Genomic DNA, 131,236 nt, shown 5'->3' with positions numbered 1-131,236 from the left:
TACGTTTCAAAGAAAATATTCCAAGTTCCAAGTTCCACAGTAAAATAGGAAATTTACGTCCAAACAATTGAAGGGTAGCCCGTAGCGATCCGGGCTTTAACCTGTTGAATTGCTCATGCTTGGAGTATAGTATCATAGTAGAGCAATATTTTGGGTTATTCTAACATATACTTGGAGGAGACTCTTTGGTCTAGCAAAACAGTCCCGTGGTAGTTATTGTCGGAGGACGAAATTCATGACCTAAGTTCCAGCGTCGTCTTAAGAATGATATTCATAAAAATCGAATTGGATCGAATTGGAGGTTCAACTCAGTGGGGACTGACCCCGTAGTGGGGACTGACTATCCAACCATGTGGTATCCGGTAGTATAGTAAGCCATTCAATGGCCGGCATGACCTCAGAGATCGTTTAGCCAAGGAGAAAAATCGAAAACTTCAATTTCCTTCCCGTACCATTTTTGCCAATAATTTTCCCTGCTGCACCCGGTAAATTTGGATTTTTTTGTCATCTTTCTCTACCGTCTACGTACGGCAAACGAATCGAAAAGTGGCAGAGCCATCGCATTAAAGAGCATTTCCTTTCAAGACTTCACAATACACAATTCCACAACTTCACAACAAACGGTGAAAACAAAGTTTTCACCGTTTGTTTCGCGCAAAGTCGAGACGAAACGAAAGATGGCTCCTGCTTCCGTGCTAGTGTGGCAGAAACTTAGGACTGTGTACGTAACTGAGTACGAAACGAGTTGGCTGTCTTCTTTATTCGTTCCAAAAACGCAGAAGATGCCATCTATATTGCCTTGTTTATGGAGTGTAGTTTGATGAATGTGTGTGTGTTTGTGTGAGTGTATGTGTGCATTGATGTAGTTGTAGTTAAGTATCCTGTAAATCATAAATCTCAAATATTATTTCTCTTGCTCGAAGAGGTCATCAACCGGCGGGTGCATAGGTATAAAGGGGCACAACCCGTTCTGTGAATGTTGCCTGCGTACTAACTCTGCGCTGGATTTGGTAGTACAGGGGTCCCTAGCTCCCTACAACCCGGTTGACTCCTCCTCGTGTTGGCTGCCTGTGTGTGGTTGGTAGTGGTTTGAAGTAGTATTTAGTAGTTCCTTGTTTGTGGGTACATGCAATAACTAACCGAAAACCAGTTTCTCCGAACAAAAAGTTTGAACAACAAAAGGAAAATCAACGATATTTTTTTTCTCCCTCCCTATAAATATCTCTCACTTTCGCTATATCTGTACTTATAGCCCCCAACCTGTATCGCCCCGCCATCCTTTGGAGGAGAAGAAGGCGACACAGGCCGTTGGCTTGATCTGCCGGAAATGTAACTCAAAAACGATACCATTTGTGGCATAGATACAACGAAATGTGCCAGTTGCGATTGTGACCAACAATTTCTTGACCACAATCTATTTGTAATTTGTTCCGGGTTTTGGGGGTTTTTTTTCCTGGGGGTTTTGTTGAAGATTTTGTCTTTTTTGTTCAGCTCAGTTTTGTTCGATCTCGATTCGGTTTTTTTGTTGTCTTGTGTTGCCCGCTTAATGTGGTGCTGCTGCTGCTGCTGCTGCTTGCTCACTAACGTTGGCCTAAATAGTTTTAAATAGTTTTAGAAATAACCGCTACCATGATGTTTTTATTTTGTTATATTTAATTTTTTCTTACTTCTGATTTGGTAATGTGGTTTTTCTTCTTTCCCTCTCCGTCTTCCTCTTTTCGTTACTTTTTCTTCTTTTCTAATTACTAATATTTGATTTATCTTACTTTGGGATTTACTTTTCATGATTAAGGAATAAAATTACAATGGTTTTCTTTTGTTTTGTTCTTGTTTTCATCTTTCGTATTCGCATCTCTTTTTTTTCTCTTATACACGCTCTAGGTAGAGGCTTTGCTTTTAATTTCCCCCTCCCCAAATTCTTGCTTTTTTGCTTCGATTTGTTATAATAATCATGTGAAATTTTTACTTTCTACCTTTCTGCTTTTCTCTCTCTCTCTCTTTCTGTTGCCTGCGTGTGTATGTTTTGCCTTTTTGCGTGTGTTTTTTTCCTCCCCTTTTTAATTAAGTGTGCTACCCCTGCGCACTTGCTTTCATTCCATTAGTCCTTCTGTGACTTTTCGCTGGGTTTGCCCTTTTACAACATGTACTGTGCGGGCCTTGTTCCGGAGCAAGCTTGAGTGAGATAGTATGATACTCTTCACTCTTCATTAACCCAATAACTTTACACATTATGCTACATCCCACGGTATAAGGAAAATAAAATCATACTCATCCTCTTTAGCTTCCTCGAACACCGAGTGCGGCTGTGAAGATTTTAGATGTCCATGTTTTTGGCCTGTGATCGAAAAAAATTACTTTTGAAAAAACGGGGTAACAACTGCCGAACGTCCGTTTACAGATTGTTTTGGATTTTTAAAACACGGAAAATCAAAACCTTCCAGATTAGCTATCCGGTATGCTAGTTGTTGTTGTGTGCCAGATAGGTGCTGCCCTTCTATGGCTTTTTAATTAATATTTCTATTTGTTTCTCTTCCATTTTTTACATTTCTTTGTGTGTTCGTGTGTTGTTGTGTTTGTGTTGTTATGTGCATCTGCTGTAGTAGTACTGCAAGTGCCTGAAAAGCATTTTCCCTAGCGCTCTGGATCTTAGTACTGCAGTGCGCTTTAAGTTCTCAATAATTTCCCATTTTATTTTACATGATCCCTGATAGCTTCCATCATGATTGAATGTTAACCTATCTCGCTCTGCATTGGTTTTAAGTTTGCAGCGTTGTGAAGAGAAGGACAGCAGCCCGAAACTAACAGGTGCTTATGCTGTGTACAGTTCGATCCTACGGTTGCTTCATTTATGAGAAACTGAAAAGTTTTCTTGAATTATTTCCCGAAAATTTTATAGGAAATTTTGTGTAAAATCTTCCAAACCAGAACCCATGACGTTCTTTTTCTTGCGTCTCGTGCATTTCTGAAGAAATAAAGCAAGCAATAATCCTAAAGTTTGATATTAATGCCTGTGTGGCTGTCACGTGCGGCAGTGTGTAACGCTTCTTAGCTTGAAGATTGCAGCGTACACCATTGAAGAGAGAGATGCCACGCGCGATGTGTTGTGTTGCGTTTGTTTTGTTTCATCTGGTTTTACCCAATGACGTTCGGCCATTTATTGTTTCGAGTTTTTTTCCGTTTTTGTTTTCGTTCGTTTTACTCTTTTTCTTTAATGGTAATCAAAATATGAATCCTATTAACGTTTAAGACCTGAATTTGTTTCCCTTCTTCTTTTTTGTTGAGTTGCTTCCCTTAATATAGAACCCTTTTGCTACATTTGGTTGCTTCTGCTGGCCTTTTTTTCCACTTCCTCTACTACCGTTTTTCGACCGCTTTTAGTTTCTTGTGTTTTCTTATTGAGTTCTGTGTTTTCCTAACCGCAATATTTCACATTTAAATGTTTCTTTGTTTTCATTTTACTCGTTTTAGTTTTGTATATAAGAAAATATAAGTTAAGGCAGATTTTGGTAAAATTACACACAATGTCTTTAATACGCGTTTGTTTTCTTCTTTTCTGCGTTCTGCGCCCTTTACTTCTTTGACTGTTTTTTTTTTTGCCCAAAAGATCCATTTAAACCTGTAGCAAACGTTCTGCATGCTTTTCTTTTTTCGTTTCGTTTGCTTGCCTTTCGTTTTACGCAGTTCATACATACCTTTGTCCACAAATTCGTTACCGAGTTTTGTCTTTTTTTTTCATCCTGCGTTTGATGCGTTTTTTAAAATTGTTTCTTAATTACATTTCTTAAGATTTGTTTCACATTTTACATGTCGTTTTTTTCTTTTGTGTTAAGTTTTTTTTTTCTTTAAAGATAAGGCGCGAAGGTGCTTCAAATAAGCTTGTACTTTTTTTCGTGATATTTCTTTTTTTTATTTGCTGCTTCTTCTAATATCGTTATTTTAGACCGGAAATCCCAAAAAACATTGCCGAGAACGTGCATACTCTCTTAATCTTTTCCTTCCTTTGCTGCTACTCCTGACTGCTTTCCTTTGATCGTCTGGCTTGCTGATCTTGCATGCTTTTCTTTAGAGTCGTGTCGCTTGATTTTCTATTGTTATTATTGTTTTGCTGCTTAAATTTGTGTTTGTTGGTTTTGTTTTATTTTTTGTGAAACGTTGTCCTGGACTTACTCCCAAACAAGAGACCGGGAAGTTCTGAAACGAAACGTTTAGCCTGCTTTGTGTCTCCGGTTGGTCCACGGAACGCTTTCAGATAGTGCTTTGTTGTTTCGATGCTTTGAAGAGTTTAATTTAATTTAAAACAAACAATCTAATTGTAATGCTTGAAAAGAGTCTTAAATTAGAAGCAAGTTTTTTGGAATTGAACAAATATAATTCATAAAGATTCTAAAATCCTTTTCATTTGAAATCTTTAAGAAAAGAAGGATTTTTTCTTTATTATTATTCAAAGAAACTTTTTTAATTTATTCTCCTTCAATTTTGCGATGTTTTCTGTTCAATTTGGTTTGAAATGTTCACTTAAAAAACTTTTCACTTACTTTAACATTTTTCTGAAGATAATTTTGTTTCCATAAAGATAAAAGAAGCCTTTCTCAGTCGCATCTATGCACCTATCTGAAGCGCATGAGCTTTAGACTGCATTATTGGCATTTTTGGCTATCGTTTCTTCTAATTTTGTGTTTAAATTTTGTTTTAATTTTTTTGATAAAATTTTGTGTGAGCAAATCAACAATAATCAATGCTTTCCAGCTATTCTTCCATAAAATTTTGACGTTTTTTTTTTCGTTCGTTCTTTTTTGTATAGAATTTTGAGTATAATTTTGAACCGCATTGTAGCTTATTTTTCCTTTTCTTTTATCTTCTGCTTTCCTATTGATTTTTCTGATGTTGTTTGTCACTTCAAGGGTAAGCTTTGATTTTATGTCTCTCTTGTAAGCACCTCACCTCCGATTTGGTTGTTCTGTTCTGTTTTTGTTTTCTTGCTTTGTATTTTGTTTGCTGTTTGTTTGCTGTTTGCTTCGCTATGCCGTAGCTATTGTTTTTGCTTTTCTGTTTTTGTGCGAATTGTGTACCAGTTTTCGTTTTCGTATGGTGTTATGAACTGATTTGCTTTTAATTGCTTTTATTCCTTTGCTTGCCATTTCGTTTCGTTTTTGATGTCAAATTGGATTTTCTTCTCTCTGTTTCTTCTTTCCTGTCTGTATGTGTATTTGTGTGTAACAAACAAAAGTCTATCTAAATTTGAAACTAATCTTTTTCAATCTCCACAAACATAACACATAATAAAACACTGCACCGACAGCGCACTTTCTGGAGATGGTGCCGCCGTTGTCGTGTTTTCTTTTAAATGCCCGGTAAAGGTTTTCATATATTTATAATATACATTAATAGTTATCTGAGATAATGGTTTCCAAAATATGGCCAAAAGTGTAGCGATTAGGATCGCAATCTCTGTACGGTTTAGTTTCGTTTCGGTTTGCAATGGTTGAATATGGTTTGGTTATAAAAACAAGGTGAACTGTGACGGGCGCTGCGGGAGGGATGTTCGAGATTCCCGGCCCGCGCCGTCTAACTAAATGTCAACCCAGTTGAAAATTCCGATTTTCGTTAGAGTTGCTCAATTGCTCAATTACGTTCTTTTGATAGGTATATTAGACTGTTGTTCAATACAATATATTTATATATTCTTGCGGTTTGCTTTGAATTTTTGGTTGTTCTTATGCTTGTTTGATCTGTTGATGCATTCTCGTTTCTACACTTGATATTATTCGTGTCGATTTGCACTCATGCAAATGCATTGCATAATAAATTTCGGTTCTTGTTGTAGGGTGATGTTGAAATTAACTCATTTCTTTTAGTAGTAGTAGTAGTAGTAGCTATCTGCGTGCCCCTTTTGATGTCGAGTAGCTTTCGCAGCACGCTCTGTATGATTTGGAGCTTAATTTGAAGCTTAAAACGTTTGCCAATTACTAACGTCTATTGGAAAACTAATAAATTCTTCCTCAAATTCGCCTGTTTGCCAATTTTACGCATTTAAATCCAATCTTTTTAATTTAAATGGAATTTTCCCCTTTTTCCAATTGTTTTCCACATTTACAAATGAAACTTTTATATACTAATTTCATAAACTTTCGATCAGAACACGGAATAAAGGTGATTGGTTTTATTTTTCTTTCTCCAATGTTTGGGATTAGGTTTTCTTTTCTTTTGCACATAACGTAGCCAAAACGTTTAAAAGTTTAGCGTGCTGCCGAAGGAAATGCTCATCTTTCGTTCTATTTTTCTCGCTCTCTCTCTTTCTCTCTCTATTTTTCTTTCTAACACGTTGAATTTTCGAACGCGTCGAACGCCAATGCACGCAAAGCAGAGTACTGTGTTGTGTTGTAAACGATTTGTTTTCTTCCGTAAACTACTCAGCTGTCGAAATGTGAGTTTTCAAACGTTTCCCATGTTTTTTTGGGTCAATTTATTATTTTTTTGGTTATGTTTTGCTTCATTTCATACGTTCTCTAAATGTTTCTTCCCAAACTTGTTTTTTGCTTACTCTTTTTAAAAATATTATTCCATATACTTTCTGCACATCTTTCCGTCCGATTTTGATGGTACGCGTCACGCGTCACGTTTTAGAGTTGTTGTGTTTTTTTTCTTTCTTTTGTTTTGAGTAGTTCACTTGTTCACTCATGCTACACATTGTTCGTCGGCGCTCTATCGACTTCTTCTGCTGCTTAAAAATATATTCTTAATATGAGGTAGATTTTAGATTTCACAAAACGTCAGACCAAAAATTATAACACACTGTTGAAATGGTTTTACTTTTTTTACTCTTTACTCGCAAAACAAAAACAAACTTATATCAATTGGTGGTGCAATGTGTGTTTTGTTATGCCATGAAACACACTCGCTCGCTAGGGATACGTTATTATCACACATCGCACCATGGTGTATGTGACGCGACGCCGTTACGTTGGGCGAAAAGACTGTAAGTGCTTTTTACGGTTGTTTATCATAATACATTTAACGCAACGAAAATAATACATTTGCCCGTCGTTAGTTAGATCTGCCTGTGTACTACACTAGCATTGCCAGTTCGTGTTTCGCTTTTGCCCATCGACTGCCACATCGACTTTGATGGAGTGTGTCGTTGCTGCTCGGATGTCACTTAGTACCATGTTCGATACGAGATGATATTGAGAAGCTATTAGTTACTGTGTTGGGTTATGTGTGTTTGTTTGCTTTGTGTTTTAAGATGTGACAATGATCGTATGCATTAGATCATGTACTGACTTCAAGACTCCTCCGACAGCCTTCGATCGATTAGTCCATTTTGCTGTCTCTATGTCCCTTTCTCTCGCTCTCTCTCTCTCTATCTCTTTCACTGCTTCATTCTCCCATGTCCGGCATTGGAAACGATTGTATTGCTTTCCATCATTCAGATAGTGTTAACCAGCAGCCAGCATTAGCAGTTTTTGCTTGCTTGCTGTTCATACACTGGCCTCATAGCTGCTTCCCCTTTTTATTTCTTCCACCCCCCCTGAGTGCATCCGCCATTCGCGTCGCAACAGGGCAACATATTGAACGTCGGCGCAGGATCTGATACCCTTGGTTGTAGTTCGAGGTGCCCATTTCAGATCCTGACCAGGCGTCCGTACGTGCCTGTCACTAGTCGGTGACGGGCACCAGAAGGTAAGATGGTTTGCTTGTGTTTGCTTGTATATATTAATATATTGAAGTTTGACGAGGATAGTCTACCACCATTCGATAGCTCATATACGGGTTTTAGTTCGTTTTTTTTTTTTGTTGTAATTGTTCTGTACATGCGCGCGCTCGCGTGTGTGTGTGTGTGCATTTTCTTTCTGCTGCTTTCTTGCTTGTTTTGTACAACATATGTACGTTGCTGTTTGGTACCAGGTAGATTCAACGACTACGAACTGCCCCAGCCCGAGTGTGCGTTTGTAGTTACGGACGCAGCAGCAGCAGCAGTGCCGCTGGCCGACAGAAACGTCACAACCTAACCGTGGCTCGATCGCTGCTACGGTACGGACAATACAACGGAAAAATGGGTAATAGAGAGTGTGGATTACAAGAATTGAAGGGCTTTTGGTTAGTTTTCGGGGGGGCTGTGGGAGTGCTTTCCTAGTTTCCTATACACTGTCGAGGACCCGCTCTCCGTTTTTCCTCCTTTCTCCCTTTTGCCCTTTCCTCTCCTACACAGCCACATACACACACACACATACACTGGTCCACACTCGACAATTACGTCGGATGCTGTGACTATTGCTTGGTGAGTTTCATGTCCTTTCGCTCTTACGAAGGACGGACGTCTAGTATCGGCACTAGTACGCTACCAATTTCAAGTGTCCTGTTTGGGGATGTTGCAATGCTTTCGGTGATCGGTGGTACACTCACACTTCACAGCTACAACGATGATCTCATACAGGTGCGTACATTGCATTGTGTTGCGTGTGTGACGCACTCGAGTTTTGCTTTTATTTTGGGTTTCGGTTACTGTAATTTCCCCTGCCCAAAAGCGCCAGTGTTGGCGGGGACTGTACATTCAGTCTGTTGGTTCTGCTAGTGCTATTGATCATGCGGAATCAAATACCAGTAAACTAAAGCTTCTGTTGCGGCTGCTGCTTCGGTTTGCACAAAATCATTCCCTATTTACCACCTTTTTTGCGAGTCTTGATCTGTTTGGTTTTTGTTTGTTTGTGTCACGAGACGGAACCGGTTTTGCTGATTTGTTGTTGTGTGAGCTACTAGTGTTACTAGTAGTTTGGCCTATTTTCACTTACTTCAAATATGACGATGGTTGGAGGCAGGCTGTGATCGATACGTTTCAGAAGCAAGGATCAGAACGTCGGTTATCGATTTCATAAAACTCTCTGTTTCTCTCAGCTCTCGGCTTATTACTTGTTGGATTGATCGATGCGATGATCGTAGACTCACACACACACGCAAACACGCACATTTTGTTCTCGGTGTGTGCATGCGTGTGTGCGTTGTTTGCTTCAGCTTTTGCGTAGTATTTACAACTATGGTACAATTGGTGCTGCTATCGGACCAAAAAACAGAACTTCTGCACAGTCCTGCCGATCTGGATGATAGCAGTTGGAAATTCTATAAAGTTTAGACCTTACATGGCTATGGCTATACAAATTTGAAGGAATACAATTTCATGCTCGTTTTTGTGTTTTGTCTCTCCCACCTTCATCTTTTTTCCTCCTTGTTGGCTTACATTTGGGTTTTTGTTGTAAATGACAATCAGCCCTTTATCATTCATGGTTGTGCACATAGCGTGCGGTGTGTGTGTGTGGTTTGCATACACACACACACACACACCTGTTTCCCAACATGATGTACACACACACATTTAGTGGCTTAGTGTGGGCCAATGGAAAATGCTAGTAGAATTGATGCGAATCTTTAGCGCGCTAACACTAAATGTGGTTTGATTGGCTTGCGCACTGGCCGGTTTGCCGATTCGGCTTTGCTTGGTTTCAACACTTCAACGCACTTCGTCATCGTTCCGTCTGCACTTATTCTTCTTCTTTTTTATATTCTTCTTCTTTCGCTTTGTTTTAAACACTATTGTAAACTGTCGCTCCTCCAGTACACCCGAATTGCTTCGGTTCGGTAAAAATACTTATTGCGATCAAAAATAAGATTGTATTATGGTTGTGAAAATTGTTACATCGGTAAAAGTTCTCTGGCACTATTGTTTGAAATTATTATTGATTCTGTTGTTTTGTTTTACGTTTGCATTGTTTCATTGTTGTTTAAAGTGTAGCTATCTGGCGCACGGGATTTGCAAAGTGTCATCGCGCCACACTGCCGTCTCTGCTTTTGTTCTAATTTTTGAGATGCAATTTGGAGTTGAAGTCAATTTTGAGCATGGTGCTTCTGAAGAAACATTTAGCATTTAGTAACCGATAATACAAAAAAACTAACGACTCTTAACCTGCTGCCTAAAAATTGGATTTATTAATAGCCCGGAAGTATAGTTATTTAAAAGGAAACTAAAAATATAGTATTTTATGCAATTTTTGAAGGTTATTGCTATGTCCGTGAGTGAAAGTTGTTAATTGAAGAATTACTTGTTATTGGTTTGTTTCCCAATGAAATTTCTTTAATAGGAAGAACGTTTGCATTTCATTTCCAAGATTTTTTTTATTCTGAGACCTCTGTCTGCTGTATACAGCAGAATTATTAAAATTTTATCAATTAAATAAAGCTCGCTGTGCATGAGACAATCTCTCGAAACAAGCGACTGAAGTCGCGTATGAAGTCGCCTATCTTTTTGGTGGAAAGGGAGTTGTCGCATTTGACTGAGACTCACAACAGACTTAAACAATTATTCAATTGAATTTAAAAACCTATATCGAACGATCTAACTTCGTATTCTTCCCAACACGAACAGATGTAGAAAGAGTGGAAAAATTTCAATTTTTTTATATCATACGAGTAAAAAGAAAATCTTTCAGGTTACACGTCAGAATATTTTTTGCGTTTTGTATCTAGACCGCAGTGAAATATAAAATTTTAGCATTACTTATTGATTGCCAATACCACCAAGATTTCGGTTGTTGTTTTCTAAAGTTTTCTTTTAAAATTTAGCCTTTTTTGCAAACACTTTCTGTTGCAAGGTTGAGACGATAAATGTCAAGAAAACACAAGCAATCCACTCCTAGATATAGCAATATTTCCACAAGCTGTGTTAGATCTTCATGCAATGCACAAAGACTACTAACACAGTTCAGTTTTTTGTAACATTACCGAATACTAAATTTGATCGTACATTTTCAATGATCGTACATTCAAATTTAAAATGCACCGAATTTATTTGATCGAGTTTTGTCCGAAATGTGTGTCACACTGTGTCTTAGCTCATCTGATTACACGATCGGCGAAAAGGATTTTGAAACGCTACATGTGGTCACGTTGCTTTTTTGCAGAGACAAGAAGGCTTTTTTTTCTCTTTCGTTCTGTTTCTCTCTCTCTCACTCTCACTCTATGCATCGTTCGATTTTGCCACCTCCGGCAGGCACAAATCGATCGATCGATTGATTGACTTTTCCCACGTCACTTTCCACACACTTACTCCCCCTGATGGATGTAATTCAGGGTGTTTGTGTGCGTGTGTTGGTGTTTTTGTTTTTCTTTGCGGTTGGAAGATCTCCTTTCCCCAGGTGTGACGTAAATAGTGTGTGCGTCAGTAGTACTGATGTATTGCTACTTTCTTCTGCTGTTTACCTATTAACTTTCAAAAATAAGGCAAAACTGTTGCTGTTTAAAAACTGTAACCAATAAAGTTTGTTGCGATGAAAAAAACCTGATTCCATCTCACACGATACGTTGAGGTCGTGTCGCGCCCCGTACGGTCAACGGACCGACGCTACTGTTGCGAATACGCATGTACGCGAAACGAAATGTTCATGGTAGTTGGATTGTGAGTGTATGTATCTTATAGCGATAACGACTTACATCATGCTTTGTCCATATTGATAGTAATAATCCTAGATTTGTGTTGTTTCGGTAATATCACAAACATTTGTTTCCCAACACGCACACGGTGGCGCGGTTGTGTGCTCACATGGTTTTGCTTTGTTTTGTCATTTCGAAAATCATAAGAAGATATCCCTGTGTTTACTGTGCACTGTTGTCCGGCTGTTGCTGTTGCTGCTGCTAGGGCCTCTGCTCGTCGTGGAGCTAGTTCGCTACCACCACTACTAGGGCACACCGCTCACCGTTGGAGTGACCTCCACTGTGAGAACGGGTTTGAACACATATTTGAAGCTCTGTTCCCATAGTTAACAACGGCCAGCTTGTAAAACGGAACTAGTGCACAGATACTATTTCAACTGAACTGGTAAATTTGAAATTATTCCGGTTTTGTTGTTTGGTTGCGTCTTTTTTGGTCCAAAGGAAACCGTCGCGCCCAGTTGACAGCTGGCTCCATTGCTACTGAGTAGTGGATGAAGCACTGAAAAGTCCGCTGGAACGACGATTCGTTTGGATTTTGGCTGGCAATGGCATTTATTCTCTATTGTTCTATTGTTTGTGTGTGTGTAAAATTATACTCTGTATAAATATATATATGTATATATATCTATATGTATATCTATCTCTTTCTCTCTCTCTCTCTCGATCAGTTTTGTTACGCACATTTAACAGTTTTGCGTTTCTTTGCGGTTTGTATCGCTTTTGTATAAATAGTTGCTTCCGTGCCATAAATGTCTTTGCTTCTCTGCAATTTCGTTTGCTATAATAATCTCACATTCCCTTGCATCTCCTTTTCTCTTCTTCTCTCTCCCTCTCTCTGTCTTCTTGCTTTCCTTCTAGTTTTTGTTGCGCTCTGACACTGCGGTATATATAAAAAACATGTTGTATATAAAATTTCAATATTAAACAGCGAATATTCGCAAAAATTTGTAAAAAAAGAAGAACAAGAAAACGTAAATCATTCACTTCGCTTTGTAGTGTTGTTGATTTTTGTTTTTTTCGTAGTAGTGGTAGTAGTTTCCAATTTTGCGTTCGTTTATTCTTCAAAAAAGGGGAAAATTGTAACCCCTTAAAAACCAAATCGATAACGAACGTTTTTGTTTTTGCGACGGTCGTGCGTGCGTGAATGTTGTCTTTTCTCTGTGTTTTTTGTTTTTGTTTCAAAAGTGGCCTTTTTTTCATTAACGTCTGTTACAATACGTTGGGAAACAATGGAGGTCAACACACACACATACACACACATACACACTTAAGTGTTTTGATGCTGTGTGTGTGTCGATTGTTTTTTTTAGCGATTAAATGTTCTACTCACACCTTCCTTCATCACCTTTCTTTGCTCTATTGATTTAGTTACGTTTGCTAATACATATTACAGGTATGTATGCATTATTATTAATAATAATATATATATAGTTTACCTTTTTATGATATAATATATATATATATATATATATATCTGATCACATTTTTAACAGTCTGCTGAGTGTTGTCATTTTCTTCTTCTTTGAGAGAATTGGATTTTACGTGTTGTATCTTTTTTTGGCTTGTTTCAATTGGTTTTGCTTATTTTTTTTGTGGGTTTTGGGTTTAAGCTTCAATTTGTTGATTCGTCGTCAGTGTTCGCGCATATTTCTATTTTTTTTCATTATATTGTGTTGCTTGCTTTTGGTTTTTGCTGTTTGTTGCTGTTGTTGTTATTGTTGTTGTTGTTGTTGGTTTTGGAAAAGAAAAATGTTTAAAAATAAGGATGTTTAATGTTAAATTTACTGATTTCAATATATAAAACGACTATATGGTTTGTGTGTGTTCACTGTTCTGCTTTCATTTGGTTTTTGTTATAATATTTTCTTCTTCCTGGGAGAGGGGAGTAGAGGTTCCGCGGATCGAGGCAAACAGAAGGGCGGGTTTGTTGAAAGGTCCCACCGATTACCTCTTTGCTCCCATCACCTCACTTCCACACCCTTCCCAAGGTGTTGGATATTGTGCTCATCACAATATTACGCTGCCATCGGGACCTACACAACAGAGATGGTAATGATTGGTAGAGTAGGTTTTTTTTCTTCTTTTCGTTCGGTTTGTGAAGAATGTCTCATTAGAAGAACCTTTTGCTTAAATATTTCCCCAATAGAGATCTCCCGATTCGTACTTCGTGCTTCACCTTCCCTTTGTGCGGGACACAAACTGCACGACTGGCGAACGAACGAACTGGTCCATCTGCCCGAAGGTTTCCTCGGGCGATGGACCAAGTAACATAATGGCGCCTGATGGTGCAGCGGTCCCAGCGGTCGGGTGGTCCTGGTTGTGGCTCTTGTAATAAGATTTGTATAAAAATATAAATATATCATCTTTGTTGCATTTTATTACTATTGTTTGTTTTCTGGCTTTTTACTGTTTTTTTTTTTTTGTTGGTTGGTTGGTTGGTTGTTGCCGTTGTTACTGTTTTGTTGTATGCTATTATTGAGTTTGGTTGGTTGCTTTCGATTAAGATCTCCTGTTTGGTTTTCTTGCTTTGATTCAATATTACTATTGTTTGCATTGTTTTCTTTTAAAAAAGTGGTTTGTGTTGTACTTTAAATCATTCCGGTTTATTTCATTTATTTTAGCCTATTGAGTAGTTTTGTTGTTGCTATTTTTTCGGTTTTGTTTACTGTGGTTTGAATTGGTTTTTACGTTCCTTTGCCTGTTTTTTTTTTTTTGCTGGAGTGATATCGTCAATCTGCTTACAAAACACGCCGCTTTTGATTATGTCATGTTTTAGCTTAAATACCATTTTTGTGTTTGTTTGTTTTTTTTAAATGTTCTGTGTTTTGCATTATTTAACTATTGTACGGTTTTTGCACTTATATCGGAACAGCCGAAGGTCGATTGCCCGTCCGATCGTGTTACTATATATACAGACACACACACACATACAACATACCCTGCTGCTGCTGCTGCTGCTAGTTTCGGTTACTTATGATTAAAAAAGTCACTTCCGATCGGTCGGTCGGAGGCATGACCTCAGGCACTTCGACTGTTTGTGGTTGAAGGGTTTTCGATTTTCGGGTTAGTTCTATTGTTTGTTTGCTGCTATTGTTGTTCTATGGTAAGGAGGATTGGGGAGGGAGATCGGTTGCGATCGAGTGTATCGTGGAGTTGGTGAATGGTGGTTTTGCTGCGTGTGTTGCTGAACAAGAGATTGACAATATCACTCCAAGTTAGTTATGGTTTGGTGGTGGACACACGCCGCTGATTGCGGCGGCCCTGCTATGTACGGGGTTTTGGTTGTGGTAGTGTGACTATTGCAAATGAAATGGAAAATAGAGATTTTTCTTCGTTCGTTCTATGTTTTTTTTGTGGGTTGCTGTTTTAATTGATTGCGTTCATTACTTTTTGTTTTGCAGCCATGCACAAGCACGCAGGTGTTTGTGTTGCGTGCCAGATCGCGCTCGATCGTAAAGATGGTAAAAAAAAAGATCGCACGTCGATCTGTCGTGCACGGGTACAAGGACGAACCGCTGTTGGTGTGCGTTCGTCCATCTCGTTCCTACGGTTGTTGCGTTGCGTTTTGTTGAGTGAAAAATTATGAGAAATAAAATTGTTTCATTTCGCTGTTTCAGCTGCTGGTGGTGATGTGTTGTCTTTGCTGATGTGATTTATTTGCTTTTTTTTTTTTGGTATTATTATTAGTTAAAAACGCACGCGGGTGCCCCCGGGAAAAGCAACGCTTTACCCAGTTTGTGGCCCCGTTTTTCGTGCTTTGCCGGTTTCTATTGTAAACTAAAAACTGTGCAATATATTACCATCCAGTGGCTGCAGCTGAGGGATGCTGCGAGATGAATGAGAATATATTTTTTACTATTGCAAAAATAGAAGTGAAAATTCTGCTGTGAATTCTTTGTTTGTTGTTTTGTTGTTGTTGTTTTTTTCTGCGTTATTTTTTTTTCTCTTTTCCAGATGTTTTCAGCGTCTTTATTCCTGACCTGGTGATGTTGGTATACTTCATTCCTTTTTGTTTTTACGTGATTAGATATTTATTTTGATGAGCCTCCCATATTGTGAAATATGGTCGACCCGTTCTCAGCGATGATGTTTGGTCATGCATTGCATTAACATCATACATCAACAAATTTTGAATTTTGCTTACTTTGGATGTTCTTTTTTGTCTCATATTGTTTTAGGTTGTTCTGCTGTTTCTGATTGCTTCACGAACTAGCCTGGCGCAGCTAAATCGTATCGTTAGATGGTTGTTTTGTTTGTAAAGAGCAATTTAGTTCTTTTCTTTTGTGTTGTTCTCTTCTGCTGTTGTTACTTTCATTTCAAACTGTTTGATAGTTTGAAGAGAATTGGATAAAATATTCTCTCCTGCATTGGTTTTTTTTTTGTTTTCTACTTTCCATACTCTATGCTGTCAATTTTGATCATAAAATTGGATTACGGTGAAACGGTAATGATTGTGGTATAGTTTGGTTTTGCTTGATTGATTTTTGGTTTGTTATTTGCTTGTTTATGCCTCAACATAGGATGGTTTTACTCAATTGGAAATGAAAAACGTGACTTTCTTGTTTGAGTTCAAAGATGAAAAATCATTCCAGTATATTTTATATGTTTTGTTGCCCTGAGCAGATTTGTGACAGTGAAGAAAAAAATGTTTTTTTGAGGAAATAACTAAAAGAATATTTTCAAAATAATAAACGCATAAAGGGAGAGATTTAATTTTATTGGAAAGAATTAGAAAAAAAATTTAACTGAAAATCCAAATATTGTTGACAGATGATACAAAATACAACCTATGAAAAGAAAATCAGACGTGAAAAGTCATTCCTAAGAGTAAAAAAAAACGTTTGTAAAAATGTAAACTAAACGCAAAACACAAATCACCATCATAAATCTGCTCAGCAATCTGTATAAAACGTCTATTGCTGTTTCCTTTTGTTTTGTTGTTGTACGGTGGACCAATCAACATAATATTCTGCCAATCTGTTGTGGTAGATGAAACCGAAAAATAAAACAAAAAACCTTTTAGATAATGCACCGAAATGCGCGTAACTGCTTGTATGTTTTAGCTTAAAACTGCTACAAAACTGCTGTTTCCTGCTGTAACAACAAAACCAAAGATCCGGTTTATCCTGTTCGATAACTGAACATAAATAGTTTTTTTTCTTCCCGATTTGTGCTTCTTCACTAGTTGTTTGGTTGTTTCCTAATTTTCTGGTTCAGGGTTTTCCTGCTTTGTTACTCAGCTGATTTAACTGAACTATCTCGATTATAACTCACATTGGAGGTGTTTTTGTGTTTGTTTGGGTTTTGTTTTGTCGATTTTCATTTTACTATTTTACTGTGATCAGATTTCATTTCTAGCCAGACTGTTTCAAAAGTGATACGTATATTAGCCAAAGTTCGATCGTTGCTAAAATCAAATCGCCTATTGCTCGTCACCACATCGCTCGATGATGGTTTGGGTTTCGGCGAGTGATGGGAAGAATCGATCGATAACACGGTGACGTTGTGGTGGTGTTAGGGTCACTTCGGTTTACGATCACACTTCGAGCAATTTGTTGTACGGTTGGTTTGTTAAATCGCTTCTATCTGCTCGCTTCTGTAGCGTGGCTGATGCGTGCAAAGATGTTACTGAAGGTCGCAAACAACACCGGCTGCGAGCAGATAGGCTAGCGTGCGCGATATTATTTCGATTGTTATTTTTGTGATCAGATTTTGGTTTTTAGGTTCGTTTTTATTTTTACTTTCATATAAATGTTGTCAAATGTTTTTTTTTTGTTGGCATGTTTTGTAGTATGTTTTAAAATTTATTTGTTTAATATTAGCATGCGAGATTGTGTTAGTTTGTTTCGGTGTATATAAAGTAGCTAACACGCAAACAAGCGCCGCTAGTTGACCGAAAAAGGCTCGCTACGGTTATGTAGCAGCCGGTGAACGTCAGCGAACTTGCCCACTGCACAAACCAAAACGGTGTTCGGCGTATCCTGGCTCTACTGCTGTTGCTGCTGCTGGACAACCAAAGGACAAATGCATGTGATGTGAATTTTTTTGGGTTTTTTTTGTTTAGATATTTTTTGTTCCACATCAATGCCATCTAAAATCGTCCATAACTCACCCAGCTTTATTAACGGAGCTACCGAAAATCGGTGGGTTAGAGTTTGTTGTTAGATATTTGGAGTTCCCAAGCAGCAACGGGGATCGCACACACACGCGCAAGATGAATGTAGCGGTTGCTGTGCGCAGCCGAAGTCAGAGTTTGGTCGGTTTGTGTGCACGTTGTGACCGTTTCACCCGGTTTGGCCTTCGTATCAACGACATGCCGGCGATGCGTGTGTTAAAATTGGTTTCGAGTTTATTACAAATTGAAATGATTAATTTGTATGATTTAAATATAATCAAACAGCAGTTTTTTTTCTCCTTGTTTACTCTTTCTGCATTTTTGATTGAAACTTGGAATCATAGTTTAAAAAAACGGTTGCTTCTGCTTCGTTCCGAAAATGCTTCAGTTGGAAATGGAATTTATAACCTTTTTTTCATTTTCATAAATTTTGTTAATCGTTTTGTTTTCAATCGAATTGAAACTGTGGAACGCAAAAATAGACAATAAAAATTACACCCAATCGATCGATCGTAGGATCGATGGCGAATGTAAAAGTCAAAGCAATGTGCAATTTTATGTTCTGCTTGTTCAAGACCTTTTATAGCAATGTTGTCCGATTAGTCATTTACTTTAGGTGTCCACACACTCACACACATTGCTAAATTTATACAGATTGGGTTTTCCTGCCTGTCTTTGCTGTCTTTGCGTTATTTCACACATTTATACTGTACTTAAAACGATACATTTTTAAACAGGGAAACTGTACTATCCTCGAATTACAACCAAGTGAATTTTGACTAATCGATTCACGTGTCATAAATACGCGAGATAAAAAATGTCGACCAATAATTCTTCATCTTCTACATTTTTTTTACCCAAAAAAAAAAAACAAAAACAGACAGATGTTCTAATTTTGTTTCGTAAATTTGAAAAGCAAATACTCATTCTTGTACTCCACAATATGAACATTCAGGGGTTTTTAAAGGGGTTTAGAATGAAATCGTTTCCTTTTTGTTTTTTTTTTTTTGATATCCAGTGCTTAGTTCAACCTTTCGTTGCTCTCAATCATATTCATTTTGAAAGTGTTGTTCACGAAGTTTGTCCAGTATTATTTGTTTCAAATGTGATTATGGTGATCGGTTGGTTGGAATTATTGATTTCATTTTAAATGTTCCATCCCGATCCACAAATTCATTTTCCATGCATTAATTTGATAGTTTCTCCTCGGTTCATTACGCTTCCTGCTGTATCATCATTATTTATTTTTTTCAAACTGCTATTATGATGGTTTTTGGTAAGTTCCATCATTTGTTGTTTTCACTTCGTAAACTTAAAATAAAAGAAACATTTTATTTGCTAGCGTCACTTATTCTCCTCCCCAACTCGTGCTTGGCTGGTAATGCACGCGCATAAGCCCCCGAATAAGATGACGTTTTTGGGGCCCGATACGAGCGTGGAGAAAATGTCTAGCAATAGTTTTAATAACCGGTTTTTTTTCTCGTCACATTCGTTCTTCTTCACATTCGGCAAATGATAAAGGAAGCTGTGGCGATCTCCATTGCGCTGTGGATTAATGGAGTGTACACACAGCAATACTGAAAAGGAAACTAAAACAAACGAAAGGAAAAACAGCTCGAAGAGGATCGCGTCACGATCGGCGTCCGTGATTCCTCTTCCGCTTTTGTCCGCTTCCGCCGGCGAGCTTGAGAGTTTTATGAAATGTTCGATGGGATCGGTTCTTCGTTCCGACGTACGATCACAGCCTGCGTTAGTGTTAGTTTACAGAGTTTGCTACGCTTATTTGCCCGTTGTTGCAGTATTTGGCGGTGACTGCATTACGGGTGAATTAGTTTCGTTTGTTGGTTTGTCTGTTTGTTTTTTTTTTTTACAAAGAATTGGCAATATGGGGGAGTATATCAGGTTCCGGTTTCGTTCTCATGCTGTCAAGCGGCTTTATACAACATTCATTGAATCTTATTTGCATTAAATTTAAATTACGGTTAATGATTATATATCCTGTATATGACTGTATCACACACACACGCGCGCGCGTGCGCACATACACACATTAGTGCTATCTCTTTACAGCACGGTATATGGAAACTTTCGAATGGTAGTAATACTATTCCCTGAGTATGTTGCATTCTATAATACCCTTTGTGTCAATTAGTGTCAACCACATTGACTGGTCTATTTCAGGTGTGATTTTTATCTGGGTTTAGTTGGCTAAACGTTTGATTCTGTTGATTTGTGTTGTTGTCTGTGGCAATTAATCAATCAATTTACTGTGATTTTTATCCTGGCTGTCGTGGAGGACAATGCTATCTCGTTACTATTATTTATCAATTCTGCCTATTAATGCGTTTGCTGCTATTGTTTGCTTTGTTGTTTGTAGTTGTTGTTTTATCCTGTATATTGTATCCTGTGTTGTTGTTGTTGGTTATTTTTGTAGCTATTTCCGATCTTAAAATGCTATGTCAACCGAGCACTTCTCATTCATCTGAATACACGTAGAATGTATATTATGCCGAAACATGTGTTTGTTTTATCTCAAAAGGTTTCGATAAAGCGATGCCGTTACTTTCCTCATTTTCACCAAAAAATTCTCAGTCCTTCCAGTTACGAAACGTGTGTCTAAATTGACGCCAAACGTGTAAAAACAATATTGTGGCCCGAAATAAATTGTTAAACTTTGCCCAAAACAGCTCCTTTTCATACTCCTTCATCCTTGTCTAAAGGTTTTGTGGTGTGTGCGTATCATAATGCTGATGTTTGGTGATGTAGTGTAACGTTAGTGCAGGGGTTTTCACCAGAAAAATTGTTCCTACGTTCACAGACAGTTATATTGTTCACGATTGTTATATTGCTGGTGTGCTATGTTTCTGATGTTGCTGTAAACTGTATTGCATTGCAATTTTTTTCAACGATAAAATTTTAGCTCAATTATTGTTCACCTAGGTTGCTCTAGGTGAGACACATTAGGGAACAATTTTTGTGCGCTTGCAAACGGATGCTAAAACAGAGGTTTTGAAAATATGCGTACAATTTGTTACTGCAGGATGTCCATTGATAAGATTAAAAAAAAAGAAATAAAAAAACTAACTTTCACTCATTCTATTGCAATATTTTGCATGCTCTTAAGAAAGCTGTCTCCGTGATTGTCGACGATGAAAATAAATAGAGAACATTTATAGCTAGCTAATACTTCACCTTCTAATCGATGCACGTTTGGAGGACTATTGGTTTGATTTTTGTTTTGTTTTGAAGTGTTGTTATGATTTCGATTTACGGGTGGTCATAGTCGAAATCATTCTTAATCAAAATAAATTATTTGTATAGTTCTGAAAACACACAATCATTTCAATTTTGTTCATAATGTGAAATCGAAATGATATGTTCTTATTCCCACACGTCGATTTAATGTCGTGTTTTAAATATATCCAATACTTAAATCGAAAGAGTATCAGAATTAATCGTAAAGATGGATTTCAAAAAACGACGCTTAAAGCCCCCAAAATTCATGCACGATCGCATAACTTACCGAAGTTTTTTTTTTTCTTATATACCTAATTATATGTTTTTGCTTTCGTTTTAGTCAGTCACACATCGAGAGGCATTCGTAAAACCTGCTGCAAAGCATGTTTGGTTGCATCAAGAAGAGCCCTTTTGCGAATGCCAAATGTAAGCATCTTGCCACGTACCAGCATCACAATTATTGTAATTTAAAAAAAAATCTACATAATTTGCATAAATAGAACAACGGACAAAAGGTATCGAAAATTGGAAAAAGTATTTACAAAAAAGCATTTTTCTTAAGCAACAAATTATCGAGTATCGTACCCCGCGTGCTCATTCCCATTCCCAGTGCCATCCGGTGCACCGGTGGATTTCTTGTGCGGTGTATCTCTTCTATCGATCACACCCCTTCCTGAAGAGTTCTACCACGCTTTCCGATAGCAGCTCCACCGGGGCGCATTGCACTTGAGCGATGCAGCAAACAGCGCTTTCTGCAATGGTAAAAAGCACGAACTACCAATGAACAACAAAGTGCTGCAATCAGCGCCAACAGAAAGGAAACGGGCGCACACGTTTATCCCAGCGTTGTCGAGTTGCAATAATTGTCGCACGTACGTTTGGTCCGTACTACAAAGCGCAAGCAACCAAGGAAAGCTATTGATACGCCAACAGCATCTTTGATTGGCGATGGCGATCGAATCATACGCGCACACCGGCCCACGCTTGTAAGAATGCAGATGGTAGAGCACAAGGCGTCAGCCTACAGGGTGGCGTTGTAGACGGGCTAGTACACACAGGTCTGTGTGAAGCCCGTGATGAAAATCGCGCAAAATCACAGACTCCAACAGACTAGCGATTCCTGGACGAGTGATCTGCGTACGATGCCGCGCACGCACACCCGAACGAAACATCCAGACTAGGTGGACGCCATCCGTTCAGATGCGGTGCAGGGTTGTACGAGCAGATCTCTTGAGCCAGGAACGGTCTGCACGTGTGATTTCCTTTCACCGAAAGGGCAAGCTTTCCCGCCTGGGCTTAGGAGAAGCCGTGATCATTAAATATGGCCACAGTTAGGCATATGGTGTGCCGTGCTTTTGACCATCTTGTTGTATGGAGTTGAAGAAAAAAAACTGGCCGTTCGGTGTGCCGCCGAGTGCGCTTGGCTTGTTGTTGAGTGATAGGATGTTGAGAACCTTATCGCCGGCACAGCTGTGTACAGGTTAATACAGAACCTTGCCCGCGGCACAGCGACCAACAAGAGTTACCAAGCGGCAACCCCAAAAACCTTCACCCATACCGGATGTGATTTGGGTTATTTAGTTTGCTGTTTGTCGGTTTGTGGTTGAAGTATAGAATTGAAAAATTGCTGAGTTATCTGGCTATTGTTTTGTTTTACACTAGTTGGCTTGTTGCGCTTGTAACTCACACTCACACACACACTGATTAATATGGAATTGATTAAGTTTACTGTACCGGCAGTGTGCGGCAAGTAAAACGCATGCACTGCCGTACTATTATAGCTCTACCATTTACTTATGTTTGCTTCTCGCTGCTTTGCTATGTTACTGCTTTTACGTTAAAATGACTGTTACTGTCTGTCTCTGTGTGGATGTGTAGGTGTCTGTTTGTGGTTGATCTGTGTAGTAGTGGTAAGATACTGGTGTGAAATCGTTACTTACAAACTAAGTGTATGCTTGCTGTCTATCCATTTATTATTGTTTTACTATTTAATGTTTGCTTCTTCCGCGCACCTCGTTTGCTGGTGTCACACCGGCATGAGCGAAGCGCTGTGCCACCGGGTTCAGAAAGAAGCGTAAACAATTCCGTAGCACCGCGTATCCTCAGGCCGGCACTAGTACGGACACTGGTCATTGGGTTTGAACCTCTCGTAGGGACGACTTGATCACTCGATAACTTTGCTAACTATGCTGACCGAGAGTATCGGCATTGCACATCACGCGTATCACACCCAACCCAAAGAAAAACCAAAAAAACGCACACATCTTCGTAATAACGCTCAACAAAACATAATCAGCGCTGACGTACGAAACAGAACAGCAACTTCTAAACGATAAGAACAAACAAATATTCTGTAACACTTTGTTTAGTAGTTTGCCGAAAAGTTTTGTCATATACTACCCACACCCGTGCTCTTTTCGCTTTATATCAAAATGCCTAAAAGTATGCCGAAACGCGTTATGGACCAAAAAGAGGTTTAATTTGATTTAGTTCTTGATTTGCAACAATTATTTCCCTAAACTAGAGCAGCTGTGGCATTCGTCGGCCAGCAGCGGCACGGAGTCACCACCACATGCACTCTCCAGGTAGTTCGGGAAGCGAGCTAGAGCTGTGGCGAACCCTGCACTTTGGCCACTTTACAATCGGTCGTGTGCTGGTTTGTCTGTTCCACCACGCTCTCACATCCACCTAATTAACCCACCCATACATGGGATGATGGTGACGTTAAATGATTAATATCACAATTTCAGTTACTTTCGTCGTTTTTGTTTTAATTTTGCGTAATTTTGCAAGGCATGATATAAATTACTTCTTCTTCCGTCGCTCACTTTCGCTCACAAAACCCACGGTTCGTGTCAGTTTAATTTTGATTCAGAGTATGTTGTCGAACAAACAAAAAACTGCTTTTATAATTTAAAAAAAAAAACTAATAAATTCATATAAAAAACAAATGCTTATCGAATAATAGTAAATTAAACGCATATCATATCCAATTTGATTTCGGAATCAAATAAATAAAATAACAAATACGCAAAATACACACATACAGAGTCAAACTAAATGTCACCGAAAAAGTAGTAAAAGAGAGAAGATAAATTTGAATTTTGAGGACAATAATTTTAATAGATTTGGAAATAGTAATATTTTGTCTTTATTTTTTTTTTTGTTCTTGTTTTATACATTTCTCACTTCTTGCAAAGCCAGTGCACTGATTTTTTGTGTGTGTTTGCGCGGGTTAAGGATCATTTTTTTTAACCCTGAAGTTAGGTGACTAACACAGCACACTAACACCACCGTGTCCCAGGTTTGCAAGAAGCGTACTCATTCATTATAAAGCCAATTATAATAAGGTGAATGATTCATATCATAGGGACGAAAAAATATATCTCTTAATGCTACTAAACTCATTGCTATGTACCGTTTGCAGGTCTCTCTCTCTCTGTCTCGCTCTCTTTCTGCCGTCCGTAAGCCAGAGTTCGTTAATCAGGGTAGTTAGTATTATTTGTCGAATTCCGCAAACAGTTCTTTAAAAACATTTTAGCTTTGTTGTTACTGCTTCGTTTTTTTTTCCGAACGTGCGAATCTCCACACAAGAATTTAAATGCAGATTACTGAGGGAGGCCTTCGATGCTGGTATAACTGGACTAGGAAACTCACAGGATAACGTATTCTGGGGCTCTGCTTTATGATTGCAAGTAATGTTTTCTTTTCCTTTTAGTTGCAACTTATAAACATACGACCAATATAGCTACCATTTTGTCTGTGAGCCACCATTGTAAACCATATTTCAGTAGTTTTGGTTTGTTTAAATAAATTTTAGCATTCATACCTAAATACTAAAATAAAGCAAACGACACACGGAGTGCCTATAACATCTCCAGTGTGCAAAAGGTATGCTTTCGTTAGAAATAAGCTTTGGTTTGTTTTTTTTTTTTTTTTTTTGCAAAATACGTGGAATGATGTTCGATTTTTTGTGATTCTTCGCTTCTTTGATTCTTCCCGCGCCGTTTGGAAACTGATCGGACTGGATTTTGTTTTCCATTGTTTTTTTTTTTTATTCCCCCGCCAGTGTACAATTATTGACACACACAGCTTGGTTAAGATTCTATTGCAATACTTTTTTCGTGCTCAATTGATCTAATATGTTTGAGGGTACGTACGTTGGTGCCAAATCTCAACGCCCTATCATTGTTTCACAAAGGCGCAATGGGATTATTATGCCCAGCAAGAACTAGAATCACTTATCACTCCTAAAAATAAAACAATAATTTAACCCAAAAAACGACATGCGATGATCTCTGGATGTCTGATTTCCGCATTCGTTAATAGAATAACCACCCGTTGTTAAATGGTCGAAACAATTAATTTTGCTGATTTTTTTCTCGAATTACCACCACCAACGTATACAATCCTCCAATCGTGTGTGTGTTTGTTTCTTTTGTGAGAATTTGTGTACAACGTTCTTGCTCTTTGTTTGCCTAGACACGCACCTAGATTGTATGCGAACCGCGATCATCTCTGTCTGTCTCTGTATCTACTCGAAGCAACACGGATCAGGGCGCTGGACCATCACCAAAAAAAAAACATTCATTCTCTCTTCGTTAAATTTTCTTTCTATCGCTTTCCCCCTTTTTTTTTGTCTAAAGTGCCGAAATAACGCCAAAACAATAAACGAAACTTACGCTTTCCGGACGCCGAAACTTACAAATTTTCTCCACCTTTCATTTTCCAGAAGTAGTAACAAATTTTGCTTCTAATTTTGATCACCTTGCGCTCGTGTTTGCTCAGCTCAGCTAGCAGCACAGACTCGCTGTGTGTGTGTGTGTGTGCGCTGTGCAACAGACTCGCGAAAGGTGAGTTTAGCCTAAAAATATTCAAAAACTTTCTTACGACAACGACCACCTCCCACGGAACGAACGGAAATCATACACAACAAAAAACACTTTTCGCTACCTACATACGACACGATCATCAAAGTTTTTTTGGTTTAATTTGGAATTTTGATATTTTTTCGTTTAATATTAGAATTTTGCTCGATAAACATAATTTATTTTCAACCCTGCGACTCTGCACCCCTTCCCGTAAAGCGGCAAAAATAATAATAATGATAATAAATAAACATATTTACAAGGTTTTTTTTCTCTCCCTCTCTCTTTTTACCGAAAACAACGTGAAGTGTTCAACGCCTCATCATCAGCATCGGTCTGATCTTGTCTGACACCGGTATGTTGCTTCGAGTGATCTCTCTATCCCTCTATGGCCAAGGACTAATCTTGGTGTTCGCGAGTTCGTTTGCGGCATCTCTGTGAGTGTGTTAGATTCTAACCCTACTTATACGCCTAGGACACGTTTTGTACACATACCTTTCTCATACACGATTGCTAACGGTTCCTAAACCTAAAGGGCGATAAAACTAAATGCGCTAATAACTAGACTATACAGTCAAAAATAAAGAACCACGAAATCATGGATTTCATGGATTGGGAGGTTTTTTTTTTGTTGTCTTCGAAAGGCATCACAACAGAGCCCTTGAGAGCTGGGTTAGCTCACAATAAAATTAAGGAAAAAACCTATCTCTGGTTGACCGTGGCCGACTTTGAGACATCCTCTAGCACCCATTCGGAGAGAGGGGGGGGGGGGGGGGGGGGGGGGGGGGGGCGTAAATAGTGTGCACACCCGGTAGGCAACAAAATACACCACAAATGTACAAATGTAAGGATAAATTTAGACGCCGATTTGTAAATTAGACACTCTAAAAGGTTCGACGATGCGCAATACAGTTTACATCAGTAGTTGGTTGTTGTTCCAAGGGAATCAGAAACACGGTCGCATTGTTCGATTGCTGTCTGTTTTCGACATTTTCCGCGTGTGTTTTTGTTTGGCAGCTTCCGTTTTCTAAAGTTTCTCTAAACGCTTTGTTTCTTTTTTTCCCGCCTTTACTTCCTCTCGCTTTCCGATACATTGAGCACCACAGCAAGTAAGTGCACTAATGCTTGTGTACTCTTCCTATCCTTTTTTTTTGTTTTGTTTCGTTTCCTTAAATATACTAAAAATTTGGTAAATTTTGAGGTTTGCCGTGTAGGTGTCTTGCTTTTTGTTGTCGATTTTTTGTTGTTGCATCTAAATACTAGTTTTACTTTTAGAACGCGCCCCGATAATCTCTCTTCTTGAGTCGAAAAATACCACGTTGAGGGATTTTTGCTTTCATAAGATGAGCCATTATATAATGAGCCCTTCTTTTTTGCTTTTCAATTTGTAAGTTGCTGCTGCGCTCGGATGAGTGTGATAAATTTGAAGGCCTTTCCCGCGAATTATTTTCACATTCCTAACACACATACACACACACACACACGCACACACTACACAGTATTACACTTTTACAGTGTTTAAAGTTTTACTGCTGCTTCACGTGTGTATGTGTGTGTGTAGAATTTTCTTGCCAAACGCATGGCCTGTGTGGGAAAAAGCGCACTACGTTATAGGAACCACAAATGTTTTCTGTATTTGTTTGTTGTTGCTGTTTTGCCTTGTTTGGGATAAGTTTTGTAAACGCATTGTAATTTTTTTCCCCCTTTCCCGGTTTGTTTTGTTTTTGCTTCGTGTTCGTGCTTCATGATTTTTGTTATTAAATAATATAGTCTCTTTTTCTTCCGTGTTTCTCTTTTTGTCTTTTTGCCGTTTCTCCTCTCACTCGTATTACGTATGCCCTATACAACGGGCATTACGTTATCTCTCCTTTTGTTGTTTGTCCCCACCCACCGTCAGTACTCATAGTTCATAAATTTGTTTTAAGATAACAATTTTGTATAATTTACTTTAATTTTAATAATAAAATTACTCTCTGTTTTGTTTTGTTTTTCTTTCTTTAGTTTGTTTTCGTTTCCATACACAAATTAGTGTATCTCATATATTACTTACTCTTTTGTTTCTTTGTTTTTGTTTGTCCCTCTTTTTTCTCTATTTATTGATTCGGTGCCCTTAATTCAGTTTTGTCTACCGCCATTATTTTTTTCCCCCTTTTTTTGGGGTAGGCGGATGGGCTCTGGCTGGCCTGTTTGTTTGCATTTTTGGTATTCTCTTTTTGTGTTAGTTACGTTTTTGTTCGTTTTTTGTTGGTTGACACGCTCTAGCTTCCTTGGCATTGTTTTTTTCTTTCTTTTTAGTAACGGTTCCTTTGCACTTTGCACTTACTCCAGCTGCTCGAGGAAGTTCGGAGATTTGAAATACTCCGGCACAGGATCATCCATTCGGGAGATGATTTTGTAAATTGATTTTTTCCACGACTGCTCGGTGTCTTTGCCGCCCTGTATCGCGCGGAAGAATTCACGCAGCGTCTGCTCAACAACGTATCGGAAATTTTGGGGCACCTACAGATATACGGGGTGGAAGCAAATGTAATGCGTACATAATTTGTTTTTGGTTGTTTTTTTTTTGTTTTTTTTTTGTTTAGGCCAATAGGCTTGTGTACGCGGTACACGGACGATCGATCATTTAAAAGCAAAGGATCGAAGGCAAAGCGGTTGCGGGGAAGGAAAACCTTAAATCTTACCTCAATGTGATTGTTCCGATTGTAGTGTAGGTTGAGGACGCGGTAAATCTCGCTGTCATTGCTTACATGGATGTCGTCCGCATTCTTCATGCCCTCGCTTACCGCCTGTCTGGCGTACTTCTCCATTTGAATGTAGTAGAATTCCCTGCACGAGATCAAAAGAAACGCATTAAAATTCACTGTCACTTTGAAGCTTTGAAACTTCTACATCTTTTTGTGTGTATCGTCTTCTACATGTAAATCCAGCTCTTGGCGTACGATGATGATAAAAATGATAGTGGTAATAGTTGATAGGGATGTTGAGGTGATTGCTTTCTTCAATTCGTCTAAAGCTTGACCATATCTTGCGTCAAAATTCAGAACCGCCAGCAATATTGAGATACGCCCAAGGATGCTGGGCTAAAGTGTTGTCCTCTTCTTCCGACTCCTTTGAAGGTCCTTTTGGAGTTTCTCAAGGGAGTGTCCTTATGCGGACGACCTAAAATTTTTCCTTCCTGTGAGTTCGTCTGCTGATTGTTGTCTTCTTCAAGATTCCCTTAATACCTTCTCCGGGTGGTGTCTTAACAATGGCCTTAATCTGTATCCTGATAAATGTTGTATCATTTCGTTTGGGAGATCTTCTAAGATCAATCACAACTACACCCTTCATGACACCGCCATACGTCGAGTAACTTCCGTGAAAGACTTGGGAGTGAGGCTGGACGAGACTCTCACTTTTATCGTACATGTTGATCATGTTGTGGCCAAGTCCAACAAAGCTCTAGGTCTTATTGTTGGATTGTCCTCAGAACTTAGAGCCTTATGCCTGAAGGCTTTGTTTTGTTGCTGGGTCCGATCCACCTTGGACTACGTCGCCGTTGTCTGGTCTCCCCCAGGCTCGACTGCAATGGCCAGGCTGGAGAAGACAAGCCTGACCCCTCCATCCTATCCTGTTCGCTGTCGGCTTCTTGGGTTGGACTCTATAGAAACCCGACACTCCCACCTCCGATCATGCTTTATCGCAAGTCTCCTCTCCAATGATCTGGATGTTCCTTCTCTTCTGACGGCCATCCCCCTTTATGCCCCATCCCGCCGTCTGCTCTTCCTTGCATCCTTGTTAGTGTTGTGTTCAATTTTTTCAATCCCCCTATTGTCCCCCTCACCATCCTTAGTTATTAAGACAATTTTTGTGTAGTCCATGTGGCAGAAAAAATATCAACCTAAAATAAATAAACAAATTTTTCCTCTCAGAGGACGAGATTGAGGCTCGAAATGAGATATTGGATTGGTACACGATGGTGCACCACGATCATGGGAAGAGTTTTGAATACTTCTGAAGCTGGTCAAGACTTCAACACGGATGTAGTGCCTGATAAGTGAACAAGTCTAGAAAAACTCATTGTCACACCGACAAATAAATAGGAAACAGAAAGAAATGAAGAATAATCACACTTTCGTAGATTATTGTAATGAAGCACATAATTATATAGCTGTTAATTGCGTTCCTTAAAATTCCTTTGATGATAGCTGCGCGTTAAAAAGATAATAATGTGCACATGTTTGTTTTTCTTGCTTCTTCCGGTTTTCTTCCAACACTGCGACACGTTTCCCAGTAAATATAGACAGTCTCTGTGTTCAATTGGCCGATCTCGAGTTCAGTCCCCTGCCACACTGCCAGGAAGAACGGTGCTGGCGCGTTTGCTGTAGCGCACCGCCAGCAACTTGTCAACGCGCTTTCAAACACCTAAAGTGGCAACCGCGGGCATAAATGCTTCGCCAGGAGTGCACTTGAGTTGCCGCGTTCACCGGCCCCGCGGCAAGGTCCTGGGTGTCCAGAAAGAAGGTGTCTTTCGCGCCACGCGCTGAGGCTGCTGTAGTACATTCGCACAAACTAGACACTACATGCATTACCTCTGTTTACTGGGATATACCGGTTGTTGCTTGCTGCCACCATTCTACAAGGCGTCAAAACAAGATACTTTCCCAGTACCTTCTTTTCCCTACCGCGCCACAGAACATCTGCATGCAAATATTATGCTTTTCACGCTTGGCTCCAACGCCTCGGCGCCTTTTGCATGGTGTATGAGCAGCAGCGCTATCACGGCTTCGTCCTCTGCAAAAACGAGTCGCTCTGGTGCACTTTCTCTCTCTCTCTCGCTCGCGCGCGCTCTGTATGTAAATATAAACCCCACAATAAACAGCATCAGCAATAATACCAGGGTTGTGGTGGGTCCTTCAGCGGCACACCAACCAGCAGCAGCCGCAACACACACCAAAAAGAGAAAAAAGCTTCCCGTAGCAGCATAAACCGTGTACCCAGGCTAAGCTTGGTACGAAAGGATGCTCATGTGTAGTGTTGTAATTTACCGTAAAATGCTGCACTCTTCATCATTGTTGATAGGTGCCAGCATGCGAAATGTGTGAAACCGAATGACAATGACTTCCTCCTGCAGTGTTGTGGTGGAGTCGACACACGGACAAGAAATTAGCTCGTTTTAGGAACTTGACGGGGGGTTTTTTTTTTTTTGTGTGTGCCCTAAAGAAAGGAGTAACGAATGAATTTCCATCCCAAAAAAAAAAAAAAAGATAGAACTTAAAATTCAGTGGCAAACGAATCGTGCTAATCATAGATTTCAAATCGCAGCAATTAACCGCCTGCTAAGGCGTGGGCCATACTGCAATGTGTCGATCAAACGTCGTTCTAGGGTGGGCGCTGCATTGTGCTGCTGTGCATCATATGCGCACGTGGATTCGAATGTTTTCCCGTCTTTTGTTATCTGCCAGATATTGCATGCCCGGGTGTATGTGTCACAGTGAAAAAGCGCATCATAATAACGTCCTGTTGGCTGTTGTTTTGTATTGCCCGCTAACCGAACACGTAAGTCACGCCAAGAACCCGCAAACACATAACCAGAGTCACATACAATGTGCAACGACGACAAGTTGACTGAAGACAGTGAAATTAGGCGGGGTCCACCTGCTCCACTTGCACATATTATCATCTCGAGCTGCATCGCAAGCTCGCATGCATCAACACCATCGCATAATGATCGCAATCGTTCACCTCGTTCTACGTGATGATGCTTTGTTTTGCCGTTTATCCACTTCACATTATGTGGAATAATGTCGCTCCAGCTTTCCTTTCCTATTCGTGTTTGCTGGGTGGATTGGTTTGATTTTTCTTTTCAATTTTCGCCTTTTTTTAATGCAGCGTGACATGCGAGGACGGTTCACAAAATGGAACTGGTTCGCTCTCAATTGATGTGTTGTGTGTGTGTGTGTGTGTGTGTGTGTGTGTGAGCATGTGTGCTTAATTCTCATGCAAGGATGTGAATTAATAACGACAAGTACAAAAAAAAATCTATCGTAGACCTTAGAACATAGCGGAAATGTGACATTTACACAAGAAGAAAAAAACATACACGTGGCGTGGTGTGAGGATGCAGTTTTGTCTGGGCCCTGTCTGCACAGAGCGCCATCAAAAATTCATCACAATTCCCATCCACATCCTTTGCGAGTTTTATGGCAAAATTACATCCGCACCCGAGTGCCATTGGAGTCGAGTTATTGTACCGGAGATGGCGGCAAGTTAGCCGACACTTGAGAGAACTCAGCCTGACTATTCGCGCCCACCGTCCGATGTATCCTTTTGAGGCGGTTGGGTATAGTACTTGAACAGCGAGCAAAACAAAAAAGCTTAACCACTCTTCCGCCCTTTACTGAGTGGCCAAACAGAGACTATTTAAATGGCGCACGATGATGATGATGATGATGTGTGGGATAACCCTAAAATGGGTGGCAAAGGGAACGCAATACTTGTTTGCTCTGGTTCTTAATTATGTGAAATAATTGGAATAATTAATTGAACCGGATGGACGGTCTTTACGATGACACATCCGCAATGGATAGTGCTTTTTTGCTAGAAACAGCCACCAACCAGGCAACAAGGTGGAACGGTTGAGATTTTTGAAATTTTGAAAATAAAAGACGTTAACTGTCATAACCGTTTTTCGTTCGCTTTTAAGTTGGCCGGTACAATACCCGTATTCACACACAAGATCTGTGCGTTTCTCACGCTATTTCTTTCTTCCGAAAACTTGTCCCCTTTCAAGACATACGAAAGTAAGAAATCGGTTGACCTCTCCCCCTCCGTCGGTCTGACACGCAAATGCTCTAATGTTCTGGTATAGTACCAGCACTCTTTCAACGGTCAAAATCAGCGAAGCGCTAATTTTTCCGTTTACCCAAAAGACCTAGGAGACGACAGTGCAGTGTTTTTTCCTGCTTCGTTACGTTCTTTGTTTCTCGCTTTTCTCCCTTTTCTACATGTTCCCATGTCACACGCGCATAATACAAATGCTTTATAAAAAGGGCAAGACGGTGGTAGATGGGAAATAATCAACCCCACATAAAATAGTTTCTACTTCTCACCGAAAATTGATCGTGCCAGCAGCAGCAGCAGCAGCAGCAGCAGGAAGAAAAATTAAAAGCCACCACCAAGAAACTGGTAACGCTTTTCTTCTGATACAACCACCATGAATCGTATAACGCGCATGTTAAGAAACGAATGTGAGCCTTAAACTGCGCATGAGAACCTTTACTTCTTGGCAAGAAGATTGATAAAGGAGAACTAGCACAACGCAAGACGAATAACGATCATTTTTCCCCTCTTATGTACACATTCCTCCGGTGAAAAATCGAAACAATATCGCACAGGCACAGAACGGTTCGGCAGAAAGGTGATCAGAAGGGGGAATATTTAAATGCCCTTATAATTCCACTTTCGTTTCGCCGATCTCTACCGCACAAGGTAAGAAATTTTACCTTTCTGAAGAGAACATACACTCCTCGACTTCTAACGTGACTTGCTGATGATAATTGCCGGTTTGCAGGGCAGGCGACAAACCCACCGAGAGAGGAGGGTATAACGAGAAACACACACACACACTGCTGCCGTTTGGCCATAAACTTCCGGAGCAAACAGCACAAACAACAACAAAAAAACCTCAAACTGAAACCTTACGCAGTGAAAAAAGGGGAAAGAAAGAGAAAAATAAGATCAGTAAGGGCCTGACGAGTTAAGCGGTGTATGGTCGCGCGCGCCCGAATGTCTTAGGTCCGCTCTAACGAAGCTGAGGGACCCGGGTGGTGGTGGTGGTGAGGGTTTTCTTAATAAAAGAAAACCATCTTTAAGATGCAAGCTGGTTCGATACTACTCGGCACCAAAGAAAGGAAGGGAACGTTGCCGTTTTTGTCCTTTGCTTTTACCGTTTGAAAGAAGAACAAGAACCGGGAGGCATAAAGGCAAGAGGGGTTGTTTCGATTTCCAAACGGCCACAGGCTTATGTGCTTTACGCGTCTGCTGCTGCTGCTGTTGCAGATGCAGTCCTTATTCCCGCCAAAAATCCTCAGTTTGCAGTTGGCATTGTGTGGCATCCGAGACCGGCCCGAGCCAGATGATCGCACCAGGTAACGATTTGCAGTGAGCAAAAATCTCAAAACGATTATCCGCAAAACCGATTTTGCTCATAATTTTAATGATCGTTCTTAAGGTTTAACGGGGTAATGTACCTGTTAACAGCCTAGGCTAGGTAGGGCTCTGTATGGTGCTTTTTGCTGCCAACAAAACAAGTGAAAAATTATGCTTAGAGATTATCAAACTTGAATGAACTAAATATCACAAAATTCTATCAATAATTTTTGCGTAAGAAAGACTAACTTTGGAGGAATCCTCTGAAAGTTGGCCAGGTGCATGCCTAAGACCTATCGTAAAACTAACTCCACTTTTGTCTTAGCTCCGCCTCGGCTATAGATTACCAAAAAAATTGTATCAGTCTCTCTGCTGAGGAAATTTTGGAGTATTGACGATGCTTTAAAGTTAAAAAATATATTTTTAAACTTAATAATATGCATCTTATTCAGGGGAATCGTGTCTACTACGGACTCCACTAACTCCTGCGATCCAGAAGACTCCAACAACACACGAAATGCACGATTTACCGCATTTTGATACGTCCGGTAGTCCTCTACGGGTACGAGTCTTGGACTATGCTGACGGAGGACGCCAATGCACTCGCCATTTTCTAACGGCGGATGCTAAGGACTATCTTTAGCGATGTGTTCGAGCAGGGCGTGTGGCGAAGGAGAATGAACCACGTGCTAGCTGAGCTGTTTGGCGGTGCTGATATCCTGACGGTAGTCAAAGCCGAAAGGATACGTTGGCTGGGGCACGTGATGAGGATGCCGCACTCGTGCTCCACCAAGAAGGTGCTCGTCAGCGTCCCGTTCGGCACGAGGCGTCAGGTGGAGTCTAACCTGTCCGGAGATCGGATGCAGCCGTGGATGGAGGACTGCAGCCCTAAACCGAGTTTCCTGGAAACTGATTGGAGACAGATTGGCCATGTCGATACGACGCACTCAATCCTGAGCAGGCCAAGAAGAAGAATAAGAATATGCATCTCCTACACAGGGTTATCAAAAGAAATATTTTTCAAATCATTCTGTCAGTCTTTTTAAATGTCAATTGTCATTCCTCCAATATTAATAATGGACAGTTGATAGGCGATTATAACGAACCACACTAAATGTTACTCATTCTTGCACCTTTTTTTCCTAGGTACCGATTATCAACTGTCCTAGCACCTTGGCCAATCACACAACTTTTGTTTTCACTTGCCGAGGCTTGTTGGCTCTCTGTTCTCCAAACAGTACCTCCTGGATGTCTAGAAGATAACCGGCCATACCCGTTCATTCTTCTTCGTTCCTCTCGGCGATGTCCGTCCGGTAGTGTTTGCCGTGCAACTCTTTACATTCTCTGCTTGCTTTGTCCTCCCTTTCCTAATTAGCAAAATTACATTAATTAAGCAATTTTTAATTAAGCTCCTTCGTTGAGTTTTTGTTTTCATTTTCATCTTTTGCTACCGAGAGCAGCAAGCACCTTCGTCGGTACAAAACAACTTAAAAAAAAAAACATTCCCCAACACAAGAATCACTGTTCATAGTGCAAACCAAGTCCAGTGCTACTCCAACGACTGGTGCGATGATTTTTTTTTTGCCTTGAAGTGCTCTCGCAGGTCTCTGTGTTCTGTCGCTATTTTCACAGTTTGCACGAGAAACCAACAACGTCTTCTGCAACTCTTCTCTGCCGGGAGGGGGCTTAAGTCAGTGTTGGTGGTTTCACTGTTCTCGTGCATCACTTGCTTCTCGAGCGTGCTACCACCGTGAAGAACCATTCCGTTTTTCCCCGTTACGGTAAGACGAACGGGCCGAGACCGAGCTACCCCAGGAGTTGACGTTGGGCGGTTTTGCTTTATGTTTTCAGAAGGTTGTGCAATTTCGCTTTTTCTGCAAAACCGTTTGAGAGTTGAAGCATTTTGGAGCAAACGTGAAAAGGAAAAAGGGAAACAGCATCTTTGCAAATGGGTGCCATTTTGTTATTCCTGTTTGATCCTATTTATTAAAAACGAAACGTTTTTTTAACGCATTTAGCTTCAACATTTGCTCGTTTAAAAATTTTCACACAATTTTTCCCAGAGCAAAGTGTTGAAAAAAAAAAAGATTTTTTGTTTTGTTCAATGGACCCAACATCTTTTTTTACAAAAAAAAAACAAGTCTAATTCTAACGAACAGAATTTGAATGACAAAAATAATCACTTTGAACGTTTGATTCTATCAAAAAACCGGGAAACTATGCACACTGTGCCTACAGCGCATATAAATCCCCACCCGTCCAGCGATTTAGTGCTTTCGTGTGTTTAGATAGCACATACACACAAACCCGACATCCCTAGTACATATGGAGATCAATAGGGTTGGTTGGGTTACTAGGAGCAAAGCTCTAACTGTTGTACATCGAAATATGATTGAAATAAGAGCGAAAGAGAGAGACGCTATGGGGCTGTTATCTTTCGCATTTCGCTTGTACAACCAACAATGCGAGGTGTTAGTTGTTCTATTCTATTTATTCCGTACAGCACATAAGGATAAACTACTTCCGATCCTCACACTGCTCGGTCGTTCCCTTTCCGTTCGCAACGCGGCTAGACTGTACCCGAAAAATACATCCTCATCCAACCCCAATCGCAGGACACACGCACCGAATCAAACGAAAATTCCAAAATGCAATAACACGCTGCGTTTGTGCATCGGCATTTGGGTCTAATGTGTGTGTGTGTGTGTGTGTGGAGATCCCAACGGTGCATTCGTGCGCATCTGCGTGAGTCTGCAAACTAACAATGACCACCGGATGTATCGCATTTTATGTACGTGTACACTCACAAATCATTCTCCCAATTTGGGATCCCCATTTCCACCGAAATTCCTGATGCACACCAACAGCACACATACACCGGTGCATGGAAGAGATGCATCCTATTTCGGACGTTCGGTTTTTGTGCATCGATCCCCGGATACCTAGGCTATGCATTCCCGGGTGCTTGTGCCGGACACATGGGTGGTTGTGAACAGCAACCGCCCCCCGAATCAGCCCTGGGACTAGCAATTCTAATATTGCATATTGCACACGCAAAGTGCATCTATTGGGTGACGGGGCACAACGCTGCCTAAAAAACCCCACACACGTACGAATTTTGCACATCCACAGAAAAACAAAAATTGGAATATACTAACCAGCCTCATGTGTGTGAGCGTTATGTGCATTCGTGGTCACGATTTTCCCGGCACGTTTTCGGTGGTCCACTGCGTTACGGCTGCTTGGGAGTGGGTTTTAGTCGAGCGCGGTAAGGATAAATGGGACTGCTGTTTTGGGACAGGTTTTTGATAGAGTTTCTATGTGTTGCAAAAGTGCAAAGCAAATGCATTTCGCCGATGCACACACATTCCCTGGAGAGCGTTAGGGTGCTCCAAACTTACGAACCGTACGCGTGACAACGCAGACATAATAACGAATGCTATTAATTCTAACCGAATATGGATGCAATTTATTCTTGCATCTAGACACACACATGTACGGAGCTGGGTTTTTCCTCCCTAGGCTTGCAGCTTCCAATCCTCCTATTTCATAGTATTATTTCCTGCCGAATCGGTCCCTATTTGGGGTAGAATAGCTGGGACCATCTATTTGGTTCTGTTTTGGTAATTTTAAGCAGGGAATCCAGGAATGCGGCTCAACATTTGCCCAAAATTCCCAACATGGTAGACACAAAAACAAGCGTTACAATGTAAGCGGAGCTTACAGTGTGCTGGAGATCCGATCGGTGAAGCATGAGATAGAACAGAGCAACGTCAATCAGTAATCTAAACACGCAAAAAAATATCCTCCATCACGATCGCTAAATTTCGGTGTATGATGGATCCATCACGATGGTTCACGCACGGAATATCCCCACGCTAATTCGGTCCGTAGCCGGCCGAGGCCGGGGCTAGTAGCAGCAATAGCAAACCCCACCAAAGCGTACAACTATATAAGGTACGGTGAAAGATAGGTACACATAGCATGAAGCCATATTAGTTTTTGATGATCGATTTTCGCGGAAACCGTCCTCCCTTCGAGCTTACCCAATCTAAAGGATTGCACCATGGCTGCACTGTCTACTCTTCCCCGCAAGTCTAGCCAACAGCAGCAGTAATACATGATCCCACTGCTGCATCGATTGATAGCATATCCGAATAATTTATGGCCCGAAACCGAGCTTAGCTTTGGGGCCGAGAGCAGCCAAAGTTAAAAACCTTCCGCTGTGCTGTGCACCAACAAAACACGGGGACCAGCGGAACATGGGTATTCATGTGGAAATTTCATAGCCAAAAACCAACCCCCAGCACGCCGGGCAGAAAAAGCTGTCCCACCTCGTAGCCCTTCCCGCTGTATGCTTTTCCATGTTGGGTCCTCGAAACGTCCAACGCTAACAAAGCTTGGATTCTGGACCGAATTGCGGTACAACGCTAAGTAAATTTGCATTCGATCAATTACTGTGCGGAAACAATGATGGTGTCTTTTTCCTCTATCTTTATTTTTTTGTATCTTTTGCCCCAAAACGTACCCAAGGTTCCATCACGATTGCAGCTCTGACCAAATCGCAAATAGTGGCACGATCAGTTCTGTTTGGTTTGTGGGATATATTGTTTGGATTTTAAGTTTTTCCAATTGCTGACATAAAGGGACTTTGAATATTAGAACATCAGAGGACACGAAGAAAAGTTTTTTACACTCTGTAGATGTGAGCGCAGGGATGAGCTGAAGCTCATCTTTCGATGTCCTAATGCCGTACAAAAAAAAAAAAAAAGCGGCCAGGGCAATAATAATTAATTTGTGAATAATAGATTAACTTTTCATTCCCGCCAGGGGAATATGATTTCATTTCGCCCTGAACCGTTCAACCGTTGTCATGTTCCAAGCCTTCCCACTTCCGGCAAAACGTGTCCAATCAAACACAACCCATTTCCGGTTGCCGTACAGCTATGCACACGTGCACGAGTCAGACACGGGGTACAATTATCTTGCTGACGCCGTAAAAGGGGTTAAGAGTATCTCATCGGTTTCCTCCGATTTATAGGTCTCATTTCTTCATCGTCACTTACCTGAAATTGGAGAACCACTTGACCAGTTGGGCGGTGTTGTTTTTGTTGAACTTGATGTCCGGGAAGTACATTTTCAGCACGGCTGAACTTGGGTACCGTACCCAGAAGAACATCAGCTTCGCCTTGCGCAGGTGCATCGGAGTCAGGGTGGACGAGTTCACCGGAGTTAAGGATTGGTTACTGGATTTTGGAATTGGTGCATTGATTTTTGATTAATTATAAAGTGTGTAGTGTGTACCCTCGCCAGAACTATGCTTCGCTATTCCATTGTGAAAGGCCTTGAACAAAGTAGTAGCAAATTCCACTAAAGACGGGGAAAAAAGGATTGTGCGAATCAGATTTCGATATCTTGATATCGAACACGCCCTTCAACGGCGTAACGGAAACTATAAAAGTGACTGCAACTCAATTCGAAGAATGTCGAACATGGCGGAATACAAGAATGAAAGAATATCCGCTCCTACGATGGCGTAAATCTGATTAAGACACACCACCGCTTTCCTGTTTTTTTCCTTCTGAGTTTCCCCGTTCGTATTGAACGTGGAACTAGTGCGTAGGGGGGGGGGGGGGCTTTGCAAATCTTTTAATTTATTTAAACATTCCCACAGACACGTATCAAGAGGTTATGAGGGGCACACAACGTCTAAGGTTCCCCAAACATTCACACAGAAAATAGGATTTAGCTATTTAGGACTCAAGCTCTAACAACTATTGTTACGCTGTTAGTTGTTTTCAAAGTCTAAATCAAACTAGAGGTTTTTGGTTTCAATTTTAACCCTACAGTTAATGTCTTGAGAGGCCTTTCACAATAGAGCAATTGCACAGATAGCAGAATGATAGAAAGCAAAAGTAAAAATGTCTTACGCTGCAATAGAGGAAGCATCAAAAAGTTGTAGTTTTGAAAAGGATATAGTAGGCTCCATTCCGTTGTAGGCGATATCGGCAGAGGTACAGTCCGAGTTACGGTCGTTCACATCCATCGACGCTCTGATATGTCCGTAGTCCGGTGAGTTGCCGTGATGGGCTGCCAGCAGGGCCGGATGCAGCATCGTTGGCGGGTGGGGTAGTGGCGGGGAATCACGCGGGTCCAGCATGCCGTTGATGCCGGGCGGGCTCGACGACACCTTCATATGGTGAAACTGTGACGGCTGGGGACCGTGTGGGCCACCGTGCGGACCGTGCGGATTGAAGAAGGGGCTGTAGGGCGAAAAGACTTGCGACTCGTGCAGCGATGGGTTCGGGATCGCAACCGAGGTAGGCAGTGAGACGGGCAGCATCGACGAGGCGGCCCCGTGGAAGGACGACCTCGGCGATTTGCATTCCGTGGGCGTTGTCGGACCGGACGGTTGAACCGTACCGGCCGACTGACCGTTGTTGAACGGGGAAGGCTGCGTTTGCTGCTGTTGCTGCTGCTGCTGGGCTGGGGTTGGTTGTTGCGATGCGGCTTGAGATTGGGACTGCTGTTGCTGCTGCCCACTCAAGGTGTTGTTGTTTTTGCTGCAACTGTTGTTGTTATTGTTGTTGTTGTTTCCCAGACAATTGTTGGCGCCACCCATTGGAAGCTGCTGCTGCGATTGTTGCTGCTGCGGCTGCGATTGCTGCTGCTGCGATGGCGTATGCTGCTGCTGCTGCTGCTGTTGTTGAGATTGTTGTGAATCAACTTGCACCTGATTCGAGGACGGAATAATGCCATCCTGAGCTAAAATTCTACTCACTGTTCGTGGTGTAATGCGCGTGTCGGTCACCTTATGCCGCTTCTTTTTCGGCGTCACCACAAGGCTGAGCGCCTCGTTCTGCTCGGGATTGTGTTCGCGGGGTTCCGGTGGTGGCAGACAGAACGGGTTCACCTGGCTGGGCGTCCCGAGGGCCTGATTCATCGAGTTGTAGAGTGCTGCGGCTGCAACCGAGTTGATGTTCTGTGGCGTTTTCGATGTTTGGAACATAGCTGTAGAAGGAGAAGGACGTACATGAGGAGGCATACCGATCGTGTTCATACTGGCCGCCGCAGCTGCGAGCTGTTGCTGTTGCTGCTGTTGCGGGCCAGCCCCCTTCGGATCGTGCGTCGATCCCGCACTCGGTACGTGCATGGCGGGCATGGCCGGCATCGCGGGAAAGGAACTCCCGTTTAGCCGCTGTCCGGCACAACCGTTAACATTCGCTAACGGCGGCTGCTGCTGGACGCAGGGACCATTGCCGTTGGGTGCAGACATACCCACCACTGGGGCCATCGGCAGGGGTGCGTTGTTAAGACTAGGTGTACTTAGCATAGGTGCGTTACCTGATTGACTGGCGCCTGATTGACGATCAGCCTGACTTATCTTGGTGCGCGGTGACTTGCGGTCCAGTAGCTGCGAAGCCATCAACAGATCCTTGTTCAGTTGTTCGGCCGCCGCAGCCGCCGCTTCCGACTGTTTGCCTAGAAATCGTCGCTGGTGCACAAACCTCGTTACGATCGAATCGACCAGATTCGAAAGCGATGCCGTAATCTCCGTCTTCAGCACGTCCGCCAAACCCTCCAGATCCGTACCGGACATCGGTCCGACAGAACTTGCGCTCGAGCGCATCATGTTCAATCGGTTCGTCAAATCGGATGGAAGCGATGATCCCTTGGGTATAGCAGGAATGTGACCACCCATCGATGCTGGTGCCACATGGCTGGTCGCCTGCGGCACGGCTTGCATTGGGACATGCGTCGGCGAGAGTTGTTGCGATTGCACAGGAGGATGTGATTGTTGCTGCTGCTGCTGCTGCTGCTGTTGTTGGTGTTGCTGCTGCTGCTGCTGCTGCTGCTGGGACGTCGAGTGCGGTGGAAGCTGGACATTCGTCGACATGGACTGCACTAAGCCACAAGATTGCTGCGGTGGCTGCTGCGGATGCGTCGGCGAATGTTGCTGAAGTGGCTGCGCCTGGGGATGTTGAACAGGCGATTGTAACAGTGCCTGGGAAGTTTGATTTTGTGCTTGAGGTTGCTGCTGGTGCGGCATAGTTACCTGCGATTGTATTACCTGTGATGAGTTACTGCTGGAACTCCGGTCGGGCAAATGAGCTGGATGTTGTTGCTGATGTTGTGGCATAATCTGCTGCTGCTGCTGTGATTGCTGTTGCTGTTGCTGAAGCGATTGCTGCTGCTGTTGCTGCTGTAACAATTGCTGGTTGGAAGCTTGTAGATTCCGTTCCGCTTGTTCCGCTTTCACTAGCCTCGCTTCCTGCTCGAGAAACAGCTTCTGATACATGGCAGCAGCGTTGCTCATCTGCTGACTGTGCTGCTGTTGTGGTGGTTGTTGCTGACCGAGCGTTTCATGCGGCATGGCCACTGCTGCAGCCGCTGCTTGCTGCATGTGCTGCAGAAACGGATGCGTCCCGTTAAAACCGCCCGGCTGCAGTGGATGTGTCGAGGGAAGCGCGTTGTGCAGCTTGGCCGACATCATCTTGCTCATCATCTGCAGCATGCTGGAGGCATCGGCTGCTGCTGCCGCTGCTGCTGCCGCGGCCGCCGCATTCGTTTGCCCCTTCGACCCCGACCCATCCTTGACGGGGGTCGAGGCCGATAGGTGAGGCTTTTCCGGCGATAGGTCGGACGCACTCACGACATCATCCTCCATGATGTCGCTGGAGGAGCTGTCATCCACCACCTCCTGGGTGGTATCCGATTGCTGCTCCATGCGTGAGCACAATTGCACATATTTCTGCTGCATCTCGGCCAGCTGTTCCTGCATGGAACGCAGCTGCGACTTAAGTACGTCCTTTTCCACCCGCTTTTGATGAATGTGGGGCGTCGTGACTGTTTCCACCAGATCATCATCATCATCGGTCGTTGTCGGATCGGTAACGGGGGTGGAGGTATTGTTCGCGGCGGCAGCCGCTGCCGCAGCCGCTGCACTGCTGCTCAGCATAAAGTTCTGCAACGTGAGGCCCAGATTGAGACCGGCTGCTGCTGCAGCCGCATACCGTTCGGCCGCACTGTTGTCGTGCTGTTGCGGGTGGTAGAGTTTGCGCTTTTTGCAACCATTCACCGGGGGTTGGGAAAGGATCGCTGGACTGGAGCGCATCGACGAAACAATGTTCTCCACCCGGGCACGCTTCATATTGAGTGCTTCCGGTTCGGCGCGGCTCGCCATGATGCCACTGCCGGGCGTTGGCGTTCGCTCGTCCCGATCCTTGTCGTCGAGACAGCAATCGTCCAGGTCCATCATCTCCTGCTTCGCGATCAAACCACCGGTACTGGCGGCACCAGTGGAAGACGCCGGCGAAGGTACGGTTTCGTCCACCTCGTCCGGCAAGGACGCCACCAGCTCGTCGATCACATCACTCTTCTCCTGCTTAGGATTTATCGTTTCGACCACACCGGCACTTGCACCATTCGCTAAACGACAGACGTCCGCGGACGTACCGAGCAAATCATCACATTTCGTACTATCACTAGCGCCGTGGGTCGCTTTCGCATTTTGATTATTGCCGTTAGCCGCCCGGTGCTTGGCGGCCGCACCCTTGGTGCTGGTGCCACCACCCACATCACTCGTATCACTCAGCTCGCCCCCGTTCACGATGGCGCCGAGGCTGTTCTCACTAATTTTGCTCACATCGAAGATCGCGTTGTTGTGGTTGTTATTCTTGCTACCGATCACATTGTTATTGTCCGGCGATATCCGACCGCCGGTCCCATGCTGCTGCTGCTGCTGCTGGCTACTCTGGTTGCTCTGGATCGTCGCGCGCAGCTCGTGATCGAGAGCCATCAGGTCCTTCTTGCCCTGCAAGATGTTGCGCAACATGTGGTGTGCCAACTCGCTCGTGGCTGGTGGTGTTGTAGAGTCACCGTCAAGGTCTATAACACCACCGAGCCCGTTACTGCACGAACCGTCCACTGCACTGTTGCTGCTGGCGGTGGCCGCCGTCGCGTTTCTACCGCTGCCCGACTTGGCCACGTTCGAGGCGCTGCCACCGTCACCACCGCCACCACTGCCACCATTATTCTCACCGTTGGTATTCGCAAGAGCATTGTTGCTGTTGCTACTGTTGCTGCTGTTGCTGCTGCTAGTGCTGCTGCTGCTGCTGCTACTACTGTTGCTGCTCGTACTACTCGAGCTGCTGCTGCGCCGGTTCGAGCCCATCGTCACATCCGGCACTGACACTGTCGCACTGTTACCACTCTTGCCGTTTTTAGCACTTTTCGCACTTTCGCTAGTGCTGGTATTATTGTTGCTGCCGGAATTATTACTGGCGCTGGTATTGTTATTGTTCGTGTTGGTATTGTTGTTGTTCAGATTCGTCACACTTTCGAACCCGAGCTTGGCGGAATTCACCACACCTCCACTTGCACCGTTCACACCACTATCCGTCGTAAGCCCGCCGCAATCGCTCACGCTGCCGTTGTTGATGCTGCCGGCCACACTGCTGATACTGGCCGCGGCAGCCTCGATCGCCGAGAGCATGCTAATCGTGTCCGGATCCGTTGCGTCCTGGGCCTGCTTCACTTGTCTGCCAAGCAGTTCGTTAAGCATCTTGCTGGCGGCCGCCGGTCCGTAACCGCCGGGACCGAAAAGTCCGCTGAAATGTTGCTGCTGCGCCTGGCTAAAAATAGCCCCGTATAGACCACTGCTCATGAAGGACGGCCGAGAACTGAAGCTGGGTATCGAGGAGTAGCTGTTTCTTGGCTCGCCCGCGTCTACGCGCTGTCTGCTACGCTTGCTATTGCTGTTGCTCCCGTTGCTGCTGTTGCTGTTACTGCCGTTACTGCTGCTGATCGTCACTGTGTTGGTAGGGTTGTTCTTTAGCAACTTATCGACGTACAAACCGAAAGAATCAGAGTCTTCCTCCGATGACATCATAAGCAGGGAGCCTGCAGTACACGAACACGACGGCGACGATGGTGGTGGCGGTGATGGTGGCAGCGGTGGCAACGACGACGACGACTACGACGGCGAAGATAACCTCCCCTGAAAATTGAACCGCTTTCCAGCAGGTGGGGGAAACGTTCCCCGCCCAGATGCCAGCGTCGTCACACACACTACCAACGGTTCGTGTCGCTGCAAGCGCGTGGTCTTTTTTCTGCGCACGGCGATTCCTTAGCGTTGTCTTTTTCGAACTACTGCACGAGCACGAGCCCCCTCCAATTTCCGAACGGTCGCTTAACCCGGCCTTAGCTTTCCCCTTCCATGGCATGGACCTGGTGGTGTACCGCACACAACGCGCCCGTACGGTACAACGAAAGAGAGCAAACAGCAAACGGACGAGAAAACGGACAGAACAAAAAGAAACGAGAAAAAAACGGAGAGTTAGAGTTAGGTTATGTTATTTTATGCTTTTATGTTTCTACCGTGGTTTCTACTACGGTGTGTATGCTTCCTTCGGATGCTCGAGCATAAACGAATACTGCAAGTACGCCACCGCCACGAAATGCACACGAATGCTACCATTTCTATGCCCTAAAGGGAAGGACACGCGAAACTATGTCCAGCTAGATCTTGGATAAAAGGTGTTATAATTTCTTAAGATCTGTTACGATCAAATGCGATCAATCTTTTGAGGTTTCTATTCGTTAAATTATTATTTTTCTTAATTGATGTAACAGTGTACAGCATCGACATTATACGAGGACACATTCTTAAGGACATAATCCAAGTTGTGATTTTAACCAGAATTATTACAAAATTTCTAAACGCTTTCGATAAAGGTGCGCTATTAAAAGCGAGTGAGTGGTTAATGTTTTGTTGCCGTTTCTTTCACCCTTACAACAATCCGGCGGTAGGCCAGATGGAGATGATGCCGAGGGTTCGGAATTCAACCGACCGACCGATCGAAGACGTGTGTGCGTCCCTTCCTTTTCACTGCAGGGAAAATAAATTACCACGTTGCACACCTGGAACTTAGCCATACCGACCAACACACGCATACATACACACTCATGTCCTGATCCGGACGCAGGGACGCATTCAATAAGAACGGTTTTGAATGTGCCCCGATGCTGATGTCCTGTGGCGGCCGTTGCGGTAGGAAGGAAAGAAGGAAGCAAGGAAAGAGAGAAGCAATCTGCAGTAACCTCCGAAAGGTTCTTGTGTCAGCTCAGAGTCAGCTGTTTCGTTGTTGATGGATGCTGCCAAGCGTGTGCCGGCGCCTTCTAATTAGAGCTCCAATGGGTGACTTATAAATATCAATTTAACCCTCCCTCGGACTAGAAGTAACTTAATTACTTACGAATGCGCCACGAATTGGGGAGATTGGATACTGGCATGGCATCATCTTCCTTCTCAAACGCAGAGACACATTAGCGATCGAATCCTCGTAGTCGCTGACACACTTACTGTTGTCATCACACTCCAAGAGATAAACTTAGAATGTTTACTGTTTTCCTGTCCCTTTTCCTTTCATCAGAGCAATTCCTTCCCAGCCTTCACAGTCCCTAAAACTCATCAAAACATTCGTAAATTGGATAATAAAATGTGTCTTTCCCTCTTGATCTTCGTGACAAGTTGGTGGACAATATTTGCGTACGATAGTCAAAAGCAAGATGACGACGATGAGTGCTTTGTAAATCGTCTTCGCGTGGATTCTGGACTGTATCAAATGGGATTCTTGACGATAACAAGATTGACGCCTAATGATATCATCACCCAAGCGACAGAGTGTGACCGTGTTGCTGGTCGAATTATTCTTCAAGATGCACACTGCTGCGTGCTTTCCTCAACCACTGTGCTGGGGAGATGATATTGGGGGGGGAGGTAATTGACAATTGGTTTTGGAGAAGACGCGATTCGAGTGGACAACTTTTTTATTAGTGAGGTCACTTTGTACGCATTTGAAGCATTGTTTGAGCAATTGTGTTGATGAGTTTGCACATACGCAGACCGTAAAAGTTAATCAAATGATGGGCAGCTCTCATAATATATCTAAGCGTTGTAGAAAATGGCATCATTGTCAGAAACATGTCTGTATACGAAATTTTCAAAAACCATGAAAAGTCGTTACTCTCGCAGCAACGTATCCAAGCGAATTTCCGTCTTAAGCGACCGTTACATTTGACGCTTCGTTGAGCACCACCACCAAGTGTCCTAATGCACGTGAGCAGCCAAGCCCGGCTGTCACATCACGAAAGGTGCATTATCGGTTATGAAGATAATGCACCTTTCCAAGCAAACGAAGAACACGCAAAGAAAACGAATTTCTTAAAGACGTTTGCAGAGCAAGGGATCGCAACGTCTTCTCGGTGTGCCACACTCGCTATGCTCCGGTAAACGCACTCCGGGGTTAAGTCGCATTCCCCTTTCGGCATACCTGTGCAGTTTGTAGGACGGGTTTACAGCCCCGGGTACCTGAGAGCACAATCGCATACGACACTGCGAAGGGTGGTAGAGTACACGGAGTCGAAGGAGTTGCGAGTTGCTGGAATTGTAAGCGGAAATAGAATAATTGCCGTCTTGTTCCATATGGCTCGGTGCCGTCGTGTGGCATACACGCGAGGTGCGGTCCTAAATTTGTTGCCGTACCCTCTCCCTCCACCGACTGATCGTTATCGTGAGGCAAATGTAGTGCTCGGAGGGTGTCGTCTCGGTCACCAAGAAACGTCAACGGTTTCTTTTTCGGTTCCGTCTATTGAGAGATTTACCAACCCAACGGGGTCAGTTAACCCCGGTTTCCCCTTCGACGAAGAAATCCCAAAGATATCACGCACTGCAATCATATTACAGCGGTTTGCACGCTTCCTTTCGGGGTGTCCGTTGCCTTATGATTGTTTGGTTCGGTTCCCATATTTCATTCCGAGTGACTCCTAAACTGCAAATGCGACAAATTCAGGAATTCAGTCAATCGTAAACCAAAGTGTGCGGGTATTGTACGATAGAACACACTACGGGCACCCACTCCCTTTCGAGACGAACTTGAGACCGCTGCGAACTTCTGCCCCAGCGCACCCCCTCAGTGCAGCACTTGTGCTGATTCCTTCTTTTTTTTTGGGGGGAATCCTTCCGTACCTTTCGTTACACAATGGGTCAGAAAAAGGGCAAACGATATCTTCCGATCGGTGGACACCAAAGTTCGGGATGCTTGTTGTGGTTGAAGATGTTAGCCGTGAAAGGGGATTGTTGATACCTCGACTGCCATCATCATGATGCATCTTGGCTTTGGGAGGGGGACCTATCCACCATCCACCCGCTTAATGCGTGCCGATGAGAAATGGATCGACGCCGACGATGACGACGACGGTGTGTAATACGATGATCCTCGCCGGAAGTGCTGATTATTATTAATTCTCCCACAAGACGACGACTACGGATGGATGGAATGTGGGCAAAGTGAGTCGGTAGAGAAGAGCGAAAAAGGGAAATACTTTCGCAAAAAAAAACCGCAAACGATGGATGGATGAGGTGCCCGCGTAAGCCGTACGATACCGTGCGAAAGGAAGTATCATGGCTGAGAACTGTCTCCTTCCGTTCGGAAGAGTTGCTGACAGAACTGCGCGTGTGAGAGTTGGCAGGAATTGGCAGGAATTGGCAGGGATTTTTTGTCTTCGAATATGTAAACTTGAGATGTGAATCAAAGTAATAAGAATTTGTTTCAGTTAACTACTCCTTTGGTCTCCTCTGATGTCCGGGGTCAGCAGAGTATTGCTGTGTATTATGCTGGTTGGTGTACAGTACATCTTATGCAATTACCGCATAAACATATAGACATGTTCCCACTTCCTTACTAAACAAGAGAAGAAAAAAAACAACTACACTCTCCGCCAGAGGACACGTTAGGTTTTCATGGTCGTTACTGCAAACAATTATCAATTAGAGCTAATTAAATTCCGGGGGAACCGGGATTTATTTGGCAGTGCAGTCGAGCAGACAAACATGTACACCCTTCCATCGTGATGTTTTACCGAGGCAGCAAGTGCACTTACTGCTGCCGCCAGTGCATCGCGTGTGTTGTTTTGTGCTGGTCCACACTGTCAGTACAAATCTTTAAGTTCAATTAGCTTCAATTGGAAAGGAAGCGTGACAGATTTTGGATTTCCTTATTTTTGTCATCCTTGTGCTCGGAAACCACCCTTAATGGTTGTGGTTTGATGTTTGTTTTCAGTAAAAAAAAGTCTTTCAGTTAACATAGGCGGTATAGATTTGAACAACTTTGTTTGAAAACTTTCCTAAATCACCTTTTAAACACGGAAAACATAAAAACAGCGAGACGTCATGCTAAGTGAAGGATAAATAAAAATGCAAGCATGCGAAAATCGGGAAGTTTCTCAGTTGTTCGGGCAGGCTCTTTCTTTAACCCCTTCTCTTTCGACATGCCTCGCATTGCACCTGAGCTAGAGTTGAGATTGATTTTTCATACGGAAAAATATCATAGCTCAACCCTACTTTTTTACATTTTCCGTGTGTCCTAGAAGCGTGGCTTTACCAGCACTACTCGAACAGCCATCCGCACTTGATTGGTACACGAATGTCTTGCGTATACGGTACGGCGTTCCTTCGAAACGCTTGCAATCGTCTTTCGGTTTTTGGTGGAGGTTAAGGATTTTTAATGCATCAAACACCATGTACCAAGTTGCCGGGTTAGAGGTAGAGCAGGGCTGAAGAGAGACACGGAAAAGGACGCTGGATACAATGCAAATGCAGTGCGCATTGGGTAGAAGAAAATAAAAGCGGCGAGGGCGAATGGATATGCGGCGGAGCATCAGCACCGGCGAGTGAACCTGCCCACCCCCGGTAAACGAGACACGAAAGCAAAAGGATTGCGAAAGGATAACGTCCACCGTGATGCCATATATATATCCTCATCGTTAACCGGGACGCGAAATGGGAGCGGCGCACTTTGATCGACTTTATGACTTGTGTGGCGGATGGCGAAAATGGAAGAGATTTCGCAACGCGAAGTTCCCCTTTTGTATTATGGCGCTGCAGCCAAGGAGCGTGGTAAGAACGCAAGAAGAAGACGAAGAAGAAAGGAAGAAGAAGAAGAAAAAAAAACATCCTCGGGACGACGGAAATCATCCAAAGATTGCACATTGCGAGAGAAGCGAGTAATTAAAACTCATAAGTTCATTCTGCACGGTTTATTCATCACATCATCGTCATCGTATTTATCGTCTCCCCTCCGGTCGTGTGGTGTCCCACGACAGCAACCCATCAATCCTAGGCGACTGTTGGCTGTCGTCCTTCGCATGGCGCTTGCTGCTGTCGAGCTCTATCTGCGTCTTCTTTGCCTCATAATCTCTACTTAGTCGTTTGCCGACTGTTGAATGTCCCAGACTCCCAACCAGACTCACGGATATCATGCACCCCTTGTTTTGTTGGGAAGGAGCTCACACCGGGAGCGACGATATCCGTGCCGTGTGCCTGCAGACACGTGGGAGAGAACCTGGAGCTGAACGTAAGAAATGCAACCGTTTGCAGAAAGCAAGAAAAGCCCGAAGGAAATTATTGCATCGCGAAGGCTTAGGGTGCTCGCCTTCGTCAGTAGAAAAGTGCAATAGCAATAATACTGAATTTCTGCACCATCTTCACCATTCGTTACCTCACTGTTTTTTCCCGAACATACCCCGTTTTTCCCAGAGACCTCTTCTTAGCGGTCGGCGGCGGTGGTGGTTTGAAGGAGGGCAACAGAACAGCGCAACAAGAAACGTGGCCAAACCGAGATGGTAAATATGCACAAGTTCTTCTTGTTCTATTTGAGTTGAATCTTTGCGGCTGTTGGTTATCAACATTTCAGCACACGTCTCAACCAACCAGGCCATTAATATGGCAGTGACTCCTCTCCCACTCCCTCTCTCTGTATCTCCGACCGTATCATTCCTTATTCTACCGGTTGCTAGGCGTGGTAGTGGCACGGTTCTGTGGCGCAAGCAAAGAGTCCCTAAGCTATTCATATGAGGTTTCTTATGCAACCGAAGCAAATAGCTTCGAAGCTCCGTGGTTCCTCGGACATCAGCACCATTTTCCGTTGAGTCGGTTTTTTTTTTTGCACATGTGTATTTACCCAAGGAAAAAGGCGAAAAAGGCGAAAACCTTATTCCCAAGTGGGGCTCCATGAAAGGCGGTTTGCAGAGAGTTTGGGGCGCATCTTTTGCCTCCTTTTTCTTGGCGTGCATGCATCCATGCGTGTTGTGTATGGTATACCGGGTGAAACGGTGCGGTGGGTGGCGCTTGTGTCCTGTGGCCACCGGTGTAACCCACCCGAAACAATGATTATAACTATGAACTTTGTTAATGTGTCCGTGTTTACGCTCATTTCGACCTTATTTACATTCGGTTTGGAGTGTGAATCGGTCGTTCTGGCTGCTAGGAGAAAAGCGAACGGTCGGAGGAAATGCAAATTGTTACACTTTTCACATTAAATGTCTGTGCAAAATAAGCTACACAGGAAATGAGGATGTTTTCCCTACATTACTGTTTATTTGTATTCATGCTTCTGCGAAGGAATATTACGTTTGAGGTAATTTCGAGTAAAAAAAAAACCATTTCAAATAATGTTTGATTTAGTAAATTTACAAAACGAATGATTTAATCATATCTTATTTAAAAACCGACAAATAACCTTCAACATCCCTCATACCTCAACCTAACGACGATGACACGAAGCAGACAAAAACTGAAAAAAATCGTCAGATTTTTTTTTTATTTCTCTTGACGACATCTGATGCACTCTTCTGCAAATTTTTACACAGGCTGCACGGCGTAATAGATGCAGCAGAAAATTTGCAAATGCCATCTCAGCCATGCAAAATCGCACAAAAATCATGCTGCGAAAGAGATGACTTGCTGGGTTTTTGCACAACCCGAACCGAAACGTCGGTAATCGTAATGATTCCACAGTTTCGATTTGTCCTTCCCACACACACACACACACACACAGAGAGAGAGAGAGAGAGTGTTGTATAAGTGCATTTAGCGTTTAAATTTTTTGTTTTCGTGTTTTCTCCCGGTTTTCGTTTCGAGAATATTTTACCATTGAGTCATTTTTATCTACGAGACAAAATACAAAATAAAAAAATAAGGCTGCCCGGTTTTCTGTCATGATACGGCTGTGATGGTGTCCACAAGGGTTGAGAGGCAGTAGAGTGGCATGGGTTCGTAGTATTGGATAATCTGGCCCTATTGGTACGGCAAAACAAAATCGAAGAAGTGGAAAAATGAAAATGCAGTCCTTAAAACAGAGGGGGGGGGGGGGGGGGGTTGAAGCCTCACTGCAACTACCGCACACTGTAGGCATGCGAGAAAATTCGGTGGTCACCACACCAGCGTATTGAGGATTACATTTTTCTTCTGGCATTGTGTTACGCTTTCTGTGCCGCCTCTACCGTCGCTAGCTGACAAGATGAGGTTTGGAAAAATTTTATATAAATGTTTATATATACCACCTACTACTCTCAAACTGCCGGCACACTGCAGCCTGCCCCGGAACGACATTTTGCATTATTAAAGAGTGTCGCGGTCATGTCACAGGATCTCGGCCTGTCACATCCGGTCACTGTTGCTGTGTGCGCCTCGCTTCTGTGTCGCTGCAACGCGACGACGACGATGCTATGGCACTGCAGCGCACCTCGGCATCGGCTTGCTTTATCGCACCGAACTGTCCGAAGAATTGGACGCTTTGCCCGGTGCCTGGTTGCTGCATACGGCGCCGATAACAATGCGAAACGCCAGTGTGAGTGTTAAGGTGGCCGGCGGTTGTGTGGTGCATGGCGTCCAGTGGATGTATTGCCTTCGGCTAGTGCAAGAGAATAGAGCCTCCTGATGCTACTGGGGATGATGCTGGCCGGCGCAGATAAATGCCATTGTCTTGTGTAATTATTTCCTTAACGTGCCAACCACTGTGTTTGGTAGGCGTAAATCGTATTTGAGAGAATGTTGCCACTTGCAGCGTATGCATTCGTGTCATTCCAAATCAATATGGAACCAACCTTGAACATCATCCTTGAACTAATGCGATGGCAGAGATAATGAAAATGCATATTTTATTACCCCAAAAACCGGACACACCTTCAACGAGAGTGCCCTCAAGACACGGCCGTCCGGTACACAATTCTCCTTTAGACACGAGGTTCGCAAAAAATATTGATTTTAGTACTTCACCAAACGCAACTCCACTCCAACTCCTGCTTATTTCAAGTTATTGCAGCAGTTGATGAAAATTCAACCCGTTCATCAGGGGTTTTTTTGTTTTTCTTTTCGTAAAAAGGGGATGTTTTTCTCCGTCAATTTTCTCTTCTTCTTCTTCTATCCTCCATTTCCCATTTGCGCAAGAAAAAGAGTTAGATCAACCTATTGAAGGACGGCCGCCGTGTCTTTTGCGGCGAGTTTCTCGAGGTGGAACCAAAACTCCGACGTCGGGTGCTCCGTATTCCTTTCGGAGGCCACAAACAAAGACAATTGAGTGGAAACCTGCAAAGGGGAAGGGCGATGCGATGAAAAACAACCTAAAAAACAAAATGCGGACGAAGAAAAGACGTAGGAAAACCTCCACCCGCCAACACACGCACGCACGCAGATCACGTGGAGTCCTGTTGGAACGACGAGGACCTGCGAGAGTGTACGAGCAAACGAGTGTCGAGAGTATGGGAAGCGGAGAAAATTAATACAAAGCCGGAACATCCTTCCCCGGCGCCTGCTGCTTTACCCCTTTTTTTTCGGTTTGCTTTTTCGCTGATGACTTCTGAAGATGAAACGCATGAAAACATAAAATTTGCGCCCAAGCCATGGATGGAAGAAGCATGGTGCGCGCGCGTCCGGTTTTAGGAGGAGGAGGGGAGGGGAGGGGGGGCCTTTGTCTCGCCCGAAAACTCTGCAAACCAGTGTGTTTGTCTTGGGACCAAGAGGACCAAGGGTCCTCTTGAGGCAAACTTGCAGGATGGTGGCGATGATGATGTGCATGTGCGGGGGCGGGAGTATTTGCATGTGGTCTTAAGCCAGCAAATTATGCAATCCCTTCAGGGGTGTTGTTCCACTCTAGACGGGAAAAAAAGGATACGCGCGATACGCGTCTTACAAACGTTGGAAATACGTCTTCCCACGTCTGCACAACAAGAAATGATTTGTCACGCACCGGGTGCCGGCTTGAACCGAAGTGCATAGAAAATCTGTGAGTGTGTGTGAGTGTGTGTGTGTGTCTCCACCCCCCCTCCCCGCAAGTGCATCATACCACAAACCATGAACACTTCCCGACAAACGTCACCCCGAATGTGAAGAGCCTTGTGCATCTTTGTGCATAAAACATCCTTGAGAGCGTATTTAATGAGTTTGCTCCTTGCGTGTGTAGACCGGCGTAGTTTAAGTGTACTTCGGTAGCGAGTTTCATCTCAGAATAGAAGAGGGATTTTCCTCAAACTTTGCATGCACCGAAAAGAAAAAAAAAACAGGAAAGCATGATTTGGTCCTGCAGCAGAAAAAAGAAATGGATATCACGTTATCATGTAAATATCTTTCCACCCTCCCCAAAAAAAAAAAGTCCTAGGACGTCTTAAACTAAGCTGCGAAACTTTCATTTCCATGGCAACGCAATATATATATTGCATCCGGGGTTCGGTCCAACACAGCGAATTAGCAACATAATGCACATTTGATAGTACTCTACCAGAGCGGAGGCAGAGTTTTTAATTTCCAGCCCATCGCATGGCATCAAAATGTCGGTGCAAAAAGTGCATCGCGTCTGAGCGAGCGTGTGTGCATGATGCGACTGCATGATGCAGTTTTAGCAGCTGTTTGTGTTTGTTGGTTTGTTTGATTTGTTTTTTTTTTTTTTGGGGGGGGGGGTTTGATTTCGTCGCTGCACAGCGGCGAAACTCCACTCTGTAATTCTGCAATGCAATATCTTCAGTCACATGGTGAGCGCTGGTGGGCGCCGTTGTTGTTTTGGGGGTTTTTATTTGCTTTTTCTTTTACCTTCTGTTCTGTTGAATAACGATTAAAATTTCGTCTAGCCAACTGACGTCGATCCATCGCTGTACAGCCCGATTTGGTGGTGGTTGTTGCTTTACCAAAACCCAAGCAAAGTGGCTCTCACTTGCTCGCGTAGGCTCTGTAAGGCTTAAAATACCATTCTGTACCTTCACATTCACTTCCCGTACGAGAACGAGATAGAGCGACCACCGGTACGTCGTCAGCGTTTAAAATGAGGCAAAAGCTATAGGAAGGTGGTGCATATTCGTTTCGTCATTTTGTGAAAATATAAAAATCACATATTAAGCAATAATGAAGGGCAACTCCGGCGCGAACCCAATGCACACAGAAACGTGTGGAGTCTTGATTGTACACCCGTACCACACAATCGGTTGCAGCAGCAAAATGCAATGCACGTTCGGCAAAATATGTTTCCATTTGCAGCTCGGAGGACAGAAACACACGCGGGCTGCGGGCTGGGATGGAGCGCAGATAAGGACTATTATTTGATTCTTCATGGGCAGCGCCTACTATTCCAGCAGGATTTCTGCACCATCTCACCAAACCACACAGAGAAAAACCGTGAGAAAACCGGCTCGGGGGAAAAAAGGGGAGGAAAAAAAAGGAAGCAACAAAAAAGTTAAGGAACCATCAAATCCTGGCTTCAAATTCTGTTTGCTGTTATTACTGCACGCTGTGCGGCGAACGATGGAAGGGAAGGTTATTTTATTTCCTATGCACCCGCCACCGTATGCAGATAGTGCAAGGATCCGTTGTCTATGCACTTTCTGCTGTATGCACTTTTGGGTGTAGCTTTTTTTTTTCTTTTTTTGGAAAGTAAAATGAAAACCACGGACCAAAAAAAAAAAGAAAAAACCTATGTGTGTTGCTAGAAGGGAAAGGAAGACTTGCGAGGAGACGCTTTTTTGAGGTGTGCTATTAAGGAAGGAAATGAGTTGCGCCGTTGGTGTATTTTTGGACGAAAGAGTCGTTTTTTTTTCCACCAATGTTCTGATGCAGAACGGGTGGTTGATGTACGCGGAACGGAAAGAAAACTCTTCATAATGCTGGAAAGGAAGTGGCTTTAGAACGAAGCGAAAAGGCTTTTTAACATTACTTTAAGTTTCGATCTTAAAGACACCGAGGTGAAACGGCGAAAAAAGTAAGGAAGAATGCGTGCTTCTTTTCGATGAGTCATTGCCCATTGGCGTCCGTGGCGTAAGTAACGTGTGCTCCTGCGTGTCTAATTCGCGGGTAGATATGTGGCCGAATGTGGACTTAATCAACCGCGCCGGAGAAGCTGCCAATGCGCTCAAGAAACCCATGACACTTAAATGGTGTGAAAAACAGTGAGCAACGACCGTTTCGCATGAGTCATTCGTGCGCCCCGGCAAGCCGCCGCAAAACGATTAATTAATTTGCATCTTGATGCATTCCGGCCGCCTCGTCAGCCGTTCCTTGATTAACGAAACTGTACCATAAACACCAGAGGTCCGACGGTCCACTTGGTGCAAGCAAACGCGCTCGGGAACGCAGTTGAATGTGTTGCCAAGTTTAATTGAAGTCAGTGCACTACGGCTGCTTACGCAAGCTGATCGCGTACACCCTCTGATACGGATCTTAAGGCCGGGCTACATTGATCGTACTCCTGAGTGTAATTTTTGTGAACGCATACGCCATCTAGCGGCGGCGGGTCGAAGCTAGAGGCTGGTATAATTTATCTGTCAAAAAGCGTTTTGGGTCGAGGAGCCTATAATTTTGATCACAAACCAGTAAACAAACAGCTCGGTGAGTATGTTCGATATTTTGTCGTGTATGTTTTTTTGAAAATATGTGGTAATTTAACATACATATTGTATTTCTAGCCATGGAACAAGCAGGAAGCAGTGGACGCAATGAAAAAATAGTAAGTACAACTGTTTTTAACGAAAATTGTGTGTGTGTGTGTGTGAACTGTTGTCTGTGAATCGCCGGCTCGGCTCGGGGCCGCAATTGAGCTGAACATTTTATTGAAAAATGTAGTGTTTGTAGGTTTCACAAGTGCTTAAATAATTTGTTGTAGGGTTTGTCCATCTATTTCATCATTTAAACTACATTGCAGAGTGTGTGAAACTGGTTGTTCGTTTTGGTATTGTAGCGGTTTTTAGTATAGAGCGAGTTTTTTTATTCATGAGGAACGGCTTTGTCATATTGCTTGGTAGAACTTTTTTTTTTATAAAATTGTAAGCAAAATTTACCGGCCTATTTGTATACATTTAATATAAAAATAGCACGTGTTACGGCATACAGACAGCCTGGTCGAAAATTGATGAGACACCAAGCATGAATAATTTTGGCACTTAAATTATACCCACATCTAGCTTGCGCTGGTCGCCGCCAGATGCGCTAGTGAATATAAAAATTACGCTTGCGAGTACGATCAATGTAGCCCGGCCTTTATGGGAACCTCTCACACAGATACATCAAGGCGAAAGGATTCAAATTTCTCACCCAACACTGTAGAGCTCGATGCTCTTCCGGGAGCCGGAAATGGCATTACTTCGCCACTGTGAAAGCATGTTGGCATGAGGCAGTGTGTGGCCGTTGTGGAGGTAAGCCATTCGGGCAAATCTGTAGTATGCGAAAGAATCATCCTAAAGGGCGCGTTGGGGCCAATTGCGCCATACGCGAGGTGGGATTAAAGCGAGAGATCTACAATTGAGCGCACATAAAAAAAAACTACACGACGATAGTAAGCAGAGCAAGCGGTACCAATTGCTTTTCCTTGTTTCGGTTTATTTCCAGTTTCCCGCGCATATTGAGTACGCTAGCGAGCAATTTCATCAATTGCTTGTTCCGTTCTGAGCGCTCAAGAGAAAATGGTGGGATAATCTTCAGGGCGTATTGTAACGGACAGTGCTGAGGAAGACACGCCAATCGAACACATATTTTCTGATAAATTTGTACCCATCATAAGTTGTACACATCACATCAGCATGTACAAGAATCCGGAGCAGCCGCTGAAGGGTCATCCAAAAGGTGCGGTCATATGGTGGGTGAAACATGAAACATGTCAGTCCGGTGCAGAGTTGTGTCCGGCCTCCGGAAGACGGATTATTGAAAAATTGAGCAACAACAGCATAACACACATCTGTGTGTTTTAGGGACATCATTACTTTCCGTAAGGGAGGAAGATAGCGCCGCACGTAGCACTAGAATAAGAAGAAGCAATTAACGCTCGTAAAATAAGTTTCTCTCATCAAGCAGACGGGGAATAGGAAGGCCCCGAACGGTGCTGATGCGTTGTAGAAGTTCGTAAGGGTCATTATTCCGTTGGATCATTTTACCGATGAAGCACATCCTCATCATCTTAAAGGAAAAATTGATTGCACGAAGGATGCGCGTACGCGATCAGTCGTAAAAATATGCATAACATATTTCCATCCGGTCCGCTGCTTTGCCTTCCTGGCGATTGACGGATGGCCCCACGCGATGGTTCTGGTTCAGTGGATAAATGACACGTTCTAGAGAGAGATAGAGGCTCAACGTTCGTTTCGCGTGGCTGCTGATGAGGTGTTCAATGCTTGTACATCAATTTCTTTCTTACAAATCGAGCACTAATGTGTCTTGGATTGTCCATGGATTGACAGTTTTGAGTATTGCAAGATACGTCCCATGTTGGTGAGTTGAGCCACGATCTCGGGGGCGTCTCACAACATCGCCTTATCGATACCAGATGGCTAGTTTGGTATTCTTGTTTGGTAAGCAAACCTCAAGCTTCGTCGCAGTGTGCTCTATGCGCAGTCTGTCTACAGTTATAAGGCCTGATTGTAAAACCCAAACGTCTTTTCAAACGTCACATTTCTCAATCAGACGGTTTTCTCAATCAGACGTTATAAAGTCGATGACAGATGTTTGTCGAACGGAAAGTCAAAAATTTGCATTGCCTAGACCAAACGGAAACGCGCGTTAGATCGAAAGATTTCCCTCAGTCAAGGGCAACGGAAAATAAAGTTTGCATTCATAAAAACCATTTTCAAGCGTAGATCGATAGAAAAGTATTTATATTATACGTGGATATAGATCTGATTGTCAAAGCCAAACGGAAAACTTTCCGACGGAAAGACTCTAACCAAACGGAAAGCAAATTTGTATTATGGTCTCCCGTTAGAGTCGACTTTATGCATACATTCACAGATAATTACATTTGAATAAAATCTCTCCTTAAATGCTAATTTTGACTAGAATCATAAACTAATGAATCAGTTTGGTTCAATAATATACTACTTTTTGTGGTAAACATGGTTTTTATGACTAATGCGCGTTTCGGTTTGGCTCAGGCAATGAAAATTTTTGACTTTCCGTTTGACAAAGATCTGTCATCGACTTTTAAACGTCTGATTTAGCCAAACGAATAGTCATAATACCAAAGTGGCAATTATGTGACGTTTGAGAAGACATTTGAGTTCCATAATCAGGCCTTATATCATGACAATCATTTTGAAGTCGTTTTAGTGATTTTATTTAGTGGTGTGCAGGAACAAACTGATCAAACTGAATCAAGCATTGGTTGATGATTCTAGTCAAAATAAGCATTCAAGTATAGGTTTAATTCGAATGAAATCATCTGTGAATGTATGAACAAAGCAATCCGTAAATGTATGAACGTATGCAAAAAATCGACGAAACATTCGTCGACTCTAAGTCGTTAGAGTCTTTCCATCGAAAAGTTTTCCGTTTGGCTTTGACAATCAGACCTATTATCTTATATTCTTCTCGAGAACAGTCATGAGTCAATGTAAATGTTAAGTTTGCTAGTGTAAAGAGGCAGAAAAGAAGGGGCGTTTATGGGCATCTCCGATTACAGATACTTTAAATCTCTGTCTCAAGTCTGACTGAGCATACTGAACGATCAACTAGATCCAAAGGTTTTCGATTTATATTTACATTAATAAATAGTATATGGCTTCATAAAAATGTCAAGGAATGTACTTAAAGCGAAAGGAAGCCGGGAACAAACCACTGTTGATATTCCGCTGAATTATGCTAGACCTCGTAGGTGATCAAAGCACGTGCAACTTTTTTGTATGGCTCAATTTAAAATGTACATTAAAATAAACATTTCCACTACGACTGCTGTTCTAGGACCGCTTCAGTACGCGTACGACATATGCTGTTGACGTTTGAAGACTGTGCGCTTGAACCATAAAAGGTTAAGTGCTTTACTGTAACCTCTGTGATAGGGTATCAATTGGAAAGGGAAAATATTTTAAAGGTGCGCTGGAACAGGTACGATATTTGATGATGCAGCTATGATACTTTACATCCAAATAGTTATGCTGTTTTACTTGTTTATTTTCAAATCAAAAAGTAGTCTCATCTTGCACACTATTTTTAGATGCCTGCCTGTGGAGATACACTTCTTTATTGCGTGTAGAAAACCCACAAAAAAACTAATTCGACCGATTGTTTAAAACTTTCCCATACTGCAATACACACACACACATTTAGCAATAGAGATGCATAGTCCTACCGATCCTCTATCGCAAACAGAACCATAGGCTTTGTGGATGGGCTCCCTGTTTAGGGATTTGGTAGTATACACACATCCCCCTGTTCTTCTATGTGCTTGTTTACCTTACTAGGGGCCAGCGGCACCAGCCGGGAGTACATCCAGCAGTGTTCTCCACATTGAACGCGATGTGTATCGAACGCAAACCCCATAGCAACTAGAAAGATGTTCAACGTAGTCGTGGGTAGGTTTCGGGAGGGAAAGGGGCTTGATAGTAGACGAACCGGAGGTGGTACTACAATTTCGTACTAAAAACTTGATAAAGCCTTCCAGGCATTAATCCTATTTTCTGCTGCTCGACCATGCGTGCGCGTATGCCCGCTCGAATCCACCGAAATCTCAAAGCCTTTCCGTCTGGGCAGTGAAACATAAATGCAATCGAATGCACTCGATGCAGTCGGCAAAAACTACACACACACACACACACATATATGGCTACGCATGCACAACGCACGTCGAACAGTATCCAGCAAAAGCCCACGTACAGCCGTACGCACACAGATGCGTAAGCTCACCCCAGCGATGGGATGGGAGCTCCATCAGAAGTGCATGTGCATGGTACATAGCATATATCAAATGGCATCTGACAAGCCTCGCGAACTCTTTCTACTCCCTCCACTTACTCTCCTCGAAGCGTTCACGTTCTCTCTCTCTCTCTCTATCACTATCCGTCACACTCACATTCTATCTCAATTTCTGGGTGCTCCCTAGAGCACGGAGATTGGATCGATACCTTTTGCCAGGAACTGGACATCAATTGGAGCAAAGCGCCAGTATCCCTCGCTCCAATACATTCCACTCCTGCCAGAAACGAGGTCCAGCTGCTGGGCGGTTGTGCTGGGACGTCATTTGCTAAGTTTTTACCCAGCAGTTCCCATCGTCGTATGGTGCGTTTGTCCATCTTTTCGTGCTTCCGTGCCAATGATGTGTGTGCCCCGGCGTGCACTCGCACCTCTAATGATCTCCACTCGCAGCATCAGCGAGTGTGTGTTCGCGGGCGGGCTCGTTTGTTCGTTCGTTTCATTTGTCCAGTTTTGTATGCCTAGCGCGTTTCCGCCACATCACATCTCTGACCCAACACACCCAACGCTTCCCCCCCCCCCCCCTCCCATCCCCCTTCCCTCTAGCTCTTTCGTGACCTCGTTCCGCGTCTGGTCAAACAAAACAAAACCCTGATCCAGAAGGGGTTTTGGTTTTGTTACCGACGACTTGTCGGCGGTGCATTCGACGGACCAAAGCTTATGTATCAGCAGCGAAGCGTAAGTATCCAAACGATTCTGCTGCTGCACCGCGGCCAAATGTATCCACGCAATCGCATGCATTTCGCCGTAACCATGTGTGTGTTTGGTTCGATTTTTTGCCGGCTTTCTTTGAGGCAACCCTCGGACATGGCAGGATACTCGTCAGGATACACGATATATTCACCACCGTGCTGAGATGCTGAATGAAACATGGAGATGCTGCACCAGCATTCCTGGATTGCGCCTACTGCTGCTGCTGCTGCTGCTGCTGTTGCCTTTGCTGCACGCGCAAAGTTCATCCCCATCGCATCCGGTGCATTTTGTCGGTTGAAGCACTAGATGGGGATGGAGGATTCATCGTACAGTACACCGAACGTCCAGGCATCGGTGGACCATCAGATGTGAAGCTGGTGATGGTGATGATTAATGCGCTTTTGCAAGCAAAACGCATTGGCAATAATGCTCAGTTGATCTCGATTTTCCTAGGGCCTGAGGTTTTGTTTTTTTGTTTTCTGTTTCCTATCGTTCTCTAGCGTGTTTCTCTTCCACTTGTGAAGTCCACTCGGAACGAATGTGTTGCCCGTGTTTTACTTTTATATAGTTTTTTACGTACACTTCTTACATTTTGCGTTGTGGAACGAAATAGTGCATCGAACGGTTTGTGTGAGATGGTTTTCCATGCTGTATAATATCCCAATATCTCTTAGTATTTGAGGAACAACGCATTAGAGGCGTTTGGAATATTGAGATAAATAAACTTTTCAAATACTTTTCTCAAGTAACAATCAATTTACTTTTGATTTGTTGTTTCTAAAAAGTAAAATAAAATGCAGAAGCTTCTAAAACCCTTATGGGCAAGTGTCATAATTGTCACAACTTCAGCTACAACACAGCATCAGATTCTAAAATGTACCAAAATTGATCCAAAACGCGCGAGCTCATGAAATAAATTTTGGGGATAAATTAAGCCTATATCTGCTTTTCACTTCTTCTTGTTTCAGTTTTCTTATCAATAGCACCGATGCAATCGTTGTTCCGTTCCATGGCGTTGTGATGAAATAGCGTTCGCTTATGTAAAACGTTTGCCACCGCGACAGTCTGCTTCCGTCACCCCCATTAGCCGCCACAGAGGCCCAATGCGCTTTTGGGAATAGCAGCATTTGAAGTAAATAAAGTTTTGAAATGCAATTTTTAGCCTCCACACAAACACACATAAGCTCCGTTCGCGAATTTGCATAACACACTGGTACACACATTCGCGTATTGGGTTTCGTTTTTGTACGCGAAAATTCTTCCCTGGACGTTAGCCATGGTGTTGTGCGCACGGGCCCTTCATTTGAATGCACTTTTTGCACGCAGCGAGACACGATATGTTCCTGGGACAGCCGGGCATAGAGGTACATAGGGCGATCGGTCAGTACTCGGCATTGGTCAGGTGTGCAGCAACACACCCACCCCCAAGCACCCTTCTTTCTATCGCGCAGGGCGCGTGGTGTAGAGAGGCTCTATGCACTTTTTCCCGCAGCATTCCGAAAATATCGCGGGTTAGTAAATGGACGTTGCCTAGATGCACTTCTTCACGCTTCGTGATCCACCGACCTGGGGGAAAAAGCGGATGGCGTTGGGTGGGTGTCGATTTTTTCTCTCTCGACCGATGTGATGCCGCCCGAATTGTACACGCCCGGAAGGTTGAAGGTAACGACGAAACGAAGCAGCCAAAAGCTCGTTAGTCCTGTGTGTTATTGTGTGTGTGGATGGAGTTGGGTGGTAATGGGGGGGGGGGGGCTGATGGTCCGTTTTTTTCCTCTCTCCTTTGGAGCTAGTGTAGCCGGATGCAATCGGATGCAGTTTGAAGCTGCAGCTGCCGCTAGCCGCGACTGCCTGAGCGACAGCGTGTCAATCTTGTCAACGTTCCAGGCAAATAGGCAACGGATGCGGATGAAGCATAAAAGGCACACTGTTCTCCCTTGGTGGCGCGTCATCGAATATGACCGTGAGTTAGTGCAATGTTTCCGCCTGTCCGGTACGGTGTTATCGATCTGGCGGCAGCAAGGATTGCGTGGAGAAAAAAAAAAAACACCAAACAGGCAATAGGAAAATCTTTCGGGTTTATTCTAGCCGGACATCCACCACGACGCCGGGGATCCCACGACGAGTTGGGCACTAATACCGAGCATGATTCAATTTATATGCACATAAGCCCAAGCATCGCGAACAAAAGAGGGCCCCGCCCGCTTAGGGATAACCTCCCATTCTTTTGCCGTGAATCCGGCTTTCCGGAGGGCTTACCATCCGTTCCCGTTACCAACTCATCCCCAGTCCACGATCAATGCACGGTAGAAACATATGTACTTCTCGCCTGCAGCGACGGAAGTCAGGCACGAAAAAGCCTAAACAACAAACCACAAATGTTTCGAGACCTGCCTCCCGCCCTCATGAGGTCCACGTTCGCGCTCCGATATCGATCGATGGCGTCCATTTTGGCAAAGAATGGTGCATCCTTTTTCATGGTGCTCAATCCCACATCCCAACATTAGAAGGTTCGACAGGTTCGTGGTGGCTCTAGCTTCTTGCGAGACTATATAACGACAGCACCCTCCCCAGGTGCTAGCGGATGAACGACATTTTTAATTTGGTTGATTAATCACTCCATTACTTTGTACCGTGTCTCATAGAAATTAGTCTTGCTTTGAACGATTGAGCTGGAAGTTAACTGTGACCGCGCCTCGTCGCTTCTGTGCATTTTTCTTTCGCCGTCTGCCGCTACGGTGCATTTAAATGCTCAATGAACTGCAAAGCAATGTGCATTCGACCCAACACTTTTTGGAAGATTCAAAATGGCCGTTACTAGCTGTTACTATGGACAGTAAATTTTAAGTCAGTTAGCGACCGTTCAATATTTATCATATGAGTTTATTTGGTCGTTGAGATTCGAGGGTCGTTTAAATTCTGGAATACTTGAAACGATGAAATCACTGCGAGGAGATAACATTGTGATGGAGAAGAAGAATTTCGTACCTATAATCGCGACAAGAACGGAGCGACGTGATTGCTAGCTGTGTGGACCAATATCTTTCTTTTATCTGACTGTTCAGGCACTCTGAAGATTCTAGATGAGAATCTTCCTTACAGGAATGTTGGAGACATCGAGGCCTTACCTTTGGTAGGGGGACTCTCGATGTTCATCGGCGGAGCAAGTCGGCCAGGCGACTTTGGATATTCGGAAGGAATATTCCTTACAGGCATGTTGGAGGTTTGAGGCCTTACCTTGGGTAGGGGGACACTCAAACCTCTAGAAAAAATTTTACGCAAGGTTTAGCTTGTTGCACCTTCTCTCTAGAGTGCTATCTCTCCCTCGAAGGCTTCCTAAACCGCTTTATTTATACCCAGTTCTCACAATAGATTTTGCTCCTTTTTTGTAAGCAAAAATTGTTTCTTAGTGGTTGTTCTTTTTGCTATTGCACTTTTACAAAAATATTTAAGTAAGCAGAAAATGTGTCGCGGTGCGATCGGTGGCTGCACTTGCAAGCAATGTGTTGCTATTATTGAACTGATCGATCGGAGAGGTGCGATCGATTGCAGAGTCTGCTTAAAATGTGCCGGATATCTGGAAGTTACTTTTTTTGTGTTGCTGACCACTGTCTGGACTCGCTGGTTGTTTTGAACTGATATCATACGCTGGTCAGTGTTTGAATGTTCATGTTAAGGCGTGCGCTTGTTCAAAATAGCTGAATGTACATTTCTTACGATCTTGACTAATGCCAATTTGTAAAATTGATGAATTTCTGCTCAGCGTATAATGCTACGTAACGCTTGTTGTATGCGTTTAGCAGATATGCTACAACATTGTAGTTCATTGTTTGGAGATCTCTTAATACTGTGCAGTGAAAACTTCAAATGAAAAACCTCCTTGTGTTTTATTTCATGAGCATAAATAATATGGCGGTATTTAAATCACTTTATCGATTTCAATTATACTTAGAATATTTCTTACTACTGACCAATCATTCGTCAGCAAACTACCGATTCAACCCTCATTGAATGCTAGCAACATCGTCGAAGCCAGGCTAATATGCATGAACCATTTTAGGTCTGCTTTGATTGAAGCTAGTCAAGCAGCATCAAACAACAATACGACCAGACGAAGAGATGAGCACTCTTTCACATCACCACTGTAAGCCAATCCTTTTTGCACGAGCAGTCCTTCGGTCACAAGGAATACAAAGAATGAAGTGGGCTATAGTATGTAGAGCTAAAGGAAAAAGAATAGGGGGGAAAAAAAACTTTTCCTCTTTGTTTTACAATTAGAACCATCGACTGCACGATTGTGCACCGGTCAGTGCTCTTGTGGCTCAATGTTGTCAAAGTTTCATCTTTGATTTCGATTCGACATTCAGAGCAACTCATTACATGCGTTACTCGGATGCCAAAGGAAGCACCTAATAGCTGGGGAAGTCTTCCACAAACCAGAGCACCCTGCCATCTTACACAGCGCGCCTTCCTTACTGCTAAAGGAAGCCTGCGCAAAACTACAAGCTGGCTACTCAAGAGAATCAATTGCCAGCAGCAAAAATGCTCTCTATTCCTTCCCATCTTAGGTCGTGTTCCTGTTGTTCTTTGAAAATCCGGATGCAGCGTATGCGGCCGACTCATTAAGGTTGGGGTTTTTGTGTACGCCCAATGACGAATACGGATACGGATATGTAATGATACCGTAGATAGTAAGCATTGGAAATAGACAGCTTCTTCTGCTGTGTGCAATTCTTGCAACGATAAGATACTAATGGGTGTGCCGGTCTTGATGATGCCTTTGCCTAAGGATACGGAAAAGCTCCAGCCAGAGTTCGTGAGGAACAAACCTTACGAGGTCCTTCTATTCATTTCAGAAATAATAGAAACTAGACATGTAAAAGGTTCACCACACCCGGATGAGTTGGTGGGGAGGGACACAAGAGGTCATACAACGAAAAACCTCTCTACGCACCATTGCAGCTCCTTGCTCTGGCTGTAATGCTTCGCTCTCTTTTTAGATTCCTACAAACCAGCTTCTTGAGCCGAGAAAGATACCTACAGTCAATAGCTCCAAAGAAACTTTACGCACCAATGGGGCCTGCAGCTTCGTAGGCTTCGAATGGGAAATGTAAATTTACACTGCACGATGAAACATACTGCGCCACCCAACCGCAATGAATGACTCAAAGCAGCATTACTAAAAAAAAAAATAGATATATACATGCGAGAAAATACGAGAGTTCATGTTGATGTTCTTGAGTTGAGGGCGCTTTGCGGCACAACCGCTCCCTTTCCTTATCATAACGAGAAGATGCAGGTGGAAATGTAAATACAACGTGAAAACCTTAACGAGAAACGGGGCCCACGCTACAGCGAGGCAGAGCTGGCCGGAGAAATCCCCAAGACATTTAAGGTGGGCACGTTGGGATAGGTGGAGAAAACCGTGCACGGTTGAAAGATCTGGAGCATTCGAATATGATTGCAAGTGAGTCGTAAGCCACAGATGCTGGTTTGCTACGGGGAGGGCAAAAACTAGGTTTCGCAAAAAAAAGCACCGAGACAAGACGGCAAATGGAGAAAAACTGAAAAATCTCCGGGTACTTATTAGTCAGTCCGGTTTGGTTTCACCTTCTTCGTGGCAGTGGCTTGTGCGGTATTTGGGTTCACCGCGCACATTCTTGGTTGGTTGTGTGGGATGACTTGTCGCTTCTTTTTTTGCGGCAATCGCCATCATACGTCATACGCCAAATGTTGGTCACATCTGCGTTCACGTGTCGAATGCGGGAAATTGCAAGCAAAACGAAACATTTGTTCGATTTTACACCGCAACGCACTCTAGAACCCTCAGAGCAAGTAAAGCAAAGCAAGAAGCGGTTGGTTTTTGCTCTTGAAAGCTACAAAAGTAAGATAAGCTTGCCATCATAATCAAGCCAGCACCCGCACATTAACCTTACTCTCGCTGCAACAAGATGGTTCGACAATCAATGGCCATTGAGAGGGTCGTATTGACAGTGGATGGAATGATCCATCGGGTCGGGTTTTGCAAGTCCTATTTGGTTAAAAGAAAACACCACAAAAGTGGAACATATCGCACAACAAAAGAGTTGCCATCCTTCTTGCCACGTCACACAGGTACACATACGAAAAAAAAAGCCCCGGTATGGCTCCCGGTGTCCCGAAGGACGGGATGCATATGGTAAAGGATTATCATAACATACACTCATTCCCGGGTCACAGGACCTGACCTGGCTACCCGTAAAAAGGGTGCTAGAATTTCTTTTGCTTAATCGATTGCCCGCTGCAACACCAAAGACATCGGACATTGCCGTCAGCACTGACGGATTACAAGAACCGCTGTGAAGAGCTACAGAGCACGCCGAGTGCTCTCTTTATTGGTAAATGTTTACTCATTTGCACCGCATGAGCTTTCAACGCACACGCCGGGCAACTGGGTCACATTAATCATAATGCCTTTAGCTGCAAAAACTTTCTCCAAACGGATTGCTGTAAGAAATTCGACCATCTGGCAGGATTTGCAAAGATGATACATCACGCGACTCGGCACTGCAAGCTGCAGTTTGGTGTCGATGGTGTGTTTTACCCTCTCAAAAAAGGATCATGTTTCATGCGAGCCACACAAAACCATATTATCAGACCACCGTCCATCTTTGCCTGACGTCCATGGTGGAAGTTAAGGAGTGATACAGCGAGTGCGGTATTGGTTTGATTTGCCACACAAAAAAGGTAAATTAAAAATGCAACTTTCTGCCTTAGTTTTGATTTTCCTGTCCAATGTGTACCTGTAAACCTGCAAACATGTGGTTTTGTTTTTATCTGGAACCTGGCCTTTGGAACGCTAGAGATCCAGAAGCCAAAAGCTCTTGCAGGATCTTACCTCAAATATGGGTGCCGGATGACGGAGGATGCTTACCACCATTCCGCATGAATAAACACACACAAAATATGCCGATCACGTAAAAAACGCATTAGACGCAAATATTTCTGTATTTCTTCCGGTTCCGGAGGACCTCAAAACACAAAAAAAAATCCCCCTGAGCTCATTGCACCCGACATCTGAAGCGTGCCCGCTTCTGCTGTGCGTCCCGGAGAAGGATGGAAAATTGCTACACCTCAACAGTCGCGGTGCGGTATTGCCATCGAGGCATCAGCAGCATGCGGTAAGCGATATAGGGCCCGGAACGCTTCAGCAGCAAAAGACCAGGTGTCTCTACTTCACGTTGTGTCCGCGACGCTACCCCACCACTGCTAAAAGTCAATTGGCATAGCGGCTGCTGAATCATGTTTACCTTCTAAGCCGAGCAACCGAAAAAGGTTTCGATTGGACTTGCATCGATGTGATCCTAGTGGAGGATCCTTCGGGTGCATATGACTGCTACGAGACGATCGGTTAAAGTGTGATGTGCTGCGTATTTCACGATATTTCCATCGATAGAATGCAGCAGTCGAAAGGAAGGAAACGAATATCCTAATTCACGTTTTGATCTATTTTATTCTGAAAAGGTTCGGAAGAAAGGTATCCCAACGAGCAAGGATCTGCGAACGCCTTCTGTCGTTGATCGACCACTGTTTAGAGGAGCACAGCTTGCATCGAAAGATTCGAAGATGCGTGGCGAAGGATGGAACAAGCAGAGAGAGAAAAAAAAGTGCAACTATCCTCTAGCTAGCGACAGGAAATCTAATTCCTTACCGATGCGTATGCGGGCGTGCGCTAATGAATAAGGCGCCCCCAAAAAGCAGAAGCTTTGAGTATGGCTCGTGCCAGCGAAACATGATTAGGGATTTCAATAGAGCGCAACCATAAATCGGAACGAACCGGCTGCAGAAATATCAGTCACAAACGAATCCTGCTGGTATCATAGACATCAAGCTGTATTCATTCATTCGTTGGTCTTTTACTGTGTTCTTGTCTAATGGTGTCTAAAGAAAATGGTAATTATTGAGACACATGCAGTAACATTGTTGCAACACGTGGATTCAGCAGAAAGGTGTGCACACTACGGCAGCAAAGAAGCAAAGAAATCCGTTGAAATGGTAACGGTTCGACGGTTGTCAATTTCACACCTTGCCCACTTCTAGGCGGAACTTCGTTAAACAATAATGACATTCAATTATAATTCAATTTGCCATGAAACGATTCCTGCTGCGATGGCTATTTCCTGTCCTGTTGTAAAAGGAAGTTTGTCTTCTCTGGAGGGGGTTACTGGTAGCTCATTTTCTAATTTCTTCCCTCTACCGGGCACTGTGCTGTCGTGCACACGTTACTAATATTCACAGTGGTTAAAACGATGCTTTCGGTCACAACAGTCGTGTGGAAGGCATGCGATTTTTGCTTAAGAAATCCTTTACCACCTTCCGGCGTTCTGAGAAGTTAATGAGCAAATGGTCGGAAAGCGAAAAAGGGACTAAGAATGTCAAGGAAGGATGCACCGTGCAACCAACGAAAGGACACGATCCTAACGAAATCCTTCCAAGAGGTGAACGGTACTGCAGGCACATATCGAAAAAAAAAAAAGCAGAAGCAGCATAAACAAAAGCCACCAGGACAAGGTGACAATGTACCCGGAGCATAACTAGAACCAGAAGAAAATAAAACAAAACAGACACACTCACAGGACACCAGGAAGATGTCGTTCTTCTGGGTTCTTTGGTTGCGCCTAATGAATGAAGGGCATGATGAGGGCACGAAGTAGACAAATAAATATGATAGTTGGTCTCGGAAAGTTGCTTCCGGAAATGTGTGCCGGAAGTGTAGTTCCTTTGGTTAAATAAAAAGTTTGAAGATGGACGGTACCTTAGCAGCAGTCATATAAAATAACATTGTAGAAATGGTAGAGGTCTCTCTGAAGAAAGGTTCGATATCCTCAAAAGTATCTTTTCCAAAAAAACAATAAAATATATTTTAAATAAATATTTGTGCTATTTTCTAGCTGATGGAGCCCTTAGTCCAAAAATTGCCAACGTTAAAAATAAAACGCCCTCACCTTCCCTCGTTATAAAAAAAAACTCACATATCCGCAAGCCATCTGGTTCGCCCGTGCCATACCGGAACACAGGGTGGCGCATCGTGTCTTGCCTGGTAGGGAAGAGACGAACGAGAACAAACAAAACTGCCCGCCCCGCCAGCACTTCCACGCCTCGCTGCACCGGACACCGGTTGCGTTAAGAGTTAAACGACCTCCGCGTATTCCTTTTGCCATCATCGATAATCATCTTCCAAACAACACACAAACCATATGGCATGTCGGTTAAGGAAGGTTTTAAAAATGCGGCCAGGGACGAAGGGATCCTCTCACCCAGCGCATTCGGCAAGGAAGAAACAATTCTTATAAGAATTCCCCCACCCCGGTACCGAACCGAAAGTCCGCCTTTCGACGGAACGAAGAAAACGGAACGCCTTCCGTGACGTAAGCGTTTAAAAGGCCCGCCGACCACGTGCTGCGTTCGTTGGTTCGGTTTTCTTTCAGGTTCTTTCGCTTACGAATACAATCGTAAGACGTTGTGTGTTGGTTGCGGTAGGTTGCGAGAAAATTTGTTCAGGGGAAGAAATCAGCCGGCTGGAACCGGAAGGTCTTTCGGTGTAGTGGAAGAAAATTGAAGTGAGTTCCTCCCGGTGCATGTATGTGTGTGTGTGTGTGTGTCTGTGGGGAAGTGGACCAATTTTCCTTAAGAAGGTTGGGTTTCTTGGTGGTTGCGTGAGCGTGAAGTAACTCTGATGCCGTCTCAGAACGGTAAGAGACTTCAACGAGTGAAGTAGTGTTCTCTGGTGCTGCGTGGTCCTCGATCGAACACAATCCCGTGTGTCAGCTGGGGCGCAAGCGATTAAGTAAGCAAATTATTTTAGCAGCTGTCGCGTCCTTATTCTCTTCGTCGCAGTCGTTTTCGTACGATGTCATAGCTGATGTACACTCATCATCATGATCGAAAGTCAGCGATGCGACGAATGTGCCATAGCCTGTGGACAACCGTTTTCCAGGCACCCTCGGTAAGTCCCTACCATCGTCGGGCATCTGGAGCGTGTGTACGGCGCTTGCCCTCGAACGAAATCCGGTTGGAACCAGTTCTTTTCCAAGCGTGCAGGATCTGCAGGACCTTCAACTGCATCGAGCCAAAACTCGTCGACGTTGATCCTTGTTCTAAGCAGCGCCTTTTTCAAAAACGGGCACAAACTAGAAGCAGGACCTTGAACTTTCGAACCCAACTGCTCCGGCTAGAGGGTGTCCTGGCGGAGGAAGTATGTACGTAGCCGAGGAAGAACTCACCCCAGAGCCAAAATGCGGCTGAACGCGTTAAACGAACCCCCGACAACGATCTTTACCGTTTGTTGGTTGACAAAAGAAAAAGGACCCCGCGTCACAAACGGACCTCCTGATGGTGAGATGGTATGCGTAGACATCAGGACCCTTCCATCGCTCAGCCCTTAGGCGCATCGATGAGCGACTGAAGGGGGACGCATACATCCCTAGTGTGTGTGTAAGTGTGGTTTGTTGCCTTCGCTTCAGCAGCGACGGGCAAGCAACAGACGCGATCGAGGTCTGCAGCTGCATCTATGACGTAAAGGAGTGACGCGTTCGAGAAGGGGAAGACACCGAGCTCACCGATCTCTTGTCCTGTGGGTCTACAAATATGAAGGGTCACAGGGACGCCAGCAGAAAACCTTTAGCTCAACATGAATCGCTATTGTGCTTCGGTTTGGTACGACGTCTGTGTGTGTATGTGTTTTTTCTAGTTTCCATTTCCTCATTCGCTCGTTTGACGCTCATGTGGAAATATCCTGTGGAAAGGTGGTGGAAGGCAATGAGCAGACAAGGGATTGCGAAGAATGTTTATAAAGGTGGTACGTACACCCCACTGCTTCAAGTTGGGCAGGACGTGGCTGAACTGAATCAAAGGTACGAGACTACGGCAGGAATCGGCATCGTTCGATATGCTCGATCCCTTCCCTGCTCGAGAATTTTGTGCAAATTGGAAGGACTCTCGCGCGTTTGTTTCGCTATCGCAGGCTCAAGAACTCTGTATTTAACAGGGAGCAACTGGGAAGGTTTGGGAAGTGGGACAACAAGAAAAACGGAGGGATCCGGCACGGTTGTTTGAGCCAGCAAGGCAGGAACGCACATCTGCCTGTCTATCCGTTGTGGCTAGCTACATCGTCTGGAAGGATTGTAAAGAGGCATTATCAACTTTGCCTAAGAATGGATAACGGGGACTTTCGGTACGTTTTGAATACCTTTCATTAGCAAACATAACAAGGCAGGATTTAATAGAAAAAATTAAATAAAATGCCTCACGACTGTAAAACCGAGGTATAGTTTTGAAACCAAAGGATCATTCGATACCAACAATGGATTTTTTGTGAGCTTGGTTTGCTGAAAGCTTAATGTTTCGGAAACTTGTAATGTTATGCAATTACTTTATTTTGCAAATTTATTTAGTAAAGTAAGCAAAATGTTTGGCTGTAACACAGGCTCCGTAAAGAGCATTATTTCTGTATGCAAAAGGAGCTTTGTTCAGTAAACAAAACACTCATTTTGTCAGAAAGTAAAACGAAACAGCGTTGATATTATGTGTCAAAAATTGAAACTAATCGCTACGGCAGCGGCAGCGACCAAAGTTGAAATCCTTGGTACAATTGTTAAACAGTTTATGTTAATTTTCTCATAAAGAAAACTGATTGAATTGAGTAGCAAATCAGTAAATAGACTTTCAATTAGCTTTGCTGTGATTCCATGATTTTAAAATTGATTAATATTTATTTTTATTTGGTCATGTGAAATAAATAGAATAAAATTAAGACTTAAAATTCAAAAAGTTAGCTTTAATTGCTGATTTTGAACAGATAATTTCACATGAGATGGAACTTCATCGAAAGAAAACTAACACCAACCACGCGTCTCAAAATTTGCAACAACACTTTAATAGACTCATTTTCATGTTTATAAAGCAAAAACCACCATCCAAAGTACGGCAAAGAGCCACAGCCGATGCAGCTGTTGTTTGATTGCGCTACTCATGCAGTATCATCGTGGAACCCCTTCAAGTGGTATTATAATAAGTCCGAAAAAGGTAAGGGTGACAACATTTGGGCATCATTTCCTTCGTCATGTTACAAATGTTATGCGCGCATTTGTGTGTTGAGGAACTCGGCGAGCGGAACCGCGGTGTACGGGCGCGTGCCCATGCGAACGAAAAAGAGACCCCCCCCCCTTCTCGGAGATGCTTTTCCGTCAATGTGGGTTCTTATCGTCGGTTTTACGACGCTTGAAAACGCGCAGCGTGTGCCAGTGGTTGGTGGAAGAAGGGAACGGAAAGGTGTGCACAAAAACGTAAAGTTGCGTACGCCCAGTAAGCATCACGGGTCCGGTTGTTCCGGGTTGTCGGTGTTTTGAGGAGAATCGTGTGAGGAGCACCTCAGAGAAACTCATCGCTGTACCCTCGCCGGTTTCGTTAGTTTGTTCGTTTCTTCGTGATTGTGATGTTACCTCACCTGGAAAATCGGGAAACGGGTAGCGTGGACGCGTGGCAGGCACGCGTCAACAGCAGCGATGCGCTTCAAAAGACAAGCGGTTAAAGCCAAGCTTCGGATGGCATTTGGTGCAGGAGCCTCTGATCGCTTGTTAAATTGTAGTTTTGTGTTTAACGAAGTAAACGTTTTATTTACCAAAAATTTTGCGAAATAAGGGAACTGAAGCAGTAAACGAAAGCTTAGCTCCAAAGCTTTGCCAAGTAAACGATAAGATAGTTTAATTGTTATATTAAGGGGGAATTTCGAATCGCAAAATAAGAAGGTGCCATGGCTACAACCGTCTTGGATGTGGTGCGCCGATGTTCAACAGGGAATTGTGTCAACAATAGCTTATTTAATAATTTACATTGAGCTTTATCTTAATTCTTCTTCTTCTTTTTGGATTAACGACGATTTTAAGTCACGCCGTCCATCGAATGGCTCCCTAGACTTGCCTTTGAAGTCCGGAAGTCGGACTAGTCATTAGCCGTTTGAAGACCGGCGCCGCTGTCACCTATTCCACCGCTCTTGATTACTAGCCTTGATATGCGGGCTGTCTTGACTAGCAGTTGCAATAATTTTAACGATCAATATCTGAGTCTTTGTGGCTTAATCATAATTATCCATTGGTTATAAACAACAAAAACCTAAGAAAAATTATATAAATGCAATGATTGAATCCTCCGGTGCGACGATTGGCTATTCAACAACGTGGTTATCATCAAGACTAGCAAGTCATTAACTGGCCGGCATGATTTCGAAAGTCGTAAAGCGACAAAACATAACTTTTGGCGGGATTTTTTCATCACTTTTTGACAGAAGGCTGTCAAAAAGATTAAGCCTTTATTGTGAAACTCGACCGATAATTCTTCTTCTTGGTTTTAAGACCTCTAGTCCACGTAGTTGGATAGTCATCAGTCCTCACTACGGAGGGGACGTTCCGAATGGGATTTGAACCCCGGCCCTGTCGTGTAAAGAACGGATATGCTGTCTTGACTAGCAGTTGCAATAATTAAGTTCAATATCTGAGTCTTTGTGGCTTAATCATAACTATTCTCGTGAGATCTATCTACAGGTCGTAGTAGAATGCCAAATGTTTAATAAATCGACGCAGTTTGAGACTGTTCAGTGACCGTCGCGAAAGGATAGTGGTCTTAACCCGTCCCTACTGAGGTTTTGGAAGCCCTTTTGGACCTTTTCTCCGGAGTGAGAGCTCTGGCTATCCAACAACGTGATTATCATTAAGTCTAGCAAGCCATTAACCGGCTGGCATGATCTCAGAAGTCGCAAAGCCTCAAAGCATCTCGTTTATCGATTTTTTTTCATAACTTTTGAATTGAAGGCTATTGAAGCTTTTAGTATGAAAATCGCCAGACACATCTTCACCGATTATGACGGTCAAAGGACTGACCTATTTGACACTAGACATAAATTTTGCTACAATACTATCACTAAAACAATTTTACCAGAATCGCCATGCTGTATTTCTACTAGTTTAAAATTCCTTTTCTTCCTAGAGAGGCGGATGTAGTCTTAGAGACTAAAGATAAACGACAAAAATCTAACAATAATTACTGCAGGCCCAGTCGAATGCCTTCATCGTTCATATCTTAGTGAACAACACCAATAAATTGTAATGCTTTAATACTGACTTTATATTCAAACTCGTCTTCATTAGCCATCATCAAAAGTACTTAGTTGGTTTATTATACTAAGATCGATAACACAGTTTCTATGTCATCCGAAATTATCGTTGCATAGTTCGTGCTTCAAATTGAGTCACTAGTTAACCAACGATTAAATTTGCATCAAATCAAAATCAAGAATTCTCAAAAGGTCTCTGAGGTTATTACCACTGTGTTTTGCGATCGCGCATTTGGCCTGTAGTCCATAGGATCCTTGGGATAGACCAATGTCTTATACAAGTGAAACGGGGTAACACATCACGAAAAACTATCAATGGTCCCACAATTCATCCAACCACGGTACAAACGAAGGATTATCCCTTTCCGCTCTCCGAAACGGAAAGCTTCTTGTGTGAAAGGATATAACAGTCTGCACTATTTGCTCAGAAAGACACCATGACAATAGCAATTGTTCCGATTCGAGCACCTTGAGAAGAAACCATCACAATGGAAGAGTTGGTGGTAAGAGAAGAACAGCAAAGCTTCAATCTGGACACGATCCTTTCCTTTCTTTGCATTGCCGGGAAGTGCAAAAGGGGTGTAAAAATTCGAATATGTCAATGAAGATTTCGGACCCACGTCACCGCGGGTTTCAATGCATCCTCCATATGTGGGACCTAATTTGTTTCCCAGCAGCGCGTAGCACTGCAATCATGCAGGGAAGAAAATGAAATCGTTAATAAAATTGAAAATATTTCAATTCTATGGCCGAGTCCACCACGGTTAAGAAATTGGGAAAAAAGACAGCAAGAAAATAAAGGAATGTCCTGCTTCTTGATGCCTGCATGGCGGCTAGCAAACTTATTTGCAGGTAAGGGTGTGATTGTTCCGCACCGAACAACCCCGTTTTGCGGTTGTGCAAAGAGAAAAAAGAAAGGAAAAACTTTTTCGAAATAATTTGCAAACCATCTCCGGACGGCGAACGGAAGCATTACTTACAGCGGCGTAGAAGCTTCCAGAGTGTGGCATAGTGAGTGCTGCTACGGTAAAGCAAGTTGTAGTGGACGAGTTGAAGAAGATTGCAAAATGCAAGACCGAAATAAATCTACTTAGATGAACAAAATTTTCCAGCTACTTTGCAAACTCTTTTGCCAACGTTTCGTCTTTGTAAGGACTGCAAATGGTAGAAGTTTATTGGGTTTTGATTTTTGGGGAAAATGTTATTCATGGCTTTTTTCTTTTTCGCATGCCAAATGTTCATTCCGTTGATGAACGGACGAACGCTTGTTTTGAGAAAAGTTTGTTGGCTCTTTTGCAGCGATTATTATGCTGGTCTGGACAGTCAAGATGCTGGTAGGTTTCCCTTTGCTTTGTTGTTGATTCTTCCCATCTTGGGTAGCGATCGATCACCGTCGCCGGCCGCACCAGTTACGAGCGGCAGCCAGAAGACGTTGACACACAAAAACACAGCAAAATGAATCTCAACCGAAACCACAACCAACCACGCTGGAAAGACGGTTTAATTACCATGAAGAAGCTCGCACAAAACAATGTCGATAAGTTTTCACGTTGCACGGCTGAGTGAGGACGGCAAGCGTGACGAAGAAAGCAAAGGTAGGTGGAAATTGTGGCCAGCTTCTTTAATGTTTCTTACCAAAGCAGCTGGTTGTTGTTAGGTTTGTCTTTTCGCTTCAACACGCCCCGAGGGATTTTTTGTTCATTCGCACGCGAAAAAAAAGACGACGCTACACCCTGGTAAGGAAGGTATTAATCCACTTTTACACTCTTGAGACTGCGCCCCACAAGAAGAAGATGGTCGCTTGCGTTACGAAAGAAAGGCACTTTAGCCGAGCGTGAAATCGTCTGTTGAATAGCTTGCTTGTCCGTTCAGCCACGTCGATGATTCTTCCAGGCGAGAAGATATCTCTGGTCGCTGGAAAACAAATAGAACCCCTAATTGTACTTATCCCTTCGATAGGGATAGTAGGTCGGGGAAGGAAAGAGAGGAACGCAATGCGAGAACTTTTGAAGATGTCTTAAGCGTTCCGATCATAAAAAGGGAGACAGTGGAAGCGGTCGACAGAAGTCAGTCGGTCCTACGCTTGGCAGCGCGTAAGGAAGCAGAACCTTGAAGCAAAACTTCCCTACACAAAGGGCTTTCGGAACGAGAAGTGTTGGTTTTGGTGTTAATTAAGGAAATCTCTGAAGAAATGAGCGATGTTTACAGAAACTTTTTTACGCCACATTTTACCACTCTAAGGGCTTGGTGAAAACGGCTTGTTGAAACAAAACGACGCATCAGTTACATTAGTAATTTGATAGCCGAAAAGAAGATTGATTCGTTTAACATCTTCACCCCAATAAGAAACGGCCTCTATCAACTTCTCGTCTAGTCAATGCAGGGCGTGGGTTCAAGAAAATAGAAGCAAAGAAGATTATTATTATTTACACGTCAAACAAGATTTCAAAGAAGGGTCGAAGAAGTTGTCTTCGTCGTCGTTTTGTTTGCCGTTCATATCTTGCTCTGCTAGCTGTTACGCCACTTTAGGAAGCCATATCCTTAGGGGTTGAATTGAGATTGTAGTGCGGTGGTATGACAAGGTAGTTACCCTGTCTTAAGAAAAACACACAACGTGCAACAGGTTAGGACAACACAAAAGACCGTACTAAGCAGGTTCAGTGGTTCAGAGGGACCGTGCGAAAGACACTATTGGCACTCAATGGTAAATGAGCTATGGGCGCCACCCTTTAGCTGCTTAGGGGACGAGTGATTGGTGTGGTGTTCGTGGGAAAATTCCGGAAGTAGTTGATATCCGGTGCTTGCGTGATTTGTCGCAATGCACCTGCACAGAGCAACACACAAAAAGAAAAATCACGTGGGAGTGTTCTTTTACGGTTGATGGACCACCCTACCCTACCCCAGCTATAATAGCCATGTTCGCTTTTGCCTGTTGACGCCGCTAGTTGACGACGACGATAGCAAATTTAAATATTTCCGTAAATTATTCATGAAGCCGCATGCATTGTAGAGCGTATGGGAAAATCGACCAGGGCAGAGGGCAAATGACAATGAAAAGAACGCAAAAAAAAAACTCTATCACACATCGCGGCCCTTTCGGTTTAGGGGTGACTTGAGTGTTTTTCTTTCGCCAATCAACCATGAAAGTGAGTTTTACTACTCTTGGGGGCTGGAGAAAAGGAAGCTGTCCTATTGATTAGCTTTTTGGGGATTCAGACAGACGAACTAATATTCTGTCCCAGCTACTTGCCCACGTGCCATCTGGTCTAGGAAAATATTTAAATCAATTAAAGTTTGTCGTAAAACTTTCGCATTCCTCCTCCACATATGAGGTTCCGAGCCGATATTGTCTTGGACAGCATTTCTCGTCAACAAACAGAGCCGCCTACGTCTCGAAAGGAAAAAGCTCTACATGCAGCTCTTCTCCTCTACTTCCTTTACCAGTCCTCACCCAAGCATCTCTAGACGAAGTGGCCTTCCCAAGTCCAAAAGTAAAGTAAAATTTTTAATTATCTTCCCTTTTGGACGAAATTGATTAATGACGATAAGAATTTCCTGTGTGTGAAAGGGCGCACAGACAGCAAAAAGTAAACTTTGTTGGTCGTTCTCCGGAACCTCAAGGATACGGCGATCCGTACACGCGAAATCGAGCCAGCGAGTACAAAAGGGAGATTTTCGACGGGAAATTGTAGGCAACAGTAAGTCACAAGAAATCATGGGAAATTCCTTTACTCCTTACGTGCGTGCAAACACACACCCTCTGGTGCCGGTGGTCGCATGGGTGTTCCGCTCTGGTAAATATCCTGTGAAAGGAAACCCCTCGGGAGACTTCCCGCGTATCCTGCGAATCGGGAGTGTCGCTATTCAAGTCGTCGAGAGTTCGAAAATAAGGGGGAATTGTTATGTGCATTATGCCGCTATTTTTAAGAGTGAAGTAAATTTGTACAATAGTAAGTTCATATACGGACAACTTTAAAGTAATCTCTCAAACCGAATGTCCAGAAAATATCTACTTGAAATACCGTGTGTGTCACACTTGAACGTAGACGACACGACATTAAATTATTCTAGCTTTTCCACCACCCCGTGGGGCTGGGAACACTTATCTAATTTATACAATCCGAGCGGAACTTTACGCTTCCGGTGGAGTGGAGAAATAATTGAAGCGGTTCCGCAAGTCAATCTCCGAGCTATATCTAGTTCACCCAGCTTCATAGCATTGAGACGCCAACCGACCAGATCACTCGCGTGGACATTGGCGGATCACGTGGCGCACCCTCGCTGCCTTGATGTTTTGATATTTTGTTCTCTCGCTCTAGAAGTAATTACCATTTGAAACATCCATCAACAGAAACATCCTCCTCCTCTGAACCTGTCCAGCGGAATCAATAAACCTCGCTGAGTTGGATCCAAAGGGAGGGGGATAACTCTAAACCCCAGAATGGATGCTTCCAGAACTCGGGCATATCTCGGACACTTGCTGCACCTCTTGACCGAAACCCATCCCATCCTCCGTTCCCCGGCGAGATCTCGAACTCGATAGAGAACACGTTCCTATTAGTGGTGGGGTGCTGCGCCCGTGTAGTCGTTCCGTTTCGCGGACTACTGCGCGGCACGATCGGGGCCAAATCTCTAGAATCATATCGCATCATGCAATACTTCCTCACATCCGGTGTTTTGTGCGTGTGTGTATAAAACATTCGAGCAACCCCTTTAGCTTGCTGGCCGCTTATTCCCGGAGACCCTGCGCACGACGGATGCGAAGAATGAACGATGAAGCACGGAGAAACGGCACCCATTGTGTCCCCCGGTGGCACTGTGTCCAAAGTGCAAAGCTCCAAGGGTGAAAAAATACATGTCGCTGCATGTGCTTCCTCACTGCCAATCACCCACCAGGCTGCCCACACTTGTTACAAAGTACCGGCCTAGCAAAATCGCTCGCTACTTCCGATTCTCTCGGCGGTACACTTCGCGCATCGCTGATCGCCACGAATCAACGCGCATATTATTCTAGTTCTCCCACTTGACTTACCGTGTCTGCCGCTGTACCGAGCTCGCCACCCTGGGTGGGAGGGAGTGGGATTTATTTACCTACTGATTGGCCGATGCGCCTGGGGTTGTATTGTCGCCAAACCCTCTCAAGCTGCACGGCTACGGCGCAAAGGCGTCATCCGTTTCGTCGGACACGCATACACGTACTTGTTTGCACATTTGAAAAGTGCGCAATCAAACCGCGTCCCCGTTGTAACGCGACACTGACTGACTCTGTTACACTAGAGAGGTTGTTTAGCTAGGTTACTTTACTTTACCCGCGACGAGCTTAATAACCATTTTCGTACGCCACAGCACACACACACACCCACAGGATGAAGAAACGAATGGAAAAGAACGGGGTGGAAAAAAATAACATCATTTGATTGTCATCGGTCACCCTGAAGTTCCGTAAAAACTCTCCACATTCCTACCCTCGCTCGGTCCCCCTCCCCTTCAGCTCACCCAATGGGAGGTTTGGTTCCGGCCGGCAGAGCTTCCGAGGCGTCATGATCTTTCGACAGTAGTTCCGGTCAATTTTTACTTTCCCTCCAGTGTTGCTACTTTACATTTGCTTTTTGAAAACCGATTGGATGGAAACAAAAAAAAAAAAATAACTTCACCCACAACACGGCGCACGCACACCCCGGCTGCACATTATGGAACCTCGTTTCGCACCGTGGGTGAGGAATGTATTTAGAACCGAACCGGTAGAATTGGTTCCGTTTGAGAATTGTACTTTTCATGCTATTTGGTTGTTGTGTTCTGTTAACTTACCCTCCCTCATTTTCATTCAGGGCCTTCAACTGATGTCTCGAGCAACGCGCGAGTCCATCGACATTTCGACATGAGGTACTCCCCCCCCTCCTTCACTCTGGTTTGAAGTTTTACCCCAGCCCTTTTAGGGAACTAGAAGGTGTAGTACCACCGTCAGGCCCGCCACAACCCGCTCACCCAGCCGGTATACGGGGCAGGTGTGGTTTTGTCGGCTGGAAAGAGGGCGCATCGCTACGCTCGGAAGTTCGGAAATTGCAATCGGAAGTAAATTATGGCTTTAGAGTTCTTTTCATTTCCCGTCACGGATTTCTGAACTGCAGGGAAAACGTCGCTGGACATTATGGGGATTTTTTGTTGTTGTTCTTCTTTGCGCTGCTATTGTAATACGACGCTAAGGTGAAAGAAATAATATTCTGCTCACCTTCGATACAGCCTGCTTACGGACAGAACAGGTCCTTAAAATTAAACGGATAATAATAAGCTCTCAAAATGGGCCCTGATTTAGTCAAAAACTTTCTCGATCAATAATGCATGTCTCAGGGGAAAACTTTTTAAAAATGGTTTTCCAATGACCAGTCCGAGTTGATAAGGGTTGCATCGAAAAAATTATTTAAATTCATAGCTACTTCAAATGAAATCAAGGATGTTCGGCATAGAAAGCCTGACGACTCTTACGAGTTGTTAATGATAGGCCTGATTATCTCTTACAAATGGAAAAGTCTCAAGACAAGCTTGTCAATACAAACGGAAAAAATTGCATTATGAAACCGTTCTTGTGACAGACAAGTTTCGTCAAGCAATTTTTTCGTTAAATCTTCAAAATCAATCTGTCAAAGTGATGACACCAACAAAAACAAAGCCAAAAAGTGTAAAAAATGTTCCTCTTGAGAAGATATTTTGTGTTTTACCTGATATTTTCATATCAAAATGATTTTTCAAATCATGAGAGTGATGATAGCAGTCCGATGACCGATCCTTTGGAACAAACCAATCATCTTTTTGATATGTTCTCGAGGTTGCTATTTTCAGATTTAAGAAACATTTTTGTGTATCGAAGGAAATTTCAATCGATATTCTTAATGAGATTGAATCAAAGTTTCCGCCTGTAAGTGCAAAAAGACTTACACCAAAAGAAATGTTGGCTGCTACGCCGCGGATTCTTGCGGAGGGAAGTTTCCATAATGGCACTGGGAGAGATTTTAATATAGCACTTGCTCAACCATCTTTCTTCGTGGCATTTACCAAGTGCTTAAATATTTTGGAAGCAACGTATGAGCAGCAAGATGCCCGGAGATACTTTTATCCCGTACTTTTCTTCAGGAAGATCCTTTGTGAAGTAAAATACTCACATTTTGGTTGGAACTGCATAAGAAAATGGACTGGAAACATATGGGAACGAGTGAATTTGGCGCCTTTCCGTTCGGAATAGCTGAAGGAAAACAGTTTGACAAATACGAGTCTCCGTTTTTTGTTTGAGAATACAAAATCTTAGCTGTGAACTTGTAAGTTTGCCTTTCGTTAAGTTTTTTTTTCCAACAGACCACACAAACGGCTGTCATAATTCGATTATGCCGTTTTTAACAACTTGTGACAATTTGTATGTGATAATCAGGCCTAATATCAAAAAAACAAAAGAAGAAGATGATTAAAAACGATATTTCGATATTTCTATGTCTAAGTTCTGACGTCCAGCAACGAGTACACTAAAGGCCTGATTGTCAAAGCCAAACGGAAAGCAAATTTTTATTATGGTCTCCCGTTAGAGTCGACGAATGTTTCGTCGATTTTTTGCATACATTCATACTAGGCACAGGTTGCACAGGCATAGGTTCATACATTCACAGATGATTTCAATCGAATAATACCTATCTTTAATTGCTAGTTCTCACTAGAATCAAGAAATTATGAATCAGTTTGGTTTATTAATATACTTTTTGTGGTGTTTTTTTTTCTCGTGGTGGACTCTGGTGGTTCTTGCTTCAGAATAATTCCTGCAAACAACCAAATAAAATTACTAAAACGACTTCAAAATGATTGTCACTATACAAACGATACTTTCACAACTATATACACGCGTTTCCGTTTGGCTCAGGCAATGCAAATTTTTTACTTTCCGTTTGACAAAGATCTGTCATCGACTTTTAAACGTCTGATTTAGCCAAACGGAAAGACATAATACCAAAGTGACAATTATGTGACGTTTGAGAAGTTGTTTGGGTTTCACAATCAGGCCTTAAGTCTAGGAATCCAGTAAAAGGCAATCCAAGTTGAAGAGATCTTATTGCTTTTGTATCGGTAATAATCAATTACAGCTTAAGTACTAGCTTAAGTACATCTTGATGCGTATCTTGTCATGGAAGCAAGAACGAAACGAAAGAAAAATCCTAATAGAACAAACCATTCTATCTACTCGGATAGTATGCGGTCATTTTCAACCGTATCGGTACTCATCCTTTTTATTGCATCCTCTTTTTTTTTTTTTTTTGTATACGCATTTCACAAAACAAAAGCCATCAACTGCAAGTAAAACAGTCGCGGCGGCTAATAAGCCTCTCCACGTTTAGCCTCTCCATTCCTCTCCTACCTAAGCCTTAGTGATGCATTCTGCAGTGTGGAAATTGCATGCACCTTTCATGTGTATTGGATGCCCCGGTTCTTCCACAATTTACCGCCCACCGTTGGATGGACAAAAACAATGACCAAACGGAGAAAAAACCGCATTGTTTGTGTTGGTGGGGTTTTGCGACCACGTGCAGCAAGAGTCCGGCGTGGAGTGAAATGGGATTTGAGAGGGTGTTGAGATTTTTACAATTTTGCAAAGCGTTGTACCAGGAGGCGATGATGCTGGTCTGTGGCCAGGGGTTTTTGCATCCCGAAAGGTCCAAACCTGGAGCAAGGCAGGGCTCAATTTCCGATTGTTATCGTATTGATATGCAGCCTGCATATTCTGAAGGTGCAAACACAAAAGAGACAAACAAGGATAAGAGATCGCAATCGAGAGAAGTTGTGACGTTGTGATGCAAGGAGGAAAAGTGTGTTCTATTCTGATGATTGCAATTCGTGCTCACGTTTGCCCCACCCATTGCCACAAGTTTCCTTCTCATTGACCTCCCCCTCCCCCCCCACCTCCCCAACCCCTTTTCTACCTATCGATACCTGGATGGTCTGATAGATTTGGAAGTAATGAAGAAAATATGCTAATGGAAAATGCTGCAGCAACATGCACTGCAGACCTGGAGGAGGCGAACTTGCTTCTTCCAGTGAACTTTGCATGCATTGTGTGGTGTGTGTGTGTGTGGTCAAAAACATCAAGGAGTTGGGAGCTCGTTCTCTCTCTTTTTGTGTGTGTGTGTGTTGTACTTGCTTTCTTGCCCTTCTCACAGTTACGGCAGTTGGATTGATTCAAAAGGGGCTATTTCTGCAACATCCATTTCGTAATCATTTGCCTGTGGTTCTGTGGAGCTCTGTGTGATTAGAAAAGTTCTGGATTAGTTTCTTATGGCCCTTTTTTTTTTACAGTCTCTGGGTGATTCGAAAAATGGTCAAAGGGTACGTAATATCCTGACGATCAATCTCGTGGCGAAGGTTCTCATTGGGTGTTCTTTTTCCTGGACCCAACCAGCCAGAAAGTAGTCAATTCTTGCTTATTGATTACGAATGAGATCGCAGTCCGCATGACACATCTCATGCAGTATTTCTCTACATGAAAAACAAGACATTAAAAATACCGACATAGCTTCCTCATCAAACGAAACCAACAACGTTTTTGTTTCCAATATTCATAGACACACACAAACACATACACGAAAAGAAATCAAACGAAGGAAACTTGTGCTTCACCTTTGTGGCATGTCGTGAGCATTATTTAAAGACCCATTTCCGGTATGGTTTCGCGCGTCTATCAGTGTCACTTCCGTAAGACATGCTTACGAAATAGCACGAAAGGGAAGGGAGTTCCGTCGACTATCGTATCATGTTGAAGTTTTACTGACTGGAGCATTTAATCACACATCAGCAGGTCGTCTTTCGCGAATGTTTCCGTTTTCTAAATTATTGGCCAGACGGTTTCCGTGCACGAAACACCACGCGGCACGAAACCTTAGGCCCTTACGTCTAGCTCTCAAACATTCCAAGATATGGATCAATCAAAAAATGTGCCAAAAGGAAAGCCTCCCACCATACTAACTTGTGGCAGTAATCGGGGGTTGCCGTGACGCAAAATTAAGGCTGCTGTTCTCACTTGTCAGATGTGAAGCATATCGAGCCTGTTTTACTTCTTCTATCGCTTTCCATTCGTGAATTTTGAATCCAGAAGACAATGTATTGTTTTTCTATGTTAATCGTGCAAGTACATTAGTATGTGCAGAATTGAGGTTAACATTTAAAAATAATACTTGACAGTAACGAATCTCCCCTCTGGGGTGACAATGTTGGCAATCTAGATAGAATTTTTTATGAGGTATTCAACGCAAAAGCCGATTGAGAAATCGTAGTTCAATTGTTGGTGTCCGGTCACTCGCTCACTGAGGGTGGGATGGGCTGAGATCTACCTTAGCGGCGCATTTGCGTTGTTCTTCCCCTTACATTCGGTACATTCGGGTTTTTCCTGCCATTTTTTTTCCTTTTGCAGTAGACTAGTACACAACGCTTCCCCACCAGAGCATTGTGATTTGTCTGTGCTGCCAAGCGAGTCGTACCACACCATTCGCTAAACCTTGCAGCAGTAGTAGCTGTTCAAGCCGTTCGTGAACGGCGATTCGCTGAAAATTCGTTGTTTCGTCACCGTTTGCCATGAACGCATCAATGATCACATCTTTTTGCCCATCTTTTGCGCAACCGACATCCTCATCGACCACCTTCTCTCACCATCTGTACTCAGGTCCGTACCCTTGAGGAGCGGATTGCAACGATGAGAACGTTTTGCATATCAATGCCACTCGCAAACGATATTGATACTTCAGCCGAAGAAAATCGAGTGCAAATATGGAGAAAGTGAGTCGTGCCAACGGCAATATATGTCTCCCGCACTGTATGATGGTCTATCGTCTTTAGTGAAACAATTGCTACACAGTCGTGATAATATGGCGCCAATCTTGCTCCAGCTGATCGATCACAGCCTGACAGAAAAAGAAAAACTAAATAAATAAACTAGATGAACTGTTGCACAAGGAAGCAGCATACGGAACAGTGCTTAACCTCTTGAAGGCTCCTCCGATCATGATGTTGCACTGCTCCATCGAGCACTTTCATAAAAGTTTCGCGAACAGTGAGGGGCGGCCTTCTAGAACTCGTACCATTGGCAGAGAAGTGCATCCTTATGAGTGAACAAGCGAAACAGGGATGGTGCATGCACATCCTGCAGCAAATTGGTGTAGAATCCTTTATTGCAAACCGTGCCAGAGACGGTGAAAGAACCAGGGAGCTGTCCTGATTCGGGGAGGGGGCAGAGCCCGACGATACGATAAATTTGCCTCGAGAAAGAAACGTAACGAACGAACATCAAATGATGCAGTTTTTTCTTGCTGTCGAGCGGTTTTTTTTTTTTTCTACTGCTCACCACACAGCTCCGTTCCGTGGAGTTTCGAAGTCGATTTATTGATCCTGACGAGTCGCTTAATGTGTGCTGCCAGTAAAGCGAGGATGAATTAATGAGAAATTTTCCAAAAAATCAATAGCGCTAGGGTTAATCAATGGCGGGGATTGTTGCTAGCGGAGCACCTCTACAGGAGAAAACTTTTGAAGACAAGGCGCGCGCAAAGCAATTAGTGTTCAGGGAAATTTCGGTTTGATGCACTTTGGCGAACTAAAAAAAGGAGGAATTCGGTAAAACTAAGCAGCAAAGAAGTGATCGGAGTGTAAAAATAGAATAAAACAAATTAAACACCCCGTGTTTAGAGGTGCATGTGAGTAATTCTAGATCGTAATTGTTGATTTTCTTTTCACCGGTGCGCTTCCCCGTTCACTTCCCCCCCAGTTATGGTTGCAAGAAGGAGTGAATCCACCTACACGGAATCAAACTTTGATGCACCGCGATGCACATATGCAACCAAAACAACCTCTTTGCCGACGTATCCTTGGGCAGGGTCGAAAAAAAGGAAGAAAATTTAATTTACCAATTTACCGAAGGAAAACATTTCTTTGGCGTTGCCCCCCCCCCCCCCCTCTCTCTCTCTCTCTCTCTCTCTCTTAAAGTCTTCGTCTTGCACGAATGGAAGAAAAAAAAAACAATCAACTGCAATCAGTAAAATTATCGATGCAACTTCCAAAACTGCACGGAACGTGTGCAACGTAAGTGCATGAAGCGTGGTGGAGTTGCTATGATAATGGTGTACCACCGCTGCTTTTCTTCTTATCGACCGGATGCCATATCACACATAACCTGTCATTGCATGTTGGGCACACTACGACCGCTAGTGAAGTAGCGCGATGGGGTTTTTAGGAGCTGTTTTATTTTCATTTCGATTTACGAAAAATATTTAAACTATCACTTCCAAACCCAGCCCGGGGAGTGGATGAAATGTAGGTGGCATCGGGCCGGTGGTGGAAACGTTCCCGTCCAAAGTGTGCCGCATTCGCGTGCAGAAACGATTATCGAGCCAGGTGAAATGCGCTCAAAGGGCAAACCCAATGCTAGGATGGTTTTGGGTGTATGCAGTAGCACGGTGATGGTGCGAGGGACATCAGGGGAATACGATAACATAGTGGTTTATAATTTATTTCTTGTCATCGACTGCATCACATGCATCGCAGCATTAGTGTGCCGGCAAAAGGGGCGGCGAAAAGAAGCAGTATGCACGGCCAAAAGAGCGGTGAGTTGTGATTTGTTGCAAGGATAGGAGTGAAAGGTTAGTTTGCCGACAGCATTCGGGCTTGTCTCCTCGAGAAAGTGACGACAAGAGGATGTTGTTGTTTGGGGTTTCCTACATTTTTTGTTTTGCGTGTGTGCATTTTCCACTGTTTTGATATCTTTAGAACCCATATGGTTATGTCGGGGCTATACGTGTGGCACTCCTGGCGGGTTGCTGTTGTGTGGACGGGTTGAAACAAAACTTCAAACAGTCGGTGCGCGGGTGACCCGCTGCAATGTGTTTCGGGGCATGTGGTGATAACAAACGTGCTACCGACACATTATCCTTGTTTTGGCTAGAAACAACCACCAACTGGAAGGTGAACATATAACCTCGATGAACTCGGAGGCCCAACTATGACCGCCCATTTAGCTTGTTTAAGATGATGGAACGATTGGTGTGATTTCGCTGTCACACACTCTACTGACTCAACCGGAGTGCATCTTTTATCAATCGTAAATGTCACAACAACCGGGCAATGCATCACAGTGAGTGAGAAGGACCCTTTTTCTTAGTCCCCCAATCAAAACATCAGCGCAGGGCTGGATGCCACAAACGAGCGTTTTATTGCGATGCGTACCGCGCTTAAGGGCGTCCGAGCATTTACTTCATATCTAATCGTTTGCTGGGGTGGAGCATTCGTGGCATTCTTGGCAACGCTATACTAAATAGGGAAAAACGGACAAAACACGAGTTCTAAACACTCACCTGACATCAGTGGTAGTGTTCGGCCTGGTGTCGAATATCGGTAATATTTTGTGGAAGTATCTGTAAGCAATCATAAAACACATTAGTGATATACGGCAATGAACATGGTTGCGTAATAAATAGAAAAACGAAATAGAATCAAGAAAAATTTATAATAAAACACATAAAACAAAATGTATTCGATTTTGAGATAAAGAGTTGGAGTTTTTAACATTTTTTCACAAAAAGAAAACTTATAAAATATTTAACACCGAATCGGTCCGATCTGCTTCGATCTTCAAATGCTTGGTCCGTCCACGCAGCAGCAGCGCACTCTACCGGCCAGTAGGCAAAACAAAGCAGAGGCGCCCTCTTCTGGCTGCTTGCGGAGGTTCGCGCTTAAATTTTATCGTTTTCTTTTTCAATTTTCTTCGCTTCTTTGATGTAGCTGGTGTAAATTAATTTGTTTTGTAAAGAAACGCCTACTTTTTTTTCCCTCGCAAAACTAACCATGAGGTTTGCGAGTTTTAATTACTGAATCTTGGGAAAAATACATAAACCAAAATTACACGAAAATAACGCAGCCAATTAGAGAGGAACAATGTGTATTAAAAGGAAAAGAAACTATTTATGGCAGTATAATAAATTCATTGTGGCATTGTTTTTTTTTTGTTTTTCTTGAATGATACATCACCATATGGGAACCGTTCACACTAATAAAATACTGTTTTCTTCTTCTCTTCTGTTTGCATAATTGCCTTTGGTAGCTTGGCGGCAGGTATGCATTATGTATCACAGTTTGGTTTCTTCTTTGTTTCTTCTTCTTTTTCTTCTTATTATTGGTTGCTTCTTCTTCTTCTTCCTTTTCTTCTTCTGACTCGTTGATGACGGCTTCATTCAAAATTATACTTTTTTTCTTCTTCTTCTTCTTCTTCTTTTTCGATTTCTTCATAGATCATTTTTTAAGTGCTCATCATCAGCATCATCGATCACACCACCACTAACACTACCTCCATCCCCAGCGTATGCCAACGATGCGCTTTCGCCGATTTTTTGCCGGCACATTGACGAAGACGTAACATTTTCGCGACACGTTCGACGATCACGAAGAAGCGGCGAATTGTGGACAAGGTATCCAGGGTCTTGCCACGATCCATGCTTCCGGATAAAGGATAAACCTCTGTCCAAAGTGGACAAGCGAATACTAAGCCGGCTGCTGCTGGCAGCCCTCCACGAAGATTTGTAAGGTACAAACGATACGCGTAGATTGTGAACAGATGCGGTTACTTCTAGCTAAGAACTGCTGTACAGTGTTTGCCCTTCTCCGGTCACGACCGAGCGGTAAAAGCTATTCGTTTGCCCACTGGTCTCGAACGGAAAAGAACCATCGGTGGTGATGCATTAAAAGCATCGAAGCTTTCAATAGTTGCAAATGGTTTCATGGCTCATGGCATCACCACCACCGGGGACAAAGAGCAAGGGGGGGGGGGGGGGGAGGGAGAGCGACTCCGCAGGACGATCGAGACTGAAAGACTGTATTTTGGTAGCTCACTCTGTCAGTCGCAACGATGCAAGCGAAGTGCGGATTAGCCAGGAAGCTATTCTGGCCAGTTAAAAAAAAAAACAAAACAAAACACAAAAGAAGGTCTGGCATGTGTGTGAGGGCACCGTGTGACCTCGCCGCGCTCTGCTATACGGTGAGCTAGTAGAGGGGGGAGGGGTTTGGAATGATCACCTGTTTGAGAGACTTTGCACGTACCGGTGGTAAAAGGACTTTATCACGCTCACTTGCACTATTATTGCACAGTCACTAGCTGTCCTTGCTTCACTTGGAACTGGCATGGATTCACACATAAACACGCTCACGGAACTCACGCACACGCGACGCACAGAACCCCGTGCTCTGTGTCGCCCAAAATCAAGAAAGGGAATTCGTTCACAAGCACCTTACTTTCTTCTCACGTGGGCACACTTTCACTAACTTGGGCACACTTTTCCGCGAATTGAATGATTGTTTTTTACACGCACTCACACGCACTCACACGCACTTTCACTAGATAGCCGGCGTGCTCAACTTATAAGATGTATTGGAATGGTTTGTTCATCCTCTTACATCAACATCGGTTTAGTTGTTCGTTTCCAACTGAGTTTTCATCGTAGTTTTAGCACTTCACTACGTTGTTGCGTTTATTTCAAACGGCAAACTTCATCACCCACGAATCAATGTTTTTGTTTTGTTTTGTTTTGTTTTTTTTTTTCTTCAGCGTGTCGCAATTTTTCGTCGGCGCATTATTGCTGCTTCCTGGCTAGCGCCATTTTCTCAAACGGGCTCGTTGTGGTGACATACATATTTGGCCAGCTTCTTATAACAGCTCCACACAATTCGCCACCCACACTCATGCTCTACACACACACACACACTTCGCACTTTTTTTCTCCTCGTATGCTCGAGAAACACTGTGTTCCGTTTGTTGTTTTTTTTTTTTGCTGCGTTGTGTTGAGCGATTTGGATTCACACTTTACTTTACATCAGCTTATCCACTCAGCCCTCCAGTTTACTTCCTCTTCGGTATATTTCTTTCCGTGTAAGATTTTATCTACGCGTAACTACGCATTAAGCTTAACCCACATATTATTTATTTAGCTGTTTCACAGTTTGCGGTCGACTTTTCACTTCCTAACCATAGAGATCGGTGGTAGTTTTGGGCCCTCGACTGCTGCCGTTGTTGCGGCGCGCTGCGTCGAAGATGTTTTGGGGAGGGATGGTTGTTGTTTTGACCGCTGTTTTTTTTTTTTTTTGGTTTCCCCCTGGGGGCCGAAGAATGGCTTTTTGCAGTAGTAAAAAATTCCTCGAGTCGAAGGCAGCGTGTGGCCTAGCACGACTCGTCAAACGAAAGCTCGTCGGGGGGAGACACCAAAGCAAAATAACACACGCCAGCACGGCCAACTGACAACCCGGTGGTGCATCACCACTACTACCGCGCGTGCCGCACGTCCTTGTGCAGCGTTGTCGTTGTGGATCGGCGTGACGTGTGGGGGAATAACATGATTCAGGTGTTTGCTTCGTAATCACACATCCAAAAACAACACCAATTTGCTGTCCGTGGTTCGTTTTCGCGTCGAAATCAATCACGGCACCGGAATGTCGATCGATCATGCCACTGCACATATGACACTTATGCACACGCACACACACACACATGCACTTTAAGAAAGGGTTGGTTTCCTTTCGATGACGTTATGTATGGAAAAGTCTTTCGCTTTTATTATAACTGCAGCTAGGGGCGTGTAACGGGCGCGTAACCTAATCAATCGTCATTATCACATTCCGCCGGCTGATGCTGCAGTGGCTGCTTCTTGCGGCGCCGCTTGTTATTAACGTTAGCGGTAAGAGTAATTTCACATAATTTTTCACTCACGGGCACACGTGAACGCGGGTGCACGTTGGTACGCAACCTTTGAACGCAATTTGTTGAACGCTTGTTGCACTGCCGCTTCCAATCGCTAAGCACCAACGAGTACGCCGGCATGTTGCTGTTGATGATGCGAGGCTCCGATCGGTTGGCTTGTGTTCACCGAACATAGCTTGCCCGAGTGATCTGCTGGTATTCGGTGCGATCGTACACAGAGCAACCTACACGCGACCGAATCCTTCCTGCATGCCGATGGCGACCGATTGGTTTGCAATGCTTTACTCTCAATCTCTCTCTTCCTATTCTACTCGTTCCGAACCGGGATCCACTGTTGCAGGAGTAGTGGTTGACCCTTAAATCCGTATAATCGATGTGGGGGGACACCACTTGCCAGCTGGCGACAGATGAGAAGTGCGTACTTATCGTTGTAAGGCGTTTTACCTTACACACACACACTCTCTCTCTCTGTCTCTCGGATGATGATGATTACACGTTATGCAGAATATGTTGGTTGAATATTTATATTAGCTTTTATACAATGTTCTTATTACAAGAGTCCGCTTCTTTCCGCTTGATTTGCTTGATTCTTTGAAGCAAGAACACTTCACACACACTGTTTATATAGTCGTTTTATATAATTGTTTAGTGACCGGTGCCCTTAATGGGGCGCACCGAGCAAACGAAAGAGTTCGAACAGAAATGCATTGATAAGTTGATGTATGTATTATGCTTAAAACCAAGAACAACTTTTTTTTTTTTTGCTTTAACGTCGCAACACTGACTCGACGACGTTTCCGTCACCATCCAGACGACCGGCACTGGTGTTGGTGTGCTGCGGTGCTGGTAGGATGATCGTCAACTCTGTTCCGCTGATGATGGTGCTGCTGTTGTTTCGGAACATTCTTATTACTTCGTGCGTAGCTTAAGATCTTCGGAATACTACGTCCTTTTGTTTTGCAACACAGAGGATTTCTCACTGATACTACACAAACAACGGCTATGAGATGCTGTGCTGATGATGCTCACTCACTATCACACACACACACACGCACACGGCACACGGCACACTGGATTTCCTTTTTTTTTCTGGAGTGGTTAAATCCAATTCAACTATTGCTGTTCACGCTTGGTGTCGGTTTCAAGGATGTCTCCAATCGGGGGGGCTTTCCTTGTGCGCGCTTTGATGTTGTTATAGTTGGTAGTATATGCTACTACTGCTATGTGTAAGTGTGTGGGGATGTGCGTTTCGTTTGTTTTTTGTTGTTGTTGTTTTTGCAAGCTTCTGGTTTTCGTCTTCTCCCGAGTATACTGAGTGTAGATTGAGCTGAGTTTCGATTTCTGCTATGCTGTTATGCTGCTATTTATGTTGTATTTGCGCGCGCTTTTCTTTTTAACACACACGCACACTGTTGTAAACACTGTTTCGTTTTAGTATACGGCTTCTTTTCACAATTAACTGTGATCACTGTTGGGTTCGGTTTAGCTTTTTCTTCTTCTTCTTCTTCTATTGCTGCCTTCCGATCCTGGTACTGGTCCTGGTTGTCGAAAGAGATGGTATGGAAAATTTGTGTTTGTTTTTGTTGTTGTGAAATTTTTGCTTCAAATTTTGTTTTTTTTTTTTTCTTCTTCTTAAACTTCGTTTTTAGACTTTTGGTTTCGATCCGATTAAACTGGAGCGTTTCTTTTACAATTCTTTCCCCGAAAGGTGCCTTCACTGCACCGGTCCGAACCGTAAGAGAGCCGAGTTAGATGTGGTACTAGCGTTTCTGAGACCAACTGATAATATGAGGTGTAAAGTGTCCGACCAGCTCGACCAGAGATGCTACAACACTACTCGGGCCCGCACAATTCCTTACAGCCGGAACGCTGCTCCTATCTCACTCGCGCAACTAAACTTCTTGCACCCTCAAGCCGGTTCGCAGCAGTTCTCTTTCTCGAAGACAACGACCACGACAAACGATCCCGACGACGTCGGCGACGACGACTTTTAACCGAAGGCAAAAAGTAAGCTCGGAGGATGGTTTTCCGAAGACTTTGCGTGTTCCACCTTCGCTAATCGCACCCGCACCACCGTATCGTTTAGTCTTGGTGTTGTCCTGAGGAACAGAGCAGACCCGAGACGACTACCCTTCCAATATCTCCCGCCTTGTCCCCCCCCCCCTCCGCCCGAACACCCGGTACACTATCTATCTTCGGAATCCCTATCGTGCTATCCTAGTTCTGCTGCCTCTACTTTACGCCGCGTCCAAGATTCTTCACCAGAAATCCTTGAATGGAGTGGTGGGTGGGTGGACACTGGACTGTACCGGCGGAGAACACACACTCCGATGCTCAGTCGGTATGGAAGCGGATTGCACACTGAGCGATGTCTTCGTCTTGTTGCCGAACTTCTCCGAAGGAGATCCACCACAAACAGGCACACACACACACGCATACAAGGGTATGGCCGATAAGCAAGAACACCCTCGCACACGCGCGTGTCCTTCTGTGCGCGCAGCAGCATGAGATGCCGGGCATCAAAGAAGGAAGGAACGGACGGTGCGCCAAGAAGGGGTAAATATTTAGCCGAAGAAGAAAATTACACTAAATTTTATATAGAGAAAATTTCTCGAAGGGGTGGTTTTTATACCGTTCCCACCCGCCGCACTGCCCAACACCCGCTACACCCGGTTTGCTCCCATTCGTTCCCAAGTCGTTCCTTGCGTCCTTGTGCGGGGAGGCGCAGGAAGTTTGAAGAAATATATAATAATACATATAAAACGAGTGCCTCGGAGGTTGGGGAGTGCGCTATTACAGGTTGTTGCCGGGAAGCGCATGGACACAAGGTTGGAGGATGTTTCTTCTCTTGAGATATCCTCCAATTCGACAATTCTTCAAATCTGTCTTCTCCTTCAACAACTCTTGTCTCTCGTCTTTTTTTTTGTGTGTGTGAGTTCTCTCCTTCTTTCCAAATTCTGCATCTCTTTCTCCCTCTCTAGGACTTTGGTTTTTCAACTATTTTTCCAACTTTTTCAACAATCTCGACCACTTCTCCTATTTTGAAAATTGTTTCACTTTTTTTGTTTAATTGGTTCGTCTTGAAGAACTTATATTCTCCTTATGCGAATTGCTTTTTTTTTTCTTTGAGGCAAAGTTTATCCTAATTAACACATTTTTTGTACACTTTTCCACTAAAAAGCTATCACTTTCATAATTTTGCACAATGAAGTATATTTTTATTTTCGTTTTGTCGTGAGTGTTTTATCACAAGCACGTGTTTTAACGGTTCGAACCGGTACCCCCCACTGAACATGGTACGAAGCAAAAACCCCGGCTGCAGTTAAGCCGAAAAACACTGGCACTTTTGATTTTGCTTTTGCTCCTTATTTGATATCCTGCTCTCTATACAGCAAGCTTGGTTTGTTTTGTTTTAATCCTGCATTGTTGTTATTGTTTTTATTTATCCTCTTTTTTCCGTTTCGTCACTCTATTTGCTAGTTTTGTTTTGTTATTTGCGTTCAAACCGCGCGCAACCGAAGATGTTTTTAATTTTGCAGCAATCTCGTCCGACTTTTGGCTCACGACTAAACGACGACGACTTGAGAACCTGGGGAGCGCGCGCCAGCGTTCCTTCCTGTGTGCACGGACCGGGTAGTGTTGGCGGTGTTTTTTCCGGCGCTGTAGATTTTCCTCCTCGGACTCGTGTTTTCCAGCAGCAGGCGGTAGGAGAGTGTTAGGGAAAAAAGACGACGACGATGACGACTAGTGCATCTGTATTTGGGCGAACCCCGTTTGCCCAGGTCGTCCCTTTCCGTACCCTTTGCGTATATACGCATTTGTGCCCTATGGGATGGGAGGACACCTTTCGGGTCGCCTTCCGCGTTGTCTACTTGTGCCGAGGGGATTTTCTTGTCCTTTTTCCTCGCATTTTCCGCAACCGTCCAAATTGTGCTTGCTGGTGTTGGTGAGCTCCATCGAGCGAGCTCACCCGAAACGTCGACGAGTACATAACCTTCACCATTTGAGCCGCACGCGGAATCACTGGCACTCACCACGAGCAGCAGCAGCATCTTCGGGCTTTCATCCCGCCCGGCGAGTGGTGGTGCGAGTGGGAGTCGTATGGGTGAGAAGATACAAATATGTGGTTAAGCACACACACACACCGATACACTTTCTCACGTTAGCCGGCACGTCAGAGAAGGCCGAAGGGAGACCTAAGCTGCTCATGCGCGCTAGATGCAGCTCGTCGATTCACAACATCTAATGTACACCAACACAAACCACCACCACCACCACCACCATCACCAGAATCCCTTCCAACGGATCGGCAACTAACTCGGAAGGGCAGGCCATTCCCTCTCCCTAATCTACCCCCAGCCGAGGCTCACGGTTCGGATGTTGCCGTGGAAGGGAGAGAAAACTGGACCACGCACCCCTCCATTTTCGTCACGACACGCACACAAACGCGCGAGTTCTGCTATATACCGAAGCTTGCGACGACTTTCTCTTTCCCTTGCACGGGTGGAATTTGGTGTTCTGCTACTTTCACCGCTTCCTTGGCACCGTTCCTTATAGTGCTGCCGGATTGTAGTGCGTACAAGTTAGAATCACTAAAACTTTCTATTTTCTGCGCAGCTTCGTCCCTTCATTACCACCACCTTATGCCATGTACTTTCGGCCTCGTCTTGGTTTGGTCGCGGTGGAAAAAGGTGGAACTAAACTTTTCTTTGTTACTCTAAAGCAGTTTTCCGGCATTAGCATTAGCTTGCTCTCTCTATGTATTAGCAATTATCACCCATTCCATATGCTTCCGGGCGTTCGGCGAGAAGCGATTCGAGGTTCGGCTTTCAAAGGGGCACATTTGCTGTGCCGAACGTTTGCTCTCAGCATGAACTATTCGGGAGCCTTTTATTTCGCATTCTGACACCAATTCTTTTGCCACCGTTAGGCTACCAAATAGACGAAGTTCTCCTTCTGTCTTATGTTTAGTATGGCTTTTCTATTCATAGCATTAATGTAATTAATCATTTTCGTTTGTTGATCCGATATTGCGCCCACAACCTAGATACAGAGCGATGACTTCCCAATCGGGTTAAATGTGGATTCTTGAAGACAATCTTTAAAAGGCCACACTACATGATGCAATAAAGCGGTTGCCTTGACACACTAGTGAATTGTGGCAACTGGTTAACCTTGAACGCGATTAGGAAGGAAGGATTAACATTCAATAAACATTTTAGCAAAGAGCAACGTCTATGGAGCCGTTAGATTGGGCGGTCATATCCAAAACACTTTTGTGCGCAAATGTTGCTTGAAGTAGATAAATTAAATTTACAAAAGGTACACAAAAGGATCAAAGTTCATGCAAGCAGAAGAGGTCCAAATGTTTGAAGAACCATCTAGCTCACTAGACAAAGATACACGGCATTGTCAATAAAGCATTGTACCTTAAACTAGCGTTACCATTTAGCGAACATAACACTGATCCTTCATAATGTTTTGGGTTTTTTTTTTCTGCGGAACATTGCCCAACAACCCAGCTTTTTAAAAGCTTAAATCTTTCCTTAATAATTCTGTATCCGCATGTAACCTCTATTTACACATACCATACAAAATATTGAAGTTTGAAGATCGATTTGATAATTAATTCAGTACAAAAATACCGATTATTTGAAACACGATGACAGATTAAAAAGAATATTAAATAATTGAAAGCAATATTATAATAGAAATTAATTTAAGATTTAAGAAATTATTTAATAAGGCAAGATATAAATAATCCAAACGTGTATTTTTATTAATTTTCTGTTAAGAAAATAACAAAATATCAGACACGCGCTCTAAATCACCAGGCGTCTCCATCATGTTGAACGATCGCGCACCTGTGGTCGAGTAATAAAATAATTCTTCGTCACATTTTCTTCGTATCACCGTAAGATCAGAGACTAAATATTATACTGTATTTAATATAACTGATAAGTAATGATTTAAAGCATTAAAAAAATCTTACCTAAGCAAAAGGTTATCTGTTTACTCCTTTGTCTGGAACATTTGAGTCACGCGGTTGCAGCCAGAGAAGGTACAACAAATGGCACAACTAAACGGTACGTAAATCAGGCACATACACGTTAAATCAATAAAGCAAACCAACCAATATGGAAGATTAAACCAAAAGGAAAACGCTCACACTTCACAAACTCCACCCGGCAGCAGCCACACGTTTGATCAGAGCCGTTTGTTGTGGGAATTTATTATTCAGATCTATTTCGTTGTCTTGCGTTAAGAATTGATCGTCGGCGTACGCGATCGTGGCTCTACGGTGACGCACACACACACACACACACACACCCACGCTGTCTTATTTCAGCCTCCCGTGAAGATCCCATAAAAAAGTTGGCAGTTGATCCTTTTTTCGTTGTATCACATGTGCTCACATACGGGTGAAAATATTCGGACATTCACCACAAAGATATTTATTAAACTTGATTTTGGTCATAATAATTCACTGAACAGAATTACGGGGCTGATTGAATACAACACTCTCGATGATTGCATTGTAGCATTGTATCGCTTCCATGAAGAAAAAGCATTAAAAAACATCTCATCGTTGTCGAGCAGTTGTCGTCGAGATGGTCGTCGGAAGGATTGCTTCAGTTGACAATTATTCCATCTTGAGCTTTAGTCTCCAGGGAGGCACATTGTAAAATGCTGGTATGTTTGTAGCATTCAATGTCACAATTAGTGCGACCCAAAGTAGACTTTGGACCTTGGATGATCCTTCGGAGGCTCTTCTATCCATGCAAAAGACATGCTTTGGCCTCGATCATACTGCTGCGGTTGGTAATCACGAGCGTATGCGTATACACACACACACACACCTTCAATTCACTGTTTAAGATGCGATTTATGGATATCCAAAGTATTCAGCACAGTACAACACACACACAACCACATCCAACCAAGGAGCTAAAAAACTGAGGAGCTAGCTAATCCCAAACGAAACACGACGTTCAATGTCTTGACGAACACTTGCACACGCGCGCACACGTTGTAGCAACTGGTTCGCGGGCGGTCAACACTTTCCCACCGACAATGAACGCCTTGGACGCGAAAACTTGGGAGGTGTTTTGTTTTGTTTTTTTCTTTTCCGCATCAACGACTAACGGCTGGACTGCACCACTTCACAGCAAATGTAATTTGGGAGTGTTCTTTTGAATTTCACATCTTCCAAGACACGGATTCCACGCACAAACACACACCGACATGGGAGGGAATTAGAATTTCGTTTCCTCTCAGCACCAGAACTTTAACTGCAAGACTTTCCGCCGAGATGCAGGACGAGACAGCTGGCCAAAAGGGTTGGGTATTCCAAAAAGCTGGGGTCCTTAATTTTCATCGTTTGCCAAACTAGAGCGCGCTTTCCGAACCTGGATGTTTCGCGAACTTTAACGGTCTAAAATGTTGTGGTTGTTGTTGGTTATTTTTGTTTTCTTTGCTGCCAGTATAATTGCGTTTGTCACAACGGGAGGGGCCCGAATCCTTAAGAGACATTAGTGTTCGAGAGACCAGTTTAAAAGGTGAGAAAGTTTTGTTTGATTGATTTACTTATAATGGAAAAAATAAGAAATTTGACGCCGGTATTTTGGCATCGCGCGACGAACGGCGATAACACGCGTATTAACAACGACGCTAGAACAGCGTGACTGAGCGTCATTATGCGCTGGAAAAAGAAACACTGACCGCTGGGGTAATTACATACACACGTACATGGTCCACAACGTCCATATGCACATACAGGCGCACACACACACACGCACGCACACAAACACACATACATATAGCAGCAGCAGCAGCATCAGCACCCGGGGACAGCAATCGAATTCGAAAAACCGGTCCAAATGGCCAAGTGCGAGAGAGAAAAAAATAAAAAGCTGACATAAGGGGGATGATATAGAACCGAACATCCGCCGTTGTCGTCCATCTCTCACCGTCCGGACCCCCCGGATGGTGCGATGATGGCCAAACGAAACGGCACGAACAGCGATAGCGAAAAACCCTGACGGTGTAGCGGGAAAAAAAACAAAAAATAACACACACACACATACAGGCATACATACATATCGAGCAATGCCCACCAACCCACCCACCGAGTGTGTCCAGGTTACTCTGGGCGATCCGCGGCGTGCGCGAAAAAAAAAGCATAATGCGGGCCACAGCAAGAAAAACCATCGGAGGACCAAAGCGGAAAAAATGGACACCCCCCCGCCTGCCACTCGATCGTCCACGGGAGTAGCAGCGCAGGCAATACACCAAAACTCCGGTACTCGTCGTTGTCGTCGTCGTCGTCGTCGTGTGAAAGTGAACGGGGGCGCTACAGAGAGAACAAAATAAATAGCAAAAAACAAAAAAATCAACGAAAAACGAAGTGAAAAATGTTGCATCCGCGAGGAGACACACATATCGGGGGAACGGCACACACAGTACACCGAGCCCGAACAGAACAGTATCGAACTGGAAATATACCTCCGGCTCAACAGCGGCCACCCATACAGCCGTATTCGCTCACGCATGTATACACACCGGGGCTCAGTAGCCGCGCGGGATCCGAAATTCCCGCATCGCTCAGGCAAGCCACGTTTACTCTCCTGTTTGTGTGCGTGTGTGTGTGTGCGTGACTGTATGTGTGTTGCCCCGGAGGTGGGTGGATGGATGGCGGCATTCCAGTTTTTTATTCCATTTTGGGTAGCATTTTTTTTTTGTCTTGTTTCCCAACCCGTTGTTGTATGTGTCCTTTCTCCTGTTTTGGGGTGGGCATATGTATGTGCCGATATTGAGCTAGCCTGGCTCCCCGTGCTCTAATGCCCAGCTGGCTGATCATCCATCCCTGCGTGCGTTGATGTCGAAAGCAAATAATCAAACGCACAAGGAGAAAAAAAATCCCGAAATCTTTACCTCCGATCCTTGGAGCGGTTGGCAGGAAGGGGTGGAAGGGTACAAAAAAAAAATGGAGAGCTCCAGAAAAAAAGCCCACCGTTGTCCTTCTATATGTGTGCATTCTCTAGCAGCACATCAATCGAGTTCGAGCGGCTTTCCTAGCAGCGGCCGCAGCATCGAAAGCCGAAATTCGACCGTTCACGAAACACCCGTAAATGTATGTGTGCTTCGAGGAGGAGATCCTGATCCCGTAGTGATCCTACCTCCCCTCTCCCCCTCCTCCCCCCCTCTCCTGGTTTGAAAAACCCAGAAAAAACGCGCGCGAATTTCCAAAACCCAACAACAAACCCACCCAACTCACGCGAACACAACGATGCAACGGTGGGAAAAAAGCAGGTCCTTCTCCTACAACATTTTTGTGTCGTGTTGCTTTTGTTGGAGTAATTTTTTGCTTTCCTCTGCACCAACCAATGCTTTGGCTGCTGCTCCGTAATTCTATTTCTCCCCCCCTGGCTCCCAGCAGTGAAGAAGGGGTCCTAACTGCAGCAGCTTAACTCATCGTGTGCATAGGCAACGGTCGTCGATCCGCTCCAACACAATTGGCACCACACCACTACACCGTGATGTTTGTATGTACCGGTGCAGCTTTTGTATCTGCACAGCTGCATGCTTGTAGGGTGTCTGTGTTGGTGAATGCACATATAAATTTCCCACAACAATACATAGAGAAAAAAAAAAACAACATTCGATTTTACCGATTTCCAATACTGCGACATGAGCGCGAGTGATCGGAAAGCCTGGGGTTTGGCGGCGTGAACGTCACCAGGAAACCGTATATTAGGCATCGACGATCATCAGCCCACCATTTCCAACTACCAGCTGCAAACCCACCATCCGAACATGGATCGCGAAATGCATTTTTTGTTGCAGAAATACACGAGAAATGCATCAGCAGTTCAGTTCGGAGTTTTTTCTTGAAGTGTGTGTGTGTTTTTTTTTTTTTGCCAAGAGGGTCCTAAAAGTGAAAATATAGAAAAAAAAATTGGGGAAAAGTTTTGTTCGGTAAAAATTTGTCAACTTTCTGACAAGCTTTGCTGCCTTAAAATCTCAGCCTCAGAAATACGGTGCGAATCGGGACGCGAATGCACCCTGGTCGATGCACATTCGATGTAGGCGGTTGGGTTGGGTGGGTGGTACGATGCATCGTTGCACCAGTTAGTTTCGCTTTCTATGTACTTTTCTACGCACATCCAAAAACTAAAAAAAAAGGTGCATTTTAATTCTATGCAATTCAGACGCATGGATATCTGGCGGTGGCACAACGCAAACCGAAACAAGGAATTACTAGGAATGAGGAAAAGTATACAAAAAAAAACCGCTCTCTCCCTCACTCGCTGTAAAGAACTCAACTCAGTAGTGCAAAAAAGAGAAAGACAGAGAAAGAGAGAGAGAAAACGGTAGACAAACAAAGATGGAACACACGGGAAGGGCGAAGGACTCGGCGAATGCAGTTTTTCCTCTTAGTCGACCAAACTTTCGATCCACCCTACACCACACAACAGTTGCAGCAGCTCCAAACTGCTGCTGCTGCTGCTGCCCGGGAGCGAAAGTGCACAAGAAAAATGGGAAAAATTGCATTTTTCTGTTTACTTTACCACCGTGCGATGCCGCCCATGCTCGCATCCTTCACCTGGGTCCACTGGTTCGTGTGTCTTTGAACGTCCACACGCCCACGTCATCATTACCGACAACGATATCTATCAATCGCGGGTTGTATACGCTCTCTCGTGCTGCTGCAATGCATTTCGGCAAAGGCTTACCCGGGCGCGGTTGAGAAAGTTGGTAAGCATGGTCGAACGACGGTGATGCCGGCCTACCAAAGCAGGCAGCCAAGGTTAGGCAGGCAGGGCGGACGCTCTGATGCGGGTGGCAGTAGCCGCGAATGTATAAGCGGAAAACTTCTTCTATTGCAGCGCTGCAGTCTCGGCACAAAAAAAAAAAAAAATCAAACCTCCAATTGTGGAGAATGGATTGGGGATGGATGTGCATCGCTCGCATCAATGTCTGCGTTTCGCTTCTGGCTTACGTGCTTGGCTCAATGCTGCCGGTTGCCTGCATGTAACCAGCCATTCCTGGTGTCCTTCCACTCGCTTCCCACCGTACCTTGCCGTGCACACACGAGTGCAACGAGTCGAGTGGGCAGCACACGGGTCTGCAAAAAAAAGCCTCGCGGCAGGTTCGGGCAGGACTTTGTTGTTCCCGTTAGTTTTGGATTTTCCCCGGGTTCCAAGTGATTCCCGCTACTGCTGTGTGTTTTATTTGTTTTTTTTTATTAATACTTTTTTTGTGCTGCTCCCCAAACCTCATCACTTATGCCTTGGTTCAACCTTTACTTTGTGTGTCCCGTCGATACTGCGCTAACTGAGGTGAGGTCGCGCGCGCTGCTGTTGCTGTTGCTGCTACAAGATGAATCCGGATTGGAGCAGATCCGGAGGAGGAAAATCTACGGTACAGCAGCAAAAAGCAAACAAAAATGTAAAAACAAAAAACAAAACTGCAACACACCAAACTCCGAGGGAGTGCAAGGGCCCGTAATGTAACGAAGTGCTTCGGACTCGGCAGTGGTACAGGAGCTCGATGGGTTTGCAATGAAATTCACGGGACGGGAAAAATAAAAATCACATTTCCACATCCAACTGAAATATGGTCGATTTTTTGTCTCTAGCTCTCCTCCCTCCCGTAAGGTTGCTTCACATTGAAGTACACACTTCAAGGAAGCAAAGATAATGAAGGATTACTGACTAGGTACCGGATACTGGTCGAAGAACTGGCGAAACAAGGGGGGGGGGAGAAAAACTGGAAACGATGCACTGAACGATGCAACTTAAAAACTCGAACCCGAAAGGTAGCGGACGCTATGCTGGATCCGCAAAGGATCAATTAAAGAGAGAGATCACAAAGGACTACCATGCCCACAACCCGTTGGGCAAGTCATTTTTTGTTCTGGGGTGAAGCAGTGCCTTTCTCGAACTTGCACTCGCCAAATTATCTTACATGAATTATTAAAAAAACCGATGCTTCAACAACTAAATGAATAACTTTTGGGAGGAAATAATCCACACTCAAAAGGCTCCAACAAACAACGGCGGATGGGTGCCTAAGATTATTCTTTTCTATACTATTCGCAATGCAACCATTGCGCGCACAAGGGGTTTTTGCTTTTCCGTATGCTCACGCCGTATGAAAGGGTTTTCTCGAATGCAAAGAAATAACCGGGTATCGTAGGGCACGCTTTATAGGGATGACCGAAATACATAACCACGGTGAGGCAGTAGCGGAAAGGCGACTTTACGATCGCCGCAGCGTTAAGAACAGCACTTTGACCAAACGTGGCTGGTTCGTACAGTACGTGTGGACCACCTTGGCCTGGCCTGGTCAGTAAGGTTCAGAGTTTAACAAACCAACAGTTCCTTCTTATACTTGGCGCTTGAATTGAAAGCAAATCAATTTATATGGAGTAAGGCTTTCTGTTTTTTTGTGGTATTACAAAATAAATTGTCGACTATTCCATGAGTGATACTCTCTCGACTGTTCCGAGATTTTTTCAAGACTCAGGACGATACTCTACTATAACAGGATAATGAGAAGAAATTTACTCGAACAGATCCTCAAAATAATAATACCTTCTATGACAACAAGTGGGATTTTTTGTACTTGCTGTAAGATATATTAATTCGTTACAATAATTTTTTATTATTCATCAAGATTGAATGCAAAATATTACAAAAAAAAACAGATTTAAAAGGCTTCTTGTAAAGAAATTGAAAAATGTGAATTTACCATAAAACTTAAAAAAATAATTAATCAGCGTTTGCTGAGAGGCGTTAGATTAATTTGAATTCGCAATTGGTAACAGTACAGTTCGGTACGAGCTTCGAGTTTTGGAGGCGGCTCAGTGGTGTAGTCGACAGCGGCGTCGGTCTTTCAAACGGCAGGACCGGGGTTCAAATCCCATCCGGGACCGCGTCCCCCCGTAGTGAGGTCTGATTAAACAACTACGCGTGGTATCTATCTATCGGCAGTCTAGGAAAGCTATTTCGATGGCCGGCATGACCTTAGAGATCGTTAAGCCAAGAAGAAGAACAGTTTCGATGGTGGCATCACACACCGCAAGGCCGCCTATTATGAATCCTGGTCGGATCAGCTTCCCGTACAAAGGGATTGGCGATCCAACTACTACGGGTTAATTTAGTCAAGGCACACCACTTTAGGAGGCTGTATAAAGTCAGTAAATTTTAACACAAGTTACTTGGTTTTCGACGGCATTTTGCATTTGCGATAACCATAAAACCACTTTTCGTGAGACACGTTTACTAAAGCTCAAGTTTCGAGCTTTGCTTTACACTTGCTTGGTAATTCTGCTTTCAGTTTCAGTTCAGAAACAGCTTTCTGCCACGTACAAGTTACACGAGATAAATTCGCACATATTTCATTTAATTTCTTTTACAGTGCTTTTCTGTAGGGTTTATTCTTACTACGAATAATAGAAGAGGTTCTGTTATATTTCTATTCTTATTTATTTACTCAATAATCCATAATTATATGATATCGATGTTCATTTATTCATCGTTTATTTTCGACGAACAATTTTAAAACACTCAGCACAAAGTTGAGATTGTTCGGGACAGCTTGAACAATATGTAAACGATCATTTAACAGTTGCACGTGCCATTGAGCGGTCCATGTTTTGTCGCTTATTGTTGTAGCATCTTTTCGTCATAATTTTTTCCCATCAGTGACATGACGGTTGACTAAAACAAGCTGCTCTTGTTGCGGACCGAAATTTGTTGTATTTTTGACGAGTATTTGTAACAATTCAGAAGCAATAATCTCTCTAAATTCTCTTATGCTGATGTTTTTCTTTGTTTCTGTTTTAAAAACGGAGGTTCCCTAAAAAAACGCGATTTTTAGCCTAGATTCCTCGTAAATGCTATCGTTTTAAAGCGTAATTCGGTGGCCTGTCGGGCAGTTCAGTGGACATTTATAGTGGCAGTCATCGTGTTAAGTAAGCTCGTAGTTATGTGTATCTTCGTCTTCTTGACTTAACGTCCTACTAGATCACGGCAGCCATCGAATGGTCTACTAGACTTGTTGATATCACGTAGTTGTATACCCAGACCTCAATAACGGAGGATGAGATGTGGACCTCAGTCCTCTACTACCGGGCTGGCCCTTATGAAGTTACGGATAAGAATATTAATTTATCAAAATTTGCTTTACAATAGTTATTAGTGTGGTCATTGCATAAAAGTTGGCCATACGATTTGAACCATCAGAGGTTGCGACCTTAATACAACGGACGAGCTCAAGACCAATGTTTCTAAAGGTTTTTCCAAGCTAGATAATTAGCATTAGATGTAACTATACAATAATTCATCATACAAGTTAGGATAGGTCATCAAAGTTATGAATTTAGAACCTATAATTATTTGAATAATTCTCACAGATCAATGAACACCACAGAACCGAAATGCTATACAAAGAAACTTACGTTGTACGTACCACAGTCAATTTATCCCAGTTATAACGCTTCCATTTCTAGGTCAAACAAAATGTTACATGTGCCGTCAAAAAAGACGAAGAAAGTATAATAATATATATCTTTTTTTTGCACAATAAAGAGGAAGTATGCATAAGTGAATAAATATAATCGATGATTAACTTTAAGAACCACAACTGCCATGTGGGTGTGTTCGATTATTGATTGAGCATTTACAATGAGCAATTATGTAAGGCCGATTAAGAGTGGCGATGATGTACCAGGTAACGACTGGCTTCCCCATTTACTGCCACGCGGCGGCTAGCCACTCACTATCAACGCCGCCCGGTTCCGAAAGGAAACATGCATCAGTAATCGAGGTCGATAAATTTCGAACCCTGTTTATAATTTTTTGGAAGTTTATTTTTCAACAATCCCGTGAACACATGATGCGTCAACATGCGTCCCTTGCTGCCCACGCTGCTGCCTGTGGCGGCCGTTGGCCTTGGAACGTACGGTCTACTAGTACCTTCGACTGTGAACGGATTTTCCGTTGTCAGATTGCCAGTTTGCCAGGCGCGGAGCAAACGGACGGGTGCTGGTGAGAGCAAATTTTTGGGAGACGATCGTCCCGGCAGTCCGTCCGAGTTTTTGGCTGGTTTTGTTTTGATTCCTCCTGACTGAGGCGCATTTTCCCGTGGAGTGCGCGTACCGCATCATGTGCATTGAATTCATTCATTTTATTTTCGGCAACCAGAACCGTGGTGTGTTAGTAAAACGAGAGCTTATCATTAACCTATAATCATTCGGCTGAGTACCCGAAAAACCGGCCCGGGATGGTGGTTAATGCTGTGCTTTTTTTGTTTTCGTTTTTTTTTTTGGTTGTTTTTATTTTGCTCCCGTCCCGTACATTTTACTCGCTTTTGTTTGTCATCAGCGTTTGGATTTTACGTTGGTTTTTCGCATTTTTCGGAAGTTTTTTTTTTATTTTTTAGTTTTACCGAAAACGATTGCACCTTCCGCTGTGCCGTTGGGCACCGTAACTGGGGGGATGATTATGTTTTTCGACCACCTCTCAACCGGCGCGTGTACCATTTCGTCTCTCGTCACCACAGAATGGTTGTGGAATCATGTGAAACCCGCTGGGAAAATTGGGCAATGATTCAATTATTAACTGCTTTTTCGCACATCGACACTACGGTCGGGCGTGTGTGTTCTTGCTTTCCCTTTAGCGTTTTGGGGCGGCGGGACCACATTGCAGCCACGACGAAAACATATGTTTTCTCAACCCGGGAAAGCCGGTCCGTTCCTGGAGCTCTCTGTTCACGTGCGAGTGAATCGTAACGCGAATGCTAGAGTGGGACATTTGTTTGCTTCCCTAGCGGGACGCCAGGCAGGGAACCCGTCGGAGAAGCAGAGAGGCACCATTACCACCAGATCAGATCAGAAACCGGGCCATGTGCATATTTTTGGCAACTTTTAATTTTCACGGTCACAGCCATTCTGGAGGTCGTTGATGTCTCTCGTGCAAGGGTTTTTTTTGTTGTTGCTGTGTTTGTTCTGGCACGCTTGCTATTTGCTTTTTTATTTTCTTATTTTGACTGTTTACCGAGTGGGTAAACCAGGGAACATAATTGGGACAATCCAACATATCCGTAATGTGTTGAATGAGTAGTCTACGGTTTACTACTGCCGGTGTGCCCATCATGCGCTCGTCTCTCGACGGTTCCTAACGGCGGCGGCGGAATGGTGGTGACGGGACAGTAAGGGTTTGTGTGTTTGTGCGCCCAGATTACGTCACTGTTAAGGTCACACATACACACACACACGCGCTCGGGTGGAGTGTATGGGTTGGGAAGTGTGTTCCGACTTTTCGTTAATGAAACCACGCGGTGTAGGTGTTGGTTGCATTTTGTAAAAAAAAAAAGGAAGTGACGCAAAGGGTTGGATGTGCTCTGCAGGACGAACCAACAAATTGACAGCGTTTATGTGGAGCATGGCCAACACGGAAAAGAGCTAAAAAAAAAGTCAGACAAACAAAACTAAAAAAATTACATTCCATTGATATTGGCGGGAAACAGAGTCGATGTGTGTGTGTGTGAGAGAGAGAGAGAGAGTCGTTGTCTGCTTGTCGTAATGTGGGATTGTAAATCAGCTTCTGACCCAGCAATCAACAGGTCTAATGCTAACACATGCCGACAGAATGGTTCAAATTGCATTTAAAGCGCATTGTAATGATCATTGAAGCAATATTGAATTTTGCGCTGTAAATGCAATTGACGGCAACAATGTTTGCTAGGTGTGAAATTGTATTCCAACCATGTAATCAGTGTGCGAATCCTGACGCAACACTGGCATATACATTGAAGATAAATTATGGATTTTAATGGTATTATAAATTATGCGTCGAAATACAATCATTTCTAACCAACAGTGAATCTAACAGCTGTACGAACGATGAAATGAAGGGACATAAAAATCCCATAGGTATTGGTGGCACACTACTACACGTCAGGACTTCTTCTTCTTCTTCTTATTGGATTAACGACCTGTAAGGTCATGCCTGCCATCGAAATGGCTTTCTAGAATGCCGATAGATACCACGTAGTTAGTTAGTCAGTCCTCAATATGGGGGGACGGTCCGGATGGGATTCGAACCCCGGTCCTGCCATTTGAAGACCAGCGCCGTTGTCGCCTATACCACCTGGCCGCCCCAGGACTAGACAATCCGAACCGTTCCTCCTAAGTAAGGACGGGTCATCCGGTTACTTGGCATCAATAATCCTAGGAAGTCATTATATTACTCACATGATCTAATTGTGAGGTCAAGTTGAAAAAAAGTATAAAATGTTACATAAGATTTTTGTATAAAAACAATTTATGCTTCTTACTGCATTGGTTTGTAGAACAGATAAGAAATGGCTCACCGGTAATGAATTCGTTCGTATGACTGATCTTTCGAGTTCGTAAAGTCAATATAGGAGAAGAGAGCGTGATTGTAGTGTAATAATTAGCTTGGAAACGTATAAATGACATTAAGACTCTTAATATGAATGTTCCTGTTGAAGAATGAGATTCCTTAGACGGTAAGGCCTGTTGACTATAAAGTATTTATTTTTATTTGATTTATTATTAAGTAGACAATACGGTGCAAGCCGTCATACTTCAATTTAAAAAATATATTTTACTTCTACTTGGCTTAACGACCTCTATGGTCATACCGGCCATCGAAAAGGTTTTACAGGCTGCCGATACCACGTAGTTGGCTAGTCAGGCCTCACTACGGGGGGACGGTCTGGATGGGATATGAACCGCGGTCCTGCCATTCGAAGACCGGCGATGCTGTCGCCTACACAACCAAGCCACCCCTTATATATTATAAGCTACTATGAAGTATGGTAAAGGAAGTGATAAAGAAGTGAAAGAAGACGGTATAACAATACAGAGGAAACAGTGTGCCAGGGACCTAGGCGTCTTGCTTGACACGAGGCTTTCCGTTAAGGATCAGATCGATCACGTTGTGGCTAGCAGCAGTAGGGTGCTTGGACTAGTCTTCCATCTGGCCCGTGAGTTACAAGACGCAACATGCATCAAGGTTATCTGTTGCTATCTGGTTCGTTCGTTGCTGGAACTCCATACCATGCAAACATGGTATGGAGGCCTAGCGCTGTCCTCTACGTCCCAGCCAGGTCACTTCGTGCTCGAGCGATGCTAGCTGTTGCAGAACGTCGAACGGCATTCGGCTGTTCTGACAAGGTTTGCGTATGTGACGTGCTTTTAACGCTGTCAGCGGTTCTTCGGTGGAAGATTTCTCCAACCGTGTTTCCGTTCATGCGTCTTATCCTTTATTGTAACATACATGATGCATCTACCGTTGTTTTTCTGTTTTGTGTAACACTTGTAAAAATTGTAAAAGCTATCGAGAGGGCATATTTGTCCCTCGATTAATATCATAAATAACAAATAACAAAATAGGAGCCTTTAATGATCGAGCCCTGTAAACGACGTGGTCAGTTGGTAGTAATTGTGTACGAGAAAGAACATTGTCTCCTTCACTTCGTCAACTGGTAGTGTCCCAGTTTCTTCACACGATCTTTGAGGAAATTTGAGGAAACAGTATCGAAATTTTTGAACTCCATAAGTATCTCTTTTTACTAAATTCTACCAATTGTTCACCATTTCTGTGTTTGGACAACGAATAGGTTTCTTTTGTGGAGTGATGCCGCTTCCGCTCTGTTTTGAGCTACTCTCGCTTCACCTTCTCGTACGCTCTACAGTATCAAACCAATTGATAATCGAGATCATTCGAATACTGCATGAGATAGGTTCTAAATGTAAAATCATGAAAACCTTTCATGATTTGACCTCCTTACAGGTACACCCTAGCACTCAAGCTAATTTAAATCGTGCCAGCTTACCAGGATCCTGCACTTCCCGGTTTAGAGTAGACACCTTGTAAAGAGAACAAACCAAGTCTATCCTCGATAGTCTTCGCAGGACAGCAATTGCCAGCATTTTTGTGGAAAAGCATTGGAACAGCAACCATTTGTATACTGACGGATCCTCATCAGAGCAGGGCATCGGTTTTGGCGTATATAACATTGTATCTGAGACATATTTCCAACTACGCCAGCCATGCTCGATATATGTAGTGGAGCTCGCCGCGATCTTTTACGGCTTGTTGATAATAAGTGCTTGTCCTCCAGATGAATATTTTATATTCTCTGATAGTTTAAGCGCTGTTGAAGCAATAAAATCTGTGAAGGCTGTTAAGAGCCCGGACTACTTCGTAAAAGAAATATTAAAGGTCTTAAGTTCGTTGTTTGATAAATCATTCCGTATATCTCTTGTTTGGCTGCCTGCACATTGCGGTATCTTTGGCAATGAAAAGGCAGACCAATTGGCCAAAAAGGGTGCTTCGCAAGGGTCCTTTTTCGACAGGCTTATCCTACCTCACGAGTACATGTGTGCCCCACAGTCTCTCTGCTTGGCTCAGTGGCAGAGTTTGTGGGACACCGATGAGCTCGGGAGGTTTCTATATTCGATCACTCCCCAAGTGTCCTTGAAGTGTTCATTCGAATGATGTCTAGGCTTAGGCCCTCGGATATCACGACATAGATCATCTTCTATGGTCTTGTGTGGAATAAGATGCTGCTCGACCCGCCTTGTTAGACACAGTCCGGGGCATTGGAAAGTTGCCAAACACTCCAATTCGGGATCTGCTGGGAGACTGTGACGAGGTCTACCGTGATCCCTTTCCTCCCCAGCTAAAGGGGATCGAAATGGAAAACGATCAAGACCCCTGCTATCATACACGAATTCACGCATGGATAACTGCACACAGCGACAAAACGCCCACACTTACCCGGGATAAGGTGCCTGCTCACGAAAAGACCCTGGCTACGAACATGACTTTGGCTTTGGATGACTTTGGAATATTAAGCAACGGAACAACCGAGCACACCCGAGATATGGTGCCCTTTCACGTCTCGGAGAATGAAATGTCTCCCAGCTAAGATGAAAGGAGTATCGCACTTTTAAGCGATACAGCCTGGCCGTCATTTATGAATAAAACAAAACGAATAGGTTTCTGAATGTACATTCCGACCACAAATTTTATGAAAAATGCGATTAATTTTTTGGATAAATTAGGGGAAACTTTTGGTGAATTATTTTCAAAGATTACAAAAACCTTTGAAAATCATACAAAAAGAGATACAGAAACACACAAACAGAAAAAAAACATCTTCTTCACGTTTTGATGACAATATAAGAAATATTTATTCTGTACCTTTGTAGCAAACTGTTCTAGTTTTTAATAGACAAACTTATACTTATACAGCGGCTCATATCAATGTGTATTTGTGTTTTTATTTTCACATTCACACGACTCGTGTGTGACTTGAACAACATTTACATAATTAAGCCATTCTCGTGCTGCTCCTAATAAACAGCTTAAGATCAAATCGATGGTACACATCACACGGATGTGCGGCCCTTACAAACCAACTGCTCTACGGCAAGTTTTTTAACGACTAAGCGCAACAAACCATCGAAGAAGCTCCTTTTCACGTACTGCAACACACAGCGCGTTTAGCGCGTTTCGCTGCTTCTCTCACGGCTCGGCAACGAAGAACGCCTTTGACGGGACACAGTGTAATCGTCTCTCCTGACCCATGAGACTTTTGCATGAACCGACCCGACAGGCGCGGCTCTGAAGCGTGGCCGCCATCGTCGTCGTCGTCGTTATGCTCTCGCATCGTAATCTTTTTAATTTACTTTTCAAAGACAAGCAAACGGTTCATTTGACTGCTGCTGCCAGAGGACCAATGGGTTGAGGACATGTGAAACGTTGCGTTCACCTTATGGAGTTGTGTGTGTCGGAGGGGGGGGGGGGGGGGGGCAAATCTGGGAGTGGCAGATAATTAGAAACGATATGCTAATAAGCCCACCGTGTGCATGTGTTTATTCGTGTCGACGGTGGCCTAAAAGTGAGAGTGACTTCGGTGAATGACTTCTGAATTTTAGCCTATCCTTGCGGGACGGTTCGTCGGCTTAACGTTTCCGTACGAGACGCTGTGACGAGTTGAAGAAGGTTTAAAAAAAAGTCACTCATTAAAAGCGTTCGTCGTTGTGATGGGCTAGGTATGGGTCGGTCGTAAAGAAATAAAAAGAAATGAATAGATTAAGGACGCAGCTCAGCCTCGGTCATCATTGTCGGTGCCAATGGGACGGAAAATGTCGACAGGACAATCGTACAACACAGCATAGCTACCCGGACCTGGTTGTGATGATTGTCTTATTCTTTGCTGGAAATCCTTTTGTCAGTTTCACCAAACCCCCCCGGAGGGTGGCAGAGACAGGGTTGAGACACCGATCGGAGGTAGGGGGAAAACCATTATTCTTTGCTAGAGGTTTTGACCAGAGGCTATCTCGAACGGAAGTTATTTGAAATTTATTGACTCGACCCTGCAGGAAACCAGATGCTTTCCGTAGTTTACCGGGCCTGCTAATTCCGCTACCGACGCGTTCCATCTCACCCATGGTGATCTGGGCGAGTTTTGTATGTGTGTGTGTCATTGTTTCACAAAATCCAGTACCTACTGTTGATTTCTTGCCATTCTTTCCAGCAATAGACATTCAGTTACGTAAGCAACCTCACAGCCACATACACACAAATGTACACGCATGATACCAAGCAGCGTACGAGTCAGGAAGTGGTCGGCTGATACCGAGGCTCACGCTTACGGCACTATCTTAATGCTGATTTGATCCGTTTTAATTACCTTTTTCCCTGACAACGTATATCAACCCTTCCCTTTTTATCCCGATCGCTACCGTAAACTGAAGCATCATCGGAGTGTGTGTGTGTAGGAGGAAACAAATACACCCTTCCCACACATTGTCGTTGCCGCGAATTCCACACTTTGGGTAGGTTCACAGCTTCCTTTGGCGTAGTTTTGGCGTATATGCTCTTGAAACGTATCACCTTTTGACCGAAGGTGGCGGCGAACGGTCGAAGGTTGCCTACCCCCACCGGGTTGCACCCGTGCCACTCGCCCGTAAGGCTACTTTTCTCGTTTTACTTTCGCTGTAAGGACTCTTATCTTTATTGCTGTGATTGTTACCCTTGCGACAACAGTGGGCCGTGTGTTTTTGACACCAATCGATAGGCTTGAAGAAGTAGTGTTTAAAGAAAACTGTCAATTTAGTTTCCACACCGAGAAATCCTTCCATATCTGGATGCTAGAGGTGGTGCGCAAAGGTGTAGAGTAGAAGTTTTGTAACAAAGTTCGTACACTACTTCTGCTCTTAGTCCTACGCCTATAGATTTTTCGATAAGCATCTCGACTGCTTTTGTCTCGGATAATACATGTATGTTGCTGACGAGTACATTGTTTAATTTAACTTGGAACAATCGAAAACGAAACACAAGCAACAAACATTAAATTAACCTACGAAAAAACAATGCGTGGGAATGCTTTCATTAACTAACGAGGTCTTCTCCATCTCGGACAAAATCTTTTACAAGTTATCAGAGCAGTGCCAAAACTCTTACTGGGTAAAGTTTTACACTTTAAAACTATGCGGCTCAATGGAATTATCTGCAATTTACAGTCCCGGGAAAAAGTATCAGAATGGCTATGACTTACATCACATATCAATTAAAGGTGGATGTAAAGCGCATAGGGCTTCGCCTTACAAAAAAGTCCCTAGTGCCAAGGAGGTAATGTTTTATCAGGCGCTGACGAAAGACGATTAAAAGCTCGAAACCATACGTGGGCTGCTACATATATTTCTGGCCTAGGCAAAAAGAATTTTTGCCAGATGCAGTCTGATATTTTTATTCGAAAGTTTAACACTTTTGAGCATAATCACACTCACAACGTTTTGACGTACGACCCATCATTTGTGTTGTTTACATTGACTTGAACAAATCAGCTTTGCAAAAAAAAAAAAAATTGAATTGACTCTTGAACATTTTTACGCGATCATTTTTAACAACTCCAACGTGAACTATCAAGGCAAGATTGAATCGTGGCCGACGCTCGTTTAATGTCGAATTTTGAGAAAGTCGTCAAAAACAGCCGCTGTGCCTGAGAACATTAATACCGTTCGAGATCTAATTGCTCAGGATCTTTAGCCGACATACCGTGAGATAGAGGCACCTTTGGGCACTTCTTCCACCAGCATAAACACTAATTGGCACATAACAGGTTGGCTGATAAGTCCCCGGTCTGACACATAGAATGCGCCGCTAGTATTAAATGCATATTATTTTTATATAGCACCAACCTTCAAATGATTCGTGTCAAAATTTGACGTCTGTATGTCAATTAGTTTGTGAGACAGAACGTCTTTTGTCAAGCAACTTTTGGTTGCTTGACGAATGAAAAAAGAACGAAGAAGAAAAAAGTGTTGTTCCACCAAGACAACGCACCGTGCCACAAGTCATTGAGAACGATGGCAAAAATTCATGAATTGGGCTTCGAATTGCTTCCCCACCTACCGTATTCTACAGATCTGGCCCCCAGCGACTTTTTCTTGTTCTCAGACCTCAAAAGGATGCTCGCAGGGAAAAAATTTGGCTGCAATGAAGAGGTGGTCGCCGAAACTGAGGCCTATTTTGTGGCAAAACCGAAGGAGTACTACCAAAATGGTATCACAAATTTGGAAGGTCGTTATAATCGTTGTATCGCTCTTGAAGGGAACTATGTTGAATAATAAAAACGAATATTGACAAAAAAATGTGGGGACTTATCAGCCAACCTGTTACACCTGGCCGTAAAAAAAAAGTTGTCTTTTTATCCCGCACATGTTAATAATCGGTCAAAAAAAGGCTCGTGTTGATTGGTGAAAGGAAATATTGAAAAGATACGTTTATGGTGCTTCAAAAGATGTTGATAAGATAGTCACAGGTGAAGATCGACCGTGTGGGTCTTTAACCTCGAGCCAAATCCAACGAAAGTTATCCGTAGAAGAAGCACTTCGAAGCGTTTCTTTGGCAAAACTGGTCATGTAGTGACTGTAGGACATTTGAAGACACTTGAATAACTTAGGACGATCAATTCTGAATGGTACACCACAGTTTGTTTGCCAGAAGTCTTCGGAGAAATTCGAAAAACGAACAACAGAATCACCATGACCATGACGAGCTCTCAAACATCGGCTCAAACCATCAAACCTTGAATTGATGGGTCATCCGCCCTTTAGTCCTGACTTGGCACCCGGTGACTTCTTTTCATTCGCGCGCATCAAGAAGAAAGTGCGTGGTCAATGATTTTTGTCCCCCGGAAGATGCTGTATAAGCGTTTAAATTCCACGTTTTGGAGGTATCTCAATCAGAGTGCAAAAAGTGCATCGACAGTTGGTTTGAGCGCATGCAAAAATGTATTAATCGTGCTGGAGAAAACCTCGAAAAAGAATAAAACAATTTTTGATGATAAAAAATTGCATTTTCAATATAAGCCAGAAATATAAATAACAGCTTACGTTTTCTAAAACTTGGTTGGTTATTTCGTTAGTTTATAAACACTGTGAGCCATTAGACTTCATTCATCTCGTACATATTTCGTGCGAATTTCCCATTTAAAAACGAAATTAATTTAAATCTAGATCCTCTAGGATCGTAACTGGCAACTTTGTCGATGGCAGAATGTCTGGTTTCGATTCTGCAGTAATTTTACAAGGTTATTGTGATTGTCGGCTCCTTGCGTTTTGCTGGCGTCAGGGTCGCCAGCGACAACATTAGATCACTGAACCAATTGAACAAGGTTTGGACGACGTGTAGTTGTGACTGGCGGCTCTACTGTTGGCAGAATGCGTGAGTTGGATGCTACTGTAGCTTCACAAAGTTGTAGTGGCTTTCGAACTCTTGCGTTCTGCCGATGGTGGGGCCACCTACCACAACATTTAAATGCTTGCAACGAGATGGAGTGGCGAATCACCACAAAGTATCCGGAACAAAGAGCCAAAGTGTCCACGGCACGTTGCTCCAAAGAGGCGACAACCCCTTAGTAGACATAGAGAGGACAACTTTAGAACCACAACTGGCAGCAACAACATCCACAACACAGCTGATAAGGTGATAAGGTGCACTTGAAGAGGGAGAAGGAAATGTCTACTCTCAAAATAGGATATAAGTTTAATGAACTGTAAAGCTTGATATAAGATTAGATTTTAAGGAATACGGCCTAGCCGTCATTACGAAATAAAAAATAAAAAACCTAGATCCTGGCATACGATGACGACACGGACATTGTTGGTTTCAAGTTACGCAGCACAAGCTAATAGAATAATCGAACAGGCAATTAAAAATGTCTAGTTTGAGGTCAACGAGGTAAACACTAAAATGATAATGGCACCACCATCGGCAGCGTATATCGATCTACAAAGGGGTGAAGTATTGATAAGTGATCGTACTTTGTAACTCGTCTTAAATTATACAAGATAGGTTGCTGAAATACACACAATGGTGCTGGTCGCCTACCCATCAAGGTAAGTCCAGCTCAGCCTGAGCAAACACTTAAAATACTTGTCGCTGCATACAAATCTAACATTGTATAGAACCTTTATGAACCTTATGAGACATGGGATTGAACAAAATCTGACGGATTTTTCTATGCCACATTTGAAAGGAATTTGTAGGAAAATTCCCACTATATTCCTGCGTGACTGAGGATGGGCCGTGCCATGAAAGTGTCCCGATGACTAGTCTTGTAGAAGAGCCGGGGTATTAGATTTGAAGACAGTGACATTACATCGATACATGAAACAAAAATCTGAAAATGTAATAAAGTGTTCATAAAAAAATAACCAAAAAATTAGTCCGTTGTTCGTGGGTGCTTAAACTCGTTTTTCCGATCTTTGTCCGCTAGTGATTGATTTTCGGCTGACTTGATCGTTCCCTAACTTATCCCGAGGCAGGCTTGTCTTGCCCCGGAATCTCTCTTTTTCTTCTTGGAGCCTCCTAACTGACAAGGCGTTTGGAACCTTTGGAACTCAACCGAAAAATTACACCAAGCTCGAAACAAAAATCAAATAACTCGACAAGAATACACACAAAAACATGTTAAAATAAAACCTCAAAAGCTAATACTGTTTATGCACAAACAAATTTAAAAAAAAGACTAAACTTTACTCAGACGCATCATACATCAAAAATAGCGTCATACATAGGCGCACTGAATGCTAATCTAATACCATGTGTCAATTTTCTGCCTGATGGATGTGGATCCACTATCCTTTCATAAGCATGGGATCAACAATCAGTGGCTATCGGTGAAGGATAGAAAACAATGGGAATTAGCTGAGCTCCCAAGTTTTCTACCATCCCCAATCGACCCCACAAAATCATCTTGCAGTGTGTGTGTGTGCGCGTGTGTGTGGAAAAGGTCACCAGGAGAGAAAAAGGCTCAACATCCGGCCGATACGCAGACAAGAAGGACAATACTGCCAATTGTTGTTGTTTCCACCAGATCTCCGTTACTACCTACCAACACTGTGTTTTGCTGCTTGTGTGCTATGCATTTTTAATACACATCCGGACTCTACCCGCACAACCGAGCAGCAGCGACCGAAAATAAGGTTTGCAAAAAAAAAAAACATGAAAAAGCAAATATCATAGAAGAGAAGAAAACGAAAAACAACACCACCTCAATGCATCCTCTTCTATGCGCCTCTGGATTGTGCCCACCTGCACCTACAACAACCCAAACCGTGTAGGCCTCGGATGCAAATCGATTGTCTGTCCTGGCCTTTGCCAACCTGCAAAAAAAAAAAAGCGCACTGAGCCTTCTCCCAGCAGCACCATTACGATGCAATTCATGCACACATAAAATACACATCCTATGCGCGATGCAGCGGACAAGGATAGTGCCCGGCTGCTCAACAGCATAAACAACATCAACAATGGGAGAGAATAATATCGCTAAACTAACATACCTTTAACCTTGCAAATGCAGGGTATTATTCACACTCGTGGCCTCACAACCCCAGCAACTCTAAGCGTGCCCGGGCCTGGTGGTTATGGTGGCACCAGCGCGAGAATGGGCACAGTAGAATTGGGAAGGGATTGTTGTTTTTTTTGTCCCACCCATTGCTTCCCTCCCCCCCCCCCCCAAAAATAACCCACCCCATTCGCCCTTTGCTGTGGTCGCTTCTGGTGCATCGCGCAAAGAATGCATGCCGTAAATTTGCATCGGATAGTGAAAATTCCACTAGGCACAAAGAAGAAAAAGAAGAAAAAACACACAAACACCACGGTCCCAAAATAAAACAGTGGTAACAAAAACAAAATAGAAAAAAAATTACCTCTCACACATAGGTGGCATAGAATGGGGTGGAAAGGGAGCAGAAGAAGGAACCGTTTCACACAGGGCATTGGCATCGACGGGGATACGCACTACACGTTTCTGTTGTCCCGTTAGCTGGTCGGTGCCGGTTGGTCCTTAAAGGGATGGTGAAAAGAGGACAGACGGGACAGCGCTGAACAGCACGCATGAACAGCAATAGAGAGCAGAGAAAAAAAAAAATCGAAGCATAAAAGTGCATCGAGAGTCGGAAAAATTGCACCGAACCCGGAACAATAGTGAGCACCACCACCACATAATCAAATTATATTTGCAACCCTCTCCCCCCCCAACAACACCTTCACCAGTCCACGGCCACGGCTGCTGTTCTAATGCGCCTGAATAGGAATGCGCTACGCACCATCCGGTGCATCTCTGATTGCATTTGCTTCAAGTTGACTCTTCAAGAGCAGCCAGCGAGGGTCCACACATTCACCTGGATGAGTGGAAAAAATATTTCTAATAACTCGGAGGGGCGGGGAAAAAAAGAACAAATATTTGCACCCGCGACAGTCCGGAGGCGAGCGAGGGTGACACAGTGTGCGCCTGCGGAGCATTGCAGGGTTGAGTTAATTCTAATTTTGCGGGAATCGACGACCAGCGCTAGCGTATATAAATGCAAGTAACGATGCAGGCAGGCAGCAGGAATCGATGCAATCGACAGATAATTCGATTATGAGTACAGATCGCATAATTGGTTCACCAGATGTTAATGATTGACGCTAGTAGTCACCGATACGCACAATTGCTGCTGCTGCTGCTGCTGCTCCACTTTGTAGTTCATTTTAAGAAGCGCATTTGTGCTTTGAGTTGATTTTTCATTTCAAAAATGCATCCTGAGTGGGGGGTTTTTTTTCTGCTTTCATTTATTTTATCCGGAAAAATAGTTAGGATCGAGTAACGCGCACGGTGGTGGTTAAGGGGCGGACAGGAGTTAAGAATATGGCTCGCGGCACCACCGATCGATGCATTGATCTTTTTGTGGTTTTAGCAAAATTACGCGACAGCAACTGTCAGCTTGCAACGGCATATCCAATCGGGTAACGTCAAGTTACCACGGTGCAACTGATGCACCGGAACGCTGATTGCCGCTTATGCACTTATATTGCCACCGTTTCCCTGTGGACTTTCGCGCGTGTTATACGTGAAACGCGTGCTGCATAGTTGTTATTTTGTTCCACCTTTACGTAAGCACACTTGTCAAATGATTAAACAATGTCCATCAAGAACGTACCAGGGGACACTGGGAACACTGTCAGACACAGACTTTCGATTTAGTTTTTTTGTTTTTTGGGAGATATCTTTCTTTTTACAGGTTTTATAATGTCTGTAATTGAATATTAAATTAGGAATTCACATTTTATTAAACTTTAAAGTGGAGCAATTATTCTAGAAATTGTTTTCGGACCTGATTGATTGGGCGCTTTAATCGAGCTTTAATGATATGGCGTCAGTAACCTCTTATTTGGCTCGCTTAATGTCTTAAGCGATGCAGACATACCTCAACTCAACTGGTGCGTTTGTGGGGAAACAAAAACAAACACGAACAGGGTTAACGTTGCATATAAATATTACACTAACCTTTGTCAGGGACAAATTGGAACAGAAGGAATCATGTCGCAGCAGCAGGAAGTCCGCCGAGCCACATGTGCTTCCTTTGCATATGAATAAGTTAGAACAACTTCCCACACTACCGGTACGCAAGATTGACAATCCATCAAATCATAGGCATAAGGAATGTATCCCTCCCAACCCATTGCCGGTTATGTTTTGGGGTACACATTCCTCACACAAACCCCTAAACACATGTTTATTGTGCCCACCACCAACCGATGCGTTGTGGTTGCGTGAAGGGTAAAACATGGTCGATGATAAGCATATATGAACTTCCCGGAGCCCCACGTAGCTTCATTAACGACGCAATTAAGGACCAATTATCGATCTGCAGCAGAAGGAAGGTACCTTAATTTCTTAATATACCTTTGCTGGAAACATCTAGCTGGTGTTGTAGGTAGGTGTCCCAACAGGGTCGTGGTATTTATGCTGGTTGAATAATTTATCTCCTGGCATACGGCAAGACCCGGTAAAGTAATTAGATGGTGAGGTGCTATTCAGCTGTAACGTATGTTCTTATTCCAAGTTGTTGTAAAATAAGACATGATTCTTTCCATTACTGGAGCTACTGGACGTTTGAAAATGAATTCCCACCAATTGGTTTCAAAGAACCTTTTCCCACTTTCCAACTTAGTTTCGCCTCTTACAACACTCACCACATGTGCTCTCGTTGTAAAGAAGCTATAAACGGATAAAGATTTAAACACCTCGCAATGCCAGCCACAGCAAAATGGATTTTCATTAGGAAAAATGGCTTAGAAATCGTGCCCAACGATCGATAACTGTACGAGATTCATGTTTTCCTTCTTTTCTTATGCTCCATTTTAAAGACCACTGCCAGTGCATAAGGCATTAATTAGGTCGATCTCTTTGTGTTGGCAGTTTTGTTTAACCTTAGACCGAAATTAAAGCGATTCGAAAGACGATTTCGTTGGTGTCACCCTTGTCTTGGGTCCGCCACGGACCACATAAAATACTTTGCCAACAAGAACGATAAGATCTTATGGTAAATTGCTTCACCGTGGCAAACGGTCTGGCCGAAAAGATGGTTACGTGTTCGTACCGATGCCCTTTTCTCTATTGTCTTAAAAACTGGGGGCCGTCATCATCATCACGGGGAAGCGAACGCTTCATAGAGATGTTGGTGAATGTTTTGAAAGAAGAACTTTCAGCAACTGCACTGTTATTTTGCATATGTGAGTAGTTTAGAAGAGCTTTGCACGTGAGACGTGGTAAATTTAGATTTGTGCTTGCTAATACCGTCCTGCTGGAGAATGCTATTTTGTTGGGGTAATGTTAAACTTTCGCCAGTGAAGAGTGTGAGTACGTACGCAAGGCAAGTCCTTTTCTTACGCAACATAGAAATGTGGTAGGAAAAGGGAAAAGAAAACGTAACATTCTCCCGGAGCAGGACAACCTGTACGTGTCAAACTTCAGATTTGCTTTGGTTATTTAGAATGTTATCATTTAATAATGCTGTTTGCAGAAAACTATTAGCCCACAGTTACATCTGTGTATGGATGAAGCTGATTAGAAGAGGGAGCGATGCACAACAATAAATAATAAATTGCAAACAGCTCGACTCAACAGCACCGGAGCTGGCAGCTTAACCTGTTGGCGACTGAGCAAGAAGGGATGAGCACAGGCAATTGAGCGTGAAAGGTGCATGGAAGCAAATTGTGACGCTTCGTTAAATTCTTGAGCACTTCCATGGGAACCACTCCCCACCGTATGAAGAAGTTAATCGTAAACACCTTACCTTTTTAATGAAACCATTTCAACACCCGACACTACAAGGGTGTAATAAACCGTGACACAAACGGGGTGAAGCTGGCTGAGTAAATAGTTGCAGTGGGTGATGATGAAGATGATGAAAAGTGTACGCATTATCTGGATCTTGTTTTGTTTTGCCACGTGTGAATGAGAGGATGCGGTACATTCTTTCCCGAAACAACTATCAAACCCGTACGCCGCTGTATGGAAAGCGTAATGGGATCAAGGCTAAAAATACTCCCCTATTCCGGTCCCTGGCTTCTTGCCATGTTTGATTAAGAAGGTGGAAAATACTTCACCTTAGCGGGTCTTATAATTCTTTGACCAATTGAGTAGAAAACACACCCTGGCACAGAGCCTTTGATGAGTTTCGTCGACACCGTGCGGATGCCGGTCGACACCGTGATTGATTCCCGGAGTGCGTGTGTGAAGACGGTTCGGTTCGATAAGCGTGTACCCTTTTGTTCTTGTTACACTTGGCTACCCGTGTTGGTGTTTGGGCCGAGAACAAGAGGTTCCCTGGGGCGTAACGTTTGTGACACAACACCTGCCGACAGACGCGTCCAGGTAAAGCGCCGCACAGGGCTCTGAGTACGAGTCTTGTGTCTCGAGTGCGTGTACGCACACCCTGGACCAGATACACTAAAGGCACGCGGTGTATCCACACACCACTCGGCTGGATTCACACCAGATGAGTCGTTGCTAAACTAATTTGCTAATCGGTCCACCTCTTTTCGTTTAGTCGTACGGTACGCAAGAGGTGCCATGTCCCAGCGCAAAACCCCATCGTAAGATTCCCCACGGGGAAACGCGCTCGATGGCGATGTAAAGACTAGCGAGGGACCGAGAGTCAGAGTGCCCCAGGAGTGCTGACCGGCGAGCCGCACCTAAGACGCATCGTTCCGGTGGCGAATGTCCGGTTCGCGCATCGAAACGAGGCCAAGTCGTTGGGTTGGGTTTTATTTATGGAAATGAGAGCCTCACGTAGATAAGAGTGAAATGCTTCGCGTTCAGCGCGTGTGTAACGCGAAACTTTAAAACCTTTTCTCGGTGGACATGGCCATGGTTTATGCTTCTCAAGGTACACTCACGAAAGTGGTCGAAAGAATGAAGGGGGTGGGTAGGGAGGGGCAAGGAGTTGGCTGATGACGTGTGGTCATTTGTTTAATTTAACATCACAAGCAACGAACGCCGAAGGTGGCCGAGGGCCACTCCCTACATCTAAGATCGTTAGCATGACGAACCGTTTTCGTTAAAAGGCGAATAACATATTGTGGAAAATTAATTTTCCTTAAGAAGCATACACATGGATGAATTAACATGCTGCTTTACTATGATAAATGTGTTTAATTTTTGCTTTGGTGCTCATGGTGAAAACATATGTTTCCTTTGAGATATACTCACGTTCACTTCACGACAAATTGCCAAACATTCGATTGTTGCTCTCTTAGCTTGACAAGTGAATTATTTACAACACTTTCTTCGCTCCACATGGCGTCGGACATTCGACGCCAGGTCCAAGGACGCCGTCACACGAACGCGAGAAAGCAACATCAATAATTTACATGATTGCTCACTCTCACGGTTCGCCACAGTGTTTGTGCTATGCTTCCTTTCCTTTTTTTTTACAAGGATTAGGACTGGTTGATTTGCTTTGGTACCGTGGTGTGTAGAAACGGCTTGGAAGACAAACATTAGCGTAATGCGCTAATTCCGGTACCGAGAGGGTTCGCTGAGGTGTTGAGTGAGGACGTTTCGTTGGGACGACAGTTTCGTTTCCATCCCCGGATTGCGAGTCAAGTCACCTTAAACTACACACACACATACACACGAATACCCAGGAATTATGGACGGTGTAAGAGCGTTCCGTTGCTTGCAACCATTAGGAGAAGAGGGTCACGAACAGACAACGCATTGGGGTTCTAATAACACCTCACCAAATACACACACACACACAAGCATACAACATACCGAAGAAAACATTTTACGGGATGGCCTGCGGTCACATTCGGTGGGGTGACCCGGTGGCTTATCAGTTTCCGGAAATCTGGATGGAAAATTGTTATTAAATTTATCATACACGTATGACGGGCGAGCGCGCGCGATCATGTGTCAGGTTCCGGAAGCGGTAAAGTAAAGTGCGATTTCCCGTATTTCCTTCCTGCACCGCACCGTGTTTTTGCCCCCGTTGTGTAGTCATCCCCGGTCAGGCAAGGTATTACTTCTTCTAACCGCGCCTCAGTGGCATGCAGAACGTCGTCGTTGAAGGTGTCTTTGCACGGAATGTGGTCCGCGTGTGGTGCCGCATGAATTGATGCCTTGCACGGAATACGGTGTCTGGTGAGCGTAATTGTCTTTACGTGATTTATGAATAAATTAGAGGTACCAGCGCACTGGTACCACAGGCCTTAGAAAGCCTTTCGGTCACTTTGACAATTGGGTAGCAAAAAAAAACAACGAACACTGATGTTGATGTACATTAGGCGATAAGCGTGAAACGCAACTGCTGGTCCAAGGTTCAAGAAATTGTCCCGCCGGTAATGACACAATTGGACAGTAGCAGTACAGTATAAAATTGATGATAACGACAGTGAAACAAAAACTTATTACTTATAATACACTGACTTACCTTTAATGTGGATTCTTCCTGCTCCGTACTTCATCATCTAGCATTGTGAGTGGATTGATCCTAGTCAAACACAACACCACCAGTAGGATTTATCTTCTGTTACATCTTCGAAGATATTGCGCTTTCAACTAGAACATATAAAGTTTAGAGAGGGAGAGAGAGAAAAAAACAACACTGCTTTAGCATAATATGATTTGAGATCTTCTAGTTAGGCGAGTGAGATGTAAGCTTTACTGAACAATCTTAAACACCTTGACGGATCTGTGAAAAAGTACCGTTACTTTTGACGACCGACCTGTGCAGCGTTTGATTACTCACACAAAAAGAGAAGATCCCGATCCCTTGGAAGAAAACGCCGAGTATCTAAGCATTTACGCAATATCAAATAAGAAGCGCTGGCTGCACCTTTCTTACACGAACACAGTTAAGTTGTTAAGAAAACGAAAGACACGCGAGGATGTGTGCGTGTAGCGTCTGACCCTCCGGAGTACCGATGATAAGGCAAGTGTTGCCAATTCTTCTAAAGATTGTTTACTTTTAAAAAGCTATAAGATAAATTTGCATGAACTGTACGGTCCTCAGTGTCCTACCGGTAATTCACGCCTTCACGCCTGGGATTTTTTTAAGGAACGGATATGAATACGCCACGGATATGACTAAAGATACAGGGACTCTCAGTGGAAATAGACAAGTGCGAGTCATTTCTAGACAACGCTCAAGATGAACAGGACAGCGGGTAGGTTGAACTGGACAACCGTCACCGTCTCTCGGCAGCGTTCAAGTTGAACTGGACAAATGCTAGGTTGAAGTGGACAATCGTTAAGTAGAACTGGACAGACAGATATTTGGAATGGTTGGTGAAACGGTTTGAAGCGTTTAGGGAACGCTTGGCTTAGCATTTTAAAGTTTAAAAAATAACTGCTGAAATACACATTTTTTTCCTTATTTCCCATTCTGAATAATTTCCAAACGTACGTAGACTTTCACACCAAATATAATTACGATCAGAATGCATGGTTTTCTTTAAAAATGTGAGGTGGAAATAAAATATATGCAGTACCTGTTCTAAATTTTATCTTTTGACAGAAGATGACGGAAGACGTTTCTGTTTATAATCACAGAATCGAGTTCTTGTAGTTGTTGTCATGGATATTTTACATAATCAAAAATATTGAATCAGACGTACTAAAATTCATATAAATTAGCTTGTTATGCAAATAAATTGCAAAAAATGTGTATTTTAACGGTTACTTTTCAAATGTTTGCAAGCCTGTACAAAACGCTTCAAACCGTTTCACCAACCATTTCAAAAATGACTGTCCAGTTCTATTTGACGATTGTCCACTTCAACTTAGCGTTTGTCCAGTTCAAGTTGACTACTGTTGAGAAAGGGCGAAGGTTGTCCAGTTCAACCTACCCGATATCCAGTTCGTCTTGAGCGTTTGTTAGAAATGTCTCACACTTGTTTAGTTCTTCTCAGAAACCCTGTAAAAAGTTTTGAATTTGACATCTCTTACTGATCGTTTAGGTGTTCTAATAGTTGCTTCTCCATATTGGGTAAATAATGCTCAGATATGGTATAGCTTTGTATTAAAAATGTCCATCTTGTCTAAGACAATGATCGCTGTTTGATCCTGCTAATACTGTGATCTCGGGATCCAATCGAAGAAGCGATTTTTGCATTCGAAGCAGTTATAGTTGTTCATTAGTAATAGCCGAACTATTCACAATGTTTCTGCTCAGGAACAAAATGAACAGTATTAATAAATATTCAATTCTCCACCTGGTTTTCACCATTGTTACTCCTTATTACTGCAACCTAAAAACTTCTAGTATGATTGTCAACCTCGTAAGGTTTTGGGCTATGTTTTCGAGAGTTCCTTGACTTAATTTATTAAACTATGACCAGTCCAGCTTATGGAGGGACGATTCTGATCGGATTTCAAACTGATACCTTTGTATTAATCACCGTTGCCGCCACAAGCCCACCGAACCACCGTTGTATAAAAATAATAAATATAAATTATGTGTACACTATAGTAAAAAGTAGGGTATTATGAATGAAAAAAAAAAAAATACAATATGTGTACGCACTATGGGGATTTCGATACAATTTTGTATCTTTAAAAATTCTCACTTTGATCAACCAGATCTACCGCCTGATATCGATAACTTGTCGCATCTATCAAATAACGCATCAGCTCAGCATTATTACATTTCCTTGACCGTTTTGATTCCCAATTCTTTCCCCCTTCAAACGCAATCATAGTTATGAAGGCAATAAAGTTGTGCCACGTTAAACGTCTTGCTGATGGTGAGCTTCGCTCCCAAAAACCCTCCCCTCCCCAATATTGCTTTTACAGTAGAACCGAACGCACTGTGTGCCAAGGGTATTTACAGCCTGAAGGGCTGCAGCGTCCAGGATGCGTCCCATAGTCCCGCTGATGATGAGTGTAATCGAAAACGGACTATTAATTGTGTGATTATTATGCGTCCAGCCAGCGAGCGAGCCATAAATATGTAATCGTTACCGTACCGCGAAGGCTTTGTGCACGAACCTATAACCTACGATTTTTCGGTAGTCCTTGTGGCAAATGAAATGAAAGCAAAACAAAGCGAAGCCCGGCCCTGCTCCCGTGTAATATAGGAGGAGAAATAAAAACACGAGATGAGGTTGCAATTTACCATGGCAATGTAGTCTCAAGTGACCATAAAATGTGGTGGAATTTGAATGTTCTCACCGTGGTTACCGTGAGCATGTGTGGTGTTTACGATTGAAGCATTCGGTTTTGCAAATCGATTTCCAACATCAAACGTGAACTAGCTGGCCGTCGTTTAGTGTAAAACGTTAGCGAGAGGGTGACGGCAAAAGATGGAACCGAACAACAATCTAGGAAATAAACCACCAATACGTTACATGGCTGTGGCCAATAGCTGTGTTTCCAATCGTGGTTGACTTCGTTAAACGAATTTCAAAGAAACACTTATGGTCGAGACATTCACCCAAACAAACAACACCTCTTACGTGAGGATCCATTTTCTGCTTTCGGTAATCTCACCTGACAGAAAGTGACAAAATCGAAGGGTGTTGAAGAAGGAACTTTGTCCAGGTTGTTAATTTTGCCACCAATTAAACCACGTTCCCTGAGTGTGCCGGTGAACGACAAACTGGTCGCAATTAATCATCCAATGGCGTCGATAAAGTTGGTTTCATTATCTTCATAAAAATCTTGTAACCAATTGAGAACAGTTTTTATGTGCCGTGTATCGAAACTCTACACGCATCGTTCACACTCAAGTCAATCAAGTGGATTCCAATAAAGGGAAGAAGACAGCGGATGATCGTAAAAATGAAACTATCAAACCACTCAAACAAATCAATTACACAGTCTTCGCCGTTCCGTGTCTGGTGAGCTGTATCGATGGGAAGACTCAAACAAGTCAGGATAGGAAGGAAACATAGAAGAAAAGTCTATATTTTTTACTATAAAAAGCATCAAACATCGATTAGACTTATCGTCGAACGTAAATGGGTTAAACGCCCACTCGGAAGGGAACGGACGGATGCGCGCCGAGCGGACAAAGAAAATTGGCCCATCTTGCACTTGTAATTTGTTCGCCGCACGGGGACTTTCGTTCTTATCGCTCGCATATTGACACAATCGATCGATTAGGCGACGGCGTGGAAACAACCCATATGTCCACACTCGGGGTGCGGAATGTGTATCGAAAGAAAACTGACGCCGGAAGTGATCTGCGAGCCCCTGTTACCGTCCGTACCGGTCGGAATGGGGTGTCGAGGATTGCGTGGCATACAGACGTTTTATTGCCGCCACGGAAACAGGTAACATCACTGATGCCCGGTGTGTGCACCTCCTTCGTCGATCCATTCCGGGCACATACGAAGCGACCACTATCAGCGATAAGAAATCAAGCTTAATGTTGTTTTTTTCCAGTGCCCTGTCTCACCACCCTCACCACGCTACACGAGGCAGCGATTACCTCGGCCAGGCACGAAAGCAACGCAGGACACAGCGAACGGCAACTGTCATTAGTGGCAGTTTCTTCGTCGCATTTTCCGCCCGAAGCGCGTGCAACGTGTTGCGTTTTTCCTGTACCATAAAAAGATTTTTATCTTATCTCTCCGTGCGGCCATTTCCCATACTTAAGTGATTACACAGTACCGCTGAAGTCACCGGTTGGCGTCAGTGCGGAGCGCTAGCAAAAGGGAACGCTAGGTGTATCAGCGTTGGGTAGCCTTGAGTGCTGGGGCCATGGATTGTGACGACCCACCGGTAGACGGTTTTTGGTAGAATGGAAGGAGGGACATGTGAAACCAGGAGGACATGTGTTCCAGGGCTGCGTCCGTACAACTTTATGCTAAGGGTGAGTTTTGATCGCTACTCCCCATCCCAGGAGAACTGTAACGTGGCTCATCTGTAGAATGTTCGCCTTTGAAACAGTCATATGCAGGTGTGCGCATTTGAAGGCAATTTGCCTTGGGGCGACATATGGATGTGCGAATTTTTGGGGATCGGTGTCGTCTATTAAGTAATATGTAAATAAAGGAAAACAAACTGACAAAGCATGGTTTTGTTGTTTTTTTTTTACATTACGAAAAGTTCGTTTTATGTTCGTGTTATTCGTATTAACAAAATGAAATATTTATTTTCTTTTCTGTGTAATATTGATTTTCTCAGATCAAACCACGGTAGTTTAAAAAATTATTTAAAAAAATTTCAAATTAAAAAAGGTTTTAAGATGAAAAATAAACATAATTAGATCTGTATTGATTCTGATATAATGGCCCGGGTATGTTTCACCGAACATGGAAGAAATAATCCATTCATGGCTCGATGGCACACGGTAGAATTGGGTATCAAACGACGTATGGATCTTCTCGCCATAGGCAAAAGTTACCAGCTATGGGTAAAATCCGGTCATGAGAACCTAGAAATAACGATCTCAGCCAGATCTAACGAGATTTTAGAGACAATGAAGAGTAAGAAATTATTTATTTATGGCATTTTTAGTTTTTGCTGCCGTTAACATGTGGTTTAAACATTATCATGAAATGTAACACTAAATTTAGTACCGAATTTCATTTCTTTGTATTATGATTTATGGCATGTTTTCCCTCAGGGTCGACCCAGTGGCGGATTCTTGCAACGGATGGAGAATAGTGGCGCAGGTCCTAACCCGACAAGACCGGGTATCAAATCCTATCCGGGCTCTATTCTCCCGCCGTAAGAGTTGACTATCCACTTACGTGGTGTCATTATAAAGCAAGCCTTTAGGTCTATGGTTAGACGGTTAGAAATTCAGCAAACGTAGATCAACTCCAACATATAGAATGTTACTTAACTTTATTTTGGAGATAGTTTTGCTTTTCCTTGAAGTTCTGATATTTGGCTTAAAAGCCAATTTAAGTCATGACAATTTAAG

The 131,236-nt window shown here is 43.5% G+C and overlaps 1 protein-coding gene across 4 annotated transcripts; it reads right to left on the bottom strand.

Annotated features, from left to right (window-relative positions):
• Positions 1–27,993: 27,993 nt before the first annotated feature.
• On the bottom strand, positions 27,994–125,919 carry LOC126556637 (homeobox protein prospero). 4 transcript variants are annotated; one of them, XM_050212025.1, is made up of 7 exons: positions 90,819–90,905; positions 89,081–89,140; positions 41,173–45,057; positions 39,759–40,839; positions 38,895–39,074; positions 28,380–28,524; positions 27,994–28,197 (listed from the first exon to the last, which is right to left on the bottom strand). In XM_050212025.1, the coding sequence occupies exons 3-7, from the start codon at positions 44,717–44,719 to the stop codon at positions 28,018–28,020; spliced, it is 5,133 nt and encodes a 1,710-aa protein (XP_050067982.1). In that variant the 5' UTR covers positions 44,720–45,057; positions 89,081–89,140; positions 90,819–90,905; the 3' UTR covers positions 27,994–28,017. The 4 variants fall into 4 exon arrangements, with proteins under 4 accessions (XP_050067982.1, XP_050067979.1, XP_050067981.1 ...); XM_050212022.1 differs by lacking the exon at positions 90,819–90,905 and adding an exon at positions 125,792–125,919 and having other exon boundaries at positions 39,759–45,057; XM_050212024.1 differs by lacking the exon at positions 90,819–90,905 and adding an exon at positions 98,462–98,559 and having other exon boundaries at positions 39,759–45,057.
• Between the last annotated feature and the right edge of the window lie 5,317 nt (positions 125,920–131,236).

Source organism: Anopheles maculipalpis, chromosome 2RL (assembly GCF_943734695.1).
Source record: "Anopheles maculipalpis chromosome 2RL, idAnoMacuDA_375_x, whole genome shotgun sequence".
In the NCBI taxonomy this organism is placed as follows: domain Eukaryota; kingdom Metazoa; phylum Arthropoda; class Insecta; order Diptera; family Culicidae; genus Anopheles; species Anopheles maculipalpis.
This window is presented reverse-complemented; position numbering and strand designations above follow the sequence as displayed.

Excerpts from the sequence above, each read along its gene's own strand:
- LOC126556637 (XM_050212022.1), bottom strand. The coding sequence starts at position 44,719 with ATGATGTCATCGGAGGAAGACTCTGATTCTTTCGGTTTGTACGTCGAT. Across the intron at positions 39,075-39,758 it reads GATGCTTCCTCTATTGCAGC|TAACCAATCCTTAACTCCGG; the intron begins GTAAGACATTTT and ends TCCAAAATCCAG. Across the intron at positions 28,198-28,379 it reads ATCGGAACAATCACATTGAG|GTGCCCCAAAATTTCCGATA; the intron begins GTAAGATTTAAG and ends GTATATCTGTAG.